Source organism: Trachypithecus francoisi, unplaced genomic scaffold (genome assembly GCF_009764315.1).
Source record: "Trachypithecus francoisi isolate TF-2019V2 unplaced genomic scaffold, Tfra_2.0 Lachesis_group0, whole genome shotgun sequence".
NCBI classification, from domain to species: Eukaryota; Metazoa; Chordata; class Mammalia; order Primates; family Cercopithecidae; genus Trachypithecus; species Trachypithecus francoisi.
Window position 1 is genome coordinate 47,521,030 of NW_022681453.1, and position 144,179 is coordinate 47,665,208.

The window sequence follows — 144,179 nt, forward strand, 5'->3', positions numbered from 1 at the left end:
TCCCAGAATCATCTTCAAGAACCACTGAAAAGATTGTTTGAAAATTATTGAAAATCAAAGCAAATCTCAGCCCATCATTGAAAAAAGAAGTTGCCTCTCTCTGAATAGAATAAATAAAAATCTCTGTGTTTCAGGAAGCTGATTGTTTAAAATTGATTTGTAGGCCATTAAAGTTTCCCCATATTGCCGACCAGATAGTCTGAAATCCTTAGCCAGGCATTTAAAGCTCTCCAACATTAGTCTCCATCTTACTCATACAATTTCACATCTTTCTGCCCCTCTCAGGAACCTTCTGTTACAGTCAGGTGGGTCTATTGACTATGTCCTAGATGTTAGGGTGTTCTTTGCCTTTGTTCATTTATTTTCTTTTCAAACTCTTAACAATTCCTTAAAGCCTAAGTTATATATATCTTAGCCTGAGCTCTAATATATATCTTTGCCTAAACTCTCTAACTCTTTTGTTCGTTGGTTGGTTGGTTTGTTTGGTTTGAGACGGAGTCTCTCTCTGTTACCCAGGCTGGAGTGCAGTGGCGCGATCTCGGCTCACTGCAAGCTCTGCCTCCCAGGTTCACGCCATTCTCCTGCCTCAGCCTCCCAAGTAGCTGAGACTACAGGCACCCACCACCATGCCCAGCTAATTTTTTGTATTTTTAGTAGAGACTGGGTTTCACCGTGCTAGCCAGGATGGTCTCGATCTCCTGACCTCATGATCTGCCCGCCTCGGCCTCCCAAAGTGCTGGGATTACAGGAGTGAGCCGCTGCGCCTGGCCTGTTTTGTGTGTGTCTGTGTGTGTGTGTGTGTGTGTGTGTGTGTGTTTTGAGATGAAGTCTAGCTCTATCACCAGGCTGGAGTGCAGTAGTGCCATCTTGGCCTACTGCAACTTTCGCCTCCCGGGTTCAAGCGATTCTCGTGCCTCAGCCTCCCAAGTAGCTGAGATTAAAGGCACCCGCCACCACACCCAACTATTTTTTGTATTTTTAGTAGAGACAGGGTTTCACCATGTTGGTCAGGATGGTCTTGATCTCCTGACCTCGTGATCTGTCCACCTTGGCCTCCCAAAGTGTTGGTATTACAGGCGTGAGCCACCACGCAGCCAATTCCCTAACTTCTAGGGCATGCTCTTTTTCTCCTCTGAACTTGTAAGGCCCCTCTTGAAAATGATTTTTTTTTTTTTTTTGCAATGACAATTTATCGTTTAGGAGTTAGCATATAATAGGTATGTCTGTCTAAGTCATAAGAGCAACGTATCATATACTTTTTACTAGTAAAACATTTGTATATACATATACAGTATATAAAGCATTTTGACAAATCTTATCTCATTAAATTTGATCCCTATTACTTAGGTAGGTATTTTCTTTACCTGTAGACAGAGGGGAAAAAAGACAGGCTCAGAAAAGGGAACCAATTAACTTGGGATTGCACAGCTAATCAGACAGAGCTGAGTTTTAAATGAGGACTTTTGACTCCAAAACTAGTGCTCTTTCACCATAACAGTAAAGAGTCTTCAAATACAGGACCCTTGATACAAACACCTCTAACCACATCATAGCTTTAGCACATCGTAGGTATTTAGTGGGTAGTACTGAAAGACGAAGTGACTGCTGGTTAATGATTAAAATGAGGCCTCCTTCAAAATCAGCTTTATCGGTAATGCAAAAGAACTGAGGATGAGGATTCATCTTTCATAGTGCCATGGACAGTAATTTTTGGATTTAAAAAACAGCTACAAAAAAAATTGTCTGTGCTTGTGGCCAAGGTTGCTCAAGATACATCTGAGTTTCCTAACCTATGGGTCTGTTTTTTTTCCTACTGGTTTCCAGCCACACAATCCAACCCTTAATGGTATAACAGTTCCTCCATAAATGGAGACAGATCAGAATAGACTATTAATACCCAAGCAGATGCAGAAACCACCCAGATGGATAATTTCAATGTTAATACAAAAATATTTAAAAGAGCTACAGAATGTCACATAGAGGATTAGCAATACAAAAGAGATAGAAGGCATTTATTTTTGGAAAAGTAATTTTTTTTCTGTGTATCACTAGTACATTTTAAATAGAGCTTCTACAGCTTACACACAAATTCTACTTTCTGAGAAAGAGGTATTTTGCATGGTAGGTAAGTGTGCTGCTGGGTTATGTATGCTTAACCATATTAGCTTCCATTTGCCAAATATGTCCTCTACTACGCATTGTGAGAGTTCTTTTCTGCTCCTCACAACCCTGCAAGCTGCGTGTTATTAGAATCATTCCACCGAGGAGGAAGAAACCCCCAAAGTGACTACAGATTGCTGGAATATGAGACTATATAAGAATTGTAACAGAGATTATACTATTACAGCTTGGTTGCGGGAAAACTTTTTTTAGTATGGAGAAAATTAATTAGAAAATCACATTTAAAGGAGAATTGAGTAATATAATAGTTAAGTTGGAAAAATCAAAATGAACTCAATTTACCTAAAAGGAAATTTTTTTTCAGTTTTTCCTTTTTTTCTCTAAAATTGACCCAACAATGTCAGCAGCACTTTTACCTCATCAACTCTTTATGTGGATCTCTAGGGTCCAGATATCAGTTTCCAGTAAGTTTCTCCTGTAAAGAAACCTAGGATTCTTAGAGGGTGACTGATCCCCTGACTTGAAACTGAGTAATATCAGGACATCCTGGAACAACCAAATTTGCTTTAAAAAAAAAAAAGAAAAAGAAAAAAAAAATGGTGCTCTTGAGAACATAGGGAAAAACAGTCAGCTTAAAGAAGCTTATACTGACCAATTTCAGGTAATTTGAGGATCAAAAAGAGAAAAATAATTATGGCTAAATGGAACCGGTTTGAGTCTGTAAAAGACCATGATTCTATTCTGAAAACAAATGGAGAAAGTTAACACAAAGTGATCTAAGCAGTCATTCTATTGCAAAAAGAAGAGTGACTATAAATATGTATGTATTCTTTTCCATTGGTTATAATAATTAGAAGAGAGATTACATGTAAGTGTATTGTTTCTTCTATTTATTCTCCTGTACATCTGTTCATACATTGTAGATATATACCTTCTGTCTAAGTAGAGAAGGGCAGATAAAGGAATTATGAGTCACCCAAGTAGTTCCAAGGAACTTTGGAATGAAACTCCAAGTTAGGAAGGATTCATTACGGGTAGTAATCAGGTAGCATGAAGATGCAGTGTGTGATCACACTCAATGACCAAACAGAAAGAGGGTTCAACAATACATTTTGAAATGATTGGTGAACCAAATGTCCTCGGAGAGCTAGATGCCCTACTGAGTATAATAAAATACTAAGTAGTATTTATTAATGCTAATAAATAGATAAGTTTTAAACAATGCATTTAGGACAGGGCAATTAATAGTCATTGACAAGGCAGTGAAAATATGGTTCTGGCCTTGCAAAAGTTTTTAAGAGTGCTTCATTCTGGAGATAAAAGAAACACAACTTGCAAGTATATAAACCTGTGGGAAGACATAAGATTAAACTATTTCACATGTATAACAAACAGAGTAGAGTTTTATAAGGAACCTGTTCAAATGATCAGCTTTTTTTCAGTTTTTTTGAATCACTTTAGGATGAGCAATTCTACATAGATCAGAAATCAGCTGGCTATTAATCCAGATCTTATGTTGGTTAACATGAGAAAGTATTGGGTGTTTGTTTTTTGAATCAGTGAAAACCTTTGTAATCCTGGGATGGCATCAACATAAATTCTAGTATAATTTTCAAGTTAAATTAAAACAAATATTTTTATAACCCTATAAAGGTATTTAAAAACATATATAGGAATAATCAAGAAATAAATCAGAGCACAGATAATTTTGAATAGTGTAAGTATAATTATAGGAATAAGTTTAGTAAACATTATAGTTATTTTGTCTACTTTAAGGTATTTATAGTGTTCAAAATTTTAGTCACATTAAAATTCTAATTTTAATTTATATATTCTAGGAGAATGCAATGAATTCCATTGTGGTAACTTTTAAATGTTCCATTTGACATTTCAAATTCTGTTTATTAGATCTGTACATTTTCATGGAATAAATTGAGCATCTTATAAAATATAGATAAACATTTTTATTCCTCTCTATTAAATAAACTCCCAGGAAATTAAGGCATCTCAGCAGAAACAATTCCAGAGGGGGTAAATAATTTACCCTAGGTCATACTGTTAGTGAGTGGCAGATCTAGGACTCACACCCAGATCCATGAACTTAAAACCTGTGTTTCTATCTTCTGTACCCCAACTCTTTGCAGACATTTTTTGAAGTAGCTTTTTCACATTACTTAGGACACTGTTTTCTTTTTTCGTTTAGCAGTACATGTTTTAGGATTGTACAGACATAGCTGTCTGTACAGGTTCCCATAGGCTGCATTCAGCCATTAGAACTGTTGGTTTGGACCACATAATTTTTTATTAAAAAAGAATTAACTAATTGATTAACATTTTTAAATTGGAGGATTGCCCATAGAAAGGTAGATGTCTAGCTTCTCTTGAAAAACTGGAAGATTTGGTAATATTGGGCCCTCATTGGCAAAAATCAACAGAACTGAGTGGGGGCTGCCCCTGGAATAGGACACTTGTCTCCAGTTTGCCACTGTCCCCATCCAGCCAGTTCACTAGTTTATGTCTGGCCCCTATGTGCATGAAACATGCTGTTTCTACTGCAAACTGATATACTGAAACCAATTGCTCAAAGATCCTCAAGTTACTGCATGCTTGTAGAAACCATCGTCAAAGGGGAATTTAGATGTTGCAAGGCACAATGAAGAGACAGAATCTATTTCAAGTCCTTGAGAACCATGTGTCTTGAGTTCTAAGCTGCTGTTAAAAGAAAAACTTCAGCCAAATTAAATTTAAAGGAATTCAGTTGAGTAAAGAATGATCCATCAATTGGGAAACCTCCGGAGTCAGAGTAGGCTCAGACTCCAGTGCATCTGTGTGGTGGAAGAAGATTATGGATGAAAAGGGAAAGTGATGTACAGAAAATGGAAGCAAGGCACAGAAATAGCCATATTGGTTACAGCTCAGTGTTTCCCTTATTTAAACACAGTTTGAACTGTTAGTCACCTTTGATTGGCCAAAATTCAGTGACTGGTACAGCAGTAGACTACAGTTTGTTTACAATTCCATTAGCTTATAGTTCACAATGTACAGAGAAACCTTTAGGCTAAACTTAAACTATGTAAGAAGGCAGATTTAAAATGTGCAGACTCTAGAGTCTCTAGAATGGTCATGTAACCTTCCTTCCCGAAGGTCCTGGCAGACACAAGGTCTCCTCATACCTGTTTGTTGAATACATCCATCCACTCACCAAATGGGTTTGAGCATCCACTCTGTTTCAGGCACCATGGAATACGCACTGGATACACAGCAGTACACCAAATAGATAGGGTACCTTTCATCTCCTATCAGCCCCTAAGTAGATAATCATACCAATAATGTCTTAAAACTGTGATAAAGAAAAAAGTACAAGATGCCATGAAAGTGTATACCACAGGCTGCTTACCTTAACTTAGGGACTCAAAGCAGTTTTCCGTGGGGACGTGACATTAATTAACTAGGACCCACAGGGCACTGACCATCCCTTTCCAAATCCTGGTCTGCATAATTGTCTGTTCACTTGCTGACTGAACTAATAACAACAGTTAACATAAACTGAGGACTTAGTATGTGCTGAGCTTTGTGGTAAGTGCTTTACACAAATCAGTAATTTAAACTTCATACTAAATCTATGTTAAGGCCAGTGTTATTATTTTTCCAGTTTTGTAGATGAGGAAGTAAGTGGAGGCATAGCAGGATTAAGTACTTGCCCAAAGCTGGAAAACTAAAGTCAAAAATCAAATCCAGATCTGCCCTCCTTGACATGCCATGCCCTTAACACTTGACTTTCTTGTAAAAGAGCCATTCCTTTTCTGAAGACGTCGATCTAACTGGTAAATAGCTGCATAGTAAACACACACACACACACACACACGCACACACACACACACACGCACCAGAACAGCTTTTCCCAAAAGAATAAATGTCAAAATATCTTAACCCACTTTTCTCGTAACGAGCTGATCCAGCAATAACAAGAATATTCCTCAGGTGATGCCTTTTTATTGAGAACAAATATGAGTTACAAGACACGATACAGTATCCAACCTCAGAAAGCAATTTTCAAAGATTGAGTATCTCCATTTTATGCTGCAAAATAATGAACACATGGACACCCCAGAATGCTTATCCAACATAGCTTGCCACGTTAGCATTTAAAATAGGCAAACATGTGCTGGGAGATATAAAGAAATGTAACTATACAGATGATTTCTTCCCTGCTTAGCTCAACATTGATCATTCGCTGTTAAGTAAACACTTTAACTTAAAAGGAGTCATTGAGAATTTGGATATTTCTCAAGGAGTCACACAGCAAAAGCTTACAATGGGGAGATGAGAAAAGGCAATAGAATGTCTAGTCTTGCTGAAAGGCTGAGAAAATCCTTTCAGAATAAGTCATCTACTCCCAGCTACTCAGGAGGCTGAGGCAGGAGAATGCGATGAACCCGAGCGGTGGAGCTTGCAGTGAGCCGAGATCATGCCACTGCACTCCAGTCTGGGCAACAGAGCAAGCCTCTGTCTCAAAAAAAAAAAAAAAAAAAAGGAATAAGTCGTCTACACATGCAGGGAAGATCACTTGATATGCATTGGCTTTGTGAAATACAGGAATTTTCCCCCTTTATGCAAGTAAAATGAGAGGAAATATTTCCCCCCTTATCCAAGTGCAAGAAAAATCATTTCCATTAACATTAGGAGCATAAAAAGATTTTCTTCCTAGCTTGCTCTCCAGCATCAAGATCTCATGGACTTTCTTAACCCTTCGACACTCACACCATTGTAAATAGTGCTTCCTGGGAAGGTTTGTAATGCAGCCTGAATCCCAATCCTTAAACACCCTGCTGTGCAGAGGGAATAACCAAAGTCAGAAAACCCTAGAACTATTTTTCCTCTCTCCTTCAAAGCCACCAAAAAGTGGTAGAAGCATGAGTTTCTTCTCCTCTACCTTTTGGACTTGGGAAATCTGGACCTATTGACATGAGATAACATGTACACATTCTGCCTAAATATAATGAACGTTTCAAGGGTGTCACAGAAAGCTCAAGCAATGCAATAGAATGGATCTTTTATGTTTTTAGGTTTTTTTGGTTTTGGTTTTGTTTTTGTTTTTTGCATATTGAGAGGGTAGGGGAGGAAGAAATGTTTTTCAAGTTCTGTGATGTTGCATGATAAATTACAGCAATGTTTCTGAAGTGTATTTAATTACAAATTGACTTGAGTTTTCAAAAGGACAGGGCTTACATATAGATATGTCCTGAATATAAAACATTACTGTACTAATGATATATTAAATTGTTTTATAAAACAAAAACCCTGCTTCTAGAGTAAATAAAAAAGTATCCACAGCTCATCATATATGCTATGTGAAAGAGAGAGGTTCTTGGCTAAATTTCAAATGCCTGTGAGCACAAGAAAATGGAACCATCTAACTAAGTCTTGTGTTTTCCTTCACTCATCCCACAAATACTTAGCAAGGGTTTACTATGGACGACACTCTTCTAGGTACTGAGGATACAACAGTGAATGAAATAAAGTCTCCTTCTCCAGGGACAGAGGTTCTATTTGGGGAAACATGATGAAAAGCAAATCAATGTGCAATAAAATGTCAAGGAGGGATAACGGTCTCTGCAGATGAATTTTGCAGCAAAAGAGGACAGGATGGAAGGTGGCTGGGAAGGATAATTGAAGGAAGGTCACATGAAATGGTTTGCCAATGTCATACCTCCTATCAAGAGGGTGGTGAAATCCAGAAAGTATCTTGAGTTAGAAGGCCAGGAGATATGAGCCCTCACTATACCCTTCTCACCAAGGGCTCATTTTTTTTAGGGACACTTATATTCAAGATCTTAGGCAAGCCCAGAAAAGCAAGAAGACTTGAGATATTAAACAATTGGAAAGAGATTTCTTAATACTGTTTGTTTGAAGGCCCTGTCTTTTGCTTTATGTGAAGCAGGAAATAACAAGGGCATTGTAAGCAGAAAGACCTAAGTTCAAATTCTAGTTCAACTTCTTGTCTGTGTGACCTCTGGTAAGGTGCTTTATTACCTTTCTCACTTCAAGTCATTATAGTCATCCATCAACTAGAAATCTATAACGGCCTCAGAAATTTCCATGAAGGTTAAGTTTGATCATGCATGCAAAATTAGCTCAATGCTTGGCACATGGTAAACACTCAATAAATGGGATATGGCATTATTGTAGAAGATCACAAATAACACAATGCTAATACCTTTAAAACAAAGCCAACAAGTCTTTTACTTTCTCAAGATGCCCTTTCTCTTTTCTAGGTGAAAGAACCTGATTATTATAAATTACTCTCTTTAGGCTAAATGGTACCTGTCACGTTATAGATTGGTCCACTAAATATTTTCATTTTTAAAATAATAGAAGTAATTTGCAGCTATTCAAATAAGCTGAAGGGGAAAAAATCTACCGAAAACTAATGCAAGTCATTCAATGACTGGGTACAAATGATTTACAATTGCAGGGGCCAGGTTTTCCCAGGTTTGGACTCACGTGAAGACACTGGTCAGAGAGAGAGAGGAGCCATGGGTACTGAGTGGGTGTGTTTATGTGCATTCGATTGATTGTATTCTAAATATAAATATTAAAATAAATTTTAACTTTGACTACTTCATGGATTATTACTACACAGAACTCTCTGCTAAAGCCGGCAGAGAGATTTAAGTGCTGACTTGAAATATATTTCTGGGTATATTTATATACCCTACTCAGAAACAAAAAGGAAAGAAATATTTTTAAAGCTTTGCAAGAAAACAACGTGCAGCAAAGAGGAGATTAGCCATCTGGTGACCACAGGCTCAGCCAGGGGAAAGCGTATGTCAGGAATGTAGATAGTATGCAACGGACAGACATGGTGCTATTTGGAATAGGAGTTCCCAAGAAGGATCTCTTACAATTTGATCCATGAAGCAACAGGTGTTCTTGGAAATAGGATCCTAGGTTTGGCTTAGACCACAACCTCTGTCAAAATGAGAACAAAGGATTGGAAAAATCACCAACACACTGACAATTCCCATTAACCTCTGGCATAGAATGACACGCTCTTATCTGCCCACAACTGCTGCCCAGTCTGCAGCCTGCATCTTGTCTCCATTTAAAGGCTGGGGAATTACCCTAGCATCTGAAAATTCACCAAGAGCAAATATTGCTGCAACCTGCACCTCTTTGGTGACTAAGATCCCCCTGAGGCTCAGAGGGAAGAGTTGCAGATATATCTTGATGAGCACACACCATGTTGCCTGGGCTTTTCAATTCAGGCAGTAATTGTCCCTCTTTGTTTGGAAAATGCACAGGGATTGAATATCCATCAGGTTAAGGCAGTAGATAGGGGAAAGAGGAGGAAGGAATAGGGCAGAAGTTGTTGCCACATACCTGTGGCCATGCTACTTTCTCAGCTAAAAATGTGGGGGTATGTAGTACAGCAATGACATCCTGGAAGAGGTTTCTAAAGAAGGAAAGGCTAATACAGGACACTGCCCAACCCCTAACCCAGGACCGACATCCCAAATTGGTGCAGACTTTTTCTTGGTTGTCCATAAATAGCCAATCTCAACGCAGCCATCCAGGCAGTCATTTCCAACTCATCAGACCTGGCATACAAGAAGAAAGCTGCTTCACGTATTTTTGCATAAGGACATAGTATAATCTTTCCCCTGTAGGAGATGAATACCTAAAATAACATTAAGCTTAGGGATTTTAATACCATTCATTCCAGGCTAGGTTTTGACCCACATGGCACTATTCTAGAAATCACATAGTCCATAAAGGAAAATGTTATGGCAAAGTAGCAAATGTGAAGGCTCGAAATGTCAAGTGGATTTAGAGAAAAACTGCACGTCTAAATGGTAACAGGTGGCCTTTACTTTTCACACTCATTTTAAGAGACAAGATCACAGAGGAGAACACGTTTTTCCTGTCAAGGTGATGAAGGATAATTGAGGTGAAAATTAAGTCCAACATCAGGATGTTACAAATCAAAACATTTGAAAAGGTTATAAAAATTTGTTTTCCATGATACTCAGCGGTTTTGAATCCTTTTTTGGAAGGAGAGTATGTGGAAATTGTTGTGTCATTTCAACTATGATCTGTCCTTCAAGTAGAAAAAAATGGGTTTTGCAGAGAAGGCCAAGTTGTATTTCAAGAGGGAAAAAATAAAGATAGTAGAAAATGGCTGACAAATAAATACTTTGGTGACAAATACTTGCATGTGTCTTCTCTACAGTGTAATCCAACTCTACAAACAAAGGTGAGTCTATCCACATTTAATCGATTCACAGGTGACTTCCTACCTGGAAGAGAACTAAGCCTGGCAGCCAGCAAGAGGCTCACTATGAAACCAAGGTCTTTTAGTTTTGTGCACAAACCATTGTCTTGTAGCTCCTTATTGGCTGCGTTTTCAATTCTTCAAATCTACCCAGTTTGCATAAGCAAACAATATTTCCACTACAACATGTGATGAACTAATGTCTTGTGCTATCAAAATAGAGAACTTTAAGACGGAACACCGCTATGGAGGCCTCTAACCCATCTTCCTGCCAAAGTGACATTTTTGCATGGTATGTATTTTCTAGTACTTTACTTGATCCCATTTTAAATACACCAAGCAAAGAGCTTTCACTGCAGAAGTGCTCTTCACTGTCCAAGAGCTTTCCTTCCTCATACTAAACATATGCTGAACTAAGTTCAAACCATTATTTCTTTTTACTGTTCCCCACCAGCACCCTATTTTGTTCCCAGTAACAATTGTTATGGAGAGAGAGGAAAAAAAGAGCAGACAGAGAATTGATTGTCAGAAGGCTTCAAAAAGAAAACAGAGTTGAAGAACTAGCTTTTAATTCTGCGACAGAATTAAGAATGCACCAAGTACTATATGAGTTAGTTGATTCCCCGCAGGAGCAGATGAATTTTCTACTCAGTGCCCCCAGTTTTTTAAATGTCTTTTATGCTTTCTTCACTCCCACATGTTATGTCTCACCCTACTACATCCTTTGGGTGTTGATTTCCACAGCTGAGTTAAACCAAGATGAAAGAGTCACAGAAATTCTGAAAGAGGAAGATCTATTACACCCATTTAATGGGAATAATGTTGTTTTTTTTTTCCTGCCAGAAACTCCTAGAGGAATACATTTATCTTTAGCTATTCCTTTTAATGATTTTAAAACAGATTTCCTATTATTTTGTTGTATAATGAAATCCTTTACACAGTTGATCCACTAAAATAAATTCACAAGTTAGGCAAAACGATGTTTAGATTTTGACATTTCAATGATAATAAACAAATTAATCTTAAATGATCAAATCACTGATTAGAGTCATATGATAGAATGATTTCTAAGGTACAGAGAGGTCACTCAAAATTCTAAGATCTTTTTAAAAAATTGTGTAACAATTTTCAATTCAAAAAGTAAGATGTGATGGGACTGACTGTCAGAGAGGCCAGTCATTCCTCGTATACATAAAGGAGGATATATAATGGTCCCATGTATTATAATTTATGCCTGGAGAAATGCCCAGAATATTTCACATTTCTCCTCTCCATTTCATACTATTTCATAAGTATGTTTCATAAATTTTCATAAAGTACTGTTTTCTTTTAACAACATGTGTATGCATTTGTGGGAGCCTACAAAAATGCTAATAATAATAATAAATGAGATTTAGGAGGCATTTACTTTAATCCAACAACTAGAGTAAGCTCTGTAAGTAATAACAAATTTCACCCTAACAAAATAGTTACAGGTTTTATATTAAAGCCATTTTAAAAATGAAGAGACTGAGGTAAAAAGTTAAGTTACTTCTCTAACTTCATTCAGTTAAAACCACTGTGTCCAGAACCCACATGCCCAGCCATCATATTTCATTGCATCCCTCAAAAGAGCACCCTAAGTTGATACCATCTGTTACTCCACAGTTTTTTCTCTCAACCTTGATTGAACATTAAGAAGCAAAAGCTTAGTAGCAATTATCTGAGTTGTTTGCCTTCAAAAGTTGCTAAGAAGAAATACTCAGCAATTTTCTGAGGCCAGAGGACCATTTCAAAATAGCTCTACTTGTTGAATGTTATTTCACTCCAACTAAAATTATATATGGTCTCAAAATGGTATGCTTGGAAATAATTGGTACCATCTTGCCCGTTTCTGAGATCAGGTCAAGGCAGTATTCCAAAGAGTGGTCAGCAGCCATCTTACACTAACATTCATCCTAGAGAGGATTAAAACATCAACAAGATGTAATTGCTTTAGTGACACACCCCTCATTCCACGGAATCCTCACCACCACACTGAGGTGTGGAGAAGCACTTCCCTAGATGAAATGGAAGACATAGTTTGAACCAAGGTCTATCTTACTCCAAAAATTTCTGCTATACTCACAGAGAGCCTGAGAAGAACCTCTAAGCTTCTGGAGCAAGGGAAGGGCTTAGATGCAGTTTATCTTACTTTTGCAAGAATTAAAAACAATCTCCGATATCAACCCTTTTCCATCTCAATTCTCTCTTTTGGTTATACTTCTTCCGGATAATCCATTCTCAACAATATGACACCCATAAATCCCTCTCTTCTCTGAATTCCTACAGAATCTACCTGCCACCACGATTTTCTCAGTCATTACAGGAAACTTGTGTGTTTACTGAATAGTGCATGCATGTTCCCTCCCTATAAACGTTTCAAAGGGTTTCTCTTATATTCTTAATAGATTGCTTATGATTATGAGATTCTAGAACAAGAAGGAACTCGTGGACAGCATCTGGCAGAAACCAATTATTTTTACCAAGGAATAAACTAGTGTTAAGAGAGGTTAAACAGCACATCTCAGGTCATACAGCTAGTTAAGAAGCAGATTAACACCAGTATTTAGAGGTTTCTACTCCTGATCCAGAGCTCTTCACCCCATATTCAATTTTTCAGCTGAAGAGAAGCCTCACAGGAGATTATACAGAAATACCTAGCTGCTTTCATGTGTTCATATTCACATGCTCAAGATAATTATATACAGGACTAGGGGGTGTGAAAATAAAAAGACCATCAGTAATATTTAAGAATTTCAGTATATAGGAGATTTGACAAGGACTGGAGTCAGAAATGTGGGATAACAAACTTTAGCCAAGAATAGACTGCAGAAACCCCAGGATAGTACACATGATATTGAACCCAAGCGAACCACAAGGACCAATGACAAAGAAATGATACACGGATATTTAGAAACAAATTTCTTCTCCACTGGATGCCAGTGTGAATTTACTGAGAATAAGTCACCCTAAGCTAATCTCATTTCTTTCTTGATAATTTCATTACTGGTAATAATTAAATCTACCATTTATAGAGGAATCTATTAGTAATGCCATGTGTGTATGTAATAGCTTTATTAGCGCACCCCTCATTCCACAGAACTCTCACCACCACACTGAAGTGTAGAGAAGCACTTCCCTAGATGAAGTGGAAGACACAGAGTCTGAATCCAGGTCTGTCTGACTCCAAAAATTTCTCTTTTGGTTCTGCTATATTCACAGAGAGCCTGAAGAGAACTTCTAAGTTTTGGGAGCAAGGGAAGGGCTTAGACACAGTTTATCTTAATTTTATAAAACATATGACAATCTTCTATAATCATGTATTGTCAGGGATATTAGCATTTATTTAAAAAATCATTCCTAATGAATGCTACATAATAGATTAATATCGAATTGGGGAGAAGTCTTTAGGATGGTGACACAAAGTTCTGTTTGGGGATCAGTGCTCTTGAACATTTGATCAATACATCAGATTAAAATGCAGAACATATGTCTGCAAAACAAACAAACAAACAAAAAAATTTTTAGAGCAGACAACTCTAAGAAAGATAGCAGTATAATGGCCAAGAAAATAAAGTTTCAAAAACATCTCCACAGGCAGTGATATTGGGCCAAAACTAATTAGAAGAAATTTAACAATTGTAAAAATAGGTTCCTACCTTTAAGCTTAAAAAAAAAAAAATCAGTTAAACAAAAGGAAGATGAGAAGATGAGAGAAACTCAACTACAGAGCCAGTTCTTTTTTTTTTTTTTTTTAACAGTAACTTTTATTTCATCATTGTCCAAGCTCCCCTTCCAGACAGAGAGTACGTGGGATGCCAAACTAGCAGATGAGGCTGGATGGGGATGTGGATACAGCTAGATCATGAGCTGCTGATCTACCCTGAAAGGAAAACATCTGGGTTCAAGCCATGCAGAGCCCTACTGGGGTGTCACACAAAAGGGACTGGGTAGACCGAGAGAAATAGATGCAAGGCCGTGGCACATCCTAGGAACAAGAGCCCTTAAGGCAGTGCTGGTGAATTTGGAGCCATGAGAAGGAGGCAGAAGTCCTGAGTTACTAGACTGGCCACGAGGCTTTTCCAGGCCACGAGCAGCCATAAGCAATAGTAAACAGATGAGTGTGGCCCTGTTCCAATCAAACCTCATTTATGGACACTGAAATTTGAATGCCATATAATTTTCATGTGTCGCAAAATATTACCCTTCTTTCAATTTTTTTCCCTACCATTTAAAAGTGTAAAAAGCATTCTTAGCCTGCAAATGGTACAGATACAGGCAGAGAGCCTCTGTTCACCAACTCCAGTGGTAGACAATAGTTGAACAAATGAATGAATGAATGTCCTTTATTCAATGTTTTAGAGAACAGAGATAACACCAAAAGCAATGGAAGATGAATTTCAAAAGAAGAGAAAATAATTATATGATCATTCAGCTATTTTAGAACAATTCTGGGGAACATGTTAAAGTATAAAAGAAAACCACTAAATATAGTCATAACTGTGCAGTAGTACCCTGGGCCAAAAATTGATTCAAGGAAATGTGGAATTTCTTCCAACAAAAAGAGAGGAAGTTCATCATTCCATAACTTAAGACATTCCTTGAAGCTAAGGCCAGGAGGGATACATTAGCATTGAACGTGTGCAAAGAACAGAACAGAGCAGCATTTCCATGAAGGACTGGGTTTCCAATTAGCAGTATTTCAGACCAAAACACAAAACTTTCTTTCCCCCAAAAGAAAGGCTTTTTAAAAATACATACAAATTCGCCACTGCACTCCAGCCTGGGCAACAGAGCAAGACTCCGTCTCAAAACAAAAACAAAACAAAAAAAATTAAATTCTTTTCTAGGACACTTTGGATTACTATAAGGTGAATTTTTAGTATTTACTCCAACTTATTTGACTATTTCAATTTCATTCTGCTTGCACTGAGAAACTGACAAACTTAGCAGTACAAACAGCAGCAGCCCTCTTGTTGCAGGAGAAATATGAGAACAAAGCTAATGGGTTTCCTTATTAGATGTGTGCTTTCCTTGGAAAAATATGCTCCTGAGTTTAGTACCACGGAATAAATCGCTCAGAGTTGAAGACTTTCCCATGAATCATATACTGCAATTAAACACTTGAATGCTCTATCCATCAAATACTGCCTGTGTGTCAAATATTATGTTCATGAATATGGCGTGTAGTCCACTAATTTCTAAATGGACAATGTTAATACCAATTCCAGAGCAAGAGTGACAGCCTGGTTGTGTATTACACAGCAGAGCTTGCCATCATCCTCTTTACATGAAAAAATAATGAATCTCATGTCATTTGCAGGTTCTTAAAAGCAGAGTATCATGTGGTCACATGACAATATGAAGCCACAAGTCATAAAGAGTAAATGCAAGCAGAATTTTCTTATCTTACAACTGAAAGCTCTTTGGTCCTCCTGGGACCCAAACTTCTTTACAAAAAGTTTGGAAGTTCAGCGGAAGAAAAAAAAGCCTCTAATAGTGTGGTAAAGCAAGAGGTTCTTTTCTCTTTCCCCTGGAAGTCAGCCAGTCATTTTATAGCTATAATCATTTCTAGGACAGAAAAATCCATCACCTGTGGAAAACCTCAGTGTGCTCATTTTCATGAGTAATACAAATATTTCTTTTTTTCTAGAGTAACCCTAAGAAAGCTACTTTTCTAGAGTAGCTAAACATGCTCATTAAGTTTAGCATAGTATTTGTGTTAATTTCCTAGGGCTGCCATGACAAAATACCACAAACTAGGTGGCTTGAAGCAATTTAAAATGTATCGTCTCACAGTTCTTGAGGCAAGAAGTCCAAAACCGAGGTGTTAGCAGGGCCATGCTCCCTGTGAGATTCTGGGTAAACTCCTTCCTTGCCTCTCGCGAGCATCTGCTGGTGACAGCAGTCCCTGGGGTTCCTTGGCTTGCAGCCAGGTCACGCCAATCTGCCTGTGTTGTCACATGGCGTTCTTCTCCCTGCATCTCTCTCTCCTCTTCTTATAAGGCACCAGTCACATCAAATTAGGGACCACCTTACCCCAGAATGACCTCATCTTAACTAATGACATCTGCAACAATGCTATTTCCCAAAAGGTCGCATTCTGAGGTTTTGGGAGTTAGGATTTCAACATATATTTTAGGGGCACACAATTCAACCATACTAGCACTTCAGGAAATTTGACTCAAAAGATTTCAGGCCCAAAAGAGTTTTCATGTCAATGAAAAGCACAAGCACACCCTGTTTTATTGTGCTTCTCCTCATTGTAGTTTTCAGATACTGCACTTTTTTTTTTTTTTTTTTTTTTACAAATTGAACATCTGTAGCAACCCTGCATAGAACAAGTCTATAGGTGCCATTTTTCTTCAATTTATTTCATACATATTTTTTATTTCAATGGCTTTAGGGGTACAAGTGGTCTTTGGTTACATGGATGAATGGTATAATGGTGAAGTCTAAGATTTTAGTGCACCCATCACCCAAATAGTATACGTTGTATCCAATATTTAGTTGTTTATCCCTCACCCCTCCTCTCTTCTTAGTCTCCAATGTAGGTGTCATTTATCTAACAGCACATGCTCACTTCATGTCTCTATGTCACATTTTGGTACTTTTCGCAATATTGCAAACTCTTTCATTATTATTTAACCTATTACAGTGATCTGTTATCAGTGATCTTTGATACGACTTTTGTAATGGTTTTGGGACACCATGAACCATGCCCATATAAGATGGCAAACTTAATAAATGTGTGTATTCTGACTGCTCCACCAACTACCCATTCACCTGTCTCTCTTCCTCTCCTTGGACCTCCATATTTTCTGTAATACAACAATACTGAAATTAGGCTAAAAACCCTATGATGCCCTCTAAGTGTTCAAGTGAAAGGAAGAATCACACATCTCCAACTTTAAATCAAAAGCTAGAAATGATTAAGCTTAGTGAGGAAGACATGTCAAAAGCTGAATTGGGCCAAAAGTTAAACTTCTTGTGCTAAAAGCCAAATTATAAATGCAAGGAAAATTTCTGGAAGGAAATTAAAAGTGCTTTTTCAGTGAAGACACAAATGATAAGACACCAAAACAGGCTTATTTCTAATATAAAGAGTTTTACTGATCTGGATAGAAGACCACACTGGTGGCCAGGTACGGTGGCTCATGCCTGTAATCCCAGCACTTTGGGAGGCTGAGGCAGGTGGATCATCTGAGGTCAGGAGTTCGAGACCAGCCTGGCTAACATGGTGAAACCCCCATCTCTACTAAAAATATAAAAAATTAGCCAGTCATGATGGCATGTGCCTGTAATCCCAGCTACTTGGGAGGCTGAGGTGAGAGAATCACTTGAACCCAGGAGGCAGAGGTTGCAGTAAGCCAAAATCACACCATTGCACTCCAGCTTGGACAACAAGAGCAAAAGAGAGAGAGAGAGAGAGAGAAGAAGGAAGGAAGGAAGGAAAGGAGGAAGGAAGGAAGGAATGAAGGAAGGGGGAGGGAGGGTGGAAGGGAAGGAAGGAAGGAAGGAAGGAAGAAAGAAAGAAAAAGAAAACCATGCTGGCCACAACATTCCCTTAAACCAAACCCTAATCCAGAGCAAGGCTCTAATTCTTCGATTTTATGAAGGCTGAGAGAGGTGAGAAAACTGCAGAAGAAATGGTTAGAGCTAGCAGAGGTTGGTTCATCAGGTTTAAGCAATGAAGCCATCTCCACAACATGAAAGTGCAAGGTGAAGCAGCAGGTGCTGATGGAAAAGCTGCAGCAAGCTATCCAGGAGATCTAGCTAAGACTGAAGAATGTGGCTACACTAAATAAAAAGATTTTCAGTGTAGATCAAAGAACCTTATGCTGGAAGAAGATGCCATCTAAGACTTTCATAGCTAGAAAGAAGTCCATGTCTGGCTTCAAAGCTACAAAAGACAGGCTGACTCACTTATTAGAGGCTAAAATGCAGCTGGTGATTTTAAGTGGCAGCCAATGCTCTTAATCGGCTGTTCTGAAAATCCTAGAGCCCTTAAGAATTATGCTAAACTTAATCTGCCTGTGCTCTCAAAACGGAACAACAGCACCTGAATGACAGCACATCTCTTTAAAGCATAGTGTACTAAATATTTTAAGCCCATTGTTGAGACCTACCGCTCAGAAAAAAAGATTCCTTTCAAAATACTACTGCTCATTGACAATGCAACTGGCCAACCAAGAGCTCTGACAGACATGTACAAGATGAATGTTATTTTCATGCCTGCTAACAGCATTCATTCTGCAGCTCATGGGTCAAGGAGTAATTTCAACTTTCAAGTCCAAATATTTAAGAAATATGTTTCATAAGCCTATAGATTGTGATTCCTCTGACGGATCTGGGCAAAGTAAATTGAATGCTGTCTGGAAAGGATTTACCATTCTACATGCCATTAAGAACATCTGTGATTCATGAGAGGAGGTCAAAATAAAAGATTAATAGGGGTTTGGAAGAAGTTTATTCCAACCCTCATGGATGACTTTGAGGAGTTCAAGACGTCAGTAGAGGAAGTAACTGCTAATGTGGTAGAAATAGCAAGATAACTACAATTAGAAGTGGAGCCTGAAGATGTGACTGAATTACTATAATCTCATAAAAATGAAATAGGTAACATGTTGCTTCTTACGGAAGAGCCAAGAAAGTATTTTCTTGAGATGGAATCTACTCCTGGTGATCCTAATGAAAGTGCTGTGCACATTGCTGAAATGACAACAAAGAATTCAGAATATTGCATAAACTTAGTTGATAAAGCAATAGTGTTGTGCCAAACCCCTATTAACCTCAATAGTGAAGGCACCATGTTCAAGAAGCTGAAGATGACACCCAGAGTCAGCAAATGAGATGTGGGGTTTATTAGGGGATTACATACAGTGGAGGGAGTTCAGTAGCAGAGGGCTGGACAGGAGAACCGCCTTACACACAGAAATGGTCCCGTGGTGGCAGGCTGGACAGGAAGGCCGTGACAATTTGCAAACAGCATGCAGTTTACACTGCATTTTCACTTAATACGCTCCCCTTAACGACCTCCACCTGGCAACCTCTATTTAACCCCAAACTCAGGGTCTCAATCCCCTGTATGGCCCATGTTCCATGGGATGGGACAAGGACTCAGATGTTCCTCATAGGCAAGGAATGAATCTCCAGGTTGGCAACTCCCAGAATCCCTGTCTCAAAACACACATTCAGGTGCATCTACCATATAGGGTCATTCTCAGGGTGTGTTTAAGTTAATGCTATCAGGTGCATTTACCATACAAACAGCAGAGTTGAAGAGGATTGACTCCAGTTTTGAAAGAAATTCTACTATAAGTTAAATGGTATCAAACAGCATCACGTGATATAGAGGAATATTTCATGAAAGGAAGAGTTTATCAATGCAGCAAACTTCATTGTTGCCTTATTTTAAGAAACTGTCTCAGCCATCATAAACTTTCAGCAGCCATTACCTTGATCAGTCAGCAGCCATCAACACTGAGGCAAGATCCTCCACCAGCAAAAAGATGACGACTCGAGGAGGGCTCAGATGATTGTTAGCATATTTTAGCAATAAAGTATTTTTAAATTAAGGTATGTACATTTTAGACATAATGTTATTGCATACTTAATAGACTAAAATGTAGTGTAAACACAATTATTATATTCACTGGGAAACCAAAAAATGTGTGTGACTTGCTTTATTGTAACATTCTCTTAATTATAGTCATCTGAAACCAGACCCTCAACATCTCTGAGGCATATGGCTATACTAAACAGAGGCTGAGACTAAATTAACAAACATTTGTGGTGAACTTCTTCCATGAAATAGAAAGCACAGGTACCTCTTCCTGGGCATCTTTTCCATTCCAGCCAACATACAACATGTCCTTCATACAACACTGCTAATCCTTTTACTGTTCTGCAAGGAAGATGTATTATATTATCTCCATTTTATAGATGAGAAAAATGAGGATCCAAGAGGTGCAATGATTGGCCCAATGACACACAGAGAGTAAGACAAGCAAGCAAGCAAGATTCAAATCTAGGTTTGTCTGGTAGGCAAAGCAGTGGGTAAATGTATAGGACCCTGTGATTAAATCACAATAAAACAAATTATTCTTATTGATTGATACTAGAGTGGTATCATTTAGTAATGTTGTAAATGTTCAGAGAAATAAATAAGTGTGTGGGCTGGAGGTCTTTATGATGTTTTATTCTGAACCTTTTCATAGACAAGGATGACATGAAGAATCACCAGTTATTGAGCACTTACCATTTGCTTGGTCTTGCAGTAGATACTTGAGGTAGAAGATTGAATGAGATATAATCTCTGCCTTCAAGATGCTTATAGCCTATGAAAGGGGAAAGCCAGGTAAATGGACAGTTAAAATTTGGTATAATAAGATTATAGGTAACATTTGTGGGACATTTATTCTCTTCCCGGCTCTATTCTAAGTGTTTAACATGCATTTGTGCCTTGGTCCTCATATCAGACCTAAGAGGAGGTGCTATTTTAATCTTCATTTTACAGATAAAAAATAGGTGCAGAGCAAGTTTATCTTACCTGGAGCCACATTGCCAGGAAGTGGCAGAGTAACTCCACACCCTTAGCTGTTAAATGTATTATCGTCCCAATAATATGTGGAAAAACAGAAGTTAGCACAGACACTGCAGAAGCACAAAGGTGAGGCACATCACCAAGACCACAGAGTAGGCAGGAGTGCCTCACAAGGGGAGAAATACCTGAGCAGAAACCTGGAAAAGAGCGTGTTCACAGTAAATTGAATGACTTAAGGGAAAACGAGGATAATAATCTTGTTTGTCTCTTGAGATTGCTATATATATTAAGAGGGATAAATTAGGTAAAGCCCTTAGCTCGGTGACTGACAATTAGTAAGCACTCAGTACATGTGACCTTCTGTCGCCATCACCAACACCATCCCTAGGCTGACCAAGAGCTCTGCTCGTGGAGGGAGTGGTGAGAGATTTAAGTATGTGATGAGAGGGGCAGTAAGGTTCACAGGTGGACTGAATTGAGTAGCAGGCATAGGCTCAAGTGGGATGGAAGCAGGTGAATTTAATCCAGATTTCTCAAAGCAGAGTGGTTAAAAAAACACTTGGGAATATTTTTTTAATTGCAGTTTTTGGGGGTCCATAGCAAACAAATAAATGAAAAAACTCTGAGAAGTGCAATACAAGAATATGTATGTTTGAAATGCAGCCCAGGTATGAGATTTGGGAACTTCTAAAGTGCATGACCTTTAAGTTTCTTTCCAAGCATGACTTTCTATGATTCCAACCTAACCTGACATTTGATCGGTATCCAGAAGTGGGAAAGACAGATATAAGTTGGAAAGATGGATATAAATGGAAAAGAGAGAGGCAAGCTCATCAGAGTGCATCAATGGCAAGGTCAATGACATTCTGACATAGTCACTGTGGCAGGGGATCATTTTGATGCTGCCTAAAACAGAAGGCATCACATGTTATCTAAAAATTACACACCAAAAAAATCTGTCATATTCACCCCAATGCTAAGCTTCAACTCATGCCTTTACTCAACTCAATCCACCTACGAATCTTATCTCCCCTCCCACCACATACATGAATCTCTCACCATTCTCGACTCTCGTGCTCTCCCTGAACCTCCTGTGGCTCCTGGGTCTTGCCAACGGCAATGGCGCAAGGGAGACTTAGGGATGCAGTGTGTCCTGGTATCTCTGCTATACACAATCCTTAGGAATTACATATAATATTTTCATGTCTGACAGAGCAAAAATAAAGTATCAGTATTCCCAGCCTTACCTTCCTTTGTCCTCTTGTACAAATTCTGTCTTTGATAGCTTGTTGGTTCCTGGGATTGAGGAGGTGGAGAATTCAGGCAAGGCTTGAGAGAGGCAATATTTAAAAATAAATAAATAAATAAAGGCCTTAATTTTAAGGTCAGCTCCTGGTCTGAGAGATACTGGGTTTGAGATAATTAAAGAAATATTATTTTAATAAAGGTGGATGGGATTTTCAGATTTTTATCTGCCTTGACATTTTTCAAGAGATTCCAATAAAGATTTGAATTGTCTACATTACTTTTGATTGATTCCTTGTATTTTTTTCAAAGGCAACACTGAACAAGTACTAGGGTATGTCGAGCGCCAAATTCTATTTCGGTTACATGCATTTTGACACAGCCAGTTTGATGAGATCAGATCTAAATAACTTGCCTAAAAGTCCCATGAGCCCAGGCTTATGGAATGGGTTCTTTTTTCAAATCGCAGGCTAGATGTTCATAACCTACACAGTTCCAACTGGCATATTTCCACAAGGAAGAGGGTAACTTCTACTTAGTTATAGCCATTAATTTGCCTAAAGACACAGGTGTCAACTATATTTCCGTTTAATTTCAAATTTAATAGAGACCTGGGTCTTGTGCCACCTCTTTGCTTCTTAAGTGTTAATCACCTCCCCAGTTTAAAGGCATTTGCTAAAAATATCTGGCCTCAGGTTAACTATGTTCTCAGTAGAAGTTAATATAAATATATCAAAGTGACTGCTTTGAGGTGTAAACAGGTGTCATGGATATTTCACAGCTGGCAACGGAGTCTATGAGAATAAGACAGAACTGGGTTCAAATCCTGACTCTATAAGTTGTTAACTGCAAGATTTTAAGCATTTCTTATTTGCCTTAAGCTTCAGCTCTTGCAAAGTGAAGCCAGATAACAATATCTACCTCATGATATTATTGGGATGAAGAATGATTTGATTTTTATAAAGTCCTTAGTGCACAGAAACCATGCAAACAAAGAGTCTGAAAAACACACTTTGCATAAACATACAGAAAGAATGCACAAAAACTTCAGCTCCCCATTGGAAGAAAATTATAAATGTTGAAAATGTGATAGATGTGTCAAAAGCATATCAATCAACATAAATTTGTGAAACACAAATTTTTATGTGATACATAATTTATTCTTCTGTTTATTATGTAAAAAATGTTAAAAATAACAAATTTTTCATGAAGAAAATAAAAATCAAAAATTCAATAGCTAATGGTGCTTCACCTGTTCCTCTTATGGCCAAGCGTAAAATGTGTTCTTCAATCTCCCAGCCCCCACCAAAGCGTATTAATCATGTTTTATCTATGACAATGTGAGACAGGCTAATCCAGGTGAATCTGGAGAAAATATGTTAATTTCAGTTTCTGTGTAGGTCACAGTTTCTGCTTGAATTCTAGCTTCCCTGGTCTAATAAAGGCAAATCTGAACAAATTTACCAGTCACATCTTTAGTTCTTCAGAACTAGTGAGTGATCACCTCACATTGTTCATGTCAACCGTTATGCCATTCATTTTACTTTAAAAAATAAAATGCAACTGTTCCCAACACAAATGATGTGGGTTGGCTGTCTCCCCATCCAAAATCTCATCTTGGATTATAATACCCACAATCCCCATGTGTCAAGGGCAGGACCATGTGGAGGTCATTGGATCATGGGGGTGGTTTCCCCCATGCTGTTCTTGTGATAGTGAGTGAGTCTCACAAGATCTGATGGTTTTATAACCATGTGGCATTTCCCCTGCTTGCACTCACTTCGTCCTGCTGCCCTGTGAAGAAGATGTCTGCTTCTCCTTTGCCTTTGTCATGATTGTAACCTTCCTGAGGCCGCCCCAGTCATACAGAACTGTAAGTCAATTAAACTTCTTTCCTTTATAAATTACCCAGTCTCAGGTATTTCCTCACAGCAGTGTGAGAACGGACTAATACAGTAACAAAGAAATGATAAATGTTTGAGATGATGGATATGCTAATTACCCTGATCTGATCACCTTAAGTAGCAAAACATTACTATGTACCCCACGAATATGAACAATTATTAGGTTGGTGCAAAGGTAGTTACGGTTTTTGTCTACCTTTAATGACAAAAACCGCAATTACTTTTGCACCAACATATTATTTGTCAATTAAAAAACAAAATGAAATAAACAATTTTAAAAATGCAACTGAAATATATACCCTCTACCTTTTCTTTTTTTTTTATTTTTTTTTATTTTTTTTTTATTTTTTTTATTTTTTTTTATTTTTTTTATTTTTTTTATTTTTTTATTATACTTTAAGTTCTAGGGTACATGTGCATAACGTTTATATCATGTATAACTCCCCAATGCAATCCCTCCCTCCTCCCCCCTCCCCATGATAGGCCCCAGTGTGTGATGTTCCCCTTCCCGAGTCCAAGTGATCTCATTGTTCAGTTCCACCTATGAGTGAGAACATGCGGTGTTTGGTTTTCTCTTCTTGTGATAGTTTGCTAAGAATGATGGTTTCCAGCTGCATCCATGTCCCTACAAAGGACGCAAACTCATCCTTTTTGATGGCTGCATAGTATTCCATGGTGTATATGTGCCACATTTTCTTAATCCAGTCTGTCACAGATGGACATTTGGGTTGATTCCAAGTCTTTGCTATTGTGAATAGTGCCGCAATAAACATACGTGTGCATGTGTCTTTGTAGTAGAGTAATTTATAATCCTTTGGGTATATACCCAGTAGTGGGATGGCTGGGTCATATGGTACATCTAGTTCTAGATCCTTGAGGAATCGCCATACTGTTTTCCATAATGGTTGAACTAGTTTACAATCCCACCAACAGTGTAAAAGTGTTCCTATTTCTCCACATCCTCTCCAACATCTATTGTTTCCTGACTTCTTAATGATTGCCATTCTAACTGGTGTGAGATGGTATCTCATTGTGGTTTTGATTTGCATTTCTCTGATGGCGAGTGATGACGAGCATTTTTTCATGTGTCTGTTGGCTGTATGGATGTCTTCTTTTGAGAAATGTCTGTTCATATCCTTTCCCCACTTTTTGATGGGTTGTTTGTTTTTTTCTTGTATATTTGTTTGAGTTCTTTGTAGATTCTGGATATTAGCCCTTTGTCAGATGAGTAGGTTGCAAAAATTTTCTCCCATTCTGTAGGTTGCCTGTTCACTCTGATGGTAGTTTCTTTTGCTGTGCAAAAGCTCTTTAGTTTAATGAGATCCCATTTGTCAATTTTGGCTTTTGCTGCCGTTGCTTTTGGTGTTTTAGACATGAAGTCCTTGCCCATGCCTATGTCCTGAATGGTACTACCTAGATTTTCTTCTAGGGTTTTTATGGTATTAGGTCTAACATTTAAGTCTCTAATCCATCTTGAATTAATTTTCGTATAAGGGGTAAGGAAAGGATCCAGTTTCAGCTTTCTACTTGTGGCTAGCCAATTTTCCCAGCACCATTTATTAAATAGGGAATCCTTTCCCCATTTCTTGTTTTTCTCAGGTTTGTCAAAGATCAGATGGCTGTAGATGTGTGGTATTATTTCTGAGGACTCTGTTCTGTTCCACTGGTCTATTTCTCTGTTGTGGTACCAGTACCATGCTGTTTTGGTTACTGTAGCCTTGTAGTATAGTTTGAAGTCAGGTAGCGTGACGCCTCCAGCTTTGTCCTTTTGATCTAGGATTGTCTTGGCAATGCGGGCTCTTTTTTGGTTCCATATGAACTTTAAAGCAGTTTTTTCCAATTCTGTGAAGAAAGTCATTGGTAGCTTGATGGGGATGGCATTGAATCTATAAATAACCTTGGGCAGTATGGCCATTTTCACGATATTGATTCTTCCTATCCATGAGCATGGTATGTTCTTCCATTTGTTTGTGTCCTCTTTGATTTCACTGAGCAGTGGTTTGTAGTTCTCCTTGAAGAGGTCCTTTACATCCCTTGTAAGCTGGATTCCTAGGTATTTTATTCTCTTTGAAGCAATTGTGAATGGAAGTTCATTCCTGACTTGGCTCTCTGCTTGTCTGTTACTGGTGTATAAGAATGCTTGTGATTTTTGCACATTAATTTTGTATCCTGAGACTTTGCTGAAGTTGCTTATCAGCTTAAGGAGATTTTGGGCTGAGACGATGGGTTTTTCTAAATATACAATCATGTCATCTGCAAACAGGGACAATTTGACTTCTTCTTTTCCTAACTGGATACCCTTGATTTCTTTCTCTTGCCTGATTGCCCTAGCCAGAACTTCCAACACTATGTTGAATAGGAGTGGTGAGAGAGGGCATCCCTGTCTTGTGCCAGTTTTCAAAGGGAATTTTTCCAGTTTTTGCCCATTCAGTATGATATTAGCTGTGGGTTTGTCGTAAATAGCTCTTATTATTTTGAGGTACGTTCCATCAATACCGAATTTATTGAGCGTTTTTAGCATAAAGGGCTGTTGAATTTTGTCAAAAGCCTTTTCTGCATCTATTGAGATAATCATGTGGTTCTTGTCTTTGGTTCTGTTTATATGCTGGATTACATTTATTGATTTGCGAATGTTGAACCAGCCTTGCATCCCAGGGATGAAGCCCACTTGATCATGGTGGATAAGCTTTTTGATGTGCTGCTGAATCCGGTTTGCCAGTATTTTATTGAGAATTTTTGCATCGATGTTCATCAGGGATATTGGTCTAAAATTCTCTTTTTTTGTTGTGTCTCTGCCAGGCTTTGGTATCAGGATGATGTTGGCCTCATAAAATGAGTTAGGGAGGATTCCTCTTTTTCTATTGATTGGAATAGTTTCAGAAGGAATGGTACCAGCTCCTCCTTGTACCTCTGGTAGAATTCAGCTGTGAATCCATCTGGTCCTGGACGTTTTTCGTGGGTAGGCTATTAATTGTTGCCTCAATTTCAGAGCCTGTATTGGTCTATTCAGGGATTCAACTTCTTCCTGGTTCAGTCTTGGGAGAGTGTAAGTGTCCAGGAAATTATCCATTTCTTCTAGATTTTCTAGTCGATTTGCGTAGAGGCATTTATAGTATTCTCTGATGGTTGTTTGTATTTCTGTGGGGTCGGTGGTGATATCCCCTTTATCATTTTTTATTGCGTCTATTTGATTCCTCTCTCTTTTCTTCTTTATTAGTCTTGCTAGCGGTCTGTCAATTTTGTTGATCTTTTCAAAAAACCAACTCCTGGATTCATTGATTTTTTGGAGGGTTTTTTGTGACTCTATCTCCTTCAGTTCTGCTCTGATCTTAGTATTTCTTGCCTTCTGCTAGCTTTTGAATGTGTTTGCTCTTGCCTCTCTAGTTCTTTTAATTGTGATGTTAAAGTGTCAATTTTAGATCTTTCCTGCTTTCTCTTGTGGGCATTTAGTGCTATAAATTTCCCTCTACACACTGCTTTAAATGTGTCCCAGAGATTCTGGTATGTTGTATCTTTGTTCTCATTGGTTTCAAAGAACATCTTTATTTCTGCTTTCATTTCGTTATGTACCCAGTAGTCATTCAGGAGCAGGTTATTCAGTTTCCATGTAGTTGAGCGGTTTTGATTGAGTTTCTTAGTCCTGAGTTCTAGTTTGATTGCACTGTGGTCTGAGAGACAGTTTGTTATAATTTCTGTTCTTGTACATTTGCTGAGGAGTGCTTTACTTCCAATTATGTGGTCAATTTGGAATAAGTGCGATGTGGTGCTGAGAAGAATGTATATTCTGTTGATTTGGGGTGGAGAGTTCTATAGATGTCTATTAGGTCCGCTTGGTGCAGAGATGAGTTCAATTCCTGGATATCCTTGTTAACTTTCTGTCTCGTTGATCTGTCTAATGTTGACAGTGGAGTGTTGAAGTCTCCCATTATTATTGTATGGGAGTCTAAGTCTCTTTGTAGGTCTCTAAGGACTTGCTTTATGAATCTGGGTGCTCCTGTATTGGGTGCATATATATTTAGGAGAGTTAGCTCTTCCTGTTGAATTGATCCCTTTACCATTATGTAATGGCCTTCCTTGTCTCTTTTGATCTTTGATGGTTTAAAGTCTGTTTTATCAGAGACTAGGATTGCAACCCCTGCTTTTTTTTGTTCTCCATTTGCTTGGTAGATCTTTCTCCATCCCTTTATTTTGAGCCTATGTATGTCTCTGCATGTGAGATGGGTCTCCTGAATACAGCAGACTGATGGGTCTTGACTCTTATCCAGTTTGCCAGTCTGTGTCTTTTAATTGGAGCATTTAGTCCATTTACATTTAAGGTTAATATTGTTATGTGTGAACTTGATCCTGTCATTATGATATTAACTGGTTATTTTGCTCATTAGTTGATGCAGTTTCTTCCTAGCCTCGATGGTCTTTACATTTTGGCATGTTTTTGCAATGGCTGGTACCGGTTGTTCCTTTCCATGTTTAGGGCTTCCTTCAGGGTCTCTTGTAAGGCAGGCCTGGTGGTGACAAAATCTCTAAGCATTTGCTTATCTGTAAAGGATTTTATTTCTCCTTCACTGATGAAACTTAGTTTGGCTGGATATGAAATTCTGGGTTGAAAATTCTTTTCTTTAAGAACGTTGAATATTGGCCCCCACTCTCTTCTGGCTTGTAGAGTTTCTGCCGAGAGATCTGCTGTTAGTCTGATGGGCTTCCCTTTGTGGGTAACCCGACCTTTCTCTCTGGCTGCCCTTAAGATTTTTTCCTTCATTTCAACTTTGGTGAATCTGGCAATTATGTGTCTTGGAGTTGCTCTTCTGGAGGAGTATCTTTGTGGCGTTCTCTGTATTTCCTGAATTGAATGTTGGCCTGCCCTACTAGGTTGGGGAAGTTCTCCTGGATGATATCCTGAAGAGTGTTTTCCAACTTGGTTCCATTTTCCCCCTCACTTTCAGGCACCCCAATCAGACGTAGATTTGGTCTTTTTACATAATCCCATACTTCTTGCAGGCTTTGTTCATTTCTTTTTCTTCTTTTTTCTTTTGGTTTTCTCTTCTCGCTTCATTTCATTCATTTGATCCTCAATCGCTGATACTCTTTCTTCCAGTTGATCGAGTCGGTTACTGAAGCTTGTGCATTTGTCACGTATTTCTCGTGTCATGGTTTTCATCTCTGTCATTTCGTTTATGATCTTCTCTGCATTAATTAGTCTAGCTGTCAATTCTTCCACTTTTTTTCAAGATTTTTAGTTTCTTTGCGCTGGGTACGTAATTCCTCCTTTAGCTCTGAGAAGTTTGATGGACTGAAGCTTTCTTCTCTCATCTCGTCAAAGTCATTCTCTGACCAGCTTTGATCCGTTGCTGGCGATGGGCTGCGCTCCTTTGCAGGGGGAGATGCGCTCTTATTTTTTGAATTTCCAGCTTTTCTGCCCTGCTTTTTCCCCATCTTTGTGGTTTTATCTGTCTCTGGTCTTTGATGATGGTGACGTACTGATGGGGTTTTGGTATAGGTGTCCTTCCTGTTTGATAGTTTTCCGTCTGACAGTCAGAAGGACTGTCTGTTGGTCTGTGGAGATTGCTTGAGGTCCACTCCAGACCCTGTTTGCCTGGGTATCAGCAGCAGAGGTTGCCAAAGATAGAATATTGCTGAACAGCGAGTGTACCTGTCTGATTCTTCCTTTGGAAGTTTCCTCTCAGGGATGACTCCACCCTGTGAGGTGTGGGGTGTCAGACTGCCCCTAGTGGGGGATGTCTCCCAGCTAGGCTACTCAGGGGTCAGGGACCCACCTGAGCAGGCAGTCTGTCCGTTCTCGGATCTCAACCTCCGCCTTGGGAGATCCACGGCTCTCCCCAAAGCTGTCAGACAGAGTCGTTCGCCTCTGCACCGCCCCCGCTGCTTTCCCTATTGGACCTCAGCTGTGGGCTGTCCCCAGAGGTGGAGTCTACAGAGACAGGCAGGTTTCCTTGAGCTGCTGTGAGCTCCACCCAGTTCGAGCTTCCCAGCGGCTTTGTTTACCTACTTAAGCCTCAGCAATGGCGGGCGCCCCTCCCCCAGCCTCGCTGTTGCCTTGCGGATAGATCGCCGCAGACGGCTGTGTTAGCAGTGAGGGAGGCTCCGTGGGCGTGGGACCCTCCCGGCCAGGTGTGGGATATATTCTCCTGGTGTGCCTGTTTCCTTAAAGCGCAGTATTGGGGTGGGAGTTACGCGATTTTCCAGGTGTTATGTGTCTCAGTTCCCCTGGCTAGGAAAACGGATTTCCTTCCCCCTTGCGCTTCCAGGTGAGGCGATGCCTCGCCCTGCTTCAGCTCACGCTGGTCAGGCTGCAGCAGCTGACCAGCACCGATTGTCCGGCACTCCCTAGAGAGATGACCCCAGTACCTCAGTTGAAAATGCAGAAATCACCGGTCTTCTGTGTTACTCGCGCTGGGAGTTGGAGACTGGAGCTGTTCCTATTCGGCCATCTTGCTCCGCCCCCCCCCCTACCTTTTCTATTCCACCCTACAGAATACAGTGGTAACCATGACCAGATTTGTTATTTCATAGATAATGTACATAGGCAATAACCAGTGAGAAAATGGCCCATTGCTTCTTTTGTTAATGTGGCTAGTCCACCTACATGGTTTAGTTGAGACATTTATGTAAAAACATGTTAAAAATAACATTTTTAACTTTTAGCATGATATAAGCAGCAGGTAAAGATATGAAATTTGCGGTCCAAAAGGAATAGGAGTTCCAGCCAGGTAATTCCAGGAGTTACTCAAGAGCCACAACCCAGTGATTGAGCACGTGCATTTCTTTGGCCAGGACACAGAGTAGGCAAACTCTTTTGTGTTGCAGATGATGCTCTGGACATAAGTTCAAAGCATCAGCAGAGAATCTGGCCCTATTCTACTATGAATCCACCCTGGGGAACCTCCAGATAAATCACTTTAGTCACTCTCAAGTTAGCAAGTAGAATCCAGGGGGTTTTATTCCCCTTACTTCTTTCCAGAGGGGGTGCAAAATACTCCCATGTCATGTGCAGCAGAATACACTAAAATGTTCCACTGTAAGTGGAGAACAAACTCCTCTTACTCCCCACCAAAATTATATTAATTGCATGGGTGTCACTCATTTGTCTTTACCTATCTGTTACATTAAGCAAATAGAGTCATTATATTAATAAGTCCAGGTGATCTATACTATATTAGTCAGGGTTCTCTAAAGGGAAAGAAGTAATAGGGTATATGTATATATGAAGGGGAATTTATTAGGAGAATTGACTCACACAATCACAAGGTAAAGTCCCACGATAGGCCATCTTCAAGTTGAAGAGCAAGGAAGCCAGGGGTGGATCAGTCTGAGTCCCCAAACCTCAAAAGTAGGGAAGCTGACAATGCAGCCTTCAGTCTGTGGCTAAAGGCCCAAGAGCTCCTGGCAAAACACTGGTGTAAGTTCAAGAGTCCAAAGGCTGAAAAACTGGGAGTCTGATGTTCCAGTGCAGGAAGCATCCAGCACGGGAGAAAGATGAAGGGAAGAGAGACAAGAAGGCAAGAAAGATGAAGGCAAAGAGTCAGCAAGTCTGCTCTTCCATCTTCTCCTGCCTGCTTTATTCTAGCTGTGCTGGCAGTTGATTAGATGGTGCCCATCCAGACTAAGGGTGGGTCTGCCTCTCCAAGTCCACTGACTAAAATGTTAATCTCCTTCGGCAACACCCTCACAGACACACTAGGAACAATACTTTGCATCCTTCAATTCAAAAAAGTTGACATTCAATATTACCTATCGCATACACCAATTGGTTATTTATGTGAAATCTCAATTTAAAGGACTCCTGTAACTATTGGCAAATACACCTTGATTGGGTGAACACTACTTATTAGAAGAATTTACAAATGAGAAGCCCATGAGCAGGATGTAGCCCAAAGACATTTGAGTCATTCTACAGAGCTTTTAAAAATTTGACTTAGCTGCTATCTTGACATTTTTAAATAGAATATTTCACCCAAATTTTGGATTCCCAGTTTCTCTTGGCAAAGCCAGACCCACAGTCTCAGAAGATGGCAATCGAATAGGACTGAATAGCAGCTGCCCACTTTAGACAGGACACATCCTCTGCAATTTGGCACAGTCCCTAACAGGCCACTTTGCTCACTTATCTGCCAGCCCCCTGCAGACATCTGGGTTTGTGACTGTTGGAGTATAGAATCTAGCAGTTCCGGGCCGGGCGCAGTGGCTCACCCCTGTAATCCCAGCACTTTGGAAGCCCGAGGCGGATGGATCACAAGGTCAGGAGATCGAGACCATCCCAGCTAACACAGTGAAACCCCATCTCTACTAAAAATACAAAAAATTAGCCAGGCGTGGTGGCAGACACCTGTAGTCCCAGCTACTGGGAAGGCTGAGGCAGGAGAATGGCATGAATCTGGGAGGCGGAGCTTGCAGTGAGCCGAGATCATGCCATTGCACTCCAGCCTGGACAACAGAGCGAGACGCCATCTAAAAAAAAAAAAAAAAAAAGAATCTAGCAGTTTCATGAGCCAAACTAGAAAAGCAGCAGCCCCTTAAAGAACTCTCATTCAATACAATTTACATCTGTCTTGCTGTGCTACTTATTATTTTTGTATCTCTCACAGCACAGTGCCTTTCACAGAATAGGTGTCATATATTTTAGTCGAATAAATGAATAAATTAAAGACCACTGCTCATGTTCAACAAAACCTCTCCTCCCTTGTTTTAAGCACAATACTTCTTTTAACAAAGTCCAAGGTCATATTAGCTCTTTTGGCAATATTCAGCTGAAGCCCACCTCCCTTCTGCCACCCTAAAAATAAAATGCTGAAAATCACCTCTTTCAATCTACGGGCACAAACCCAGGAACATCTTTCAAGCAGCAGAAGGGAATGTTTCTTGTTAAGTGATTTTAGCAGATTTCTCCAGCCTGGTTTAGGGGATGATCCCAATGACCAGGGCTGAACCATGTCTCAGAATCTGCAATGCCTTTTGCCATCAGAGCTTCTGGCTCTCCTGACTCAATCATCTGGAGGACAGACCTAACGTGCAGACCAGCACAGCCATCATACAACATATGCCAAGGATCCTGAATGAACATTTGGCATAAAGTCAATCACAGAAACTGCTTGGTGTGGAAGAGATGGAGGGAGGGAGGGAGGAAAAGGAGAGAAAGGGAATTAATATGGGAAGAGTCAAGCTCAATGCTAATGGGTGACATTTTCTCCCCTAGGTACTTTTAAAGAAAGCCCTTAAGAGTTTCCCAAATGAGCAGACTGACTAACCCATTATGTTAACAGAAAATTAGAAATTACAAAGAAGTTTATCTCCATTTGGCTAATGTGGGGTTGCATGTGCTGCTTGTTGCTGCTTATAAACTCCAGGCCCCACAGTTAGCTTTGAATTTCAACCATGTTTTCTCAGGCTCATGGGCACAGAAGGATTTCTGCTTACTTAGCATGGCAAGGTATACATCTGTCCTGTCTCTACCACCTTTCACTGCCCTTGCATTTGCACATGGCAAGGAAATCACACGGATAAAGGGATTAAAATGCAATAATTTAGGTAAGATAAAGGCTTCAAGAGGATATGTTCTGAGCTGGCTCCTCTTATATATATATAACATTAACATTCATGGTGGTAGGCTTGCAGTATAAAATGCAGATCAAAAACTAAATATTTGCTGCATATTTTATTCTAAGGGCATTACAAACCAATCTTGGCAATTTGTGTTCCCAAAATTTGACTACACTAATTTCTAGAAGCTTTTAGGAGATAGCCAAGACATGAAAAGATAACGCTTGCATTTGGGGAGTTTACAATTTTGTTAGTAACTTGGAACACACCCAACTGAAACATTTAAATAGCATTGCCAGGTATGTACATGAAGCATACATGAAGAAAGGCTAATGCAGACAAGTGTGTGCGTGAAACTTCTTATCTCTAAGCCAATGTGACATGTTTTCTTATTCAAAAGAAAATTAAAACGTAAATGCACTCCCTCTCTGTGCTAGGCACTTGTGCACATATTATCTCATGTAACCTGTTCAAACTCCCAGAAGGTGGGTATTTCTGTTGGTGTAGATGAGAGAGCTGAATTTCAGAGAGGTAATCAATTTGCCAAGAGTCATCACAATAGCAAGAACTAGAGCCAGGGTCTGAGCTGCCGTCTTAAATCTCACTCCAGACCTCTCTGTACTACATCACCACCGCATTCCAGTTCAAAGCTTTTCATTTTGAATGCAGGGAATTAAATTCCTCAAAGGTAGAGAGGCTGTCCAACTGGGGATGTAAAAACACGTTAACATGACCAATTTATCCTAATTTAGCAAAACCTCCCTGGTTTTAGCGTGAAAATGCCACATCCTGGGAAAGCACTCAATCCTGGTTTTAAAAAGAACTGTTTTACATCTGAGACAATCCCTCAGTCCTAGGCAAACTGGGATGGTAACTCATGCTATCTGTGGTTTCCCAATGTATATGGGGAAGAGTCAACCCTAATGTCTCTGCTTTAACTTCATCCCTCATGTCCCCACCTCAGCCCCCATATGATCCTCTCAGGCCTTGCTAAAGCTGAGAGCCAAAAAACAGTTCTTAGAACACAGTAGAAACTCAACAAATATTTGCTGAATTAGTGTCCATGTTTGTCTATCTCCTAGTTCATAGGCCATCACGTTTTACATGTAGCTGATGTTTGTCAATGTCTACTGAGTCAAATATAGATGAAATCAGTCCATAATTGATATGGTTTCGCTGTGCCCCTACTCAAATCTCAATTTGAATTATAACTACCACAATTCCCACATGTTGTGAGAGGAACCCGGTGGGAGGTGATCGAATTCTGGGGGCGGGTCTTTCCTGTGCTTTTCTTGTGATAGTGAATGAGTCTCACAAGATCTGATGGTTTTAGAAATGAGTTTCCCTGCACAAGCTCTCTTTTTGCCTGCCAGCATCCATGTCAGATGTGACTTGCTCCTCTTTGCCTTCCACCATGATTGTGAGCCCTCTCCAGTCACATTCGAGTCCAATCGAACCTCTTTCTTTTGTAAATTGCCCAGTCTCAGGTATGTCTTTGTCAGCAGCCTGAAAACAGACTAATACAATAATAAACATCAAGCGCAATCTTAAAGTGTTAAGGGAGACTCAGAGGGAGACTCTGTCCCTATGTCTTGGTGATGATGGAGGAGTTGTGGGTTGATGGCACATTTATGAATATCACATCTCTGGCTTTTCCTTTCCCCAGCAGCAGCCTCCCCAAATCACTGCTCAGCTGCTAACATCATTTAGGCCCCATTTGGACCCCCAAAGGTCCAAAGGCTAGGGTAGGTGCTCCAATGACTGCATTAGACAAAACATCTATTGTCTCAAGCAATGGGCTAATAATTTAACATATATTGTCCTATTTAATCCTTGCAGCGTGATGCAGTTACTATTACTATTCCCATCTAATGGATAAGTTAACTAATGCTTCCAAAAGTCAAGGGAATAAATCCAGAACCCAAGCTCTTGGGCAAAATAACATGGTATATCCCAAGTTATCATACAGTGATGGACATATTATGCCTAATAAGATGGCACCTCATTCATATCTAATGTCTTTGGGGTACCTTTATAACAGTTATTTTCTGATAATTGAGAGACTTTAGAGAACCAAAAGATTATATAAACAGAGCTCTGTATAATTTAAGGTAGCTTAAGTTTGCCCAATCCTTCTTTTGACTTTTGGAGCTTTGTACTAGGGGCTTGTAAATTTGAACTTGCACCACACACTGTAGTCAGTTTTCCTATCTGCAGGTACTCTCAACTCAAAAATGCTTCTCTTCTGAAAAGAAATCTACTCTTCTGAAATCTACTCTTCTGAAAAGAAATCCCATAGAAGACCTTCGTCAAATGTTCCCCTTTTTTCTCCCTTACCCCTCATTTCATTTTATGTGAATTGAGTAATCTTGTATTGATATACCTAATTGAATAAATCAACTACAATGTAAATGTAGACAAAGCCATACTCCTTGGGTATAATATTCTTAACTACTGATAATTACAGAGAATTTATTGGAATTAGCCAAGACCTACAGGAAAGTACTTGTTTAAACACCTCTACTTTAGTTTAACCTTGGAAAACAGAATCAAGGAATTTTAGCAGTAGAGAGAATCTTAAAAATAATCTAGTTTGGTCATTATCTGACTTTGATCTGCAGAGCTGTGGGGACCTGTTCAGTGCATGACCAGCCAACAAGGCACCATCATCCCCAAGTAACAGTGACAAGAGAAAGCCGAATAGGGGCTCCAGCTCTGGCCATCTTCAATGAGTGCAGATGGCAGGAACAGTGAGTTGGCCCAACCAGCACCGAGTCCTGGCTTCTAGCGGGCTTCCTGTTCTGCATTGGGCCTCGGTTTGGTCAAGCAGCACAGAGGCACAGTGAGCTACATAAAAAGACAGCTATGGCTAGGGGCTTAGATCCTCTGACAAGGACAATGGCAGTATCATTTGGGAGAGGTGTGCAGAGTTTCTAACCAGACCAGACCGTAGTGTGATAGGTATCGAATGATGGGCAAGAATGACAACATTGATTCCAGCAGAAGAGGCACATGGGATGTCAGGGGGTTTTCTCTGGGGGCTTATTCCTGGCTGGGCAACATCCAGGTTCTCCAGCCCTTCCAGAGATCCTGTAGGCTAACTGGAACCTTTTAGTAAATACCTTCCTGCCCAATTAGCTAGAGTAGATTTGGTTGTTGTGACCAAGAGCCTGGATAAATTAGCTGTTATGCCTTGAAATGGTTTTTTTCTTTTTCCTTTCCTTTTTTTTTTTTTTTTTTTTTGAGATGGAGTCTCATTCTCTTGCCCCAAGCTGGAGTGCAGTGGCACAGTCTCGGCTCACTGCAATCTCTGCCTCTCGGATTCAAGCGATTCTCCTGCCTCAGTCACCCCAGTATCTGGGATTACAGGCACATACCACCATGCTCAACTACTTTTTGTATTTTTAAGTAGAGACAAGGTCTCACCATGTTTGCCAGGCCAGTCTTGAACTCCTGACCTCAAGTGATCCACCTGCCTTGGCCTCCCAAAGTGCTGGGATTACAGGCATGAACCACCACTACTGGCCTAATATGGTGTTTTCTATTTAACCTAAAAGTTCCAGGAGGAAAGAAAGTATGAATACCACAGATACTTTCAGTGGTCTCATTCTACACATATAGAACATAGAGGGTCAGAGATGGAAAGTGATGAGTGGTAAGATTCAGTCTAGAATCCAGTTCTCACCAGAGGCTCACCAGGAAGCACTCCAGGAAGTGATCTGGCAAACCATATCCCGTATAACTGCCTCACCCTTAAGAACCAACCACGTGGCCCATGGCTGGCCCTCCATGCGCCCCAGTCAGAAAGCTCCAGTGTCATAAACAGAAATTTCATTACCTTTTATACATCAAAAATTTTTAAATACCCTACTTTCAAATATTATTTTGTGAATGTGACTGCTATTCTAATAAAATGTGAGCAGTAGTCCTCATGTTCCTCATTTTAGAAAGAATATATCTGGGGACAGCTCCTTGGACACGACTTCAATCCATTATGTTTTTTGAATTTAGAATCTTTTCCCCAGTAGGCATAGTATCAGTGTTGATATGGTCGAAACAGTGCAAGCCTTTCAGATTCTAGTATTATGGCATAGATAGAATCCGGGACTATATATCACATCAGAATTGAGAGCATGAGCTCTGGTATCAGATTGGTGATCCAGGGCACATAATCTAACTTCATTAAGGTCTCAGTAGCCTCATCTGAAAAAAAATTGAGAGTAATAAATAACATCTAATTATATCATGGGATTATTCTAAGAATTACATAGAATTCAAGCAGAAATTGCACCATGCCTAGCATACAATTCATACTTAATTAGCCATTATTATTACTATTATTATGAAAACTAAAACTTGCCTGTGATGGAAAAATTCCATAACAAATTTCTTCCTGCTTTCCAGACCGAGATTCCTTCAGGAAGAACCGAAGTCTGAAAGGCAGAGGACTCTGAACTGTCTGGAGGGCATTTAGTCATTTGTCCCATGGACTGCTGGCAGTTGTTTTCTTCTCAGGCACTGAAGTGAAAGGGAGCATGTGCAGTTGGCTGGTATATTCTACACTAGATATCATCCACATGGCACAGGCTGCCACAGTCTGTGGGAACCCCATTCTGGAAGCCCACCACTCACAGAGCCTTCCACTATCCTGGCGTCATGATTAAATGGTCTACACATTCCACCATTTGCAAAGTACTTCCCTGAACAGTTTGATCTGATCTGGAAACTGAGGAGGCAGGCCAGATGGATGTTTTTACTCTGACTTCTCAGGGAGCATGTGAAAGCTGAGAGACTGTCAATGGCACATTGAGAGGTACATGGCTGGCAAGTGACACACTCAAATCTTCTGACTTTGGTTCAGAGCTCTCTCTCTCCAAATACATACATATATATATATATATATAAACCAGTTACCATATTTGGATAGTCAATTCTGGACCAACTTACACAGCAGTGTGTAAGGGTTCTCTTTGCTACACATCCTTGCCAAAACTTTTCTTTCATTTTGATAATAGCTACTGTAACAGGTGTGAAGTGATAGCTCATTGTGGTTTTGATTTGCATTTCTCTGATAATTTGTGATTTTGAGAATTTTTAAAAAATCTACATATACCTGTTGGTCACTTGTACATATTCTTTTGAGAAACATCTGCTCATTTGGTAATCAGGTTATTTTCTTACTATTGAACTGTTTATTTATATATTTTGGATATTAACCCATTATCAGATGTATGGTATGTATGAGACATATATATTCTCCCATTCTGTAGGCTGTGTATTCACTCTGTTGGTTGTTTCTTTGGCTGTGAAAAAGCTTTTTAGTTTGATGTAATCCTATTCAGATACTTTTGCTTTTGTTATCCGTGCTTTGAGGTTCATATATAGCAAAGTCGCAGACTCTTAAAAGTATATCCCATGAACTTCAGGAAGGCCTGAGGATCCTAATTAAAGTTACACTAATATAAGAGAAAAATCAAGAAAACGAGATTTTAGCCCAGCTCTCCTATTAACCAGCAGTGGGACCTTGGATAAGGATTTAAATCCAGTCAAATTTCCAAGATGCTCTGAAGTACATGGAAGTGTTGGCCTTCTTGAGATTTCAGTTTGCTCATCTATAAAATGAAAGGGTTGAGCCAGATCATCTCTAAGGCTCTTTATAGCTCCAAAACCCTCTGGTCCTTACTTAATTGAATTACAATATGACCTTGCTTCTAGTGACTAGATAAGTCACCATTCATACATCACACATCCATCTGCAGCCTTCTTTCTCCAAGGCTACCAAACTCAAAAACTCAGTCTCCTTTCCAAAAGATAGCTTGGATGCGATGCAAAGTTTGAGCAAAGTGATACAGACTCAAGAGTACGATGTGAACTGAATTCAAGAAAATACGGATTTCAACAGATGATTGGTCCAGTAGGTGAATACTTAGTTATCCATGAAAATGCAATATGGGCAATGTTTTACTCAAAAGAGACTGTTAACATACTCAGAGATAACAAGTATGAGAGCTCTCTATTATAAAAATAAAATGAAGTGCAGGCAAAATGGAGACAAACTTGACAGAAGAATGTACTAAATGAAATGTAGAGGAAATTCTGTGGGCTTCAGTGTCTCTGCAAAATGTGTATAAGCCATTTGTGTCTACTCTATCTGCCAATCTTTCTTTTAAAGCCTCATAGGCCCCTAGGACTAAAAGTAAGTGTGGATATTAAATTTATGATAATAGGGGCATTGAATTTCAGTGCAGTAGTCTCTAAGCACTTTCTTATGAGGAACAATTCTGAACTTCCTTAAAGTTTTATGGTTACTGAAAGAAGAAAGATGTTATTGAAAGAATAAGAAGTACAAGCGGCTGGCGGGGCAGCTGACAGTCTTCTTCTCCCTGCTTGAAGTCTCTGGGAGCTTCAAGAAGGCACTGTGTTGATGGTAATTAAGTTAGCAATCAACCAAGAAAAGTTTTAAGCTGAACAGAGAACTGGAAAGCACTGCTCTAGTAGCTGTTGTATACACATTTTGTTTGCTATAATGAAACCCTCCTACTTGCAGGATGTTCCTGAACTAGTCATTTTCTCTTTTACCTTACCAGACTCGTTATGAGGACTAAGTAAGGTAACAGCCAATGGTAGGAGAGATGACTGTGTTTCTAATGTACGTTGCTATATTGCTAATACAGATTGCAATATGTTGCACAATTTCTCTGTCTACTTTCTAGGCACATACCTAGCCTACATTCCTCTGCTTCCCTTGTTGTTAGACATAGATATGTAACTGGGTTCTCACCAATAATAATATGAGCCATTTCTTAGGCTGGCCCATAGAATGTTCCCATGTGATCCTTTCTTCTCTTTCTTTCTCTACACTCTGTGCAAATGAAAAAATGTCTATAGCCATAGAGGAGCAAGAAGCAAAAAATGGAAGTCACTGAGCCTGGAATGACTAGGTAGAGGGCACCCGGCCAGAAACATACTCTGTTACTTGAATATGAAATAAACTTGCCTTATTTAAGCCACTGATCGTCTTTGGTTTATTTGTTCTCAGTGACCATTATATTAATACATTAATATTGGTGAGTGCTTGCTATATGCTAGGCACATACACACTTCTTTTGTCCTTGTGATAGAATATACAAATATAAAATTTACCATCTTAACCATTTCAAGTGTACAGTTCAGTGTTACTAAGCACTCTCCTAATGTTATGCAACCATTACTACCAGCCATCTCCATAGCTCTTTTCATCTTATAAAACTGAAACTCTACACCTATTAAATAATAACTCCACATTCCCTGCTCTCTGCATGCCCTGGCAACCACTATTCTACTTTCTGTATGATTTTGACTACTTTCAGTATCTCATATAAGTGCAATCATACAGTATTTGTCTTTTTGTAACTGACTTATTCCATTTAATACAATGTCCTCATTTCATATTCATGTCGTAGGGTATGTCAGAATTTAATTTTTTAAAGTTGAATAATATTCCATTGTATGTTGATATGGTGTGGTTGTGTTCCCACCCAAATCTCATCTTGAATTGTAGGTCCCATAATTCCCATATGTTGTGGAAGGGACCAAGTGGGGGTAATTGAATCATGGGGACAGTTCCCCCATACTGTTCTCGTGGTAGTAAGTCTCACGAGATCTAACGGCTTTATAAGGGGAAACTCCTTTCACTTTGCTCTCAATTCTCTCATCTGCTGCCATGTAAGACGTGCCTTTCACCTTCCGCCATGATTATGAGGTCTCCCCAGCCACGTGGAACTGTGAGTCCATTAAACCTCTTTTTCTTTATAAATTACCCAGTCTCAGCTATGTCTTCATTGGCAGCATGAAAACAGACTAATACATATGTATATACCACATTTTGTTTATATAGTCATCCCTCAATAGGTATTTAGGTTGCTTCCATGTTTTAGTTATTGTGAATAATGCTGCTATGCATGTGGGTGTACAAATAATTTTTGAGACCCTGCTTTCAGTTCTTTTGGGCACATAGAAGTAAAATTGCTCAGTCATATGGTAATTTTAATTTTAATTTTCTGAGGAACTCCCATACTGTTTTCTACTGTGGCTGGATCATTTTATAGTCCCACCCACAGTGCACAAGCATTGTGTATTAGTCTGTTCTCACACTGCTGTAAAGAAATACCCGAGAATGAGAAATTTATAAAGAAAAGAGGTTGAATTGGCTCACAATTCAATTGAATTGAATTCTGCAGGTTGTACAGGAAGCATGGCTTGGGAGGCCTCAAGAAACTTCCAATCATGGCAGAAGGTGAAGGGGGATCAGGCATGTCTTGCATGGCCAGAGAAGGAGGAAGAGAGAGATGGGGGAGGTGCTACACACTTTTAAACAACCAGACCTCATGAGAACTCTATCACAAGAACAGCTCTAGGGAGATGGTGCTAAACCATTCATAAAGGATCCACTACCATGATCCAGTCACCTCCCACCAGGCCCCACCTCCAACATTAGGGATTACAATTTGACATGAGATTTGGGTGGGTACACCAATCCAAACCATATCAGGTTCCAATTTCTCCACATTCTCGCCAACACTGGTGGGTTTTTTTTTTTTTGTTTGTTTCGTTTTGTTTTGTTTTTTTTGTAGAATAGCCATCCCAATGGGCATGAGGTAGTATTTCATCGTAGTTTTGATTTGCGTTTCCCTAATGATCAGTGATGTTGAGCATCTTTTTATTATTATTCTTTAAACTTTCATTTTAGACTCCGGGAGTATATATGCAGGTTTGTTACATAGGTGGGCTGCATATGCACCTCTTTATCCTCACAAAACTCCATGATACAGGTACTATTACAGGCACAGAGAACTTAGTAACCTGTTCAAATTCACACAGTGTGTTGAGCTGGAATATAAATCTAGGGACCCCAAATCAAGAGCTCTGGCTCTTAATTGTTACACTAGACTGCCTCTCTCAATGCAAAAAAAAAAAATTACTAAATGTAATGTAATGACACAGAGTTAATTCTTAGTTTATGTTAACCATTGTTATACAGACAAAAGAGAAATTAGAATGGAGAGCAAACAATTAAAAACAAAGAAAATTCTAAAATTCTAACTGAAATCTTTACAAAAGCAAATAAACATTCTTTTATTTTTTAGTAAGGTTTGGCTGGCTAAAGGTGAACAGTAAGGAAATAGAAAAAGTTGAATATGTTAAGCTGATAATAAAGTGTAGTTTGTATCTATAGATCAATAACCAAAATAGTATTTTTAAACAAGTATGTTTATTATATGTGATAACAAATAATTGAGAAAGTCCTTATTTCTCACCAACAAAAAGTTGGTAGAATTATGCAGCCATTAAGCATTATAGCTTCAAAGACTTTTTAATGATATGAAGAAAATACTCATGAAATAATGTGACCTGATTACATAAAGACATTTATTGTTTCATTTATTTTAAAGAAGTTTACTGAGTACCCATTACAAGGTATAGGCCCTGGGCTGGGAGCTGGTCACATCATCCCTCTCCAAAGAGTATATGGTCTAGCTTTCAGAGTAGGATTTGTAAATAAACTGCCGTGTTCCTCTTCTAGGGCTTAGTTTCTTAATCTACAAAAACAAAGAAGTTGGATTTGATGACTGATATGGTTTGGCTGTGTCCCCACACAAATCTCATCTTGAATTGGAGCTCCTATAATCCCCACATGTCATGGGAGGGGCCTGGTGGGAGGTGATTGAATCATGAGGGCAAGTTTTTCCCATGCTGTTCTCATGATAGTGAGTAAGTCTCAAGATCTGATGGTTTTATAAGGGGCAGTTCTCCTGCACATGGTCTGTTGCCTGCTGCCATGTAAGACATCCCTTTGTTCCTCCTTTGCCTTCTGCCATGATTGTGAGGCCTCCCTAGCCATGGGAACTATGAGTCCATTAAACCTCTTTTTCTTTATAAATTATCCAGTCTTGGGTATTTCTTCATAGCAATATGAGAATGGACCAATACAATGATTGTCAACATCTCTGCAACAACCAAGTTCTACAAGTGGAAACAGAACCCTTTATTCAGTCAGGAATAAAATGTTATTTGGTATATCTGCAAAGCTGCAACTCAACTAAAATTGCAACAGCACCATAAACCTATTAATGTTAGTTCCATTTAGAACCACCCATCATCTTGGTTTATCCAAGACTAAGGGGTTACCTGAGATGTTGAGAATTTTAGGACTAAAACCTAGAGATTCCCAGGCAAACTAAGATGGTTGGTCACTTTAGTTCTATGTCAAATTTTTAAGCTTAAATTCAAAAATGCAAAAACTAGTTTTAATTACAGAAACCTCAACTAATCCCTTTTTTTTTTGTTGGGATGTTTCATATACAGTAAAAAAACAAACAAACAAACAAACAAACAAAAAACCTAGAAGAACAGGAACTATGTATATGTAGTAAACTCACTCATTATCAAAAATTCTTAGGGAAACAATATATTTGGTATGAAAGTTAACAATGATCACAATAGTCACATAATTTTAAGCTGCCGTCATCACCCTCTAAGAGCTTGCTGGTGGTTGTTTTAAAACTACAATTTTAGTTCAGAAATTGGAAAGAACTCTGACTACCACTACTCTATTAATATTTCAATTAGAGAGAGACATATTTTCAACTTTGAAAAATTGCAGTTTTAAGTGGCATATGATAATTTTCTTTTCAAAAAATAGATGTTCTTTTAAAGATTATTCAAATGATTATCTTCTGAAGTTTCTTTTTTTTCTTCATTTACCACATAGATTAGTACAATTAGGCTAATACCAATTATAATGTTCCTTCAAACCAAAGCTAAAGAACCTTGAGGGGCTGGGTGCAGGAATCCAGAGGGGTTTGTGGTGTCTCAACATAGCCAGTTCAGGGGCAAGAACTCTTTACATCAACAGTAAGACCTTGCTCTCTTGGGAACTCTTGGGCTCTTGTCTCCAATTCCATTCTCCTTCAAAGATTCCAAGGTCTTCTACCACACCTTAATAAATAACTATTAAGTGCTTTTTTACTAACTAATAAATTCAGGATCCCAGGACTGGGTGAGCTCACTAGGAGTAATTCAGATGGATTTGAGCTCTTTAAGCAAGAAGTAAGAGACTTGGTTATGCTGGTTCGTTGACTGTGTGTTTCCTCTTCATCCATCCCAGTGACAAGGAGCTTTTAAGTGTCAGTTAACAAGACAGTCCCAAAACCCCTTTGCGGAGTTAAAAAGTGGCAATTTCTAAAATTTGGACCAATTGCCAATTCAGGCAATTCAGCAAATTTGTAATAATTGCACCACATTTCGGACTCTTTTATAATTGTCATGCTCATGTGTCCTCTTCTGTCCACAGCAAGCCCCATCTTCTCACCCAAATTCCATCCCCCATCCCTGACACACGTCTTCCTAATGATAATGCTCTTCTCTCTGTCTGGAACCAAATGCATGCAGTGGTCAAGTAGAAATGGGAAAAGCTGCCTCTCTCACTCTTGCTTTGGGGAAGAGGGAAATTAGTTTAAATAAATGATATGCTAATTTGAAAAGAAATGAATTGAACAGGGGGGAGACAGAGTCCATTTCCTCCACTGGAGCAGCTAGTGCCTTTGAGATATTCTGTCACATGTGGAATCATTATCCCACCTGTCTGAAGTGATGTCTTGTTTTAGTCTTCAATATCTGCCTAATAATGCCTAGAGTTTACACCTGTCGTTGAATGCTTACTATATACTAAACACTGTCCTAAGCATTTTATGTGTTTACTCCCACTTAACCATCACAATCCTTTGGGATAAGTACTGTTATTAACACTACTTTACAGCCAAGGAAACCAAGGCTTAAAGAGATAAAGTGACTTGCCCTTAGGGATACAGCTTATAAATTGCAGGGCTAGGATCTAAGCAGTGTTGGCCTGGTTTCAAAATTCATACCTTGGTCCCTGACTTATACCATTCTCATGAAGTCTCTTCCAAAACCTGGAGGCTGTTCTAGATCTGGCCTCCTAGGAGCAACTCTCACCATCATTAATTAATTGTTCCAACTGCTCCTCCAAGACCTACCTCTGTAAAGCTCCTCCTCGAAGGGCACAACCTCATCTCTCTTCCACTCCCAGGAAGACAGGCTGGAAACCTAATAGAGACTACCTAAGAAACCTGCATTCTATCTTTCCCTGACCATTCGATTTCTGTACTTCCACCAGAGGCCACCTTCTATCAGATAACTCCATGCTATCTGCATGCTAACTCCATGGATAATCTGCATGAAAAGGGGGGAAGAGACCAAATCATGTTACAAAATTTGGGTAAGGGTCTAGACTCAACTTGCTTTGAAAGATCTTAAATCTTCCTATTCATTTGTAGACAGCAGTGGGCTTTTTTCTTCCTCTGCTCTGCACGACCTTCCAGCCCAAGTGCTAATATCATCTTTTCCTAAAGCCTTTTAAGACACATTGTGACCATTTATGTCTACATGACACAGTTTCAGGATAACAAAGTATTAAGACACACAAAGACATCAAACATTTATCAGAGACTACGCGAGACGCCAAGAAATTTTATAGGGATCAAGAACATGATTACTGACATTGAATTTATCCTGTGGCTTTGAAGAATCCAAAAGATGATTCTCTAATAATGTATCCTTCCAAATTCTCTTAAGTTCTAAGCTTAGACATCATGATGAAATGTCACCACGTTCCTTTGCCAGAAGTTGTTCAGTACTGACGGGCTAATGATGCTTTCGCTTAAAGCCGATTCCCCCAATAAAGGGTGCCAAGGCTTCTTTGGAGCCCTGTTCCGGGCTGGCGACTTTGAAGTTGAGACGCAGGTTCAAGTGCAGTTTCCGAAGACCCATTCCCTCCCCACTCTCCTCCCCTTTCTCTAAGACACCCTCCACATAAGACGGCGTTCTTAGTCAGTCCTCCACCGCCTATTTAAACACAACTTCCACACCTAACAAATCAGAAGCTGTAATTTCAAAGTTTCAGAAACGTTTTCGGAAAGCCTCCTCAAATGGGAAGCGGCTTCGCCACTGAGTTAAGCGTCCGAATCCTCCTTCCCGCGGCAAGGACACTGGCCCGGGCCAGCTCCGCCGAGGACACCCCCGGGCGCGCACACATAGCCCGAGGACGCGCCCTGTATTTTAAGACGCAGGGTCGGATTTCACCCGGAAACTTCGCTCTCACAACCCCAAGCCGAACTGTGTCTGATTCTCAGCTCCCGAGCCCGAGTTCTACCTTGCAAAAAGATGCGGCCCCATTGTGCCTAGCTGGCCTCCTAGCACGGACGCTTTTTTTCTTTTGGTCTGTCTTTTGCTGAGAAACGGCAATGCGCCTCGCCTCTCTACCCAGCCGCAGCCTGCTGTCCCCTAGACAAAAAGCGGCGGCCGACTGTTCCCTGCAGCGGCGACCGCGGCGGCGCAGCGCGGCCCGGCCACCCGAGGCCCGCCGCGCTGCGCCTTTGTTGGGCGGTCTACAGATGGTGCCCAGCACGGGGCTGAGCCGAGGGCGGGGGCGGGGGCGGGAGGGGGAGGCCGGGAAGGGGGTCGGGCGGGAGGGGAGGAGACGGCGGAGCAGCCAATCCGCGCGCGGCCCATCAGCTGACCGCCTTTGCTTACACCAGGTGCACGCCGGCTGCGGGGAGCACAAAGCAGGGCGCACCGAAGGCGCAGGCAGCGAGCGGCGAAACTAGGCGAGGCCCGTGCGCCCGCGGCTGCAAGCGCCCGCCGGGGAGGGAGAGGGGCCGGCGGCGTCAGCTCGGGCGGCGGCCACGGCGCGGCGGCATCCCTAGGCGCCTGGGGCACCTTCCTCAGGACCTGGCAGCTCGCTGCCCCGCCCTCTGCACCCCACTTCTCCGACCCTCCTTCCCAATCCTGCCTCCCCCTGCCCTGGCCTCCAAGAGCCAATTGAGCCCAGTCCCGTGCAGCAGCTGTTGCTTGTGTCGCCGCCTTGTCTCCAGTCTTGGTGCTCTGCCGGGGTCCCCCGAGGAGCCAGTGCGCGCTGCGGGCTGGGAAGGAGGCGCCGCTCAGCCGGTCCTCCTCCTCGTCTTTCTCCTCCTCCTCCTGCTGCTGCTGCCGCGGGTGCCAGGTCCGTGCGCACCCCAACACCCCCACCGGCTGGGCCTCGGGGTAAGTGCCCTGGCCGGCCGCGCCGCGGCGGGAGGTGTGGGAGGCACCGTGGGGAAGTCGAGGTAAACTTGGTGGCGTGGGAGACTATGCAGGGTGTGGGAACCTCGGGGTAAGATCGCGGGCCTAAGGGGGACGAGGGGGCGCGGCTCATGGAGCTGGGGAAAATGACGAAGTCGGGAAACGGGAATATAGTGCCCCGTTTCCCTCTGTCCCCCTTACCAAAAAACAAAGGTGTGGGAGAGCGCTAGTTGGGAAGGCAGGCCAGATAGAAATAGGCAAAAGGCAGTGACTGGAGCGGAGCCCGATGGATTTCAGGGGCCGACCAGGGGAGGGTGGTGCCCGGGGACTGGGAGGGAGGAGGGCTGCCGGGATGTGAACTGGGGAAGGCAGGTGGGGCTGGAGAACAGCGCGGAAAGGGGGCCCAGGGAGTTGGAAACAGGGCCAAGAGGAGGGAGAGGAAAGTGACGGGTTATGGGAAGAGAAAAGAAAAAGGGTGTCTTGGCGGTGGCCTTGGTAAGAGAAAGGGGCAAGAGGCATAATTGACAAGGCATTGAAAGTATTGAAGTCAGAGCCTTGGGAAGAATCTACCCAACTCTCGGCGGTCCACGCAGGGACAGACCTCAGCCTGTGAGCCTTGAGCCCAGAAGGAGTGGCACCCTAAGGACGCTTGCCAGAGAGCCTAAAATGTTAGGGAAGCCTCATCCCCGCCAGGAACAGAGCCGGCGCTGAGTTCCTGGCTCGGCCGGGGTCAGAAGCGAGGAAAGTTTGCCAGCGAGTGTCCTTTGTGCTGCGTGGAAAGGGGTGTGGGCAGCCGCCGACTCGGCGCTTCCCCGCCTCCCGCGGCGCCCGCCTCCCGCCCAGGGAGTCCCTGCCTGGCAGGCTGGGGTTGGGGGGAAAAGTCCAGCAGCGGGAGGGCCGCTCGTCCCGGGACGGTTCCAGGGGAGCCCGCGCGGAAACGCGGACCAGGAAACGCGGCCCAGGAAACGCGGCCCGGATGCCAGATCCAGGAGAAGGGACCTTGCTTGCGGTGTTCACCGCTGTAGCCCCCACGCCAAGAACAGAGCCTGGCGGTGAGGGAATGACTGGCCGAGGTACAAATGGTTGTGAAACACTTGAACCTCACAGGCAAAGGCTAAGAGTATAAATCCTATCCCACCGTAAGTATTTTCATTCCCAAACCTAAATTAGTAAAGGAAAAGTGGAATTCTAATTGGCTGAGGGAACAGGTACTGCCGACTTGAGCTTTTGCGTGGAGGATAAAAGACAACATGTTTTGTTTTGTTTTGCCATGACAGTCTAAATAATATTAGTGGAATAGGCTCATTATTTCATTTTTAAAAGCTAGGGCTGGAGGAGTGGAAAGTTCAGGAAGGCACTTTAATCAGTATAAATCTAGAGTAAAAGTGTTATTGGCTCCAGGGCCATATGTGTCCCGAAGTCTCTGATTTGCATGCAAATGTGAGCGGATCCTGGCAGATGTCTGGCCTCATCCATTCACATGAAGGAATTTGAAAAGACAAGGAGTCTTCAGTTAACAATAGACCTTAAGAAAATAGAATAAAGACGCAGTGTGAGTTTTTGTTTGGAAATTCCATGGCTTGCTGACACTTTTATTCAAGAGACAAATTCTTTAAGTGCTATTGTATTGAAAGCTCAAAGTGCTGCTTGCTCTTTACCTGGCTGTCTATATTCGTGCAGTATTCAAGCTGGATATCCTGTGCTAGTTAGGAAAATGTTTGTGTGAAGCAGACAGTAACTTTAATCCCCTTCCGGCGGCTTGAAATGATTTCTGAATTGACCCAACTTTTCGATTTTTCTTTTAATAATTTGACTCTTGCTCAAATTTGGTACTCATCTTCAGAGCTATTCATTATAGTAGAAGATCGTTGTCGTTGACCGACATGAAGATCTCCTGAGAATGTCCACTGTCTGGTCAAAGTCATTTCCGTTCTTAAGGCACCAAACTTGTAGAACTGGAGGTGATGCAACTGTCCCATCCCTAGTTACCCTAATGGTTTTCAGGTCACAGAACAGTGAACGGGGAGGCAGTCGTGCAATAGACTGTGGAGCAAGGGCCTTTCTGCTGTGTCTAACATTAGCTGAGTGACCACACTGCACTGTTCACCTCTTGGCATTGTGCGACAGCTGAACAAAAAGCAGGCAGTGTGGGCCGCACGTGAGGCAGGCGATTTTATTAATACCTACGACTAACCAGCCCAAGTGGCCTCTTCTTTTGTCAACCTCAAACACTGTTGAAGGGAAAAAGAACCTATTCACGGAACAGCATTTGCCCCTGTATCCTATATATTCACTGAAAGGGACATTAAAATACAACACCCCCCACCCCCCACCAGAATAAAAAGACAACATTGTTTTGGAGGGCCCAGTGTTTGGGGGGAGGGGTGGACAACAGATGTTGGTCTGCTATTTTACATGTTCCCTTAAGTTATTTTTGCAGGTTCAGTGCCTTTTATACATAAGGCGATATTTTCCCAGGAGGGGAAAAATGAATTGAATCCGTTTTCAGTAAGAAAATATTATAGCCAAGTTTGCATTTTCTGTCTTAGAGCTATATAGAAGTCAGAAAGTAACAAATCATCATAATAAACTCTTAATTTGGCTCTTCACGCCTGGGATTCTGGCTTCCTGATAGAGTTGAAGGGTAACTTAAACTTGACATTTCTAGACTATAAACCATTTTGTTGTAAAGTTATCAAGGTATTTTTGAAACCTGGTAACTTAAAAACGACGCTCACATTTGTGAAACCTTATCTTTGGCAGTTAACCTGCCTGTGTAATCTTTATTCTGCAAGTCTAATGAAAGGAAAGATTAGAACTCATTCCTTGGTAAATAAAAGTAATAAAGTGTTTAATTATTAGAAAGGGATCATTCTGCTAAATAAAAGATCTCAAGACCAGATCCAACTGCAGACTGTGGTTCTAAAAAAAATAACCTCAGCTAGCTCTGGTTAATGTCTGAAATTCTGGGAAAGCAAGGAAAAACTCAACCACTGATCTCTCACTAGTTAGTCTGTGCTAAGGCCACCTTCTTGATCTAACTGCTAGAACCATTACCACATATTCTAAAGCAGTGACACTCACGGGAATATACTAGGTACTAAAGAAAATCGGTCTTTACAGAGTTATATTGCTACTTCCCAAGCCAGTGGAATATAAATAATGATGATAAATAATCAGAATGGTGGGCTTTTTATACCACCATAAGTAGGCCATAAGTCATAAATAAAATATGGTAAATTATAGGATGCAGATGCCATTTTTACAAGACTTGCATAATGCTTACTTAAAATTTATTTTTAAGTTACAAAATAATAGTTCTCTGAATGATTCGTTTCAGCACTAATGTCAGGTTATTCAAATATTGTATTTAATTTTTAAAAATTATGCTGAACATCTATTTTGGGTTAAGCCAATCTGGAGATAAAGCAAATTCCATTTTAGAATCATATGATCATTTAGAGTCGTATGTTTCTGGGAACAATGAAAGTATCTTTAACTCATGAATAGAGCTTTGATTAATATTTAATTCAGGATGAAATTATATAGATGAAGTCAGAAAAACATTTATTCTCTTGTTTTGGCTCAAAGTACAGAATAGAGATAAAAGTTAACCCCTATCTGTAAAATTCAATACTTTAGTGACCAAGGGATCCATTTGTTCTCAAGTCTTTTTAGGTGAAGTTTGCTTTTTAATTTCTTGTTTTAGCATATTAGCATTCACCTACTTTACAGATCTATTACAGAATGTAGCCTCCCAAGTTTTCAAATATAGATAAATGCATGATAAATGGTTTATTGACATTGCATTATAATCCATGATAAAATGATAAATGTTTCCAGACTTTATGGGCACCCTGTAGAACTGTTAAGCATATTATCCAATAATTAAAATACATACCATTTTATGTTACAGTTTTTTAAAAGAAACAATATGCAAGCTTTACTACTATTATATTTTTTACTTTTTGAATGTTTTCAAAGCTGTAGGCAAATGTCGGGAGTTATTAACAATTTTATCACTTGATTGATTGGTTAGCAAGCTATTATCCAGTCATAGCTGGATGATCTTGGATCAGTTGCTTAACTCCATACCAGCCTTCAATTTTGTCATGTATAACATAATCAAGTTGGGAGAATAAGGCTGGAAGGACTAACTGCCATAATCAGCGAGATTACTAAAAGGTTTATGTAAGCCATACCTCCAGTACCACAATTAACATAAACATTTAACTTATATGGAACCATTTTATCTAATGAACTGAGATGTGAAGAAGCTAAGGGTGAACTTGAAATAATACATTCCCAAGGTCCTGTCCACTCTGACTTCAGAGTACCCTCTAAAGATGCTGCTGTATCAGCTTAAGACACTTAAGTTTTAAAATCTGTGGAGTGAAAACTGCTTTTAGAGTGGCTTATTGCCTCCCATTTATACTCTTTATTGCTCAGAGGTTGGAGTGTTATTTGAAAGCTCTGATTAATATAAATGAGTTGTAATTTTCCAACCCAGGCTGTCCTAGCTCACATCTATTATACCACTGGCAGACATGTGGACTCCACAGCTGTCCCCTCATTTGTGTATGAAACAGACACACTGGTGGCATTTTTGGTTACCATAGTTACATTAACAATATACATATGACATGACATCCTTCTATGTGAAAGGTTTCTGTGGCAGATATTTTGTAGACCTGGGAGTAAAGGAAAACTATTTAAGTTTGGGGAACACATAAATTAGTCTGCCATTGTATTCTGGAGCCACCATTTCAATCCAGGGAAGAGAGCCATCCTACAGTAGTGTCCAGGATAGGGAAATCTTGGAAACAAAGATTTTCAAGGGAGGCATTTCCAGCAATGCCTAACCTCTTCAGGAGAATGTCCATTGAATATTCATTTCAAAATATTTGCTTTTCCTATTTATGACTGCCCTTTGTGAGATAATGTATTAGCCTAGTCATTTTCAATTTGTAGGGGCACAGTGGGCAGTACCAATATTAGCATCTATCTCAATAAGACCTAGGAAACAAAAAATGAGTTTGCACTGTTAAGCAGTGAGCCACAGAAAGAATCATCCTTTAGAAAAACTAAAAAAGCTTTAAAAGAAAGAAAGGTGGCTTAATTGGTTTCATGCCTATAATTTTCCCCTCTAGAAAAAAAATGTTAGCATGGCAATAAAGAATATCATTAACCTGCATTGTTATTTCACAATAGTGATAAGTCTTAATTTGCATCCATAATAATCAGTGTAATCAAGTACTGTACAGAGAATCAGGAAGGCGCAGGCTCAATTCCCAGCAGTGACACTAATGACTCAATGTCTGACCTTCTGGATGTCCTGCAATCCTCCTGGTGCTTCATGGCCCTGTCAGAGTTGTGCATTAAAGGATCCAGGAACACTGGTAGATGATTTAAATATTACCAGTGCAAATAATTTGATTTCTGTCCCAAGAGCTAGAATTATATGGAGAGCTAATGGTCTGGGCACAGCCCCTACCTTTCTGCAAGGTGATGTTTCTGATCCCTAATTCCATAGCTAAGAGATTTTATTGTTCTCTCCCTAGCATTGACAGTTGCTCACCACCTCACCTGGGCCCACCTGAGGGGAAAAATTTTACCAGGGGTACAGGAAGCCATTTACAATCATTAAACATTTGTTCACCCCACAAGTATATGTTGAGCACCTGCTGTATGCCAGGCATTACAGAAAGCAATACAACTAAAATAAGTTAGCTTGATTTTTCTGCAGCTTGTACATTGCAGCATTTTGTTTCCATTAACCTATGCATTCTCCTACAAGTATTTCTTGAGTGCTCTGCATGAAAAAGGCATTCTGCACAGAGGATTTCAACCAAGGGTGATTTTTGCCTCTGAGGGGACATTTGGCAATATTTGGAGACCTTTTTTGGTCAGCTGCTGTCACAAGTGAGGGTAGAAATGAGGGTGGTATACTGGCATCTAATGGGTAGAAGCCAGGGATGCTGCTCAACAAAATGCACAGCACAGGACAGCCCCACAATGAAGAATTATCTGGTCCAAATGTCATCAGTGCCAAGGATCCTGCCTCTGCCCTCAGTGAGCTTCAGTCTAGTCGGGGTTACAGAAAGGAGACTGACAAGTGCAGCATAGTGTGCTATGATGGTGAGAGTGCAGGCTACAGAAGTACAAAAGCAGCAGCCTTAATTCAGATGTCGGCTGCCAGCAGAGGCTTTATGAAACATACTGGTTAATTCACAGAACGGGCTTTTACCTGCCACACAAGTGCTCAGCGGGAGACGATTTTCGATCTAGCCTCATTGAACATAAGTGGGTTGGATGGTTGCTTAAGAGAGGGTAGACTCCTTAAGTTTGTCGAGAACTTTAAACTGAAGATGGAGTTAATTCCTTGTAGGACTTGGTCAGAATTCAGTGTGTCTTGAGTAAACAGGAGAGGAGGCTGGAAACAGAAAGTCGATAGCAATAAACATAGGACAGCACATGCTGCATGAAGAGAAGATGCAGCTGAGTTGACAAAGCTGTCACTGCCTCATATTTTAGAGCTTTAAACTTTGCCAGATCCTTAAATATGTATCTCATTTGACCTGTAACATCCTGAGATACCACATGTGATTGTTCTTTCTCCTTTTCCCCAATAACTGAGAGATCAGAGTCATGGAAAGGTTCATTGTGACTGTGGACAAGTCACTCAACGAAGTTCATCTATAAAAGAAGAGGTCTTGTGAGGCTCCTCTTCCTAGCACAGTTGAATTTGTCTGGGGTCACGCATCTAGGGGAAGACTGGAGGTGGGATAAGACATGAGACTCCTGCCTCTCTCAGACCTAGTGTCTTCCACTCAGATGGTAGCTGCTTCCTAAACTGTGGAGTCCTAACCGGTAACAAGATGACGGTGACTCAGCATGCTAGCTCTTGGGTTACCGAAAAAAGCAAGGACCTGCGACGCATCAGTTAAAAAGTATCATGCAGGGAAACTTCAACTGGGTTTCCCCTCCACCTAAGGATTAGTCACACCTCCTCCCTAATGGCTTATCTTAAGCTGACCGTAGCCACTTAAAAAATACTTGTGACAATCTGGGAAGGAAGGTTCATAGGAGAGTGCAGCTAGAGTTAGAAAACAAGATAGAAAATGGGACAACCCAGAACATGTGGGACGAATGGACATTTTTAAATGATTTTTTATTGATTTTTGTTTTTTCTTTGATAGGAACATTTTAACTTTCAGAGAATAATGACCAGTGTATACAGATATGCACACATATCACACATATAGAGCAGGGAAGACACATTTCGTACAAGTTTATGTTTGTTTCTTGTTTGTTTAGTAAGACGTGCACATCAGAACGAGTTTTGGAGAGAACCTTCCCTCAAGGTCTTATTTCTGGTTTCTCTGGGTTGATGAGTGTAAGGTTTCCTATGAGAAGTAAGACTGAGAAGCCACATGACTACTCAAGGTTCTTTTCATACTCTGTGGTTTCCAGGATCAGGAGTGAGAGTTAGGTAGGACTTCAGCCATATCCTGAGCATTTCCAGGACACTTGTGGAATCTACATGAACTCTTCAGACCATCAGAGAACTGTAAGGAAAGTGCAGTAGCAATGACTGGCTTTCTCCAGGTTGTTATTCCAACTGATTGTGGTTCTGTGCAGTGAGGACTACATGTAAGGCCTAACCCCCAAAGAACCACTTAGCTTTGCTGTGTTCTACAGGGACATAGCCAGCTTCTTCACATACTCAGAAACATCCATCTCACGTGAAGGCCATGTGAAAAACATAGGTCACTTCAAAGCCATCTGAAGGCAAAACACAAAATATGTGGGCAAATGCTGGTGGGATATTTTTCTCTTCATGCATTCATTCACACTGTCAAATTGGAGTCCCGGTGAACAAGTTCCCAAATGGCTTCACTACCAGGATTGATCTCTGGAGCGAGAGATTAGTTCTATGCAAATGAGATGCTTTAGTGACCACCATTTTTCCTAACGTAGCATGTAGTAGTAGCAGTAGAATAATGATATCCTACACTGTGCCTTTCCAACGTGTTGGGACCCACCACCAACACCTTATGTGCATTAACTCCTTTAATCCTTGCAACAACTCTGTAATGTAGACACCCACTTTATAGCTCAGGAAACCAAGGCAGACTGCAACTATGTAACTTGCCCAAGGTCAAACAACTAGTGTGTATGTAATAAATATTTGTCAAGTGGATGAATGAATGAATGGATACACATCTGTTTTAGAGGAGAATCCTTTATTTGAATTCTCAGTTTATGGCATTCCTGCTTCCCAGGCACGGCATTTTCAAGAACTGCCTCTGTGACTTGTGAATGATAGGGGAAGAGCTGGTCAGTGGAGAAGCAGGGGTTGAACTTGGGTCTGTCTGACTCGACACCTGTACTGTTAAAGTGCTTGGCTATGTTTCTTCCTCTTTAATTGCAGCGATAAAACGAGAACTGGACTACGTTAGCTCTCAGCCCATTCCACTCAAAAAATTACATGGTTCCATATTAAAGTCTATGTAAAATAAATCACCTTTTTTTTTTTTTTAACTACTTTTAATTTTGAAATCTAGTTTGGTATTTTTATTTAACCAATCATTGAATTATCTTTTAAAATTATTATTAACAACATATTTATAAACCCTCTTTAAATCATTTTAAATGGATGAGAATGCATACAGATTGCATTCTCCTAACCATTACCATCTCACTGCCTATTAAGTTATATCATCATTGTCTAAATTTAGAAGGTGTCTAAAAATTGAAAAGCATCTTTTGTTACACAGGGAAAAGACACGTAAAGTGATTAATTTTGAAAAAATTACTGTCGATATTTGCAGAAATAAGTAGGTTGCTGAATCTAATGAATAGTATTGAATGATTTTTTTTTTTCTTTAAGATGGAGCCTTGTTTCTGTCGCCCAGGCTGGAGTGCAGTGGCGCGATCTTGTCTCACTGCAGCCTCTGCCTCCGGGGTTCAAGCAATTCTTGTGCCTCAGCCTCCTGAGTAGCTGGGATCACAGGTGCCTGCCACCATGCCCAGCTAATTTTTGTATTTTTAGTAGAGACAGGGTTTCACCATGTTAGCCAGACTGCTCTCAAACTCCTGACCTCAAGATATCCACCTGCCTCGGCCTCCCAAAGTGCCAGGATTACAGGCGTGAGCCACCATGCCCGGCCATGAAGAGTACTGAATGATTTTTATGAGCTTCAAACTGCTAGCAGTATTAAAAACTACTACTTGAGATTTGCTTCTAAAGATTGTTTTGCTTTAAGGTGTCCTTCTGACAGGCAAGTGAAGCATCAGAGCAATGTGTCAGTCATTGCCATCGTGTTACAGGATGTGCAGCCTAAGGCAGGGGAAGGAGTGAGTAACAAGGCATGTCCTAGATTTGGGAAGAATTAGTTTCAGAACTGCTTCTCAGCTCTGTGATCTAGAGTGATTTCATGGAACCTCAGTATCTACACCTGCAAAATGGGATAATAATAGAGCCTGCCTTTTAGAATCGTTGGAATCATTCAGTGAGAACATGCATATAAAGTCCTTAGAACAGTTCCTGTTCCAAGGTACATACTTAGCATACAGTAGCAATGAGTAGAAGTATTTATGTTCACATCTGATATTTCTGCTGCTACAAGGTCTGCATTCTGAGGATGCTAATTCTGAGGCAAGCGGAGAGATTTTAAGGGACAAGAAGACTCAGACTACATACTTTATGAAGTCAGTAGTTCACATGGCTGTCACCTTTCATGGTAGACCCCTAGATTGCTTTATATTTGTCCAGACATGAGAAATCTGGATTCTGCTGATGTGCCTTGAAAGAACTGGCAAACAGGTGAATACATTAGAGCCTTTTTTTGTTTGTTTCTAGATCCTCTTCTGTATCCCACTCTCTTCTGTCTGGAAATATTATAATGTCCCTAAATGGTAATTCATGGAATCACATTTTCCAAATAAAGAGAATGGGTTAGATTCAGAATTATCATTCCACCAAGAAGAGCTGAATTTAAGACATTGTAACAAACCCAAAAGCTTCATCTCTCTGCATCCATTGTGATATTAAGGTTGTTGGGCCATGTAAAACTCTTGAGAACAATGCTGAGCGTCTTGTAAATGGTCCATAGACAATGCAGCTACCATTGTTATTGTTAATTCTTAGTATCATCGTCATTATACAACATTACCTTGTATCTTGACCAAACCACAAGGCTCCTGGTTAGGACCAGATTAGAACAGTGCAATTTAGCCACAAATCTTTCTGGAAGCAAGAGAAAGTCACCAGGCATGCTGGACATGGTGGTGCACACCTGTAGTCCCAGTTACTTGGGAGGCTGAGGTGGGAGGATCACCTGAACCCAGGAGGTCCAGGCTGCAGTGATTCCTGATCACACCACTGCGCTCTAGCCAGAGTGACAAAGCAAGACATTGTCTCTTAAAAAAAAGAAAAGAAAGAAAAAAAAAGAGAGACAGTCACCAGGCAAGCCAAATCAGGTGTGACCCTTAGGGAGATCCCTGGTGAACCCACAGAGGCCGGTTGCTATGAGTTGGCCTCCCTAGTACCTCCCATGTTTCAGCTAGCTGATTTTCACTTGCACATGAAGGGAAGAGTTGAGGATACCATTAACTTGATTTTCTTTGAATTCTTTGTGAGATGGAAATAGTAATTATTTGTAGAGAACTTCATATTCATTGTCTTGTTTAATCCTCATCATCAGTGCTTCCCAATTGCTGTGACCACATTTACAGGTAATTGTAGATATCCATACTCTTAGCTCTGGGGGAAAGCCAGTACTGCACAGCTAGCTGGTCACATGGCTACCCTTGCAAGCCAATAAATAGAGTTTTCTAAGTGTGCTGAGAGGAACACATACCAACTCTGGGAGTTATGTATTATCCCCATTTTAAAGATGTGGGAAAAAAACACCCGAGACAAGGATCTTCCCAGTATCTTACAGCTAGTAAGAAGTATGCGTAGGAACAATACTCTTAACTCTGGTTTTCCTCCAGACGGAGTTAGTCACACTGTCCTTGATTTCCCCACATCTCACTCAGGTCTAGCATGTGTTATCTTTATTTACATCCTGTAATACCACCACCACCAAGCAGCTCCTTAAGGAAAAGACTGTGACTGAGTCTTAGGTCCCTGGCACCTATGAAAGCATTTGGCACGTGGAAAATGTACTTAGCAAATATTCAGTCATTGAAAGAGGAAAGGAATTTCCGTATCATATGTCTATTTCATTTTGCCATATTGCTTCTTTAAAGTAATTTTTACAAAGTTATTTCATCTGTATTTTGGTAGAAAATGAGTAGTTCATAAACCTGTATTATACTCAGAGATATTACTATGTTACTGCTTTAGAGAGGTTATTATAGAAAGTTGAGCTCATTTGGGAATGCTTTTTGTGATATTATTGCCAAGGAAGTGTTATTAATCAAAAAGTATTCATTAAATGCATATCGAGTATCAAGTGCTATTAGAAAGGTGATATGAGGGTTGAAGAAAATGTACATGGTGTTATTTCTGTCCAGACGAGTTTCCAGACTCATTGGGGAGATAGAGTGAATAGAAGCAAATCAAAATAATTAAGTGATCATCTGTAGGAATTCTGCAACAAAGCAGAAAAACAGGAGCTCAGACCAGACGGGTTTGAATCTCAACTCTGTCACGTAATAGCTGTGCTCAGTATTGGTTAAAAGACTCAATTTATTGCCCCCAAACTCATCTGTAGAAAGGAGAAATAATGTCTACCCATAGGGCTGCTATGAGAATGTATGGGAAAGCACTTGGTACCGTTCTTAGAACATGACATTCACTGCAGTCATTTGGCGGATATCGACAGTCCCACTTGTGTGCAGATCTTCTTCTGTGAGCTGGGAGTACAGTGGTGAGCAAAACAGATGATGTGTGCTCCTTTCCCATGTGGAGCTTGCTGTCTGATGTGAGATAAAAGCAATAATCCAATTATCACACAAGTAAGTGTAAAATGATGGCTGTGTTAAGTCCAGTGAAGAAGTACATGAGGCCAGGAGAATGTAACATAAAGCCTTCGAAGAAAAGACCTCCCTAAAGAAGTGACGTTTATTTAAGCCAAAATCTGAAGGTCATGGGAGAGTTAGCCAGGCAAAGGGTATGGAGAGGGAAGAGCTTGGTAAGCCAGAGCCCAGAGGTGAGAAGGACTTTGGTATGCTTGATCAACAGGGAGAAGACCAGTGAGGCTTAGAATAGAATAAAAGGGGACCTTCTTTTCTGCCTACTTCCAAAGTGCACTTGGAGTTCAGAGAAGGCAGAACTTGTACAAAGTTCAGCAAAGGAAGAGACTGCCTCCTATACCAAAGAGATATGTCACCATAACAGAAGGGTTGCATTGGTGGAGAGGGAAATTGTGTGAGCAATTCTATTGAGTCTTGGCAGGTTGGGTGGCATGCCAGTGTCTTACATGTGTGGACTGGCATATGCCAAGTCAGGCACACCAGGAAGAAAATTTCTTCTCCATTTCTGTGTGGCTTTGAGCATGCTGATTAACTTCTCTGAATGGGAAGATATAATGCATGTGAACATGGCACATAATGTGTCTAGTAAATTAGCTTACTTTGTTTTATTTTCTGCTCTTCATTGCCTTTTTCTTTCCTGTTCTACATTTTCCTTTCATTGTAGTGAACCTCTGATTAAGACACTTGCTAATTGACCACATATCACCTGTGTTGCCGACAGATGTAGATTTTTTATAGTAGTTTGGTGATAGCTGAAACATTTCTCTTGCTTGGCATGCAAATGCTTCATGCATGCACTATCATTCTCATTCATGAACTCATTGTGTAAAATGCACTTAGCCATATCTGGCTGCTGTTCGCATGAACAGAGGTGATTGCTGGTGTGTGTAAAATGCACTTAGCCACATCTGGCTGCTGTTCGCATGAACAAAGGTGACTGATGGTGAGTGGACAAGATCCTCCACAAGCTTTAGATGGCAATTTCACTGGAGCTGTAATGACCATAACACTTAGTTGTTATTGATTTGTCCTCAGTGGAGAGATGTACTTTTCTGCCTGATCTTAATTATGGGTGGTAATATTAGACCATTTCAACACTGAGTTAGCATTTTGCCCTTGTAACAATTTGTTTTAGTTCCATCCTTGTATTGACTTATAAGTAAATTTAGACACTATTACCAAATACTTATGAGAAAAAGATAGTGGGGGTAGAGTTGGTTATTTTTCAGCAAGATGCTGAGTTATCCTTTATTGCATGCTTTATGGCAGTAAATCTTGGACTCCCCTGCACCCTTTTATTCCTAACCTGCTTTTCTCTCTGTGTCTCTTGAGATCTTAAGTCTTCTACTTACTAGATTATGAGAAAAACTCCCAAATTTGTCTCCAACCATAGCGTCACTCCCAAACTCCAGTTCTTTTTTTTTTTTTTTTTTTTTTTTGAGACGGAGTCTCGCTCTGTCGCCCAGGCTGGAGTGCAGTGGCCAGATCTCAGCTCACTGCAAGCTCCGCCTCCCGGGTTCATGCCATTCTCCTGCCTCAGCCTCCCGAGTAGTTGGGACTACAAGCGCCCGCCACCTCGCCCGGCTAGTTTTTTGTATTTTTTAGTAGAGACGGGGTTTCACAGTGTTAGCCAGGATGGTCTCGATCTCCTGACCTCGTGATCCGCCCGTCTCGGCCTCCCAAAGTGCTGGGATTACAGGTTTGAGCCACCACGCCCGGCCTCCAAACTCCAGTTCTATGTTTCCAAATGCCTGCTGCATATTTTCACCCTGAAAATCACAACATCACTGAAGCAGCAAGAGGAAGAAGTGGTTTCCGGGATGCAGAGTGAACTGTGGCTGTACAAGAGGAGAGAGAATGTTCCTTTTGTAGAGGAACGAAACCCCTGCCTATTAACTCAGCAGGGAGGGAACCAGGAGGAGAAATACTCCAACCTGTCTTTTCCTACCCTCTTCTAATCATTCAAATGGAAACTCACCCCACTCCCAAAATGAGCTCCTGCCATTGCTGGCCCTTATCTTGTTTTGAGAACTGCTATTATCACATCACTCAGGCTCAACCTTGAAATTATTTTTAACTCTTCCCTCCCCTGTCTGCACATCTAGTCAACTGCAGTATCCAATAGATGCCTCTCTAGTTATAGTTCCCTAGTGTCTTTTAAATATGGCGCTGCTTCTTTGTTCCTGTGAACACCACCCCATTTCCAGCCCTTATCACCTCTCCTTTAGCTTACTGAAAGTACTTCTTAACCAGTTTCCCCCTATGTAGTGTGCCTCCTCTCCAGTCTAACATACAGCTGGGGGACTCATCTTTCAGAATTATAGAAGGGATCCCATGGTTCCCCTGTAAAGAGGCATTAAATGGTCCCCCCTGGCTATAGTATGGTGCTGGATATTCTTGATGTCCCTCCAGTTCCACCCGGTACCCCTTTCCACTTTGCTTTGTACCCCAGGAATCAGATGTATATGGACTGTACCCATAAATGGGTCCCTTGCTTCTTGTTGGGTTCTGCATCCTGTGGTAGCTCACTCAGGGTTGCTTGCCCATCCTTTCTGAGTTGACTTTAACCTTGCCCATCCCTTATGCTATTGTTTGAATGTATGCATCCCTCTAAAGTTTGTATATTGGAACTTAAACCCCAACATGATGGTATTAAGAGGTGGGGCCTTTTGGGAAGTGATGAAGTAATGAGGGCTCTGCCCTCATGAGTGGACTAATGCTCTTATAAAAGAGATTGAAGGGAGTTCTTTAGTCTCCTTTTGTCCTTCCATCTCCTCTGCCATGTGAGCATGTGAGGACACGGCTTCAGTTTTGTCTTTGCCCCCTTCTGCCATGTGAAGACACAGAAAGAAGGCAGCATCTTCAAAGTAGAGAGCAGGCCTCACCAGACACCACATCTCCTGGTACATTGATTTTGGACTTCCCAGCCTCCAGAACTGTGAGAAAATAAATTTATATTCTTTATAAATTACCCAGTCTCAAGTATTTTATTGTAGTGACAGGAATGGAGTAAGACATCTTATAAATGTTCCCTTTTTAAAACCTTTCTTTATTCATTCCCTCTTTAATGTACCATCTGTTTTCTTCTAAGTCTCTGACAAGGATGAGAAATCAGAGAAAACTCCTTAGTGAAGCATAAAGGCCCTCCATATCTAGGAACCATCCTACCTTCCTGTCTAGATTTCCATTGCTACTGTGGCATAACCAAAATCCCATTCAAAATGAAAGCATTCCTATTTTGTCCCCTATTGGTGTCTGCTGCCTTGGCACCTTTACACTAGTGGCATGCCTGTAAATGTTTAACAACTGGCTCTCCAAAAAGGTAAGCCCTCCTTTTTATGACCAATTTCAAGCTACCAGTGTGATGTCTCTGAACTCAGATTTGGAAAGAAATGCTCACAACTGGCTCAGAATACCACCGCTTTGTGTACAACTCCCCCTCCATCTGGGATGCTCCACAGCTTTCCCCACCTCCCCTGCCACTGCCCTCAGTGCCTTACACAGAAGAGTTGCTCAATAAACTATTTTAATTCATTTCTATCACTCCTGTGGGCATTTGGAATGGCACAAAAACTACTTACTAGCCACATGTTGATGGTAATATTTGTGTACCCAGAATCTTTTGGTGAGTGCCAACATAGGTACTAGTTGGATTTTTGAGACTTGAAAACCTTGAAGTGAAAATAAACTAACTACTTGCTCACATTTTATGCTAAGTTGGTGAAGCATACTACTTAATGTTGCTTAATTCTCCAATAACATAATTCTCATTTTCTGGTCTTGTTTTCAAATTATGTCTTCATTATCCTCAATTAAATGTAATTTGAAGTAATAATAAACCACAATTAAAATATATCTCCTCACTATTATAACCATTTGAATGTTCTATAGTTTAAATTATGTCCCCTTAAATAAAAAACTCTACAGAAATTTTTAAGGTACGTGTTCATCCTAGACATATAAGATTGCACTGCAATTTACTCTAAAATTTATTTTATTAAGAAATAACCCTTCCTTAGTCTTTCTAAGAGACAACTTTAATTTTGTTTCATTTAAAACATTTCTATATTGAAAGTTCAAAATCCAACTACAATTTCTATTAGAAAACTAGGAGGTAAACCAATAAAGATGATCTTATAATAGCATTGGATTATTTTATATTTTAATGGTTATGAAGGACAATGTGGATATTCAACTAAAATTTTTCTTTTTACTTTTAATAATAAACATATTAGTTGAAGAGAGATTGTAGAATGCACTATTATTTATAATGCATTTTAATGTTCTCAGCTGTTCCTTTGCACCATATGATTACACAGGCCTAAGCTGTGTAATTAAGGACCATCCACTAATGTGCACTGGTGGATTTACAGTGTCCAGGTCATCGATGATCTGAGCACTTTGAGTATCGGACCATTAGTTTCAAATGCATACTAAGATAGGGGAAGACACTGGCATCAAGGAAAAGCTATAATAAGAAACTCTTTCAAATTCAGGGACATAACTTTCACCTGATTTTAATTTACCAAACAATTAAAAAACCTGATTAACAGAAATCCTAATTAACTAGATCCCCTCCACCCTCAGTCTACTTTTAGAAGAAAAGGGAAGACTGGAAGAAAATAATTTAACCAGGGCTTTTGATTAAGAAAAAAATATTCCAATATGAGTTCATTATTAGGGCCTTGAAGAAAACTATGTCTTAATAAAAAATATATAACCACCCTTATTAAAGGCAAAAATACAGGTATTACAATTTGAAACTACAAAAGCTTTCTAGGAAACCTTCAGTCAACCAGAAAATTAAATTTGCAAATTCCCTGAGCCTAATGCTCTCGTTAACCAAGGTTTCACTCTACAAGTTAGTTTTCTTCTATGTGTCTAAAAGAAGGCTGCAATGTACACTTGGGGTCCAATAAGACAATTAAGGCAGGTGGTATCACAGAAAGGTTCTGTGCAACGAACTTGGCTTTAACCTCAGCTGGTTCACCTATAGCTGTGGGAATTGTGACATTACTTGAATTAGTCATGATTCGCCAGAGAAAGAGAATGAATAGGATGGGTGATTGATTGATTGATAGGATAGATAAGATATGATAGAGAGATTTATTACAGGAATTGGCCTACCTGATTGTGGAGACTGAGAAGCCCCACCACCTGCCATCTATAAGCTGGAAAACCGATGTTCTGTCCCAGTGTTGTAAGAATGTAGGTAAAGCACCTTCCACAGTTTCTGTTTTGTATTCTGTTCCCCACCCCTGTCTTTGGCCAGTTACTTAGAGACCCACTGTGGCCCCCAAGCCTTCAGAGGGAAGGTTTCAACAAGCAGGCACACCTCTACTTCATTTTCTTGCTGTGATTAAAAATGTCTAGTTCTTTAAGTCTTTATTAGAAATAGTCATAAAAATTAGTTTAGAAAAGGAATTTGAAACAAAGTTTATTTTAAGAGTTCAGGGACAGATGGCTTTACTTTGCTTCTTTAAAAAACGATGGCATTCAATGTGGTTGGGTTCTATTAAGTCAAAGGACAAGTACTGTGTCATTCACCCAAGCACTGCTGTCTTTAACCTTGACTAGCAGGAACTTTTATGTTAAATATATGCACACTTCTGTATATCTGTCTTCAAATTTTAAAGGAACATTTTAATGTGGAAGGGATATGTTCTTGACATTTTCTCAGTCTAAAGTTTAAACAGCACTTCGTCTTCTAATTAGCAAATCCTAAGCAGTCAGGCTCTTTAGAGAAATATCAGTAGATCAGAGCTAAAGGCTCCCATCTTAAGGACATTGGATATTCGTTTTTTTTTTCTTAATAAAAATGTTGTTAAAATGTCAGATAATTAGTACAGATTACTACTGGTTTAAAAAATATAACAAAAGACAGTACAGAGCTCTAGATGAGCAGAGAAAAATGCAATAAATGTTCTGAAATGAATGTGAAAATGTTAGCCATTTCCTTGATGAGGAGAATTATCCTCTCCATTACAAACTAAACTTGAATTCAGTCTGGGAGCAAAAGCAAATCTGATATAGTCTAATGGAATTGCTTGACTTGATCAGCATCCAAAAATCTATGGCTCGGTATTAGCCGCCTACATATTGGCACTTTCAGTACCCACAGTGACAGGTCTATTTTTTCCACTGGTGTATGTGTAGTGTTGAATGTACAATCCGGAACCACTGTAGCAACCAGTTCCTTATGCAACATTTATTAACAGGGCATGGTGAAATCTGTCTGAAGTGAGGATACCCAGTGTTGTACTGTGAAATACTTAAACAGAAGTCGTGCAACTGGGCCTTCCAGGCATATTAAGCCTGCCAAAGTAAAGATTTAGCATTTAACATTTAATCATGCAGCTAATTACAAAGCAATTATTTCATATAGACATATTACAGGAAGAGAATTAAAATAATCTGTAAAAGACTAAAATTAATTGATTTCATGGTAGTTTTTAATAACTTCACTTGCTGGTACTAAAAAGGAACAATAAAAACAGCCCAGTTGTTAGTTGATGTTTTGTTCTGTGCCGGGCCTTCTGTCAGTTTCTCAATTCAATTATGTTAAATTGCCACTTTTATGATTCCAGCTATGCAAATAGTCCATTTCTTAAAAAGAAAAACAAAACTTTCCTGATCTTACAAGTGATTTAAACAGAAAAAATTTTTTTCCCTCATCCTACTTTCTTTGCCTATGATAGAATCTTGGGTTTAAAAGGGCTGTGAAAGACTAAAGGCTCAAGATTCTTCAAACTGTATCTGGTGTGTGACTTTCAGAACATGAGAGGAAAGTGATTTTGGCACAGAGCTAAGGTAGTTCATGAATAATAAGAAGTCTAGCCTGCTGGGTCCTAGAAGAAGTTACAAGGATCATGGAGCTTACCACAGCTTTTAAAGTTAAGGAACAGGTACCTCTGTCCCCCTGTCCGTAGGATATACAGGCAACAGTAGAAAGCAAACTCTTTTCATAATCAATTATGTGTAGTAAGAGTACAACAGGGAGAAGTAGGGTGAGGAAAGTCAGGACCCTATTTGATAAAATAAGCATTCATATAAAAATAATTTAGATGGTAGTTAATATACATATCAATTAACTACTTTACTTTTTTTTTTTTTTTTTTGAGACAAGAGTCCCACTTTTTCACCCAGGCTGGAGTGCAGTGGCGTGATCACAGCTCCCTTGTAGCCTTGAACTCCTGGCAACCTTCCTGCTTCGGCCTCCTAAGTAGCTAGGACTACAGGCACATGCCACCACACCTGGCTAATTTTTATATTTTTTGTAGGGATGGGATCTCACTATGTTGGTAGGCTGGTCTTGAACTCCTGGGCTCAAGCAGTCCTTCTGCCTCAGCTTCCCAAAGCACTGGGATTACAGGTGTGAGCCACTGTGCTCAGCCCAATGTTAACTACTTTAAAACCTTACACTTATTTGGTTTACTAGGGCTGCCATGGTAATGCACCACAAACTGGGTGGCTTAAAACAATAAAAATTTATTATTTCACAGTTCTGTAAGCTAGAAGTCCAAGATGAAAGCATCAGGGTGTCAACAGGGCCATGCTCCCTCTGAAACCTGTAAGAGAGTGAGTCCTTGCCTCTTAGCTTCTGGGGCTTTGCTGGCAAACTTTGGCATTCCTTGGTTTACAGCTGTGGGACTCCAATCTCTGCCTTCATTGTCACATAGTGTTTTTGCTGTGTGTCTCTGTCTTCACATCATTTTCCCTCTTCTTTAAAGGACACTAGTCATATTGGATTAGGGGCCTAGCCTATAGCCTACTCCAATAGTGTACTCCTCATCTAAACGAATTGTATCTGCAATGAACCTATTTCCAAAAAAGGGCCACATTCTGTGGTCCTTGGGATTGGGACTTCAACATATCTTTTTTTAAATCCACAATCCGTAACTAACAAGCACTTTGACCCAGATCATGGGATGGACTCATGGTAAATGATGTAGGCATTTTGTACATATTAACTCATTTCATCTTTTTAACAACCACATGAGGAAAGGATGCTGACATACTCTCAAAGGAAGATGTGGAGACTAGAAAAGTATCATGTGTGGAGCTAGATTTTAATCTCAAATCTGTTGACTCCAAAGCCTATGCTCATTCTCATATTCTCAAGAGCTGCCTTCTCAGGGATCCTGTTTTCCCATTCTCGTTTTTTTGTTGTTGTTGTTGGAAAAATCTAGAAATAATTTCCTGAGTTCTCAAAAACCATCTCTACCTTTCTCACAATAATATTAATTTACCCTGCTAGTTTTTAGAATTACTTTTACTTCATATTTTCTGTAATTATGTTGTCTAAGAATGTGATCTAGAAATGACACATATTTTTAATAGGAAGTAACTAAAATGCCTAAAGTACAAAACAAATAGGTATCACCTAAAAAGGCGCATTTGTTCATTCAACAGTCATTTTTGAGTACCCCCTCTAGGGCTAGCATTTCTACTAGGCCCTGTGTAGCAAATTTGCCATCAAAAGCTCTTAATTTCTAAAAAGTTTCATTCAGCCTTTTCTTTTTTTTTTTTTTTTTTAATTATTTTTTTTTTTTTTTTTTTTTTATTTTTTATTATACTTTAAGTTCTAGGGTACATGTGCATAACGTTTATATCATGTATAACTCCCCAAAGCAATCCCTCCCTCCTCCCCCCTCCCCATGATAGGCCCCAGTGTGTGATGTTCCCCTTCCCGAGTCCAAGTGATCTCATTGTTCAGTTCCCACCTATGAGTGAGAACATGCGGTGTTTGGTTTTCTCTTCTTGTGATAGTTTGCTAAGAATGATGGTTTCCAGCTGCATCCATGTCCCTACAAAGGACGCAAACTCATCCTTTTTGATGCATTCAGCCTTTTCTTTAGGGAATATGGTGGGAGTCATGACATTTCATACAGGGCTAAACATTTTTTTTGAAGTTATTTTCTATGTAAACTGCTCTTCAGTTACTATATTCGAATATAGTAAATAAGGAGAGCAATGGTGTACTCTGACGCTTGAAAAGAGGAGCTCTATTCTGATGGAAACCTTTGCTTGCTTCCATCCTAAGAGTTTAGGTAAAAGAATTCTTATGTATTTCCTTCTGGATTCAAATTACGTGAACTTTATGAGTCCATACACCTGTTTCAGACAGCCTTTGTTCTCTCAAGTATAGCAAGAGAAGTGCAATAAATGAAGAAAGGTCTAAATATACTTTGTGACGTACTCTGGTTGTTTCATTGAACACTTGCAGGCTAGTCACTGTGTTAAGTGCAGTACCTACCAGGATGAATAAAACATAACCTTGGACTTAAAGAGTTTGAGTCACCTCTGAGAACACTCTGAAGAGTGACTGGAAGAATGAAACAGTGTGGCTTAGAGCAAAGCCATGGCTACCTGTGTCTTTGCTGACATGCCTGCTGGATCCTCTGAGCCTGTGAGTGGTGGTAGGTCAGAGCCAGACTAAGGCTGGAGTCTTTTTAAATGTGGTCTGCATGACGGGACTCTGGTGCTTTTAAAAATACACAGATATTCCCAGACCCCATCCCAGACTTAATAAATCAAAATCTCCATGAGGCATGACAGTGTGCATTCCCTTAATACAATCTCCAGATTCATGAAAACTAAGTTTGGAGATATAGGGCTGTGCTGCCTAGTGTGGTAGCCACTGGTTACATCTGGCTATTTAAATGTAATTCCAGTCAATTGAAATAAAATGTAAAACCTCCATGTCTCATTCCCACCAGCTACATGTCACTTGCTCAGTAGCCACTCAGGAGCTACCATGCTAGACGGTGCAGACAGAATATTTGTCTCATTGCAGGAAGTTGCATTAGATAGTGCTGATAGAGCAAATACAAGTTAGCAACTCTCATTCCTCCCTCCCAAAGATCCACCTATCTCTTTATTCCTCCCTTTTGACATGTACCTTTTGTTTTTCTTTTTTTTTTTTTTTTAGAGTAACTTGTGCACTTGTCTTATTCACTCCCCTTAAGATTAAAAGCTGTTTCAGGGCAGGGTCTGGTCTTCCTGGCCCTGTGACACAGTAAACACTCAATGTATTTTTAATTAAATCAGTGTGATTCAATTGGCACCATTTTATTGGATCTCTTTTGCATTTTGATTGACACTAGATTTCATCAGAGTCTAGAGAAAAGGATGGATCACAGAGCAGGTTTGTCTCAATCACAAACCGTAGGATGGATTCGTGCTAAATTGCAAGGTTTTCTTAAGCACAAAATGTAGGAGAGACCCACCAGAGTTGTGAGTATTTGCAAGCCTAAACCTGTTGTCATATTTGGGTACCTCGAAAGCACATTTGATTTGATTCAGCTAGCTGTTTGATTTATCTATTGAGTGCCCACTATGTAGATGTCAGACTCATTGCCTGACCCTGGAATGACTCACAGTGAACAAGACGGAAACGGGTTCCTCACTCCGTGAGACGCACACTCTCATGCTGGCGTATTGAAATATTGGCAAGGACTCTCCCTGCCTAGATGGATTGGGATAGAAAAGCGATATGATTTGGGTTCTGGCATCAGATGCCTGGATTCACAAAGAACCTCAACCACTCTGCTGTACTAGTTCCAAGACCTTGGGTAGTTCATTTTATTTTTCTGAGTCTCCATTCCATCACTCATAAAAATAGGAACATGATGGCATTCACCTCATAGGGTTGTGAGCATTCCATGAAATAATTTATGTAAATGATTCAGTGCAGTGCATGTTGTATAATAAGAGCTTAATAAGTACTAACTACTGTTACTCTTACAACTACTACTCAGCCAAAACTACCCTGCAATTAACATTAAGATGTAAAAAATGAGGTGTCTGCAAGGTTAGAAAATAATTCATTATTTGGAAAGGGTGTTTTCTGTCTTTCTTGAGTTCACAGTTTAATTCCTTTAGCTATTTACATCCTTGCATCCCGAATGACTGAGATGGATATATAAATGTTTTGGTAGATGCCTATCTCATGTTTTATTTTTTGTGTTTCTTTGGTGAAGGATTTAACTTGTTTGAAACACTTCTTTCCAGACAAGAATATGGAAATGCTTCAGGTGTCATTCAACCTGTCTTGGTGTAGAGAGATCACAAAGGAGAATTCTTTAAAGAGGCTCACCATTAACCTGCAAAACTGAAATCCTAATAACTAGAATGCAAATATTTAATTAACTTTTGTCTCATTAAAATAAGTGTGTGACTTTTTTTCTTACCTTCAAAAATGACATGGCCTTTGCAAATACATACTGGAAATGAGCTGGGAAGAGAAGGGTTGGATTTTGAAGGCAGCCACTTGATACTGGGGAGTTTGCAAGTTGAGCCTTCCTGAGTCCTTCCCCACTCTTTTGTCTGGGGGAGAAGAACACTTTCTTGTGCACCTGTATATAATAGTGAAATTAATTTCAAATTCAGGACCTGCTTTATTCTTACTTCAGATTCCATGAAAACTGCCTTTGCTTTAAACTTTTTCTAATATTCTAGAAATCTGCTCTATTCTTACCCAAGGGATAGAGGATATTTCTGTGGCATCCAAGCTGTTCAATGAATAGATGAACTATCCCAGGGTCTTCACTGTGATTGGTTGGGCTCAAATCATTTGGGAAAAATTGGTGTTGGCTTTAGGAGCTATAAATGCTGCCAGGCAGCTAGACTACACTGTTGATACTTCATTCATTTGATTCAAAATTGGGGATTCTTTGGGATGATTTTGTGTCATGTGGGAGGTGGTACGTAGAGCACGGGCTTTGAAACCAAGATGATTCCATTTGATTCCTTCCTTCACCACTTTCTAGACATTTGTCTTGAGCACGTTGCTTAGTATCTCTATGCATCTATTTCCTCAGTGTAAAAAGGGGACAATCATAGTACCTCGCTCCTGGGGATGTTGTTGTTTTTTTTTTTTTAAAAAAAAAAAAAAAAAGTAAAACACAAAAGAAGGCCTAGTTTAAAAAGAAGAAAAGTTCCAGATAATTTTCAGGAGATTGTTTTCAGGAAATAAATTAATTTTCTTATCGGAAGAGTAGATATTAACTTAGGTTTTCAGCACTTGACTCTAATTGTCTAAGTTGGCGCCAAAGGAAATTTGTTGAAATCCTGCTATGATCCACTGCTCAAGACATGTTATCTCATTTAATCTTCAGAACATCCAAATGAGGTAGGTATAACTATGCCCATCAAAAAGAGGGGGAAGCCAGGGCCTACAGAGGTGGAGTCATTTGTGCCACGTGGCATAGGTAGTGCCAGGATATGGACCCAGCTCTCTCTGCCTCTTGAGACTGTGCCTTTCTTTTCAATTTCTTTTTTAAAGCTAAACACAGTTTCTCTTAAAAATCTGGGAGCAAGTGTTTTGCTCCCAATCAAGAAGTGCTGCTTACATGGGTATCTATCTTTTAAGAGTAGAAACCTGAACAAAGCATCAAATACTCAATACCTTGGAGCTGGAGGCCTAGTTTCAGCCCAGCCTCATCATTTAGAGGCAGGAAAGATGGCTAACATGCACTGAGCTGGAGTCAAGACCAGAGATAAGGTCCCTTAACTCTTGGTCCAGTGCTCCAGCCCCTGTACCATGCTGCTTCTCAAACTACCTGAGAATCATATAGGACTCAGAACCAGATGGCATCTATGTCCATGACTTACTAGCTTACTTGAGACAAATGAGTTGACTTCATTGTAAAGAATAGGGATAATCATACCATATATACATAAATCACTCAGTGTAGTGATTAGTACATAGTCTTTTATTAAAGTAAGTTTACTAGTAGAGTTAGTTACATTCATATTATTCATGAGGGCTTTCCTTTCTTGAATGTCCAACTCCAACTCCTAATTATTTAAAAAATCTATACATTTCTTTCATTTGAATTTCTATGCCCTCATAGACTTTAAAGGCACATGTTCTATCACCAGTTAAGAGAAGTTTAACCTATGCATTTTACAAATTATACATGCAATTTGGCTTTGCTTATATAGCACAGATCAACATTACAATCAACTTATTGCCATGTTAAAAAAAAATCAGTGAACATTGTTCAGCTGACCTGACTAATTTTTTGGAATAAGTTGGCCATCAGTGTAACTGATTGAGTTGCTACACAACCCCCAACCTACCTAAGCAAAGGTCAAAATGGAGGTTATTAAAGAAAACCAGCCACTGAACTATCCCTAAATTGAGTGATGTTTGCCTATGCTACTGATAAATGATTGATTAATGGAGCACTAAAGACTAATGTCATTCAGAGAATTGTAGACCCTGCCCTCATGGTAAAGATGACGAATTTAACCCCAGACAAAGCAAAGCAATGTGGGATTCTCTTATATAGAGTGCAGGACAGGGTGCTTGGAGAGTGGAGCTTGGCCTCCAAATATGTGACCTCACCTCTCTGAGGTGTCCTCTGCAAAATGAGAGGTTATTGTAGATGTGTCAGGTGATCTGTAAGGCCGTCTCTACCTTTCACAGTTTGTGCTTCTGTGTATTTCACAGGGAGGCTAGCCTGCTTGCTTTTGATCAGTTGACGTCAAGTTAGACTCTGAGGTCAACGTTATTCCCTAGGGCTCTTTCATAGACACCCTTCCCGTCCGTCCCAAGACCACCTTCCTGGGTTTGGATTTGTGCCAGCTGGCACTGGACTTTTGGCTTTTCATTTTTCTTTTGCTTTTTACATTTTCTGTTGTAACTCTTAAGTCCATCCAGTCCAGCCTACCCTGCTTCCCAGGCCTGGCCAACCCTCCTGAAAGGGCTAAAGTGCCATCCATGCCCAGTTCCTCTTAGGAGCTGAATGAATTGTGACCCCAGCTTTTATGCTCGACTTGGAGACCAGCTGCGCCTTTGGGCTTTTCCCAGAGATGTTGGATGAGACTGCACCTGCAGTGTGATGGATTTGCCCTCGCCTGAAAGAGGAAGGAAAATAAGGGAGAATCAAAAGATCACTTGTATCCATCCCCTTCTTTGTACACTAGTACATTTATATCACCCAAGTACACCAGATAATTTTTGTCTGTATTAATTAATAGTAATAACATACAAGAAAAAAGAGAAAAGGAAAAGAAAATTAGGGGGAGGACAATCTAATTTTCTCTAGGAGCCAGTAAAACCACCCCAGAAATTTAACATGGCCAGATTAGGATACACTGATTTTGGGAGCAAGGCACTCTGGTTTTATTTTGTTCCCCTGGCAATTATCTGGGTCAATTTGGATCACCTAGGGGATCTCTAAGGTGCTATCTTTTAAAGTAGGTCTTCTGAAAGAAAGGAGTGTAAAATGAATTTTTGGAAATGTAATTCTTCTTAAAGCACTAAAGAAGTTTTCTTCTGAGCAGAGATTCACACCATAATAAACTGAATTTATAATTATAGATTTTCACATATGGAGTATTTGCCAATAATATTTGAAAATTTATATCTAACCATCTAGTTACCATATATTCCCTTTAGCTCAGCAGTATAGGTGCTATTTTTATACTTATATTCAGAGGTTGCAAACTGGCCATGGGCCATAAAGGGACTCTGAAAGCAGATAGGTTCTGTTTGGCCTGCACAGCTAAAACATTTTGGGATGCCTTTTGGAATTCATGCACTCTCCAGCCTTCTACATGACTACTGCTTCTTACTGTGTTAGACTCAACTCTCTACACCTACCTGGCCCTAGAAAGAATTAAGTTTGAGATCCTTGTCACAATCAAACTCCATCCCTCCAAAACAATTTAATAACACAAGAGGAAGAAAAAAGAAGGGAAGAAAGGAGAGAAAGAGAGGGAGGAAGCATTGCCTCTCTGAAAATGGTTGTAAGTAAAGTTTTCCATGACACCAGAGGAACAGGTTGATGACTTCCTGAGGTTCCTTTAGGTCTGGGAAGCTATGACTACTTAAGGTAAGATAAATAAAATAGGATACAAAGTTACATGACTTGTTCAAGGTCGTCCAGAAAGTTTGTGGTGAAGCCAAAATTACTAATTTCTTTCCTGGCGAACATCCTTGTTCTGTTGCCCGGCCTACTGAGATGTGTGGCCGCACTGCTTGCTGATGAATAATGTGGGCTTTTAGGAACAGTTCCTTATGCAAAAGAGCCTCAGGAAGCTCCATTATGTCCTTGCAAGGGGATACACTTTATTGTTTCCTTAATGCATTATGGAGACTCTTATAGCTCTTCCTCCCATACGACCCTCCATCTGTGATCACTAACACACACTACAGAGTGTTTGGCTTTGGATAATGTGTGAACCAGGAACATAATTTTGGAAAATTGTTGGAGAAAGAAATCTAAAAGTCACAAAGGGTCAGGTGCCAGAAAAATGTCTAAGAAACTAATGTCTTTAAAAATAGTCTGTGCAGATTCAGTGTTCAGAATGTATGTGCAAGGCCCTCTTCCCTTCCCAAGGAGAATCAAATACATCCTCAATACAAAATTTACTGTAATTTCTCTCTTTGACCACCCTGTACTGGCTAGCTACATTATTTAAAGTACAGAACTTGTACTGGATCATATCACAAAAGGCATTCTCTACTGATTTCAACTATCTGTGCCTTACTTTCATCTTCAACACCCATGAAAAAGACTCAGATTGAATGCGAGACATCAATCTAGTAAATAATAGTAGCTAACATCTGCTGGGGGCTTGCCATGTGCCAGGCCCTCTGCCAAAAGCTTTACATTTAACAGTTCATTCTGATTCTCTCACAATCCTTATAAAGCAGGTTTTGTAATCTCCATTTTCTTAAAGAGGAAACTGAGACTTAGAAAGTTTCAATAACGTACCCAAGGTCACAGAACTGAATCTGAAACCGAATTTGTCTCTCCAGAAGCCACATTCTTAACTCTGTGCTATACTCTTGTTTCCGACATCTGAAAGCCCTTGTTAAGTATCACAATCAGCACTGGAACCTGTAGCAGAAGGCAGAGTGGCCTTCAGGGACAGGAGGATCCTTCTGGGAGGTCCATCCACACAGTGGACTCTGGGTCCACCTTGCCTCATGGAGTAACTACAGGGAATGTTAGTGTTGAGGCAATCTATTTTTTTTAAACTCTATAGGGCCAGAAGGAGATCTTGGTTGAACAAAAATCCCATTTCTCCATTATTCAAGCCATTCCTAAAAGTAAGGAAGCAAATTTGAATGCTGCATTAGCCCTGGATCTATTTGGAGCCTGAGAAAGAGCTAAAAGAATGTTTTTTATTTTAGCATTATCTACATGATATGAATTTGGCCAATCCAGAAAGGATAAATAAAGTTCATGCCCTCAGAAGGCATGTTTCTTCATTTGGGGATCAAAGTTTTAGTTCTTTGCTGTGATTATATTATCTATGAGATGGTGATAATTTCCAGGTTGGAGGTTTGTGTTTTATAATTTGCCTGGATAGGGTTTCAGTTTAGCTCTAATACAATATTGGGTCTCTGAATTTTATTAATTCCAATGATAATGGTGGAAAATATAATGGAAATGACAAATAATAATGATAATAACTCTTTACTAAGCATCTACCATGCCCAAGGGCCTTAAAGAGATTATTCATTACTCCCAATAACAAGATGAAAATGAAATTCAAAGGTAAATCTGATAGGGTTCCAGAGGTTCAAGAATGAGTATTTGAGGGCTCACGATGTGCTGGATGTTTTCCCAGTGTGTTAGGGTTCTCTTAGAGGACAGAACTAATGGGAGATATATATACATATATATATCTTATATATAAGCCACATATACTAATGGGAGATATATAATATATATAAACTATGTATATATGTATATATAATATATACATATAGTATATACATATATACACTATATGTATATATTAATATGATATATGTATATATCTTACATATTACATGTATATATTATATATATTATATATACACATAGTTTATATATCTCCCATTAGTATATGTGACTATTATATATATAAAGGGAGTTTATTAAACCTATCACAAGGTCCCACAATAGGCTGTCTGCAAGCTGAGGAGCAAGAAGAGCCAGTCCGAGTCCCAAAACTGAAGAACTTGGGGTCTGATGTTCCAGGGCAGGAAGCATACAGTATGGGAGAAAGATGTAGGCTAGGAGACTAGACCCATCTCTCTTTTTCATGTTTCTCTGTCTGCTTTGTATTTGCTGGAAGCTGATTAGATCGTGCCCACCAGATTAAAGGTGGGTCTGCCTTCCCACTGACTGGAATGATAATCTCTTTTGGCAACACCCACACAGACACACCCAGGATTAATACTTTGTATCGCTCAGTCCAATCAAGTTGACACTCAGTATTAACCATCACCAGTCCATCCCTTGTCAACCTGAACACATCTCCTGAGACCATACATACAAATAAAGACAATAATGAGGTCATAATTACACCTAACATAATACAACTATCCTTCCTACAACCAGAAACACACTAATCCCTAACCCAAATACTATTACATAAAGTTAACAATACTTACATGCTGATATAAAGTCAATAAATCTTATGTCACATGATAAAGGAAAAAAAAGATATTTTCTTAGTACAGGTATTTACACGCACAAACATGTTTTTAACAAGGAGGAAACACTCATGACAGTTAACAGTCCTTGTTTCTGCAGCTGGTCATGTGGTTGTAGCTGGTATTGATGACTACCTTCTTGTACTACCCATTCTATATTCCCTTTGCCTTCAGCAAGCACCTCATCAGGTTGTTTTTTTTTTTTTTTTTTCCTGGTGCAGTGACCCAAACCTTCATTCCTGAAAGGTCTGGGCCATTTGTAGTCGTGCCTGGATTGGGCTGTTGTAGTTTTCCATTGACCTTAATCACAGGACATTGTAATACTAAGAGACATCCTAATGGATCTCCTGTATTCCATGCATACTCTCCCTTACCTCCGTTGTAGAGTAGCAGACTGATTTCATCTTAATAATCTGGGTCAGTCACACCAGCCAAAACTGTAACTCCCTTCTTAGCCTGTTAAAGGTAGGGGGAGCCTAAAGTGTCCAGGTGGCAATCTTAAGTTCTAGTTTCACGGAATCATTGTGTCTCCAGGTGGCAGCGTTCCTCTCTCTGGAACTAAGATGTCTAGGCTAGCAGAACGAAATGTCGTGGGAACAGGAAAGAAAAATTTTGTTAGTGGATCACTAGGGGTGATGGTGAGTGGCGCCACTTCCACCCATTGATTCCTAGACCCATAAATTCTAGCTGTGGGACAAACAGTACCATATAGTGGATGCTGATTCAGAGCATGCATGGCCTTCTGGAGAACTTTGCTGCAGCCCTGCAAATATTGTTACCTAGTTGGCGTTTTAATTGTGACTTCAAAAGGCCATTTCACTGTTTTGTCAATCCAGCTGCTTTAGGATGATGGGGAACATGGTAAGAGCAGTGAATTCCATGAGCATGAGCCCACTGCCACACTTCTTTAGCTGTAAAGTGAGTGCCTTGGTCAGAGGCAATGCTGTATGGAATACCATGATGGTGAATAAGGCATTCCATGAGTCCATGGATGGTAGTCTTGGCAAAAGCATTGCATGCAGGATAGGCAAACTCATATCCGGAGTAAGTGTCTTTTCCAGTGAGGACAAACCTCTGCCCTTTTCATGATGGAAAAGGTCCAGTATCATCAATCTGCCACCAGGTAGCTGGCTGATCATCCCGAGGAATGGTGCCTTATCGAGGGCTCAGTGTTGGTCTCTGCTGCTGGCAAATTGGGCACTTAGCAGTGGCTGGATCCAGGTCAGCCTTGGTGAGCAGAAGTCCATGTTGCTGAGCCCATGCGTAACCTACATCCCTGCCACCATGGCCACTTCATTCATGGGCCCTTTGGGCAATGACGGGGGTGACTGGGGAAAGAGGCTGAGTGGTGTCCATGGAACGGGTCATCCTATCCACTTGATTATTAAAAGCCTCCTCTGCTGAGGTCACCCATTGGTGAGCACTCACATGGGATACAAACATCTTCACAGTTTTTGACCACTCAGGTCAATCCACATACCTCTTCCCCAAATTTCTTTGTCACCAATTTTCCAATCATACTTCTTCCAAGTCCCTGACCATCCAGCCAAACCATTGGCTACAGCCCATGAATTGGTATATAATCATCCATCTGGCCATTTCTCCTTCCATCCAAAGGGCACAACCAGGTGCACTGCTTGAAGTTCTGCCCACTGGGAAGATTACCTTTCGGTGCTGTCCTTCAGGGATGTCCTAGAAAGGGTCTGTAGTGCTGCAGCTGTCCACTTTCAAGTGGTGTCTGCACATCATGCAGAACCATCTGTGAACCAGGCCCTAGTCTTCTCTTCCTCTGTCAGCTGATCATAGGGAACTCCCCATGAGGCCATCAGGGCAGGCTGGGGGAGAGAAGGCAGGGTGGCCCGAGTGGAGACCATGGGCATTTGAGCCACTTCCTTATGTAACTTACTTGTGCCTTCAGGACCTGCTTGAGCACGATCGTGTACATGCCACTTCCATCTGATGATGAAATGCTGCTGTGCATGACCCACTTTATGGCTAGATGGGTCAGAAAGCACCCAGTTCATGATAGGCAGTTCAGGTCTTATGGTAACTTGGTGACCCATGGTCAAACGTTCAGTTTCTACCAAAGCCCAGTAACAGGCCAAGAGCTGTCTCTCAAAAGGAGAGTAGCTATCTGCAGAAGATGGCAGGGCCTTGCTCCAAAATCCTAGAGGCCTCTTTTGTGATTCACTTATGGGGACCTGCCAGAGGCTCCAAACAGCATCCCTATCTGCCACTGACACCTCAAGCATCATTGGGTCTGCTGGGTCATATGGCCCAAGTGGCAGACAGCTTGCACAGCAGCTTGGGTCTGTTGCAGAGCCTGTTCCTGTTCTGGACCCCACTCAAAATTGGCAGCCTTTCAGGTCACTTGATAAATGGGCCAGAGTAACACACTCAAACGAGGAATGTGTTGTCTCCAAGATCCAAATAGGCCCACTTGGCGTTCTGCCTCTTTCTTTGTTGTAGGAGGGGCCAAATACAGCAACTTATCCTTCACCTTAGAAGGAATATCTCACCAGGCCCCACACTGCTGGACCCCTAAAAATTTTACTGAGGTGGAAGATCACTGAATTTTAGTCAGATTTATTTCCCATCCTCTAGCACGTAAATGTCTCACCAATAAGTCCAGTGTGTTTGCTACTTCTTGCTCTGTGGATCCAGTCAGCATACTGTCATCAATGTAATGGATCATTGTGATATTTTGTGGAAGCGAAAAGTGATTAAGGTCTCTTCGAATAAGATTATGACACAAAAGCTGGAGAGCTGATATACCCCTGGGGTACGACAGTAAAGGTATATTGCTGTCCTTGCCAGCTGATGGCAAATTACTTCTGGTGGGCATTATGGACAGAAATGGAGAAAAAGGCATTTGCCATGTCAGTGGCTGCATACCAGATACCAGAAGATGTGTTAATTTGCTCAAGCAATGAAACCACATCTGCTGCAATTGGACTCACGACTTGGTTAAGCTCATGATAATCTACTGTCATTCTCCAAGATCCATCTGTCTTCTGCATGGGCCAAATGGAAGAGTTGAATGGGGTCGTGGTGGGAATCACTAACCCTCCGTTTTTCAAGTCCTTGGTGGTGGCAAGCAATCTCTGCAATTGCTCCAGGATGCGATATTGTTTTTGATTTACCATTTTTCTAGGTAGAGGCAGCTCTAATGCCTTCCATTTGGCCTTTCTCACCATAATAGCCTTCCAGTTCAGGGAGCCAATGTAGGGGTTCTGCCAGCTGCCAAGTATGTCTACGCCAATTATGCATTCTGGCATTGGGGAAATGAAATGACCACAAAATGAGTCAGGGGACCCAATGCAAGTTGGACCTGAGCTAAAACTCCATGAATTACCTGACCTGCATAAGCCCCTACTTTAACTGGAGGACCACAATGATGTTTTGGGTCTCCTGGAATCAATATCAGCTCAGAGCCAGTGTCTAGTAGTCCCCAAAATGTCTGATCATTTCCCTTTCCCCAGTGCAGTTACCCTGGTAAAAGGCTGGAGGTCTCCTAGGGGAAGGATAGGAGAAAGATTCACTGCATAAATTGTTGGTAATGTATTGGGGTTTTTCCTTAAAGGGACCCAGGCTCCCCTTCATTCAAGTGGTTCTGGTTCCATACACTGGCTCCAGTCTGGAAATTGATTGAGAGGTCATGATTCTCTGTTTTTATAATTCAAATTAGTCTTTTGTCCATGCGACCTAGAGGTTTTCTGTTTGTATAATTTAAGTAGGAATGCAGTAAGCTTCCTATTAATTTCACTTCTAGGAACACTGTGATTAATTAGCCAGTGCCAGAGCTCTCCACGAGTCAGATTATCCTGATTGCTGCTTTGTCTCTGCTGTCCATTACCGTAACTACGCCCACTTTGCCTTTGACAGTTGAGTGCTGCCACTTGGCCCCTGCCACTTTGGGATCCAATTCTTCCCACTGTATTTAAATTTTATAGTTGAGTGACTGTGGTTCCCACTGTTAGATCCAACATACAGAGAAGAGCAATTACAGGGCTCTTCAGAGATGCAGGTGCTGCCCTCACAAATCTATTTTGCAAGGTATTGGTCAAGGCTATATCTTCTGGGCTCTCCCAGGAGGGATGAGTGGGTCTAGAGTGACTAATTCACTCCACCATCTCAATCTCCCTAAGCCTTTGGATCACTTCCTCTACATTAAACCAAGGGAGATCAGGCATTTCCAGTTCACTCACAGTGGGCCATCTTTTAATCCATGTTTCAGCTAACCAAGCAAATTATTAGAATATTTTTAACTCCCTGAGCTGCAACATTAAATGCAGAGTCCCTACTTAGTGGGCCCAAATCAATAAATTCAGCCTGATCCAGCTCTATGTTCCTTCCACCATTATCCCATACCCTTAATAGCCATTCTCAAGCCTGTTCTCCAGATTGCTCTTTATATAATTAGAGAATTCAAACAGTTCTTTTCGAGTGTAGTGCAGCTCCTCATGGGTCACACTCTCAGCCTCACTTCCAGGGGACTTTAGTTATAGGTCTAGAAGCAAACAGGGGTATTGAGAGTGGCTCCTGATGAGAATCAACATTATTTTGCCTGGCAGCTGCCTCAGGGGAGACGCCATCACTGTTGCCTCAGGCAGCACAGGGTTTGTCTCCTCAGACAAAGGTGGAAAGTCCTATGGCAGCATGTGTTGGGGAGGGGATGTTGCCACTACTGGGGATGGGGAAGCTGTTTCTTCTGGCTAAAAAGGTTCCTCAGAGTTTACAAACTTAGTGTCCCCAACTTCATCAGGGTCTTCCCACACATCCCCATTCCAAGTTTCAGGGTCCCATTCTTTTCCAATCAATGCCCTCACTTTGACTGTAGACACCTGGCAAGGCTGTGCATGCACCTTTCATTGCATGTCAGCCGCTAGCATAAGAACTTGTGTTTGTTTTTCCACAATTTCAGCTCTTTCACTTCAGGAGATAAGACTCAGGGCAGTCTTAGCAGATTTGAGGCTCAGTATCTGCTTCTGAAGCAAGGAGATAGAATCCCTGAGTTCATCATTTTGTTTCATCACTTTGTCCACTGAACTTAGGAGCAACCAACGAGCTTCATTATGTTTCTTGGTTCTCGACATATGGTCAAAGGTATTATATGTATAGGGTCACTAAACTCCATGCCTCTGACAAGCGGTGAATCAGCAGTGTCAAATGCACTTATTTTGCATAAGTCTCTAAATAGTTAACACCAACGATTATCAGTGTTCTCCATCCTATTAGAAGTACAGTCCTTAGCATTTTGGGGTCTAATCATATTAAGCAGCCAACTCCAGAAACCCCAAAATCAATGAAAGAACTCCATCCTTTAATATTCTGTTCCTTTAGAACCACTCCTAGTACCAAAATCTGTATTAGTCAGAATTCTCGTAGAGGGACAGAACAGGAGTAAAGGAGAGTTTATTAAGTATTAACTTACATGATCACAAAGTCCCACAATAGGCTAGGCTATCTGCCAGCTGTGGAGCAAGGAGAACCAGTCCGAGTCCTAAAACTGAAGAACTTGGAGTCTGATGTTCAAGGGCAGGAAGCATCCAGCACAGGAGAAAGATGTAGGCTGGGAGGCTAGGCCCGTCTCTCCTTTTCATGTTTTTCTGCCTGCTTTATATTCGCTGGAAGCTGATTAAATTGTCCCCACCAGATTAAGGGTGGATCTGCCTTCTCCAGCCCACTGACTCAAATGTTAATTTCTTTTGGCAACACCCTCACAGACACACCCAAGGTTAATACTTTGTATCCCTCAATCCAGTCAAGTTGACACTGGGTATTAACCATCATACCCAGGCCCTAGGCTGAATATTTTTACATAGGTACTTTTTTGTTATCATAATGTACATATATGAACCATATATACTTAGCCTTAAGTTTAGCTATGGAAACTGAGTCACAGAGAATTTAAGTACAGATGCTTCTCAGCTTAGGATAGGGTTACATCCTGATACACCCATCTTAAGTTGAAAATATCATTATGTTGAAAATGCATTTAATACACCTAACCTACCAAAACATCATAGCCTACCTTGAATATTGTCAGAACATTTACATTCGTTTTATTGGGCAAAATCATCTACCATAAAGTCTGTTTTCTAATAAACTGTTGAATTTCTCGTGTAATTGAATACTGTGGTGACAGTGAAAAATAGAATGCTATCATATAGGTACTCAGGTTTCTACTAAGTGTGTACTGCTTTCACACCTTCATAAAGTCAAAAAATTGTAAGTTGAACTATCGTAAGTTGGGGAAGGTCTACTACAGCTTGCACAAGGTGACACATCTAGTAAGTAGAGAAGCATAATGCGAATACAGAACACTTGATTCCTCCAGGGTAGAATTCTTTCTCCAACCCCAGAGCTGCCAGATTTTTTTTTTTTTTCAGTAACAGAAATACAAATAACCAGCTTGTTATTGTGAGTACATACTTCTTTTTGCCGAACTTCTTAAGAAGTTAATGCATATAAATCATAGTGCTAAGTCTCACCAAATATTTTTATTCTGTTGAACTAACATCCTATCTAACACAATTCTATGGGGAAAATGAGAGTGCTTGCCAAGTGCAGTGATGGTGATGATCATGCAGTTCATTGCCTTCAGAATTTTATACTCAGAGCAGATTGTCCCAAATATATCTTGTTGGAAAAAAAAAGAACCATCAAATGTAATTGTATAATTGTTCATGGGACTCTCGAAACACATCCCTTGCCAATTCTGGGCCTTAAAGCCATGTTTTGTTACTTAAGGGATTGTTTCTTTAAACCGCCAGACTTGTTTGTGGAACATCACCCTGGTAATTAGCAGGACATTTTCTTCTTACATTTGATAGATCTAGTCAGTCAGCCCCAGAAGAAAGCAATTTCACTTAAAAAAAAAATCTATTCCAGCCGTTTATTTGTTGCAGAATTTAAGATAATTAATTTGTATATGTTATAAAAGTTGGCCTGAATTATAATGGCTTCACTTTTTTTTGTGGTAAAAGCACTTAACATTAAATTTATCATCTCTCAATTTTAAGTGTACAGTTCAGTTGTGTTAAGTATATTCACATTATTGTGTAACAGATCTCTAGAACTTTCTCATCTTGCAAAACTAAAACTTTATTCCCATGAAACACCAGTTCCCTCTACCTCCAAGCCCTTGGCAACCACCTTTCTACCTTCTGTTTCTATGATTTTGACTACTTTATATGAATGGAATCATGTAGTATTCACGCTATTGTGAATGGCTTATTTCATAATGTCCTCAAGATTCATCCATGTTATAGCATATGACAGGAATTCCTTTTTAAAGCGGCATAATATTCCATTGTATGTATACACCACATTTTCGTGTGTGTGTGTAGTAGTGGTTTTTACTGATTGGCACAAGATTACGGCCTATGCTTCCGATACCCTTCCCTCTTATGCAGCTCAAATGGAAGGAAACTGATTAACACATAGAAAGCAGTAGCATGCTTACAGGTTTAAACTCCTTTTGTTTTTACAAAAAGGAGTGGGATATGGGGGTGGTACAATTTTAGGGATAGTAGCAAAACTCTCCCTAGACTAGAGTGGGTAGGCCTGTCTGTCCCTTGTTGCTGGTACCACGTAAGAGGGTGCATTAGTAAAGAAGGGGAAGGGTTACATGTGGTTGGCCTGCTATTAAGAGGGGAAGATAGGATGGTATCTGCTATGTACCTATCTTGGGCCAAACGTGGGGCTGGACCAAGTGCCCCTTTCTTCTCGGCCCTCTTACACAACCCAGCTGTACTGTCTCCTGCACCCATGGGAAGGAGGTGTGAAGGAAGCTGAGAACATCCGCCTTGAGGAGAAGAAACGGGAAACCTCAGTTTCCTTTCACTTTCTATCGACTGAATTCCACTCCCCTCAGCTCGGGAGAGCACTGCAAAAGTCTTCCTTAGGAGTGCTGTGAAGATGCTAGGGAAGATGCTGACCCAGGTGGGTAGCCCTGAGTGGGCAACATGAAAAACTTGACTTTCCCTGCAGTATCAAGCAAGGTTGCTTTGTAAATAAACAAAACTGGAAAATAAGACTAAATACTAAGTCCTTGAGTGCATTTGGATTGGAGGCAAGGGCTGTATTACTCCATCCCCACCCCGCTCCATTTTATAAAAGTGCCAAGAGGTTTAAGGACCACAACCAACCCCACTTCCCTTCAAGTACCATTCCTTGGATTCCCCAGTTTTGTTGAGCTCATTTGGGGTTATTACTGCCACCCTCTTAAAACGTGACTCAGCCTGTTGGTTGGTCTATTTTCTACCCTTTCTACAATGATGAAACACACTCTCTAAATAGGAGACACATAAGCCCTCACTCTATAGTCCAAGGGACTAGGTGATATCATGCTGGGAAGGCTAAATTGTTTGCTTTCCTGGGTGGTCCTGATGTGAATGGACAGCAGCAGGGTTCTTGTGGGATCAGAGCAGTCTAGTTTGAGCCACCACATATTTTTTCATTTTTTAAAATTTTAATTTTTTTTAAGTTCCAGGGTACATGTGTAGGATGTGCAGGTTTGTTACATGGGCAAACGTGTGCCATGGTGGTTTGCAGCACCTGTCAACCCATCACCTACGTATTAAGCCCAGGATGCATTAGCTGCATTTCCTAATGCTCTCCCTCCCCTCACCCCACCATCCAACAGGCCCTGTTTGTGTCATTCTCCTCCCTGTGCGTCCATGTGTTCTCATTGTTCAGCTCCCACTTACAGGTGAGAACATGTGGTGTATGGTTTTCTGTTACTGCATTCGTTTGCTCAGGATAATGGCTTCCAGCTCCATCCATGTTCCTGCAAAGGACATGATCTTGTTTCTCTTTATAACTCAGAAATAAGACCACCCATCTACAACGATATGATCTTTCACAAACCTGACAAAAACAAGCAATGGGGAAACGATTCCCTAGTTAATAAATAGTCCTAGGAGAACTGGCTACCCATACGCAGAAAAATGAAACTGGATACCTTATACAAAAATTAACTCAAGATGGATTAAAGACTTAAATGTAAAACATAAAACTATTAAAACCCTACAAGAAAATCTAGGCAATACCATTCAAAACATAAGCACAGGCAAAATCACCATTTGGTGACAAAATCACCAAAAACAATTGCAGCAAAAGCAAAAATGGACAAATGGGATCTAATTAAACCACATTTTATTTATCCATTCATTTGTCATTGGGCATTTGGGCTGCCTCCACCTCTTAATAGTTGCAATGAATGTGGGTGTACAAATAATAATCTCTTTGAGATTCTGCTTTAATTCTTTTGGATATGTACCCTGAACTGGGATATAATCATATGGTGATTATATTTTCAATTTTTTGAGAAATCACAGTGAACAAGGGTTACAATTTCTCTGCATCTTTTCCAGTGCGTGTTATTTTCTGTGGTGATAGTGTCCATTATAATAAGTATGAGGTGATATCTCATTGTGCTTTTTATTTGCATTTCTCTTATGATTAGTGATATGGAGCATTTTTTCATATGCTTGTGGGTCATTTGTATGTCTTTGGATAACTGTCTAAGTCCTTTGCCCATTTTTTAATAAGGTTATTTTGTTGTAGGAGTTTACAATATATTCTGGATATTAACCTATTATCATATATATAATTTAAAAATACTGTCTCCCATTCTGTAGGTCATCTTTTTTCTCTGTTGATTGTCTCCTTTGATGCACAGGCTGTAAGTTTGAAATCATCTAATTTGTCTTTTGTTGTTGTTGCCCGTGTTTTCGGTATCATATCTAAGGAACCATTGCCAAATACCCAAAAGCTTTTCCCTTATGTTTTCTTCTAGGAGTTTTAAAGGTTTAGATCTTATGGTTAGGTCTTTAATGCATTTTGAGTTAATTTTTGTATATGACATAAGGGAAGAGTACAACCTCATTCTTTTCATGTAGATATCCAGTTTTCCCAGCACAATTTGTTGAAGAAACTGTCCTTCATTGTATGGTCTTGGCGCCCTTGTCAAAGATCATAAAGAGCATGTATAGAAGGGTTTATTTCTGGACTCTGTTCCATTGGTCTATATGTCTGTCTGTATGTCAGTACTACACCATCTTGATTACTGTTGCCTTACAGTATGTTTTGAAATCAGGAAGTGTGAGGTCTCTAACATTGTTCTTTTTCAGGATTACTTTAGCAATTTAAATTCTCTTGATTTTATATGAATTTTAGAAATTTTTCCTGTGGAAGTTACCATTGAGATTTTGATAGAGATGGCATTGATTCTGTAGATTGTTTTGGGTGTTATGGACAGTATAACAATATTAAATTTTCCAGTCTATAAACATGGGATGTTTCACCATTGTGTTTATGTCATCTTTGATTTATTTTGGTTATCTCTTATAATTTTCATTGTACAAGTCTTTTGCCTCCTCAGTTCAGTTCATTCCTAAGCATTGTATTCTTTCTGAGACTTTTGTAAATGGGGTTGTTTTCTTAATTTCCTTTTCAGATTAGTCATTGTTCGTTTATGGAAATACAACTCATTTGTGTTTTGATTTGTATCCTGCAAATTTGCTAACATCATTTATTAGTTTTAGTGGGTTTTTTGTGGAATCTTTAGGATTTTCTATATATAAGATTATGTAATCTGGGAACAGATAATTTTATTTCTTTTCCATTTAAATGCCTTTTATTTATTTTTCTTGTCTAATTGCTGTGACTAGAGTTTCCAGTACTATGTTGAGTAGAAATGGCAAGAATAGGCATCCTTTCCTTGTTCCCATTCTTAGAGGAGAAACTTTCCATTTTTCGCAATTGAGTATGATTTTAACTGTGGACTTTTCATATGTGACTTTTATTATGTGTAGGTACTTTCCTTCCATTCCTCGTTTGTTGAGTGTTTTTATCATGAAAAAGTGTTGAATTTTGTCAAATGGTTTTGTGCATCAATTGAGATGATCATGTGTTTTTACTTCTTCATTATGTTAATGTGGTATATTATACTAATTGTTTTTCACATTCCCTTCCTTGCATTCCCAGTATAAATCCAACTTGTTCATCGTATACAATCTTTTTAATATGCTCTTGAATTTGGTTTGCTACATTTTGTTGAGAAGATTTGCATCCGTAGGCATTGGGAATATTGGTCTGTAGTTTTCTTGTTGCGATAATGGATTTACGTTTAAACACTATTAACGAGTAGCTCCTGAGAAATGCCCTACATTGTAAACATCTAAACTGGCTTAAGGGCTCTATAAAAGTTGTTCTATGTATAACGTCATGTTAAAAAAATTTGGTGAAATTTACTAAAGAGAATTCAGAGTTAAATAGAAATAGAAATATCTTAACACCTCTTTTTGTATTAAGGATGTTTAATTCCTTGCTGCCAAAGGAATGTCTTGTAGGATGTGGAGAGGAAATTCTTATACATACATTCTTATAGAATGTAGAAGAAAAAAATGTCTTCCTCTGTGCTTGATCTGATTTCTTTTTTTTTTTTTTTTTTTTTTGAGACGGAGTCTCGCTCTGTCGCCCAGGCTGGAGTGCAGTGGCCAGATCTCAGCTCACTGCAAGCTCTGCCTCCCAGGTTTACGCCATTCTCCTGCCTCAGCCTCCCGAGTAGCTGGGACTACAGGCGCCCGCCACCTCGCCCAGCTAGTTTTTTGTATTTTTTTTTAGTAGAGACGGGGTTTCACCATGTTAGCCAGGATGGTCTCGATCTCCTGACCTCGTGATCTGCCCGTCTCGGCCTCCCAAAGTGCTGGGATTACAGGCTTGAGCCACCGCGCCTGGCCACTTGATCTGATTTCTAACATTCTGGGTTTCCATGGTTGATTGGTTGGTTGGTTGGTTGGTTGAAAAAGGTATGTGTGTATGTCAAAGAAAATTTTGAAGATTTCAACACAATTATCTCAAATCATATAATTTAAACTAAAATGGGGGTATTAGCTGTAATAATGTTCAAACTATAGCCCCATAAAGGCTATTTCTCAATACTAATAGACTGATTTGGAAGTCTCTCACACAACTTTAATACATATTTTACTTCTTGATATATTTCCTTACATTCAATTGCAACCTAAAAATTAGTTGAGGCCAGGTGTGGTGTCTCACACCTGTAATCCTAAGCACTTTGGGAGTCCGAAGCGGGCGGATCACGAGGTGAGGAGATCGAGACCACCCCGGCTAATGCAGTGAAACCTTGTCTCTACTAAAAATACAATTAATCAGGCGTAGTGGCACGTGCCTGTAGTTCCAGCTACGCGGAAGACTGAGGCAGGATAATTGCTTAAACCCGGGAGGCAGAGGTTGCAGTGAGCCGAGATCGCCCCACTGCACTCCAGCCTGGGCGACAGAGCAAGACTTTGTCTCAAAGATAAATAAATAAACACAAAAAATTAGTTGAAATTCTATCTCAGTTATGAAAGGTAGCTTTATTCTTTTGGTTTTCTATTTTGAGTTATGATTGAGAAATAACCTGTGGCAGAAGTTTTCTTAGCAATTTATTGTGGCCATTGCACCTGTTTCAAGATTCCTCTAAACAGAAACAAAAGTGAAATAAATTTGTGGAGTTAATAATAAAAATGTTATTCTCTGCGGTATTTTTTTTTTTTTTTAAAGACAGAGTCTTACTCTGTCGCCCAGGCTGGTGTGCAGTGGCGCCATCTTGGCTCATTGGAACCTCCGCCTCCTGGGTTCAAGCGATTCTCCTGCCTCAGGCCCCTGAGTAGCTGGGAATACAGGCGTGTATCACCACACCTGGCTAATTTCTGTATTTTTAGTAGAGACAGGGTTTCACCATGTTGATCAAGTTGGTCTCGAACCCCCAACCTCGTGATCTGCGCCCCTTCAGCCTCCTAAAGTGCTGGGATTACAGGCGTGATCCACCACGCCCGGTCCGTATTTTTTCATTTCATAGAATTTCCAGATAAAAGTCAGACTCAAACTAGTTTTATAATACTGAAAAGTTTTGCAAATACAGGCATGTCACTTAATGATGGGATATGTTCTGAGAAATGTGTCATTAGGTGATTCCATCATTGTGCAAATGTCATAGAGTATATTTACATAAACCTAGGTGGTATGTAGCCTATATGATAAACCCTATTGCTCCTAGGCTGCAAACCTGTATAGCATGTTACTATCCTGAAGGCAATAGGCAATTGTAACACAATGGCAAGTATTTGTGTATTGAAACATAAAGGTATAGTAAAAATATGGTACTATGAATACAATTTTATGGGACTACCATTGTATATGCGGTCCCTCGTTGGCCGAACTTTCCTTATGGTGGCACAAGACTACATAGTAAATGGTGAAGTAACCAGACTTGGAGATGAGGAGGAGGGAGAAGAATGCCAAATGTATGCTTCCTCCTCCCACCAAGACTACAAGGCATCTACTATCAGGCAACACACTGATTTCCTACTCCTACACAATCATTTCCTACTCCTGTCTCACACTTGCCAGAATCTGGATTTGATTTTTTTTTTTTTTTTTGTCAGACCAGTAATGCAGTTTTCATATTTTTTATAACAAAAAAGTTGTAGGACTTTTTCTTCTTACTATGAAAATATGACTCATTAAATACATAACTTTTAGTACTGGCTATTTGTATTCTTATACTCTTAGTCACAAAGATTACTATGTTTTACAAAGTCAAAAGGTTATTAATAGCAGCTAGCATGAATTCAGAGCTTGCTATGTATTGAGCACTTGGTTTAAACACATATGCTCGATTTTATTAGAACCTTATAGTAGGAAGGTAAAGAATACACTAGTCACTGAAGTTCCTTCAGTGCTCAAGACTCAAGTGCACTATAGCAAGACAAACACCAGGAAAACATGTAACTCTGCTTTGAATACTTTAGCAAGTGAATGGCCCAGTTTGGGAAAGCAAGACAAACACTGGATCCATAATGGCTTTTTAGACCTGATAGGAATGCAGAAAAAATAGAACCATTAACTACTAATATTATCTTTGCAAACAGGTGAGCAGTACATATCTGACTCCAGAATTTATTGAAATCAATAGATGATGGTTAATAAAAACAAATATTCTCAGCTTTCCTTCTTTCACTTGTCCTCTGATAACCACTATTTAGCTAAAACTAAAATGGATTAGAGATATAAGATGATGAATAACAACTATTATTAACTTTTGTGAGCATATAATGTGAGTCAGCTACCACACTAAGAACTTTACATAGATGCCTTTAATTTTCTCAATAATCCTATGAGAACTGTGCTTGTATGAGCAACCCCATTTTATAACTGAAGATACTTGAGGCTTCAAGAGGTTATGTAAACGTGTTCATGGTCAACAGTTATTAAGCGGTGAGTGACATTCTCATGAGATTAATGAAATCATCTATGTGAGATACAAATACATCTATTGTGTATGTTTGTGTTTTTAAATGGAGACCAGTGGTATGACAGAATGAAGTCCTTTTATTATTCAGTCAAGATCTGATGTGGCTATTCGAATATAGGAAAAACTGATGTTTTCCTTTTTTAGTTATATTAAATTAACTTTAAAAATAATAACTTTATCAAGATATAATTCACATAATGTAATTTGCTCATTAAAATGTTTGAGTCAAGAGTTTTTAGAAGATTCACAGAATTGTGCAACTATCACCACAATCTTTGGAATATTTTCATCATTTCAAAAAATACTTTGTAGCCTTTAGCACCCCTCCCCCTGTGCCCCCCCCCCCCCATACCCCTGGCCATAGGCAACTACTAAATTACTTTCTGTCTCTGCAGGTTGTCCTATTCTTGATACTTTGTATATGTGAAATCGTACAATATGTGATCTTTTATGACTGGCATCTTTCAAGCATGTTTTTGATGTTTTCATCCATGTTGTAGAATATTAAATTAACTTTTTGCATAAGAATAATTGAGCTAGAAAAGCACTGGCTGAATATGTCTACAGAATGTACCATTTAGAAAAGAAACAATTCCTGTAGACAAATGAGGTATTAACTAAAATGTAAAGAACTGAAAATTAGCTTTGAGTCTTTAATAAGCTACCATTCATGTTTTGCTTTTACTAGGAATGAACTTTTAATGTTTTGGAGCTATAAATGTAGTTTCTAAAGACATCTTTGTTTTTAAAAAATGACATCTGCAGGCTTTTTCTTAGTGTTCCTAGTGTGTATGAGTGTGTGCATTTGTATGTGTGTGTGTGTGTGCATGTTTACTGACTTTACCTGTGTATACATACAATTGTACACAGTCATATGACTCTGGTGGTACATGGAGTCTAAATTTAATTGTAAAATTGAAGGAGTTCTAAAATTAGTTTTAGTATAGTAAGTGGGATATAGTAAGAATGTCCTACAATTTAAAAGCCTATTTGGTTATCCTGAATGGATTTTGAATGTATTCAATACTAGGTTTGCGAGTGACTGTGCCTTTTTAGTAAACAAAAGAAAGGCTGTAACGTAGAAAGTATATGGAATAAGCATAACATCTGTCCTAATCTAATTTTCAGGCACATCTCCAGACTTCAATTTGGCTGAAGTAACTCATGCCACGGACCTGTGCACATGCCTGGAATTGAAAGACACAGTTTAAAAGACTTCAGATTGCTTTCTGCCTTTTGACAACTCCTGAAAACCATCCTTTTGGACTCTGGAATTCTACACAGCTCAACCAAGACTTTGCTTGAATGTTTACATTTTCTGCTCGCTGTCCTACATATCACAGTATTGTGTTCACGTTTTGTTAAAACTTAAGGGTGTCAGGAGTTGAGCTTGCTCAGCAAGCCAGCATGGCTAGAATGAGCTTTGTTGTAGCAGCTTGCCAATTGGTGCTGGGCCTACTAATGACTTCATTAACTGAGTCTTCCATACAGAATAGTGAGTGTCCACAACTTTGCGTATGTGAAATTCGTCCCTGGTTTACCCCACAGTCAACTTACAGAGAAGCCACCACTGTTGATTGCAATGACCTCCGCTTAACAAGGATTCCCAGTAACCTCTCTAGTGACACACAAGTGCTTCTCTTACAGAGCAATAACATCGCAAAGACTGTGGATGAGCTGCAGCAGCTTTTCAACTTGACTGAACTAGATTTCTCCCAAAACAACTTTACTAACATTAAGGAGGTCGGGCTGGCAAACCTAACCCAGCTCACGACGCTGCATTTGGAGGAAAATCAGATTACGGAGATGACTGATTACTGTCTACAAGACCTCAGCAACCTTCAAGAACTCTACATCAACCACAACCAAATTAGCACTATTTCTGCTAATGCTTTTGCAGGCTTAAAAAATCTATTAAGGCTCCACCTGAACTCCAACAAATTGAAAGTTATTGATAGTCGCTGGTTTGATTCTACACCCAACCTGGAAATTCTCATGATTGGAGAAAACCCTGTGATTGGAATTCTGGATATGAACTTCAAACCCCTCGTAAATTTGAGAAGCTTAGTTTTGGCAGGAATGTATCTCACTGATATTCCTGGAAATGCTTTGGTGGGTCTGGATAGCCTTGAGAGCCTGTCTTTTTATGATAACAAACTGGTCAAAGTCCCTCAACTTGCCCTGCAAAAAGTTCCAAATTTGAAATTCTTAGACCTCAACAAAAACCCCATTCACAAAATCCAAGAAGGGGACTTCAAAAATATGCTTCGGTTAAAAGAACTGGGAATCAACAATATGGGAGAACTCGTTTCTGTCGACCGCTATGCCCTGGATAACTTGCCTGAACTCACAAAGCTGGAAGCCACCAATAACCCTAAACTCTCTTATATCCACCGCTTGGCTTTCCGAAGTGTCCCTGCTCTGGAAAGCTTGATGTTGAACAACAATGCCTTGAATGCCATTTACCAAAAGACAGTCGAATCCCTCCCCAATCTGCGTGAGATCAGTATCCATAGCAATCCCCTGAGGTGTGACTGTGTGATCCACTGGATTAACTCCAACAAAACCAACATCCGCTTCATGGAGCCCCTATCCATGTTCTGTGCCATGCCGCCCGAATATAAAGGGCACCAGGTGAAGGAAGTTTTAATCCAGGATTCGAGTGAACAGTGCCTCCCAATGATATCTCATGACACCTTCCCAAATCGTTTAAACATGGATATCGGCATGACGGTTTTCCTAGACTGTCGAGCCATGGCTGAGCCAGAACCTGAAATTTACTGGGTCACGCCCATTGGAAATAAGATAACTGTGGAAACCCTTTCAGATAAATACAAGCTAAGTAGCGAAGGTACCTTGGAAATATCTAACATACAAATTGAAGACTCAGGAAGATACACGTGTGTTGCCCAGAATGTCCAAGGGGCAGACACTCGGGTAGCAACAATTAAGGTTAATGGAACCCTTCTGGATGGTACCCAGGTGCTAAAAATATACGTCAAGCAGACAGAATCCCATTCCATCTTAGTGTCCTGGAAAGTTAATTCCAACGTCATGACGTCAAACTTAAAATGGTCGTCCGCCACCATGAAGATTGATAACCCCCACATAACATATACTGCCAGGGTCCCAGTAGATGTCCATGAATACAACCTAACACATCTGCAGCCTTCCACAGATTATGAAGTGTGTCTCACGGTGTCCAATATTCATCAGCAGACTCAAAAGTCATGCGTAAATGTCACAACCAAAAATGCCGCCTTCGCACTGGACATCTCTGATCAAGAAACCAGTACAGCCCTTGCTGCAGTAATGGGGTCTATGTTTGCCGTCATTAGCCTTGCGTCCATTGCTGTGTACTTTGCCAAAAGATTTAAGAGAAAAAACTACCACCACTCACTAAAAAAGTATATGCAAAAAACCTCTTCAATCCCACTAAATGAGCTGTACCCACCACTCATTAACCTCTGGGAAGGCGACAGTGAGAAAGACAAAGATGGTTCTGCAGACACCAAGCCAACCCAGGTTGACACATCCAGAAGCTATTACATGTGGTAACTCAGAGGATATTTTGCTTCTGGTAGTAAGGAGCACAAAGACGTTTTTGCTTTATTCTGCAAAAGTAAACCAGTTGAAGACTTTTGTATTTTTGACTTTGCTAGTTTGTGGCAGAGTGGAGAGGACGGGTGGATATTTCAAATTTTTTTAGTATAGCGTATCGCAAGGGTTTGACACGGCTGGCAGCGACTCTAGGCTTCCAGTTTGTGTTTGGTTTTTATTCTTATTATTATGATTATTATTATATTATTTTATTTTAGTTGTTGTGCTAAGCTCAGTAATGCTCTTCTAACTACAGTGCTCAATAAAATGATTAATGACAGGTTGGGGTTCCCCTGTGCTTTTACCAGTAGCATGACCCCTTCTGAAGCCATCGGTAGAAAGTACCTTGTCCTCCAAAAGCTAACATACAGTTTTGAAGCAGCATTGAAACTTTTGTAGCAATCTGGTCTACAGACTTTTAACTCAAGAAGCTAAGGCTAGACTTGTTACCTTCGTTGAATGATGTTAGTTGACTGTACTGTAATGTTGTATCAACTGAATTGAATGTTTGCCTTTAAACAATGAATTTTCTTTTTCTTTCCTTTTTTTTTTTTTTGTAATAAAGAGGCTTAGAACAAGCTAACAGGCAATAGAAATATGTATATCAAATTTTTTAATGTAACAAACTACATGTTAATTGTTCTTATTCTTTTTATCTTTAGTAGACACTTTTAAAAGAAAAGACAATTTTGTTGTGTTTACTCACCAAAACGTGGTATATAATGAAGACAGAACTATAATAAATTAGTTTTGTTCTGATTTTTTAGAACACTTGCAATAATGTATCATTTATAGTTCTTGCTAGTTGCAGTGGTAATATTTTTCACATCCATAAAAACAACCACCAAAAGAAATCAGCTGTAGCATGTTGCTTTTTAAAGCTAGGCCCTAAAAAGTTTTAATTCTTTTTCTAAGGGAAGAAATGTCTATTTTAATTAAGATATTTTAATGAACAGGATTTCTGTATTTTAAATAGTACTGACTAGCATATAATGGGCAGTGGGAGGGTGGTTCATATGAAGAAAAAAAGGTGTATTGTTGTATCCCATGCATAAAGGTAAATACATATATATACACACACACACCCCAATATATTCATATACACACACATCCCAACCTGTCACACATAATGCTTGTGTATATTTATGAATATATTGGATATGTTATTTCTGTAAGAGTTTTGTTAAAACCTGATTTTCTTTTGTAGTATCCACATTCTTCATCAAAGTACAAAAACATCTACGAAGTGTCCCAAAATGTATGACATGTTATTTCTTTTTAACAGTTGTCTATATGCTTAGACCCTAATTAGTCTCTGTATCTGTGTGGCGATATCTGCTGAGACAAGTAAATGATTAATAGAAAACAAAACAACTTCCATACAATTGACGTTTTTCATCCAAATATATATAGACAGTTTTGGAGAATTGTTTAAAGATTACAAAGCAAACGTGTAACGTTTAGAGCAGATGGAACTAGGTTTAGGTAGAAGGCCAGTTCCACAAAGGGCAGAGGGATGGGATTTAATAGGTAAAGAAGAACCCATTTGAAAATAAAGGTTGTTTGAAAAGGCAGCTGCCGCCAGGCACACGCCATTCCATGAGACAGGTGCCAGACAAGCAAAAGCAAGGAAAAGTTGACAGAAAGAAAGTCCAGCTGATGTAGGCTGAGGTATTTTTCTTTGGCAATATCCTGGTTTTGGGAATCACTTAAAAAACAATCACTTTCTTCCCATTCTTAAGGGGTTTTGGCAAACAGAATTTCAGATCTTGAAACAAATGAGCCGCAACAGAAAAATAAGCAGCACCCGAGCTCAAAGCATCCCTTCCCAAAGCCTTCATTTATTGGTGAGAAAAACCTGGGCCCAGGGAGGGCTTGCAGCTTACCCAGGTCAGACTCCTGCTGGTTCAGCGCTCTGCACTCCATGGATTGTTCTAGGCCCAGCAGCCTTTTGGGTTCTTGTGCAGCGCCCCTCTTTTACAGTCCTGAATAACCTCTGGTGCGCCTGCTTCAAAAATGCAGTACATCCTCAAGTTCCCATTTACTCAGGATACATTTTAGCATAGGGCAGATCAGATGGTGTCTCTGTCGTTAGTACTGCAAAGTATGTATGGCAAACACACAGAATTGGAGCTGCGTTGAATGCAAACTTGGGGTGTTTCCCTTGAGGAGTTCTTGTCTTCAAACGTCTGCAGAGAGTAGTGGACCATATTACAACTTTCCTTTCCATCCGTGAACCATGAAAAGGGGTGGCACTGATGCATTAGACCCTCAGCAGCCTGCAGTTGCAAATCTGCGAGGCTTCATTCAGCCCATAAAGCAAATATTTGAACTTAGACAGAATGAGCACTTAAATACTGGTGCAATAAATGAAGGGAAAATCCTCAGCCATTTCTCCATTCTGAAGATATAGCAAGCACCGGGAAATCCGAGATTTTTCATCAACAATATTTTCTGCCAGCCCAGTTTAGGGGAAAATAATCCCCTTTACATTTTTCTTCAGTAAAGTACTGGAGCTTACTTTTCCCTGTCTGTGCTAATCAGTTGATTTTCAGCTGATAGAAAACAAAATGATAGAGTACTTTTTTCCGTGGCCAAGTATTTTCTCATTTGTATTTAATTTGATTAATTAGCCAGTGAAATTAGACATCAAACTAGATCCTGATTGATAATGAATGTTATGTCACATTTAACAGTGAAGTGGTTATTATAGGTCACTTTCTAATTTCATATTTTCCCTTTTGCTTTCTGCTGCCCTCAGGGTATATAGTGTATCTCTAATCTGATTTTTCAAGGTTATTTTTGGAGCAGTTTCTTAAAACAGGCATTCCCTAACTTCTCATTTAATTAATGAAAAATTGAACTGATGCCATGGATATAAAAACAAATGCAATGCTTGATTGTCAGTGTTTCTGATATGGCAAAAAGGAATCTTCTCCATTTTTTTTTTTTTGCAAACAATAACAAAGTGCATATTTTCTCTCATGTGGTTTCTATTTATTCAATCATTCGTTTGCTAAGGACATCATAGTCAACCCTTTACTTGGTGTTTGCTTTCTATTTCTGTATTCATTTTCCAGGGCATTTTCTTTTCTTTATTACTGTTTTCACCATTGTTGGGGTAGGGGGAAACATTTTAGATCTCCAACACTTTGCTGGGAAAAACCATACTTTTTCCCTTTCTATTCACGGAAAAGGGAAGTGTAACTACTTCTGATGCGTTCTAAGTACAATTGCAAATGCTTTCTTCACCTCAGTTCTTTCACTCTCTCCTTGCTTGCAAATAGACTTTTTATTATTATTCAAAAGGGATTAGCTTGGAGGAAAAAAAAATGTTTCTTTAAAAATTGGTGATTCAGAATCATTATCGGGAGGTCTAGAATAATTTTGGCCTGGAATCTCTGCAGGACTTGATCTAATCTGGTGTGGACAGTTCCCCTGCCCCCACCCCCACTTCCCCCATATGCACTGATACCAGCTTCTTTAGTAAAAAGGAGATGCTGAGGGAACTAATGATTTTTACATCTGCTTGTTCAACATTGCCCAGAACAGGTAAACAGAACTCAATGGGTTTCTCATATTAAACAATTCCTAGGAGACTTGACGGCAGGAGACGACAATGCAGGCTTTCTTTATGTCTTCAAATGTATTTATCTTTTATTTTTTAAGAAACCTTATATGCTGGGAATCTGAGGTATATTCCAAAACTATACTTATATCAGGCTAAATTTTAATTCTAATCTTGAACTGCCCCATACTATTTTCTGTTACACACTCCTAAAATTTTGAAATGTATAGATTTTTGTGGAGAAGACACCAAACTCACTCTTTCCTTAGCACTAAACCATGCAAAGCTTTTATAAAATTAATGACAAACTCAAGTGTTTAGCTCCAAAGCTTAAATGGGGAAATGTGAAGTTCATATAAATTGAGCAGTTTGCAAGGGTATCTGACATGCCTGAAAACACAGGGAAGAGCCAGACACAATGGCTCTTGCATAATTACCAAATTGTGGAGTCCGTGGATATGTTTATATATAGGAAATCATCTAGGCCCCTCTCAAGTTTATATGGATGCCGTAAGACATGAAAGTGGCATTATGCAATTGCCCTCCTGACAGCCCATTATGTCAGTTACATATTAAATATGAAGCAAATCCAGTATCATGCACCTCATGAAAGTAGTTCTGGTCACAAAGTGGGTCAGATCATGCCTCTACTTTCCACCTAGGCCTCCCTGTCTCCCTCCCATAAGATTAGATTGACAAGGTAAATTTCAGCGTAGGCCCTGACAGAGTAATCATGAATTCCTAATAAGGGGCTATACTGAATTAATAAGGTAGCATTTTAATGCATCAGTCTGCATATTAGCATGCCTCATTCATATAAACAGAAGACAGTGGTCATGAGGAGAAGGAAAACAAACCATATAATTGGGGCAGACAGGACTACATTTTTACAGCTGTGACTTAAGGAAAAGTGAGGAGAAGCATGTATTGTGCATCTAGCCCTCTGCTAGGAGCTTCACACAGATGACTTTGAATCCTTTCAGTTGCCCGTATCATCCCTATGTTAGAGAACAGTGTTTACTCAGCCTCACAGAGCCAGGCAACTTGCCTGAAATCTCACAGCTGGTAAGAAACAACTGAGACTTAACTCAGGACTGTATGACTAAAACCAGTAGTTTTCCACCTGTATAATGGTCCACAAACTAAATCTAGGTCAGGAATAGAGAACACATAACCCCCAAATATTCAGCATTTGAGTCAGGAACAATGGAGTAAAGGCAAGGTCTAATTTAAGACTCAAACCTGAGATCAATATGCGGAAACCACAAGCCAAAGAGGACTAAGTAAAGGACAGGTCTTCCGTGGCTGTGACAACAAATCCATACAATGAACTGGAAGAAACTGAAGCTGCAAAAGAAAAAAAAAACTAGTCAAGCAATCAGCCAAAATGAAAGTGAGTGGGAGTAAAACTAGGTCCCAAATATGGCCACATTTTGAGCACTTGTTATGCTTCAGATGCCGTGGTGAGCACTTGGCCTGTATTATCTTGTGGGATCCTCAATAACTTTGTAAAGTAGGTATTCAGGTCCCCATTTTTCACATAGAGAAACTGAGCCTCAGTTCATCACTTATAAGTGATGAAGCCAAGCAGCCCTGGCTGTCAGACTCCCAGACCCAAGACTAACCATGAAATTATGTTCTAGCTGAAAAGGCACTCAGAGTACTGGACTGGCCATCTCATTGGCCTGGCGAATTCAGTTCTTTCCTGAGAATGAGGAACAAAGGAAAGAGTAGGTGTCATAATCTTGCAAGGAACCTCCCCACAGAAGGCTTATTAATGTGGCATTTAATGCCATAGCCTTAGATAAAAAAAGAAAATGCTACCTTGCTCTTTTTATTTTTTAACCATTAAAGTTAGTCTCCCATTTTAATGATATACCACATCATCCAGAGCAAAGACGTGTTCTGATGCTGTAAGTAATTGGATCTTAACTTTCCTATAGATCATTCTGGGGGCTGGGGGTGCTAGGAGGATAAATTCCCTGGAGAACTGTTAGTGAAGAGTTTTATGCCTAATCCTGTGTCTTTGTGATCTCAGTAGCCCTTAGTTTAAAAATGTATTACTTTCAATCTTGTAAGAGGCAGACCGGTTTAAGTATCTCCTGTGCTACTGAGGAAACTATGAAAAGAAGGCGACTGTGAATATTAACCAAAATATATGCTCTTATATTATTTTCCCACTTATCAGAGCACCACACACTTATTAACAGTACTTGATTTTACCAAATTTTATTCTAACTGGCTTAGGGGTGCTCCCACCATCATAAGATGGTTCGTGTTTGCAACTCATTTAAAAATCGCATTTTTTATCCTGATTGTAACAGTAGTATATGTTTACTATAGAGAATCTAGAGAAAAGTATTTATTACAAATAGCATATAATTCCACAACTCAAAACCAGATGAGATTTTGGTACACTTCCTTCTAGTCTCTTTTTTCTCTGTGTATATATTATATATGTAGATATACATATAATTATAAAAATATATACCTTTATGAGTATAGAATTAGAATCATAGTATATATAGCTTTGTACACTTTTTTCTATTATGCAAAATGTAAGCATCTTTTTATATTATTAAACGATCTTGGAAACCATGGTATTAAAGGCTGTATAACCATCTATCATACGGATATTCAGTAATGGAATAAGTCCTTTTGGAAGCATTTTGCCTCTTCCATGTCAAGCACCAGGGACACGAAGATGAGCCCACCCTGCCCCTGCTCTCCAGGGTGTAGTCACAGAGGAAGATAGACATCCACGTAAAGGACCATCCAGTACGATGACTATACGGAGAAGATGAAACGGCACGACAGCACAGGGAAGAAGAACCCTGGTCAGATTGGGGAGCTCAAATTTCAGATTTCACTACTTAAGCTCAGAATGAAAAGATGAGCTGAGGGCTTCACAAGCAAGCGTCCAGAGGGAGGGTATCCTGGGCAGCAGACAAATTGCCGTGATCACAGACTTTCCAAGGATGTGGAAGAAGTCTTCCCAGAGGACGTGGGGACTCTGGAGGCCTTCTGATAAAGGGGAAGGGGCTCCTAAAAATACAGGGTAACTACATTGGAAGCTGAAGTAGGAGAGAAACTACAGTAAGGTTTTGTGCAGAGGGGAGAGGGAGATGCTGGGTTGTATGAGGAGCCTATGGTCCCCAGATGAAGCTTTATTCCCAGTTAAATTTTTTAAGCCATTCCACATAATCACTGAGGGGAGTGCCTTCCTGGTGAGATAAGAGAAGCTCGCAAGAGCAATTTGATAAACCTTCCAAGCCCTGGGGCCTCAGTGTGGAACCTCAGCTGTGGTAATATGTAAGACACAAGCATTAAACAGTTGCGAGATTGCCCTAATTGCTTAAGACTATCCCAGTCAGTGGCTTCCACTTAGTACAGGTTTTCTTTGGTGTCTGTGGTGTCAAGAAAATAGGAAGTGCATGTTTGGAAAGTTGAAACTGATTTTGTGCTGTTTAAAAGCACAAATGAATCCTCTTCAGCTTGTCCTTTGCCCACTAAATACAAATACTTCTAGTTCACTTGCTTTAGCAAAATTCTGATCCTTTTCTTAATGTAACAAACAAGGCCTTATACTTGGAATAGTAATAAAGAACAAATCATACTTGGATACATGTACCCCCAAACTCCATATTGCACCTCTCCCTTTGTTTCCAAAAGTAAAACAGGTCAAAGACATTGTAGTATAACTTAATACAAAATACTTCTGAATCTAGATTCTATTCCTATGGGATTTTCCTTGGGTTTTTAATTGGATTGACTTCTGATCATAGAAATTCCTGATAGCAAGAACAGATTGATAGAAAAGGTTATTTTCCCCAATTCTGCTCTTAACAAGTATATGGGTGGACATTATACTTCTTGTTGTTTTGATCATTAGGAGATTTGTCCAAGGCAGATTCCATCACTGCCTCCTCTGAATTATTGGTCTGTCTCTGGAGAAATACTCAACTGGCCATCTTACAAAAAGCTTAATTTCAGTTCATTTCCCCAGACTTACAAGTTATAGTTAGCTTCCCATTAACTACATACATTGAGAGGAGCAATTTGTAAACAATGAAAAACACTGGACCATCCAAAAGCCAATAGAGGTTTGTTGAATGAATGAACTCATTCACAACTTTTACTTTGGAGTGAATAAAAAGTTTTTGCTAGAAGCAGATGCATTCATCTCCCTGGTTATACTTTGTTTTGTCTTGTCATAGATTTTTGGACTGTTGCAGAGAGCAAGCTGGCATTTGGTTGATTTCGGGAAACAGATTGCATTTCTTAAATTTTCTTTCTTTCTTTTCTTCCATATTGAGGCCCGGGAAAATTTCCCTTAACTTCATTCCAAGTTTGTGGAAATCATACAACCCAGGACAACTTGCTTGGGCTGAGCCACTTGTAATGATCTGGGATTGTTTGGATTTGTGTTCAGCTCCCCAAGGTGCTACTTTGAACATACAACTTAACAGCTTACATTTTCTGGGCACATAGCAACTTTCAGTAGATTTGGTAACCGTGCAGATGAGTACCTATTCTTCATAGTTCAGTGGGGTACACTGTCACAGTTCCTCAAACTCTGGAAGCCTTATTCAAAAGAGTACAGCCATCTTTTTTTTACCCCAGCAAATCTTGCACTTTGGAGATGAATACCAGAAATTAACACACAATCTTCCTCTTGTATCACAACTACCAAAGGTCAGGTTAGGGAGAAGTTTGGGAAGGAGTAATGACACCAGAGGAGGAAGGGAAAGAAAGCCACACAGCCACTGTGGAAATGTCAAACAGTGGAGACGGTGCAGTCAGAAAATACTGCTTAGGGGCAGAGTGGTAGACATCTCTCTCTCTCTCCCTCAAAGCTCTGTAACATGAGATCCTGGTGGGAGTGGACAAATTATAACTGAAAGTTTGCTGAAAGAAGAGCCTTTTAAACTGGCCTCTTAGGAAACAGTATATCTTTTTCCCTCTTCTTTTTCACTTTCTCTAAGCAAAGCTGTTCAGAATTTCTACAATTACTCGTAACACCTCTCATTTGGGGTCTCGTCTTCTCTGTAGGCAACATCCATTCTGGGGAGTGAGGAAAACTCAAAGTTGGATGTAGAAGAGTGGAGGCAGAGGTCTGGACTCTAAGGATCCTAAAATTTTCTTTTTAAGTTGTCCTGGCCAGTTTCCCAGGGAATATGGAAAGAGGCATCCAGAATAAAAGCTCTTTCCATGCATTAAAAAAAAAATGCATATGATAGGCTTGACCATCCCTTGGTTAGTCATCTTGAAGGTGAAAGAATGATGGATAAAGTCTAGAATGGCTAGCAGTCAGAGCCAAATGGCTTGGTCAATTAAATTCTAACCCTAGTCTTTTCTCTTCCTCCATGAAAAGTATTAAGCTAATTAAGCTACTTATCTTTTCTAATTTACTGGCTTATACTTCCACATCCCTACTTTTTGTTCGCTGTATTGCAGTTCCACTAGACTGCTTTTCAGAACCTTGGTCATACCTTCTCACATTCACATAGATCCTCTCACTGAAATGCCTCATCCTTTTTCTCCTACTTAATCCTCACTCTTTCCTTGGAGCTTTTTAGACAAAGCCTTCAAAAAGCTCAGATTAAGTTAGTTTTGCCTGTCATACCTTCTTATATTAGGCCGTTCTCTCCATCTTAGCAACTGTCATGGCTGCTGACTTTATTCACCACTGGAAGATATTTGCCTTATTCACTACTGCATGCCTAGGGCCTATGACACATGGCCCCAGGTAACTTCTCAATTGTCTTCTCCCCCGTTTCTAAATAATGAGTAAATGTATGCCCAACTTCTGACCCAAGGACTGGGCACTTAGGAAACACAATTTTAGGAGCAGCCCTGCAAACTCTTTTCTCTCACCCCAATTTTTTCCTGCTATTCTCCCCCACCACAATAGCATTTCTACTTTTCCTTAGAGAGCACAGTCCTTGTATTTATTTGCTGGGGCTGCCATAACAAAGTACCATAGATGGGGTGGCTTAAACAACAGGAATCTATTTCCTCATAGTCCTCAAGGCTAGAAGTCCAAAGCAAAATGTTGGCAGGGTTGGTCTCCTCTGAGGCTCTTCTCCTTGGCTTGTAGATGGCTGTCTTCCCCTTATGTCTTCATATGATCTTCCTTCTGTGTGTCTGTGTCCTATTTCCTCTTCTTTTTTTTTTTTTTTTTTTTTTTGTATTTTTAGTAAAGACAGGGTTTCACCATGCTGGCCAGGCTCGTCTCAAACTCCTGACCTCAGGTGATCCACCCACTTTGGCCTCCCAAAGTGCTGGGATTACAGGCATGAAGCACTGCTTCTGGCCCTATTTTCTCTTTTTATAAGGACACTAGTCATATTATATTAGGGTCCACCCTAATGACCTCATTTTAACTTGATTTTCTCGAAACAGACCGTCTCTAAATACAGTAACATTCTGAGGTACTGGCAGTTAGGAACTTTGGGGAAACAATTCAACCACGACAGTTGGGGGCCCTGCTTGGATGACTATGTCTAGGTAGTTGACTGTCATTGTGAATCCTGGGTAGGGCATACCCTTCACAATGACATACTAAACAAGTTCTGCTTTTCTCACTCACCAAATGGGTGCTCCCAACCTGATATGTCTCATCAAAGCATATTGATAAAAATTTGAGGAACCTTTATAGACCATTTAGTTCAATACCCTTGTTTTGCAGATGGAGAAATGGAGGCCCAGGGAAAGAGAATAATTTAGCCGAGCACTCTCAGCCCGTGAGTGGAGAAGCTGAAAATAGAACTAAAGCCTTTCCTATTTAGAAATAGGAAAACTTAAGCTTTCCTCCCAAATAAGCTTTTCTCACCTTGCATTATGAGGAAAATTGCCTGAGGCTAATTTCATTAAGTCTGTTGAGGAAGAATAATCTACGGTCATATATATTTCTGGCTATATATATATTGCACCTTCCAACAGTCACCAGTGAGTGACAGTCTTGCTGTTATCTCCTATAACATGTAGAAGTTCCATTCTGTTTTTACCCCAACACCCTGCCTAGATCAACTGCACTGAGCAAAACCACAGGCAGCAACCCTCAAGCCCATTTCTATTCTTCTGGATTAAAAAATACTTTTTTTTTTTTTCCAAAATACAGGGATGTCATCTTTTTCCCTGCCATCTTGTAAGGGAAGCAGATAGCAAGACAGAAATAACTCCTCCTAATCTTTTCAAATACCAAAGCATTTCACTTCCCATGCAATCATTTTGAAGCTCTAACACAAGCAAAAATGATAGCTGTCATGGAGAAAAGAACTCTTAGTTTGAAAAGATCGAGTCCTAGCATATAGAATCTCCCAAACTAGTTTAAATTCATGAGTCATACAATATATCTGACATGTCACCAAATCCTCCCCACACCCAAGGTTCAACAGTTTTTTGAAATCTCAACACACGCTTTCTGAGAAATTTCAGTTTGGGATGAAACTAGGGATTCTGGTGGAGTGATCTGTACAGTAGTCACGGGAAGGTCCTTTCACTGAATAAATACTTTTTGAGCAACTATTATGTGTTGGGCATAATTATGGGTGGTCCTCTTTACTGGTTAGAGTCAGCATGGTAGAGTGGACTGACATTACCTCATCACAGAAGACACATCCCTCAGACCTCACCTAAGTGGAAGTCCAGAGAGCCTCCTTGATTTAAGTGGCTGTGGCTTTCAAAAAGTGTTAAGCGAATTCAGGGAAAGGAAAGATCTCTTAGAACTGTAGAGGGAAAAACAGGCGCAAGTATTTTTTTTGTGGAAGGATTTAGAGATGAGGTAACACTGTGGCAGGGCCTCAGAGAATGGGGAGCATTTGAACTTGAGAAAGTCGGGGAAGGAGTAAAGAAAAGCATGAACCAAAGGAAGTCTGAAGGAAAATGTAAATTATGGGGTACTTGCAACAATAATTAGTTCAGTTGCTGGACTAGTTCAGGAGGGAGAGGTCGTAAAAATAACAAACCTTTTTGAGCCTTTACAATGTTCCAGGGACAATGGTGAGCACTTTATATGAATAATTGCATTAATCTTCAAAACAATCCTGTGAGACAGGTTCTCTTGTTTCCTCCATTTTATACATGAGTAAACAGGAAGCTCAGAAAGGTTAAGCAATTTGTTCAAAGTCACAAGAGGCAGAATCAGGTATTTAACCCAGAATCAATGCTCATCACCACGACACTATCCTAGAATTATATTATGAGGAAACCTGTATGCTGGAGTGAAGGCCTGAGACTATCTTCTCTAAGTAGAGGGGAGCCACTGAAGGACTTTGAACAATGAGAATGACATAATCAATGTCATTCTTTAGGAGGGTCAAGGTAATAATACAATGATCAAGGATCAAGTGTCCAAAATACATGCAAAAAAGACGCCCACCAAGACTTCTTACGAAAAGCTTAAAAAAGAAATAAATAAAAGTGCAGCTTTCAAGTACCAAGGTCATTTCCCCGCTTCAGCTACCATTAAAGAACTGAGGCAGTTCGTAAGAGAAAGACAGTCCTCATCCTTCCCCACCTGTATTTCATGAATTGCTTAAGGACATCAGACTATGGGGCACCAGTACAGAGGCGGCTAGAGGGACAAATGAAGCAAATGTTCACTGGTGGCTGTTGGAAGGTGCAACACACAAGTTTCTTCATCTTTAAAACCAGCATGAAAGTAAAGATCAATTACCCATAGAAGTATGGGGACTACCTGTGACAAATGATTAATCCCAGTGGGTGGCCCTACTGCCACCTTGCTCCCTTTCTGCCTGCAGTCGTATGAGCCCCTTAGCTCTTTGGATATAAAGAGATGGATATAAAGTGGATGATGCGCTTTTTATAGCAATGTAACACAACAAAACGTGACAAGATATGGAGCGGAAAAAACAGACATAAAAATTACTTCAAGGGTGCACTGCTCACTTTCATAATCCTAGCTACTTGGGAGACTGAGGCAGAGGAATACTTCAGGTCAGGAGTTTGATACCAGCCTGGGCAACATAGCGAGCTCCCATCTCTAAAAAAAATTATTTTTAACTTAGCTGGCTGTGATTGCATGTGCCTGTAGTCCCAGCCACCCAGAAGCCTGAGACAGGAGGATCCCTTGAGCCCAGGAGTTCAAGGCTGCAGTGAGCTATGATCACACCACTGCACTCCAGCCTGAGTGACAGAGCCAGACTTTGTCACATACACACACACAAATTACCTTCCAAATATATAAAAAAAATCTATATTCTCAATTATCCATTTCACTGATACTAGGTATACATACTGAAGCTCCTTAAGAAGATTGTGCTGATGAAGTACTCACTTTTAAGCATCTCATGACAACTTATTTATTTGTTGTCTACAATTGGTATCTTAAAAATCACGTGCATGGGAAATTGCCTATTTGGCTATGGAAATTCAAATGTTCAAGAGCAATTATAAGCATATTAGCAAATTTGCTCAAATTCTGTCAAAAAAGAATAGCAAAATTGTATCATGGATTTTCTAATTCATTCATTAATCTCTAAATAAGTCTTTATTGAGGTACCATTTGTCAAGGGATACAAGAAAACAAAGCACACTTGTTTCTTGCTGTCTTTGAATTTATGTTTTTGAAGAGCAACTAGATAATAAGTTAAATAATTAGTTATTTTTGGTTTATGATAAGTGCCATAAAAAAATAAGAGTACTGAGATAAGAATACTTGGTGTGAGAGAGGAAAGGTAGCCTATTCCTTCCCCCGCTTCTCCCTCTGCTCCCCGCCCGCCCCCTCCCCCACCTGGCCAACAGCTATCTACAGCACATTCTAGATCACGCTATTATGAAAAGATTCATTCCCCTGGTGCTGGCTTTGTAGCTATAGCTGACTGTACTCTGATGAGGATGCTTTGTTACTTAAATATCTTCCTAGCAGAGAACTCACAGCAGTTTTCAAATGGCACTTCCATTCATCACTGCAGCACTCCTGAGAGGCAAGAGAGGTTCAAGCCTCATTACTTCTATTTAAGAAAGAGGAAGGGCAATGACTGGAGAACTACCCTCTGCCAAATATTAAGGAGCAAAGCAGCTGTGGGGTTGATGTTGTGGCTCAGCTCAGATCCCCCTGTTTCTAGTTTTTTACATTAGACTATTTAATTCTATCCTTCAATGTAAGTTGGGAACTAACATATGCCCAAAGGTTTTAGAAATAAACCAACTCAATCCCACCTCAACAAATGAGGCATATTTGTTACACTAAGTAAATTGTTTTCAATAATTATTATTACGAAGTTTGTTTGCCTAAACTCATAAAATTTCCTATATGAGAAAATCTAGTCAACAGAATCACAAACTGAATAATTTTGTTGACTGTTTCATCTGGCTTTTTCTTCCTTTAAAACAACAAACAAGTAACCTTACAATGGAAGTTTCTTTCACATGAATTCATGACCACATCAAGTGCAATTTATGATAAGGCAGCCATCATGAGCCACATTCAGAAGAACAGACTCAGTTATTTAAATACTCAAAGGACATATGAGAATAATAAATTAATGTTCTGGAAGGGTTAAAGAAGAATCACTGATACCAAGCCCTTCACATTCCAGACACGGTTTAAAGCCAACAAAAGTGAAATCACTTATCAAAGGTCTTACAACTTTTGAGCAAGACTCAAATTCTGTTTTCTTTAATCCAAATCCTGTGCTCTGGTACAGGTATTAGAAAGTCTCCTTAATAGTCGGTACATCCTTGGGTTTCCCAATGCACATATATAGACAGAGATATCTTGGCTCAAGAATTCTGAGGACACTTCACTTATCTCATAATGACAAGATCTATCATGGAGGTAAGCAAGCACAAAGACCCAATGACTCAAAACACCATAAAATTTTTGTGCATTTAAAATTTTATCATAATTTTAAAGACATTCAGGAAAATTACAAGAATAATACAAAGAATTATCATATACTTTTTACCCAGATCCTCCAAATGTTAACATTTTACTACATGTGTTTCATTTCTCTCTTCTGAACTCTTTAAGAGCAAGTTACAAACACAATGTCCATTTATCCTTAAATACCTCAGTGTATAATTCCTAAAACAAAGAATGTTCTCTTACATGACCACAGTACAATTTATAAAATTAGGACAATTAATATGGATATAACACTATTATCTAATCTAGAGTCCTTATTTGGATTTATCACATTGCCTAACAATGTTCTTTATAGCAAAAGAAAAAATCTAAGATTAAGTGTTTCACTTAGTGTTCATGTCTTTTTAGTTTCTTTCAATCTGGAATAGTTCTTGAGTCTTTCTTTATATTTTATGACATTGACATTTTTGAAGAGGGCAGGCCAAGGTTATAGAATGTCCCTCAATTTGGTTTTGTCAGATCTTTTTTCAAGATTAGATTAAAGTTACACACTTTTGGCAGAAATATCACAGAAGTGATGCTGAGTTCTTCTCGGTGCGTCATATCAGAAGGCACATGCTACATATATATCCCATATTCCACAAGTCAATTAGGTCATTTGGTTAAGGTGGTGTATCAGGTTTCTCCACTATAAAGTTATTCTTTTACCCTTCGTAATTGTCTCATGAGGGAAATGCTTTGAGACTATGTAAATATCCTGTTACTCCTCAAACTTTCACCTACTAGTTTTAAGAGTCATTGAATATTCTTATCTGGATTAGTTATTATTATGATGTTTGCCAAATAATGATTTGATAATTTCATCTTCCTTTCTACATTTATTAGTTGAATTTTGACTGTAAGAAAGAGTTTTCCATTTTCATTTGTTTGTTTTTTGTTTATCTATGGACTCATGGATTCTTATAATACTTTATTCAATACATTGTAACCCTTTATTATGATTATTTATTTTGGTTTTCCAGTTGTCCCAGATTTGGCCAGTGGGAGTTCCTTCAAGCTGGCTCCTGTGTCCTTTTGACCTGTCCCTTTGTCCATCATTATTTGAGCACTCAAAGAAATTCACTCATAAGAAATGACAGAAGTTAAGCTATAGGAAGCAGACCCTGAGAAAAGGATTTAAATACAAGTATTTGGATTTGGGAGGTAATTCTAGGAGTCACTGGGAAGGAAATGAGGCAGTGAAATGGGAAAGGGAAGGAAACCAGGAAAGGGTATTTATTGCACAAGTAACCAATATGAACAGCTAGGGCTAAATCTCACTTGGAGACCTTGAAAATAGCAGAACATATGCTTCAGTTACCCCACTTAAAGAATGAGGAAACTAGAATATTCATACACTGTGGTAAGCAGAATCATGTCCACCACCCACCAAAAGATGTCCATTCCCTAATCTCCAGATCCTGTGGATATATCACCTTACATAAAGGCCAAAGGAACTTTGTTGACATGATTAAGTTAAGGACATCAATACTGAGATGGGGAGATTAGATTGGATTAACTGGGTGATCCCAATGTAATCACAAGGGTCCTTACAACAGGGAGGCAGAAGAGTCAGAGTCAGGAAAGGAAATGTGACCAAGGAAACAGAGGTCAGAGCAATATGGAGCCACAGACCGTGGAATTCTAGAAGCTGGAAAAGGCAAGAAGTCAGATTCTTCCCCAGACCCTCCCGAAGGAACACACCCCTGACAGCCTGTTGAGATAGCCTGGTGGGACCTGTGTCAGACTTCTGACCTCCAGAACTGTAAGATAATAAATTGGTATTGTTTGAAGCCACGAAGTGTGTGGTAATTTGTTACAGCAGCAGTAGGAAACTAATATATATACCAACTCTCATCAGCCATTTTTAAAGGACCGTTCTGGGGGTGTTTATTCACCAGCACTTCCACTCTGCATGCTGTGATTGGAGGAAGCCTTAGGCAATGAGACACAGATGTAGACATCTATACTCAGACTGGTGTAAATTCAACAACATAAGGTCAGAGGACTGACTGCCCATAGTACCAGACTTCCTAATCCCCTCCAACACTCTCTTCTGTTACAACAATTCAGTCATTAAATAAGCAGTGAGGAGCATTACTGAAAGAGGCCAAAGCAGCACACTTTGATGTGTCTCTCTGTGGATCTCATCTCAATGTGTTACTTTCTTGCTATGGGTTCTTGGCAATTTGAGATAGAGGACATTATCTATTATGACTGAAAAAGGCCCCAGAGAAACACAGAGGCTTATACAATTTTGGTATCATTGGTAAAACTTAGCTTCACCATATACTCTGCAATACTTAACAAGTATCACAGATAAGACCAAAGGTCAGTTTATAAACATCTACATGGCAAACCCAAGGGAAAGTGGATTTATACTAGAATAATGAAAGACTATAAAAATGTTCTTTAAAAAACTTGGAGAATGTTATTTTATGGAACTCTCTATAGAAGGAAATACAGGATGTAAGCAGTATGTAAGGAAACAACTCAAGGAGAAATGAAGGCCAAGATCGGTTTGAAATAGCCACTAACTCTCAACCACTGATCACTAAGTTAGTTGCCCAATGTGAATCCCTGAAGTTCCTCTTGAGCATCCTCGGCTTATCCATTGTACCTCCTTCTGCATTTTGCCTTCATTTTACATGCATGGCAGTAGGGAAGTATAATAGTGAGACAGACAGAATATGCGGGCTACTCCTTTATTCTAAAGGCTATAATTTTTACAGCAACCAATATACGTATAAACCATTGTACTTCTCCAAAAAAGCCAATAAATTTTAATAAAGCATGATCATTTCCAGAAATTCCTGAAAGAGAAAGTGCATATTTGATTGGAAACTTACCACTGAGTCTAGTTTCTAAGTTAATTAAGTTCATGTTATTGTATTAGTCCATTCTCCCACTACTAATGAAGACATACCAGACACTGGGGAATTTATAAAGTAAAGAGGTTTAATTGTGTCACAGTTCAGCGAGGCTGGGGAGGCCTCATAAAACTTACAATCATGATGGAAGGGGAAGCAAACACATCCTTCTTCACGTGGTGGCAGGAAGAAGAAGAGAGCCAAGCAAAGGGGGAAACCCCTTATAAAACCATCAAATCTCGTGAGAACTCACTCACTATCATGGAATAGCATGAGGGAAACTCCCCCATGATTCAATTACCCCTCATCAGGTCCCTCCCACAACACATGGGGATTATGGGAACTATAATTCAAGATGAGATTTGGGTGGGGACACAGCCAACCATGTCAGTTATTATCTACCCAACACAACCCTGACTCTACATGGGGGTTTAAGAAAAGTAAAGAGAATATTGTCTGATCACATTATTCTCCTGCTTAATAACTTGTAGTAATTTCCTACTCTTTATAGAATATAGTCTGTCATTCTAAGGATACCATATTATGCCCTTCAAAATTTGACCCTTGTCCACAGTCATCAGCCTCATTGCTCACAACTCCCCAAGTGGCTCCCTTATTCTTCCTCCCGCCTCATTCTCATACCTTCTTACGTTGTACACTCTGCTCTGGGCCAAACCAGCCTCCTTCATGCACCACGCCACTGCAAATGCCCATCCCTCTGCTGGGATGACTTTTGCCTCCCAGCTCCTGCTTGGAAACTTATTTGTACACACAGAGATCTGGGAGGATTCTGTATACACCTTCGTTAATGCTCATGCCTGTAAGAATGAGTTTTCAAGGGACTGAGGTAAGGATGCCCCATGCCTGAGCTCTCGAGATGGGAACATATTCCTCTTCATACTTCAGTACCTAGTACATGTGTGGCACATAGAAAACATTCTGTCAATGTCTGTTATATGAAGGCAAGAGTAAATATTTGAAGAGATGTTCAACATCTAATTTGGAAGGCAAGAGACACCTTGATCTAGTGTCCAAAGTCTTAGTCTGAGTGTGAACAGATCTGCCCTCCAATTCTAGTGCTGCCACTTCCCTGCTATGTAACTTTAGGCAAGTCATTTACATGTTCCAGGCCTCATCACACTTATTCCAAAACTCACCACATAAATGGAAGTAAAGCACTCCTTAGCAAATGTAAAAGAACAGAAATTATAACAAACTGCCTCTCAGACCATAGTGCAATCAAATTAGAACTCAGGATTAAGAAATTCACTCAAAACCACACAACTACATGGAAACTGAACAACCTGTTCCTGAATGACTACTGGGTAAATAAAGAAATGAAGGCAAAAATAAAGATATTCTTTGAAACCAATAAGAACAAAGACACAACATACTAGAATCTCTGGGACACATTTAAAGCGGTGTGCAGAAGGAAATTTATAGCTCTAAATGTCCATAAGAGAAAGCAGGAAAGGTCTAAAATCGACACCCTAACATCACAATTAAAAGAACTAGAGAAGCAAGAGCAAACACATCCAAAGCTAGCAGAAGGCAAGAAATAACTAAGATCAGAGCAGAACTGATCTTTCAAAAAATTTTCCAAAAAACCTTTCAAAAAAATGAATGAATCCAGGAGCTGGTTTTTTGAAAAGATCAACACAATTGATAGACCGCTAGCGAGACTAATAAAGAAGAAAAGAGAGAAGAATCAAATAGACACAATAAAAAATGATAAAGGGGATATCAGCACTGATCCCACAGAAATACAAACTACCACCAGAAAATACTATAAATACCTCTATGCAAATAAACTGGAAAATCTAGAAGAAATGGATAAATCCCTGGACACATACACCCTCCCAAGACTAAACCAGGAAGAAGTTGAATCCTGAATAGACCACAAATAGGCTCTGAAATTGAGGCAATAATTAATTGCCTACCAACAAACAAAAGTCCAGGACCAGACAGATTCACAGCCGAATTCTACTAGGGGTACAAAGAGGAGCTCATATCATACCTTCTGAAACAATTCCAATCAAAAGAAAAAGAGGGAATCCTCCCTAACTCATTTTATGAGGCCAGCATCATCCTGATACCAAAGCCTGGCAGAGACACAACAAAAAAGGAGAATTTTAGACCAATATCCCCGATGAACATTGATGCAAAAATCCTCAATAAAATACTGGCAAACTGAATCCAGCAGCACATCAAAAAGCTTCTCCACCACGATCAAGTTGGCTTCATCCCTGGGATGCAAGGCTGGTTTAACATATACAAATCAATACACACAATACATCATATAAACAGAACCAAAGACAAAAACCACATGATTATCTCAATAGATGCAGAAAAGGCCTTTGACAAAATTCAACAGCCCTTCATGCTAAAAACTCTCAATAAACTAGGTATTGATGGAACGTATCTCAAAATAATAAGAGCTATTTAGGACAAACCCACAGCCAATATCATACTCAATGGGCAAAAATTGGAAGAATTCCCTTTGAAAACTGGCACAAGACAGGGATGCCCTCTCTCACCACTCCTATTCAACATAGTGTTGGAAGTTCTGGCCAGGGCAATCAGGCAAGAGAAAGAAATAAAGGGTATTCAATTAGGAAAAGAGGAAGTCAAATTGTCCCTGTTTGCAGATGACAAGATTGTATATTTAGAAAATCCCATTGTCTCAGCCCAAAATCTCCTTAAGCTGATAAGCAACTTCACCAAAGTCTCAGGATACAAAATCAATGTGCAAAAATCACAAGCATTCCTATACACCATTAACAGACAAACAGAGAGCCAAATCATGAGTGAATCCCCATTCACAATTGCTTCAAAGAGAATAAACTACCTAGGAATCCAACTTACAAGGGATGTGAAGGACCTCTTCAAGGAGAACTACAAACCACTGCTCAATGAAATAAAAGAGGACACAAACAAAGGGAAGAACATTCCATGCTCATAGATAGGAAGAATCAGTACTGTGAAAATGGCCATACTGCCCAAGGTAATTTATAGATTCAATCCTATCCCCATCAAGCTACCAGTGACTTTCTTCACAGAATTGGAAAAAAACTATTTTAAACTTCATATGGAACCAAAAAGAGCCCATATAGCCAAGACAATCCTAAGCCAAAAGAACAAAGCTGGAGGCATCATGCTACCTGACTTCAAACTATACTACAAGGCTACAGTAACCAAAACAACATGGTACTAGTACCAAAACAGAGATATAGAGCAATGGAACAGAACAGAGCCCTCAGAAATAATACCACACATCTACTACCATCTGATTTTTGACAAACCTGACAAAAACAAGAAATGGGGGAAGGATTCTCTATTTAATAAATGGTACTGGGAAAACTGGCTAGCCATATGTAGAAAGCTGAAACTGGATCCCTTCCTTACACCTTAGACAAAAATTAATTCAAGATGGATTAAAGACTTAAATGTTAGACCTAAAACCATAAAAATCCTAGAAGAAAACCTAGACAATACCATTCAGGACATAGGCGTGAGCAAGGACTTCATGACTAAAACACCAAAAGCAATGGCAACAGAAGCCAAAATAGACAAATGGGATCTAATTAAACTAAAGATCTTCTGCATAGCAAAAGAAAATACCATCAGAGTGAATGGGCAACCTACAGAATGGGAGAAAATGTTTGCAATCTACCCATCTGACAAAGGGCTAATATCCAGAATCTACAAAGAACTCAAACAAATTTACAAGAAAAAAAATCAAACAACCCCATCAAAAAGTGGGCAAAGGATATAAACAGACACTTCTCAAAAGAAGATATTTATGCAGCCAACAGACATATGAAAAAAAGCTCATCATCACTGGCCATCAGAGAAATGCAAATCAAAACCACAATGAGATACCATCTCACACCAGTTAGAATGGTGATCATTAAAAAGTCAGGAAACAACAGGTGCTGGAGAGCATGTGGAGACATAGGAACACTTCTACACTGTTGGTGGGAGTGTAAACTACTTCACCCATTGTGGAAGACAGTGTGGCAATTCCTCAAGGATCTAGAACTAGAAATATCATTTAACCCAGTGATCCCATTACTGGGTATATACCCAAAGGATTATATATCATGCTACTAAAAAGACACACGCACACGTATGTTTATTACAGCACTATTCACAATAGCAAAGACTTGGAAACAACCCAAATGTCCATCAATGATAGACTGGATTAAGAAAATGTGGCACATATACCCCATGGAATACTATGCAGCCATAAAAAGGGATGAGTTCATGTCTTTTGTAGGGACATGGATGAAGCTGGAAACTATCATTCTGAGCAAACTATCACAAGGACATAAAACCAAACACCGCATGTTCTCACTTATAGGTGGGAACTGAACAATGAGAACACTTGGACACAGGAAGGGAACATCACACACTGGGGCCTGTCGTGGGGTAGGGGGAGGGGGAGGGATAGCATTAGGAGCATTAGGAGGAATGTAATTACATTATTTACCTAACGTAAATAATGAATTAATGGGTGCAGCACAGCAACATGGCACATGTATACATATGTAACAAACCGGCACATTGTGCCCATGTACCCTAGAACTTAAAGTATAATAAAAATAAATAAATAAAATAAAATGAAATAAAATGATAGACTTCGACAGATGATGTCTTAGCTGTCACTTAGCTCCAACTTTCTAAAATCTTAGAATTTTAGGAAATCTTGCACCCCAAAAACATCTAGACACCACGAAATCAAATAATAAATTGTGTAATCTAGATTCCTATGTCAGTAGTTCAGAGGAAGAGAGAATGGATGGGGAATTTTGCAGAAATACCAAGAAAACATAAAGTGAGGCTCTTCTATGACGTGCTAGGATCTGCTTCTTACCAAATTATGGATATAGAAATAGGCCCAGCTGCACACGACTCTTTCTAATTATCCTGTTCTTCCAATTCTTCTTTTATGCATTTTTTTTTGCCCCCTCTCTCTCGAAATATAGTAGCTCTGGGAGTTGAAAATTAAGTTTTAATGAAGAGATTAAAAGAAGTAACTTTGTTCCTAAAGAAACAAAATTGAGAGACAGCAATAACTATACTGATGTAAGAATAGATGGCAGACTTCTGTACTGCACGTTTTCAGCAAATCCTATTTTTCACAAAAATGATTTGCAAAGTTGGCATCTTGAAACATGAGAGATGCCTAAAATGAGAGTTCTGTATTTGAAACCCCCATTTTAGTAGCTACATTCTAAGGATTATGGGCTCTGGAGTCAAACTGTCTGGGGTTAAATACAGGTTCTGCCAGTTACTGAGACCTTGGACAAGAATTTAACCTCATCTTCAAAGTTGAGATAATAATAGTAATTATCCCTATGGGATACTACTATAAAAATCTGAAAGAAAATGGATGTAAAATAACCAACACAGAGCCTGCTTATAACCTATATACCTAGCCAACATTTATCGGGCATGTTCTAATTTTGAGGTACTGAGCTAGCCTTTGGAGGTGTAATTATAAAGAAGACTTATCTTTCCCCATAAAGAATCCATCCTTTAATAATGAAAACACCTATATCCCCTACTATAATACAATGTTATGGTCAATACAAACATAACTCTACATGCAGAATGCCTTGGAGAGGGAAAACAGAGACTGAATAATTCAATGAAGACAATGAGAAGGTTCAAAAAAGAGATTATTTTATGACTGATCCTTTAAGAAAAGCAGAATGTAGCTGTTTGGAAATGCAAGGATGAAATTCCAGTTGACAGAACAGTACAACCAAAGGACAGAGATGTGTAAGTAAATGGTGTGTTCTTGGACATGCAGATAGTCTGGCATGACTACAGCATGGATTTCAAGGTGGGGAGTGTTAGAAATAAGGCTGTAAAGATAGGCTTCCTCCAAGTAGTAGCGAATTGACTGACTGATTCAGCAAATATTTACTGAGTATCTGAGTAAGATCAGAGAAGTACTATTATCTCAATTTACAGATACCAAAACTAATGTTCAAAAGATTAAATAGTTTGCTCAAGGTCACAAGCAAATTCTCCTTTCAACCAGCTTTTTTAATTTCAGTTTTTATTTTAGATTCAGGGGGTACATGTGCAGGGTATATTGTGTGATGCTGAGGTTTGGGGTACGATTGATCCTATCACCCAGGTAGTGAGCACAGTACCCAAATAATTAGTTTTTCCACCATTGTCACCCTTCCTCACCCCATCTTATAGCAGCCTCTGGTGTCTTTTGTTCCCATATTTATATCCACGTCTATTCATTGTTTAGTTCCCACTTATAAATGAGAACATATGGTATTTGGTTTTCTGTTCAGTGTTAATTTGCTTAGGATGATGGTCTCCAGCTGTATACATGTTGCTGCAAGGAAAATGATTTTGTTCTTTTTTATGACTGCATGGTATTCCATGGTGTACATGTACCACATTTTCTTTATCCCATTTGCCATTTGTAGGCATCTAGATTGATTCCCTGTTTTTGCCATTGTGAACAGTGCTACAATGAACATATGAGTGCATGTACCTTTTGGTAGAATAATTTATGTTTCTTTAAACATGAAAAAATGATCAACATCACTAATCATAGAGAAATGAAAATCAAAACCACAATGGGATAGCATCTCACACCAGTCAGAATGGCTACTATGAAAAAGTCGAAAAATAACAGATGTTGGTGAGGCGGCAGAGAAAAGGGAACACTTATAGACTGATGCTGTATATGTAAATTAGTTCAACAACTGTGGAAAGCAGTTTGGAGATTTCTCAACTGTTGAATAGAGGACAGATAATCCACTAGGTCAGCCTGGGGAGAAGTCCTGTTTGGGAAATCTAAGAGGCCTTTACTTCTGGTGAGACCTACCTGAATTACAAGTCCAGTATCTGTAAGGAACCAACCAGTTCCCAATCTAGGAATGAATGTACTTTGCAAAGTACATTTTGCTGAGTAAAGATGAACATCACAATCTGAATATCACTGACAATAGCTGAAACTTACCAGTTACATCCTACATTCAAGGCCCTTAATGTAAATTATTTCCTTTAATCCTCACCACAATTTCATAAAATAGATTAAGATGCCATGCAATTGTAAGGATTGATACTATTAACTCTGTCACACAGATGAGAACATGGAGAACAAAAATAGATTTAGCGATTTGCCCAATGTCACACAGTAAGTGAAGAAAGGTAGGTTGGATATAGGTTTTCTGATTCTAGAGCTGAAAACTTTCACCAATGGGCCATGTTCCCTCTGGCATCTCTGCAATTATGTGTCTTCACAACCCTGAGACCCAGGAATGTTATAAGAACACAATTTTTCCTCAACTGACAAAAATCATGAGCAGTGCCAACTCTGTCTGGTGCCAACCCAGCTCTTTCCCCTGACCCAGCAGGGAAAAGGTATTTATGGTAGTTAGGTGAAGATAAAGGCATTTAAGGAAAGAATAGGGTTCTAAGGCATCCTATGCTTCATTCTACTTAAAGACCTTTCTCCTCCCCTCCTCTATAAACGTCACAAGATCTGGCTTTACCCCTTACTACTAGTTCTTGTTACAGGCTTCTACAGATCCCTGTCACTCCCCATTATTCTTGGAGATCTTTCTTAGGTCCTGACTTACTGCTGCTTTCTCCAATACTGCTCCTGTCGTCATTCCTGATGACTTTAATATTGATGTAGAGAATCCTTCCAGTTGGATGGCATCTTAATTCCTTGACTTCCTTCCTGTCTTCCAATGACCTTGTCCCATACACAGTCTCAGCCACTTACCCCACAGTCATTCTCTGGACCTCATTGTTCCTAACAACGCTCCATACTCTCAATTCCAAATAGTCCACTCTGGAAAGCAGATCCATCGCCTCCTGTGATTCTTCATTCCCAACTAGGACAAGCAGTCTGCTAGTTCTAAAGCCATTTTCCTGTCCTTTAAACCTCATATGTCCTCACTTCCTTATTACCCAACTTCTATGCCAGGTGTGTCATTCCTTGATGTATATACAACCCCCATTTTTATGCCCCTTATTGTTTTCGTATTCTCCAACCAAACTCTACTCTAGGTAAATCCAACTCTTTACCAACCCTGAATTTATACCTGTGTAGCTGAAATGGCTAGGGGAAGAAAACTACAACCATTAAAAATGCTCTGCCTTTAAGTTAAAGTCCTTGAACCTCAAAGGGTTATAGCAGTACCCAGTAATCCTACTGCATCCCCCAGTCCATTCCCTCTCCCCCTTTCCTAAGAGAAGTATTTCATGCTTTGTGTTTCCACTAGCATCCCAACTCCTCCCATTCCCTCACTCCCAGCTAATGAATGCCCTTGCTCCTTATTTCATGGAGAAAACAGACGCAATAAGAAGAGAAATTCTGAATGCTCTCATAACCACATCTACCCTCCCACCTGCATTTGTGTCCATATGCCCTGCCTTCCCTCCTGTCCCTCCTGTTTGCTTCCTGGACTCACTGTCCTTGCTTCTACCTAAATTCATTCCCCACAATTGCGCAGTAGATGCCATCCCCTCTTGCCTACTTTAGGATATTTCCCTAGCAATTGTTCCCTGTCTTTCATGCATAATTAAATTTTCCCTCTCTACTGAATTATCCTCGTCAGCATTCAAGTGTGCTGTAATTTCTTACATCTCAACAAAACAAAACAATCTTTACCCACTTTTCCCTCTAGCTATCACCTCATTTCTCAGCTGCCCTTTAAAGCAAAACTCTCTAGTTTATCCCCTCCCATACTCTTTTGAATCCACTTCCCTGAAACTGATCTTGAAAAAGACACCAATGGTTTCCATGCTGCTAAATTGAATGACTGCTTTAAAGTCCTCATCCTACTTGAAGTGTGAGCAGCATTTGACACAGTTGATCATTCCCTCCTCCTGGAAACAGTTTCTTCCCATGGCATCTGGGACTCCACGCCCTCTTGATTTTCCTCCTACCTTAGAGACCAGTCTTTTTCAGCCCTTTTGCTGGTTTCTCCTTATCTCCCCAAACTCTTCGCTGTGGAGTACCCCAAGACTCAATCCTCACACCTCCATCCGCACACACTCCAGTCTCAGGGCTTTGATTGTCACCTGCACATTCATAGTTGAAACTTCTACCTCCAGGTCACATCTCTCTCCTGAGTTCTAGTCTTTAATATGCATCTCTACCCTGATTTCTACTAAGCCTCTTAAGGTTAACATGTTTGAAACTGAACTCCTAATTTTCCCCCCAAACGTACTCTACCCCCAAATTTCCCCATATCTGCTAAGGGCAACTCCACCTGCATTTTGTCTGAGTCTCAAATCTTGGACACATCCTGGCTTCTTCTGTTCCCCTCATACCATTCATTTCCTCTACCGGCAAATCCTGTTGGCTCTACCTTTGGTGCAAAGTCAGAATCCAACCTTTTCACTACCTCCAATGACACAAACCCAATCCATGCCACCATCACCTCTCACTTGAAATACTGGCGAATTCTGTTGGCTCTGCCTTAAAAATATCCAGACTATGATTGGTTTGGATCAATTCACTATCATCTCTTGCCTGGTTGACTACAAGAGACTCCTAAATGGTCCCCTTGCTCCTGCCCTTGACCCTAGGCTAGAATGATCCCCTTAAATGTAAGACTAAGCATGGAATTCCCTAGCTCAAAACCCTCCAGTGATTTCCCAACTCACTCTGAGTGAAAGCCCGTATTCTTACAACTGTCTTCCAGGCCCAGTTGTGCTCCTATCATTGCCAGCTACCTCTGAGACCTCACACCCTCCAATTCTGTCAGTCAGTCCTCTACTACTGCGCCTGTCTTCTTGCCATTGTTCAAACACTCCACACCCTCTTTCCTCTGAAAGCCTTTGTGCACTGGCTAGTCCCTCTGTCTATCCAATAGAACTCTCTGTCATGATGGAAATGTTCTAGATTTGTGCTGTTCTAGATCTGCTCTAGATCTGTTTTAGGTACAGTAGCTACCAGGCACTTGTGGCTATTGGACACTTGAAATATGGCCAATGCAACCGAGGAATTGAGTTTTTAATTGTATGTGTTTTATTTACTTTAAATGTAAACGGCCACATGTTGCTAGTGCATATCATATTAGACAAAGCAGGTCTAGTGTGCTCTTCCTTGAGATACCTACATGACTCATTCCCTCACTTCTTTCATGTATCTGCTTAAATGTCACTTTAATAGTGAGGCTCTCCCGATCAAAGTACTTAATAGAGTAAGTCACTGCCACCTGGCACTCTTCATCCACCTTCCCTGGTTTGCTTTATTTCTCCATAGTAATTAGAAATATAAGCATACTATATGTTTTTATTTGCTCATTTATTTGTGGTCTATATCTCCAAACTAAAATTAAAGGTCCATAGAGGCAAACATTTTAGTCGGTGTTGCTTTTGCTGCTATTCTACCAGTGCCTAGAACAATACCTGGGACAGAGAGCTCAGGAATTGCTTACAGATTCTAGAATCTCCTTTCCACCACTAACTTCTTGGCTGGTCTTGCACAAGTAATGGTACATCTATTGGTCTCAGCTTTCTTCTATCTCCTAATGTCCTCTATTATTGAGCCCTGTTTGTTTCCTTCTTAGTACTTACAATGATTTATAAATTCTCTGTTTGTTTACATGTTTATTGCCTCTCTCCTCACTAAACCCAAATGGCAGGGACTATGTTCTTCTTATTAATTTAATGTCATTGTTTTTCAATAAATAAAGAGTCTTTCTGGGGTGTGAGGCAATAAAATCTGCCACCCAGTAGGTGTTCACTCAGTATTTAAGATTTGCATTAATTATTTAATATTCAAGTGAAGAGTTCTAACTAGTTGGAATGTAATTAACTAGTTGTATTAGAGGTCTACAATCTACTACTGTATCAGTGAAAAATGTAGTTATGTTAATCCATATTTGGATACTTTTATTTTATTTTTTATTTTTTTGAGACGGAGTTTCGCTCTGCCACCCAGGCTGGAGTGCAGTGACCAGATCTCAGCTCACTGCAAGCTCCACCTCCCGGGTTCACGCCATTCTCCTGCCTCAGCCTCCCGAGTAGCTGGGACTACAGGTGCCCACCACGTCGCCCGGCTAGTTTTTTGTATTTTTAGTAGAGACAGGGTTTCACCATGTTAGCCAGGATGGTCTCGATCTCCTGACCTCATGATCCGCCCGTCTCGGCCTCCCAAAGTGCTGGGATTACAGGCTTGAGCCACCGCGCCCGGCCCATATTTGGATACTTTTATAAGAATCATAGGATGCCACTGAATGGGTGTCCAATAAGGATTTGTTGAAGATTGCATTAATTATTTCATCTTCAAACATGGGTCAACATAATGGCACAGACAGCAGAAAAAGGTCAACTCTAGAGTGTCATACTCTTGTAGGACTGTGGACCCTGAGGAGCCCTGGAGGCTGGGAGGGTCCTCAGGAAGGGTTGGCATTGTGCCCACCTGTCAGATGTGATTGGGGGCCTACAATCTGGCACTTTTTCATTTTTTCACTGTCCTGGCTGGTTTTTGTTGTGGTGGTGTTTGTTTTGTGGTAGTGGTTTTGTGAAAAGGCTCTGGAGGGCATTTCTGCACTGTTAACACAGCCATCTTTGTAACACCTGCCACCTGTATTAAATGGCCACCATTGCTCAGTCCCTTACCCTCCTTCAGCCCCCTTCCAGGGGTTCAGTGGGGCAGTTCCTATTAAAAGGCCCTTCCTTTCTTTACTACATGAAGCTTTAGAACTCGGCAGAGACAGGACACTAAATAGGCAGTAAACTTGTCCATTTACCTTTAACATTTCAAGTCCATAAAATATGCTTTACTGCTAGCAGAGAGTGGGCAGTTTTCCTATTGGCTTGACAGAATTTTTTACAGGGATTTAACACTTTCTAAAAGACATCCACTAAGCTCTCAATACATCTTCCATAAAATAGAACTGGGTCCTAAGATTATCACCTTTGGTTAGAAACCCAGTTTATCAGGATCAATATTATCACTTGCTTAATTGTTTAAAAAAAAATACGATCACCTTCCAATCATTTTACTTTAGGAAAGGTTACACTGGGCTTCGTTTTGATATCTTCCAAAGTTATCTTTCTTCTTCTTATGACCTTAATACTTCTAGCAAGAATCAATAATTAAACAGATATTTGTGATGTGATATTTTTTAGTGTCAAATTTTAACTTTACTTTATAAATTGCTAAGTTATGTTTCTAATTCTGAACTGAGGCTCTCACTTTTTATTGTTAAGCCTGTCTATCAAAAGCTCAAAAATTCAGGGAGCCTAAATTTTGTCTTTGACGCTGTACTGATGAATTGCAATGTAAATTTTCAGAGACAACAGAAAAGGGCCATCACTTATACACGTCCATTTTCAAAGGGTAATTTCTGCAGCTGTCCCTCTTCACTCTGAGAGTCTGAGTGACAGTCTATGCCCTTGGTTAACCAACCTCGGGGATGGTTGTTAGCACTTCCAGTTATTTACTGTCACTAAAGTGAAAGCCATCTTTTAAAATGTGTCCTTATAAATCCAACAGGAAATCCAAGTTTCCTATTGGTCCTCCTCCTGATTCTTCTCTGATTTCTTATTCTGAAAAACTACTGACAGCAGTGTACTAATTAAGTTTTTAGGAGGGAGACCCTTAATGATGAATTAAGATAGCATTTTTGCAGTGTTGCTAAGTGGCTTTAGTCTACAACGGACTCGGTGATCCCAAAACAAACTTAATCTTCTCTCTCATTGAAACAAGTTGAAATCTTGGTGCACAAAGTAAATCTGGAAAAAAGAAAAACACCTGTGGTCCTAGTTACTTGGAAGGCTGAAGTTGGAGGATTGCTTAAGCCCAGAAAGTCAAGGCTGCAGTGAGCTACGATCATGCCACTGCCCCCCGGCCTGGGTGATAGAGTGAGACCCTGTCTCAAAAAAACAAAAACAAAAACAAACACAGAAAGAAAGAAAAACAGATAAATTACAGAATGTAACTAATAATTCGGATCTTCTTATTTTCAGGGATAATAATATAAATTGAAGTTCTAACATTTTGCCAGGCAGAGAATGGATCAAACCTACTGTAATGAAAACTCAAATACCACCTGTAATTAGAAAATGAATTTTCTTATATCACATAGAAAAATTTGTTCTTTTGCAGGCACCACAACTCATCACAAATTCCTTAAAACTCATCACAAATTGTGGGGACAAATGCCTAAGGTTTTACCTTACTTTGCATTAACTTCTTGGTAGGTTTCCTGACTGAATCGGCTACCCAGGAGACATTTCAACCCCCTTAGCCTGACACAGGGAAAGAACAGAAGGTGGGGAAAAAGAACTGGGGAGGGGGAACTATCAATGATGTAAATTCATATCTGGCAGACTACACTTATTCAGCATGTCTCTTGGGCTTTTCTTAGTTTATATTCATGTAACACATCAGGACAGGGTCAAGAGAGATGGTATAGTATAGTGAAAATTATCCTGGTTTCATCAGGAGACCTTGATTCTAGTCCCCAACAGCCTCTCACTACTCTATAACTCAGTGTCAACATCTGGCTGCCATTTCCCTCATCTACTAAATTAGAGAGGTTGGAAAATCTATTCTCTAAAGGTCTCTTTTGACCCTAACATTCCACGATTCAGTGAAATATAATGACTAATGTAAAAATACAGAGATCATTCATTCAATCAAGTTATATTGCCTCAATGTAAATGATTTTGGGTTTCAAAGTTCAAATGTAATTACAAAGAAATGAAGAGGACAGACATGAGTTGCCACTGGAAGCTAACAGGCATCGCGGTCAGCAGCTCACTTTCCTGAAATGCACGTTGACAATTAGCAATTAATGTCTTCTGGAGACAAGCAAATGATCAGGAAGCCTCTTGGCAGAAGGGAATCATAAAGTTTCATCGTACCACTTAACAGATATTTTATCACATGATAAATTAGGTACTTTTCCATCCACTGTAATAATATATTTCCTACAATAATTAGAGGTGATTCCAGGCCTGATGCACTCTGACTGGTTGTGATCCTGAAGAAATTGCTTGTTCAATCAGATTTTGGTAGGTTTGTGCCAGAAAGAAAATAATCATGATCTCCTCTTACCTTTTGGTGCTCAGAAACAGAAAACTGAACCTTGCAAAAGGAACACATTGGTTCAATTATCTGCAAAGTTCAGCCTTAGACCTTGACCTCAGACAGGGCTGGATTCGGGGGATATCACAATGTCACTAAGATTCAGTCCTTCCCTCTTTTGACTCTCCTCTGTTCTGTGTAGTTTTATTCCCAGATTCCACAAGCAGCAATGTGGCTGACTGCTACAAGCTCTGAGTCTACATCTTCCCAGGTTCAATTTCAGTGCAAATAAGTACTTGTTTCCCTCCAAAGTCAGAATAAAATTCCTGAGCCTCATCACTACTGGCCTGAATTAAATCACATGGTCAAATCTGAACCAAGCACTGTGGCCCAAGGATACAACAAGCTGATCAGCCTGGTCCTTGGTCTCATGCCAGCCCCGGAGGTGGTGGGAGGAGCAGAGGTCAGCCACCCCACCACACACACCTTGCAAAGTGAGAGTGAGAGGCTTTCCTCAGGGAATAACCTTAGTTAGAAGCTGGATGATGGCAGAGTTATAAGTTACAGATCTCTATTTCATGCCTGAAATAACATGAGATCCTAGAGTACAGTCATAAACTTAGTAATTATCCGAAAGATCTGAGTCCCATCTCTTTATGTAAGGCTGAAAATGCAGAGTATTGAAGAAACTGAGGCAGTGAAGCATAGTGGTTAAACTCACAGACTTTGGAATCAGACATCCCGGGCTTTAAGTTCTGATTCTGCCACTTACCTAGTTCTGTGTCTCTGAGCAAGTTACTTTACTGACTGGAACCTGATTCTACTCATCTGAAAATAGGATGAGTCATGGTACCCACCTCACAGGGGTGATGTGAAGATTGAGATAATAAATGTATAGCACTTAGCAGGGTACCTAGCACTCAGTCAAATAAGTGACAGCCATTACTGGTAAAGAGAGGAAAACACTGGCCCAAATGCACACAGCTAGTTCATGGAAAATCTGGAACTAAAATGGGATCTCTTGACTTCTGGTTCAAAGCTAGTAGTGAATAGAGGTGAAATTTAATAGCACACCAGACAGTTATATCCAAAATATCACAGAAAACATCAGTCTTTTTTCCCAATTGCTACCTGGAGCTTCATGGATCCCATTTCACATTGCCATATAATGGTAACATCACCAGACCTTCTTTAAAGAAGTCGAGACAGGCCTGTCATTTTACTCCCCTGACTATGACCAGGTGCATTCAAGAAAGACACAATTGACCTAACAAACACAAGCTGAGGCCCTTTTGGGAAGGTATGGCCACTGGTCTCAGCAGCCAAGTATTTGCTAAGAACGCTCTGTGAATCCAAAATTATGTGGAATATGAAAACAGAAAATACATTCTCTGCATTGAAAGGCCTTACTCTTGTTGGGAAATGGGTCAAGTGGAAGGTAGGGACTAAAAGTGTTGAAAGTGCTAAGGCAGAAGGGATCACTGTGCAAAATGCATGGCTGGCTGTGATTAAGGAGGATGCAATTGGGAAAGGGGACTCCAGGTGAGGAGTGCAGCATTAGCAAAGACTAGCAAGAAGACAAGTGGGAGAGTCGGAAGAGAAGCATGCAGGACAGAGGAAGGAGAAGGAAATCAAGCCAGGCAGTACAATGGTGGCTCTGGATTCAGGACTGAAGAGGCCACACATGAGTGTATCCGAAGGCTCAGGCTTGCAAGGCTGTGAGAGCAATGACTGCAAGTCACTCATCTCTTCAAAACGTTAATTGGGTCTCCAGCTCTTTACCTTGGTCCCTGAGACCTTCCCTGTACTGATACCATCTCCCACTTCGTTCTTCCTCCTCCTCATGCCCACCACTCTGCTCACTCTTCACAAAACATGCCTGAGACACTGCAGTCTTTTCTCATTTCCATGTTCCATTTCTCATATTTAAAATGCCTTTCCTCTCTTACGTCTGCCTCCATAGTTCTACAGACTATAATGCCCAAGTCATGTAACCTTATGTATGATTAATCATACCTTGAAATTGATGATAGAAAGTACAGTTAATGAAGGACTTCCATATTCACTACCTCATGTCAGGAGACTTCCCAGAGCCTTTCACATTCCAAACTAGTAATCCCTCCCTCCTCTGAGTCCCATGTAGGAGTAGCAGCAGAAATAATAATAATAGTGATAATACCACCATTTAATAAGTACTAAGCGCTTTACCTGTATTGTCTAATTTAATATTTATACTAACTTCATTAACAGTTCTGGCATTCTCATTGTGTAGATAAGAAAACTGAGACTCATAGGGAGCAAGTAAATTGCCCAAGGTCACAAAACTAATAAGTGGCAGAGCAAAGGTTGGAACTCCAAAGCCTAGGTTTCTAATCCATTGTACTATCAGACAAATTTGTTCCTCTCTAATGGCACGGATTACATATTGTCTTTGATAGTTGCAGTAGTCACCATTTATCCATGGGGAATATATTCCAAGACCCCCAGTGGATGCCTGAAACTACGGATAGGACAAAACCCTATATATATACTATGCATTTTTTTCCCTGTACATACATACATATGATAAAGTTTAATTTATAAATTAGGCACAGTACAAGATTGACCATAATAATTAATAATAAAATAGAACAATTAGGGACAATAAAGGCTACTTTAGCACAAGCACTGTGATACTGCGATAGTCAATCTGACCACTGAGATGTCCACTAAGTGACTAGTGGATATGCGGCAGCTACAGCATGGATACGCTGGGCAAACGGAGGATTCATGACCTAGGCAAGATGGAGCTGGACAGTGTGAAACTTCATCATGCTACTCAGAACAGTGCACAATTTAAAGCTTATGAATTGTTTATTTCTGAAATTCTCCATTTAAGATTTTTGAACTGTGATTGACCTTTGGTAACGAAAACTGTGGAAGGTGAAACCAAGGATAAGGGAGAACTGCTGTATTTATTTATGTTTATGTCTTAACTCCATAAGACTTCAAGCTCCTTGGTGGTGTAGAGCATGTGTTATTCATCATATTAATAATAAATAACATTTGTCTAGCACATTAGTAATTTACAAACCCCTTTAACACACTAGTGCATGGAATTCTTACCACAATCTTGTGGAGCAATATTCTTGTTTTCACTTTGTTCTTAAGAAAATGAAATTCAAGGACTTAAGTGATGTAATCAAGGACCTATTGCTGGTAAGTTGCAAAACATCCCCACCAGCATTTCTCAAACAAAATCTGATGTTTTTGGAGTTGTTTATAAATGCCCCAGCTCTCTCACTCCTCCAGGGAGAGAGCATGGAGGTGTGTGTTCTACACTAGTTCTCAGAGTTCTCTAGCAGGAATGAGCTTCAGTTATCCACAGTGGTAATTTGTTTAATCAGAAAGGCTTTATTGACTCCTTCTGTTTTTCTCTTCCCCACATCTAGACTGCTGTTTCCTGGGATCACCTTCCAAATCAACTACTTGTACTCAATTTTTTTTCTCAGAGTTTGCTTCCAGAGAAACCAAAATTAAGACATTCTTCTAAAAGCACTGTTTCTCCCAATTGGTTGGACGAGTGAGGTTAAGGAGGAACCTAAATAAATCAGGAATTTTTGACTATGTGATTTCCATTTTTAATTTTTCAAACAAAAGGGAGAGGGAGCTGTTATAAAGAGAACAGTCATTTAATAACCTGCAGCCTGTTAAATTTATTGCAAGTCAAAACTTCTGCTTAAAGGGACCCAGGTATCAAACTGACAGTTGCCTTGGAATCTAAAATAGAATTGGTGAGAATGGACTAGAGAAAAATATTTTGCATTTCTCTGGTTATTTCCATTACAGACAGAAATATTCTGACACTTGCTCCTTTGCTCTGATTACAGCTTAAGGCAATTTCAGAAATTCTTAAATTGAAGTGGAACCTCCACTTATACCAAGTAGCATAGCTCCTTCTTAGTGTCGCAAAGCCTTAGCATGAAATCAAGGATGTGGATGTGGTCAAGGGGTATTAACAGAAAAAAATGAGAACAATTAAATTTGATGGAGTGTCCAGGGAAACAGAGATAAAAATGCATATGCACAAATGCATGCACAGCAACCCACAAAGTCCATAGAATAACTAACATTATTTTGAGTTCACAAGACATTTTCATTTTTTGTCCAGGAAATTGTCTGAATCCAGTGGTGGCTTCATTATTCTCATAACATTTCTGGCCTCTCCCCAGAGGGGAAAGCTGTTAACACAGAAATTTTAAGTCAAGTGGCAAAGCTAGGCTGATGCCTTAAGATAGCTGGTTTGTGAAGATTACTTCAGGTTTTGAGAAAGCATATTCCTCAAACTCTTGGCCTAATTTTCTGTTAATGAATGAGGAAGTACTTTTATATATAAAAAGGTGCTATATAGCTATAAATATTTTTGTTTTATATGGTTTGTTAAATCATCTGTCCAGGTAGAGTCCTATTCTAAATTGGAGGTCAGGAACTGGTTAGGAGCACTGGTTAAGATGTCAAAGATGGGCCAGGCATGGTGGTGCATGCCTGTAATCCCAGCACTTTGAGAGGCCGAGGCAGGCAGATCACGAGGTCAAGAGATCAAGACCATCCTGACCAACATGGTGAAATCCTGTTTCTACTAAACATACAAAATTAGTTGGGCATGGTGGCACACGCCTGTAGTCCCAGCTACTTGGGAGGCTGAGGCAAGAGAATCGCTTGAACCCAGGAGGTGGAGGTTGCAGTGAGCCAAGATCATGCCACTGCACTTCAGCCTGGCAACAGAGTGAGACTTTGTCTCAATTAAAAAAAAAAAAAAATGATGTCAAAAGATGATGGTGGCTGCTTTGGAGAAGGGAAGGCTTGGCACGGAGCTGACAGGTGATGTTCTTCTGGCACTACAGCTGGGATAGCCTGGCAAAGAGTGAGAGATTTTGGACTCTGTAACTCTATTAAAACTCTGAATGGTATCAGATTCTAAGAGATCTTTATTCAGAGGATTATCTCAACATATGATGGTTTCATTTATTCTCAGGATATCCCTAATGGATAAACTATGGATAAAAGACAGTATTTTTCTCCTCCAAGGAGGCAACAGGTAAGAGAAATTGCAAGAAAACTGTCATGGTCCCAGTGGGAGTGTGAACTGATGGATGGCAGAGTCATGAAGGTCTTTTTTTAAAAAAAAAAACTGCTGACACTCTGTGTCACCACAAGCCAAAAATTCTTAATTCTGGAAAAAAAAAAAAGAAAAAGAAGGACTTGGGAATCTAGAAAAACTAATGTCAGAGAAAAGGTAATTTTTTCTCATTGCATTCTTTGGAGGGATAAAAGAAACTAAAGCAAATGTAACTTACTCAAATAAAGGGTTTATTGGTCTAATCTGTGTTCTGCCATGCTAGGATGGGCTTTGTTTATGATTGGTATGCCCACCGTGGGCAAAGCCAAGCCTGTGTTGTGGGAAATGTTGAAGGCATACACTTGGGTACATCTAGCATTCCTCACTCAATTATCCTCAGCTGAATAGGTTAAATAAAAATGACCTGAAGCTTTTCTCATCTTAAGTAAGATATGCTCTGTCTTCTTCCATATCTTATAGAGAACTGGGAAACAGGAGTCAGCACTTAAATAAAATAATCTAAAGAAATGCATCTAAAGGCTACTCTCATTAAGAGGAAGCTCTAACAGAGTTCAGACATTTCACTCAAAACCAGAATGGTTTTCTCAGTCTTATCATTTATTAAATTTATGTTTATCATATGAGGTAAGCTGGTTAGGTCACACCACTTTCATTTTAGAGGTGACAAGGCTATGCCTTATATTAATTAAAAGACACCAAGTAATTTCTTAGGTTTAATTACACCTAGCTGCATAGAAAATACCTTTCACTAAACTAGAAAAAACCATAGTGGTTTTTTTTTTTTTTTTTTTTGCTTGTTTTGTTTCATTTTGTTTTTTGCTACCAATCACAGAAGGCAAAGAAATGCCCTAGATGGTTGATATTGACATTTCTGTTCTTATCATAGGTTGTGATGCTGGCTTTTTCCATCACTGACTTCTCCACCTGCTTTCAAAGGTGGACTTGTAATAGTAATTGCCAAAGTAATTCCTCTATTATTGCTCTGCTCTTTTGGGTGCCCTTTTCTTCAGCTAAAGGTTATTGCACCCACTAATCAGAAATATGGAAAATGCCCTCAAAGGTCATTTCTGAAACTTTGTCTTAAAGAGCAATCTCTTTTGCAACCTAGTCAGGATCTTTTGCCAGTTTTCCAAAGAAAAAAGTTTTATGGGAATTGTTCTTACTCGTAAGAAGTTTACAATATTACTTGAAAATTGAAAAATTTTTTGTAGGGGGAGAGTCAAGTTGGGAGTCAGCAAACGAGGTGCTATGGTCTGCATGTGTCCCTCAAAATTCATGTGTTGGAAATTTAATCCCCATTGCAATAGTGTTGGAAGGTGGGGTCTTTTGGAAGGTGTTTAGATTATGAGGGCTCTGCCTTCATGAATAGATTAATGCTGTTATAAAAGGGCTTGATGGATGGAGTTTTGTTCCTTTTTGCTTTTCCACCTTGTGCCATGTGAAGGTGCAGCGCTGTACCCCTCCAAAGGATGCAGCATTCAAAGTGCCATCTTGGAAGCAGAGAGCAGCCCTTATCATATACCAGAGTCTTGATCTTGGACTTCCTGGCCTCTACAGTGGTGAAAAGTAAATTTCTGTTCTTTATCAATTAACTAATCTGTGGTATTTTGTTACAACAGCACAAACAGGCTGTAACACAAAGGTTCTAGATTTACAGCTTCCACAAATAGCTATATGTTGTTGGGTAAGGCGTTTAATCACTCCAGTTACAAAATCTTTCATTTGCAAAATAAGAGAATTTGGAATGGATAATCGCTGAGGTATATTCCAGTTCTAAATCCATTGTAATTCCATGGCAAATAATGTTGGCTAATATTTTTAAAGAAAAATATAAGAAATTTTATTTAAATATTGAGATAAAAAATTATTGCCTGTCTCTTGGGCTATACAGGCTTTTTTATTGTGAGGGTTTTGCTCCATAGACAGAAGGACAGGAAGAAGGGAAAATTTGGAATTGGATCCAAGGAAGATTTATTTTCCTCACCTTGGTTACTAATCCTTTACCTAGTTGGTAGGTGCTTCATTCACCCTAGACATCTTTGACTAAAGGCAGGCATTCAGGGCCAAGCATAATCCATCTCTTGCATAAAACATGGGACATGCTGGAGAAGGATGCCTGGTGTTCAAAATGGTAATATTTCTACCATTTTGTAATGTCAAAAGTGACATTACATTCCATATCACTGCCCCCCCTCCCCCTGTCAGAAAGGGATTAGAAAGGGCATTGTTCTAGAAAATAAAAGTATCAAAACCACAAACCCAGGTCAGGTACCTGTAAAGACTTATAAGACAAGGACAAATTGCAATTAAAGAAGATGCCCAACAAAGAAGAAATGAAATATTGATGGCTATTTAAGAGAGCTCATGTTCTATCTGTGTAAGTGGGAAATGCTCAACCTCCTGAGACGACTCCTATCTCTAAAATTCTACAACTCTGTGCCTTTATGATAATTCTAGATTTTTTTTAAATTTTCATTTTTTTATTATATGTAAGTTCTGGGATGCATGTGCAGAACATGCAGGTTTGTTACATAGGTATACACATGCCACGGTGTTTTGCTGCACCCATCAACCTGTCATCTACATTAGGTATTTCTCCTAATGCTATCCCTCCTCTAACCCGCCACCCCCTGACAGGCCCCAGTGTATGATGTTCCCCTCCCTGTGTCCATGTGTTCTCATTGTTCAACTCCCATTTATGAGTGAGAACATGCAGTGTTTGTTTTTTTGTTCCTGTGTTAGTTTGCTAAGAATGATGGTTTCCAGCTTCATCCATGTTGCTGCAAAGGACATGAACTCATCCTTTTTTATGGCTGCATAAAATTCTGTATATATGTGACACATTTTCTTTATCCAGTCTATCATCGATGGGCATTTGGGTTGGTTCCAAGTCTTTGCTATTGTGAGCAGTGCTACAATAAATATGTGTGCATATGTCTTTATAGTAGAATGATTTATAATCCTTTGCATATATACCCAGTAATGGGATGCTGGGTCAAATGGTATTTCTGGTTCTAGATCCTTGAGGAATCACCACACTGTCTTCCACAATGGTTAAACTAATTTACACTCCCACCAACAGTGTAAAAGCATTCCTATTTCTCCACATCCTCTCCAGCATCTCTTGTTTCCTAACTATTTAATGATTGCCATTCTAACTGGCATGAGATGGTATCTCATTGTGGTTTTGATTTTCATTTCTCTAATGACCAGTGATGATGAGCCTTTTTTCATTTGTCTGTTGGCTGCATAAATGTCTTCTTTTGAGAAGTGCCTGTTCATATCTTTTGCCCACCTTTTGATGGGGTTGTCTGTTTTTTCTTGTAAATTTCTTTAAGTTCCTTGTAGATTCTGGATATTAGCCCTTTGTCAGATGGACAGATTGCAAACATTTTTCTCTCATTCTATAGGTTGCCTGTTCACTCTGATGATAGTTTCTTTTACCATGCAGAAATTCTTTAGTTTAATTATGTCCCATTTGTCAATTTTGGCTTTTGTTGCCATTGCTTTTGGTGTTTTAATCATGAAGTGTTTGCCCATGCCTATGTCCTGAATGGTATTGCCATTATTATTTTAGATAAGTTCCATGAATACCAATTTTATTGAGAGTTTTTAGCATGAAGTGGTGTTGAATTTTATCAAAGGCTTTTTCTGCATCTATTGAGTTAATCATGTGGTTTTTGTCATTGATTTTGTTTATGTCATGAATTATGTTTATTGATTTGCATAAGTTGAACCAGCCTTGCATCCCAGGGATGAAGTTGACTTGATCATGGTGGATAAGCTTTTTGATGTGCTGCTGGATTTGGTTTGCCACTATTTTATTGAGGATTTTTCAATGTTCAGCAGAAATATTGGCCTTAAATTTTCTTTTTTTTATTTCTCTGACATGCTTTGGTATCAAGATGGTGCAAGCCCCAGAAAATGAGTTAGAGAGGAGTCCCTCTTTTTCTATTGTTCGGAATAGTTTCAGAAGGAATGGTACCAGCTCCTCTTTGTACCTCTGGTAGAATTTGGCTGTGAATCCATGTGGTCCCAAGCTTTTTGTTGCTTGATAGGCTATTAATTACTGCCTGAATTTCAGAACTTGTTATTGGTCTAGTCAGAGATTCAGTTTCTTCCTGGTTTAGTCTTGGGAGGGTTTATGTGTCCAGGAATTTATGCATTTCTTCTAGATTTTCTAGTGTGTTTGTGAAGAGGTGTTTATGGTATTCTCTGATGGTAGTTTGTATGTCTGTGGGATCAATGGTGATACCCCCTTTATCATTTTTTATTGTGTCTATTTGATTCGTCTCTCTTTTCTTCTTAATTAGTCTGGCTAGTGGTCTATCTATTTTGATAATCTTTTCAAAAAACCAGCTCCTGGATTCACTGATTTTTTTGAAGGGTTTTTCATGTCTCTATCTCATTCAGTTCTGCTCTGACCTTAGTTATTTCTTGTCTTTTGCTAGCTTTTGAATTTGTTTGCTCTTGCTTCTGTAGTTCTTTTAATTGTGATATTAGGTTGTCGATTTTAGATCTTTCCTGCTTTCTCCTGTAGGCATTTATTGCTATACATTTCCCTCTAAACCCTGCTTTAGCTGTGTCCCAGAGATTCTGGTAGGTTGTGTCTTCATTCTCATTGATTTCAAAGACATTTATTTCTGCCTTAAATTCATTATTTACCCAGCAGTCATTCAGAAGCAGATTGTTAAGTTTCCAAGTGTGGTTTTGAGTGAGTTTCTTAATCCTGAGTTCTAATTTGATTGCACTGTGGTCTGAGAGATTGTGTGTTATGATTTCCATTCTTTTGCATTTGCTGAGGAGTGTTTTCCTTCCAATTATGTGGTCAATTTTAGAATAGGTGTGATGTGATGCTGAGAAGAATGTATATTCTGTTGATTTGGGGTGGAGAGTTCTGTAGATGTCTGTTAGGTCCGCTTGGTCCAGAGCTGAATTCAAGTCCTGAATATCCTTGTTAATTTTCTGTCTCATTAATCTGTCTAATATTGACAGTGGGGTGTTAAAAGTCTCCCATTATTATTGTGTAGGAGTCTAAGTCTCTTTGTAGGTCTCTAAGAACTTGCTTTATGAACCTGGATGCTCCTGTATTGGGTGTATATATATTGAGCATAGTAAGCTCTTCTTGTTGCCTTGATCCCTTTACCATTATGTAATGCCCTTCTTTGTCTTTTTTGATCTTTGTTGGTTTAAAGTTGGTTTTATCAGAGACTAGGATTGCAATCCTTGCTTTTTTTTGCTTTCCATTTGCTTGGTAAATATTCCTCCATCCCTTTATTTTGAGCCTATGTGTGTCTTTCCACATGAAATAGGTCTCCTGAATACAGCACATTGATACGTCGTGACTCTTTATCCAATTTGCCAGTCTGTGTCTTTTCATTGGGGCATTTAGCCCATTTACATTTAAGATTAATATTATTATGTGTGAATTTGATTCGGTCATTATGATGCTAGCTGGTTATTTTGCCCGTTGGTTGATGCAGTTTCTTCATAGTGTCAATGGTCGTTACAATTTGGAATGTTTTGCAGTGGCTGGTAACAGTTTTTCCTTTCCATATTAAGTGCTTCCTTCAGGAGCTCTTGTAAGGCAGGCCTGGTGGTGACAAAATCTCTAAGCATTTGCTTGTCTGTAAAGGATTTTGTTTCTTCTTTGCTTATGAATCTTAGCTTGGCTGGATATGAAATTCTGGGTTGAAAATTCTTTTCTTTAAGAATGTGGAATATTGGCCCCCACTCTCTTCTGGCTTGCAGGGTTTCTGCAGCAAGATCCACTGTTAGTCTGATGGGCTTCCCTTTGTGGGTAACCCGACCTTTCTCTCTGGCTGCCATTAACATTTTTCTTTCATTTCAATCTTGGTGAATCTGATGATTTTGTGTCTTAGGGTTACACTCCTTGAGGTGCTTCCTTGTAGTGTTCTCTGTATTTCCTGAATTTGAATGTTGGCTTGTCTTGCTAGGTTGGGGAATTCTCCTGGATAATATCCTGAAGAGTTTTCCAACTTGGTTCCATTCTCCCCATCACTTTCAGGTACACCAATCAAACGAAGGTTTGGTCTTTTCACATAGTCCCATATTTCTTGGAGGCTTTGTTCGTTCCCTTTCATTTTTTTTTTCTCTAATATTGTCCTCATGCTTTACTTCAGTTAGTTGATCTTCAATATCTGATATCCTTTCTTCCGCTTGATTTCTTCGGCTAGTGATACTTGTGTATGCTTCACAAAGTTCTTGTGCATGCTTCAGGAAGTTCTTGTGCGGTGTTTTTCAGTTCCATGAGGTCATTTATGTTTTTCTCTAAACTGGTTATCCTAGTTAGTAATTCCTCTAATGTTTTTTCAAGGTTCTTAGCTTCCTTGCATTGGGTTAGAACATGCTTCTTTAGCTGAGAGGAGTTTGTTATTACCCACCTTCTGAAGCCTACTTCTGTCAATTTGCCAAACTCATTTTCCATCCAGTTTTGTTCCCTTGCTGGCAAGGAATTGTCATCCTTTGGAGGAGAAGAGGCCTTCTGGTTTCAGAATTTTCAGCCTTTTTGCGCTGGTTTTTCCTCATCTTTGTGGATTTATCTACCTTTGGTCTTTGATACTGGTGACCTGTGGATGCGGTTTCTGCGTAGACGTCCTTTTTGTTGATGTTGATGGTATTCCTTTCTGTTTGTTAGTTTTCCTTCTAAAAGTAAGGCCCCTCTGCTGCAGGTCTACTGGAGTTTGCTGGAGGTCCACTCCAGACCCTGTTTGCCTGGGTATTACCAGCGGAGGCTGCAGAACAGCAAAGACTGCTGCCTGTTCCTTCCTCTGGAAGCTTCATCCCAGAGGGTCATCTGCCAGATGCCAGCTGGAGCTCTCCTGTATGAGGTGTCTGTCAACCCCTGCCTGGAGGTGTCTCCTAGTCAGGATACACAGGGGTCAGCGACCCACTTGAGAGGCAATCTGACCCTTAGCAGAGCTCAAGTGTTCTGCTGGGAGAGCCACTGCTCTCTTCAGAGCCAGCAGGCAGGAACGTTTAAGTCTGCTGAAGCTGTGCTCACAGCTGCCCCTCCCCGCAGGTGTTCTGTTCCAGGAGATGGTAGTTTTATCTGTAAGCCCCTGACTTGGGCTGCTGCCTTTCTTTCAGAGATGCACTTTCCAGAGAGGAGGAGTCTAGAGAGGCAGTGTGACTACAGTGATTTTGCCAACCTATGTTGGGCTCCAGCCAGTTCAGACTTCCAGGTGGCTTTGTTTACACTGTGAGGGGAAAACTGCCTACTCAAGCCTCAGTAATGGCGGACGCCCCTCCCCACACCAACCTCGAGCATCCCAGGTGGACTTCAGACTGCTGTGCTGGCAGGGAGAATTTCAAGCCAGTGGTTCTTGGCTTGCTGGGCTCCGTGGGGGTGGGATCCACTGAGCTAGACAACTTGGCTCCCTGACTTCAGCATCCTTTCCAGGGGAGTGAACGGTTCTGTCTCACTGGCGTCCCAGGCGCCACTGGGGTATGAAAAAAAACTCTTGCAGCTAGCTCGGTGTCTGCCCAAATGGGTGCCCAGTTTTGTGCTTGAAACTCAGGGCCCTGGTGGCGTAGGCACCCAAGGGAATCACCTAGTCTGCAGGTTGCAAAGACTGTGGGAAAAGCGTATTATCTGGGCCAGAACGCACCGTTCCTTAAGGCACAGTCCCTCAAGGCTTCTCTTGGCTAGGGGAGGGAGTTCCCTGACCCCTTGTGCTTCCCGGGTGAGGCAACGCCCCACCCTGCTTCAGCTCCTCCTCTGTGTGCTGCACCCACTGTCTAACCAGTCCTAATGAGATGAGCTGGGTACCTCAATTGGAAATGCAGAAATTACCTGCCTTCTGCATTGATCTTGCTGGGAGCTGCAGACTGGAGCTGTTCCTATTCAGCCACCTAGCCATCCACCAGGAATTCTAAATGGTTAGAATTCTTTGGGGACAATGTGAATCTAATTATAGCTCCCTTGTTCATCCAGACATATGCCTCTTTTAGGGTATTTTTTTGTTGGCCATAAATCACTAGAATAACAAGACAATAGATTTAATCCAAAGACATTAATAGTCATTCCCTGTAAAGTTGAAGCTATATAAAAGAGTCATTGACCTCAGTTCATTTATCATATTTATCAACTCCAGTGATCCATTTTACAAATTATTATTACCCATTGTTTTAATACTCCAATTGATTTTCCTTAGTTAGTTGGAAATGCAAACTTAGATCTCAGAGCAAAGGCTCATATGGTGCAATAGCTTGATTTTCTATAATAAAGTAGACAATTATCCTTTGGATACTATTTAGCATGAACTCTGATTCAGTCTACTTTGTCCTAATAAAGTGAAACAGTCCCAGCTTTTCAGTTTTCCTTAATGTTTCTTTGGTTTGCTAATACCTTTTTAAGAAGGCTTTTAATAATGTTTTTAACAGTGTTTTATATCTTTAAAAGTAAAATATATAAAAGGAATTGCATTGACTTGTTATTAGGCTAGGATTAAATTAGGTGTTTGTGAAAGCTATTGTAAATGGTAAAGTACTTCACCAATGTTAATTATAATAATTTGACACAATGTAGGGTAGTGGTTAATAGCATAGGTTTTGAAGTCAGAACAACCCAGTCTTGAATCTTGCCTTGCCTGCCAGTAGCTCTCTAACTTTGGCAAGTTTTTCAATGCCTGAGTATTTCCTTTGCTGGCCTATGACATGCAAACATGAAAATAATATCAGTATCTACCTCCCAGGGTCATCTAAGTGCTAAGTGGAGAAAGTATATGTAAAGGACTTACATAGTGCCTGCTCAATATATGTTAAATATTATTATTAATTGTATTAGCTCAAATACAATTACTCTAAATGTTTGTTAAGAGTAAATGTACTGGTTAATTAATCACTGGATTATTGTGAGGGCTAAATTAGAAAATGTATGCAACAGACATAGCACAAAGCCTGGACAATGCCCTATTTCATTGCTTCTAAGAAATCATCCATTATAAGATGCACCATTGTGGCATGTGATTCTACAAAAGAAAAATTTCTGTCAATTAATTGTAAAACACCATCAAACATGAGACATAGCCCTATTGCAGAGAAGTAATATTGTAGGGGAGAAAAAGCACCTTAGAATCAATGAACTCTAACAGCTTTAAATAAGTAGTACAATGATAAAAGATGAAGGAGAGAAGGAAAAGGCAAAATAAAAAATTCTTATCAAACTAATTTCTCCGTGGTCTTGGAGCTATTTGTGAATTTTTATCTCATTCACATACCCCAAATTATCATTCTTGTTAGTGAGAAAGAAAAATTAAGAAACTTGCCACAGGGAGCCAATAAAGAATCATAAAATAAGATCATAGTGAATTATGATAAATCTCCCATAACATTCATGGAGTCCTTGCAGAGAATGATAACTTATCAGTCATTAGTCCCCTTTCTTACCCAAAGCAAGTATCTCTTCTACAGCATCTCTGAAGCGCACCAATGATATTTATTTTGCATTTCATTTCATGGCCTCTTTCAAGGAGACTTGGCATTGCTCTTGTGGAAATGCAGACTCCTTTCCACAGGATGACGCTAGGGTAGGCGGGGAATGAGTGGCAGGATGTAAGGGTATGCTAATCATCACTGTCAACCTTGACAGGAAAGTGGGTGACAAATGGGGAAGTAGCATTTGAAGTATAATTTAGAAAAGATCTGGAAAATAAATGACAGAAGAGGAGAAAGAGTTCTCATTTATTTCAGAAAACTTTCCCACTAACTGCAATAGGTAGCAGAGAAAAGGAGGAAGAAGATGTGTGGGAAAAACAGGAATGTCTTTGAGTCTTTGAGCAAAGGAACTGAGGGAAAACAAAGCAGTCGCTGCTATTTGGGGGGAAACTCAGCAACTGAAGGACGCAAGCATTTTTACCCTACCAATCAGCACATCAGTCTTATACAAGTCATGATAACCAAGCACATAAAACCTAAACATGTAGAAGCCACCAGTTCTTTCTGATTAGCTATTCAAAGCCAGACTTTTTCTTCCTTGGGAACAATTCTTATTCATTTCTACATTTCAATCACTCCTAAATAATTATTACTAACAGTTTTTGAGCTCTTACTCTGTAGAAAATTTAATTTATTTGATCCTAAGAATTTTTTTTGAGGTACTATTATTTGTCCCATTTTACAGATAAAGAAATCAAGCCCCTCTGAGATAAGAAACTTGCCTAAAGTCCCAGAGCCATAATGGGACCCATAGAGACTATATTCCTAGCCACTATGTCATACTGCCTCCACATTGACTTCATTTCTGTGATCAATGCAGACTACATATATTGGATAATTTGGAATAAATGTACATCATCCCAGAATGCTGTTCAAAAAGAATTGCTTTTTTCTTCAGGCATTATCTCTATACCTTAACTGTTCTTGCTCTCTCTTTACATTGTCTGACATTTAGCTATCGGATGTCTACAAAGTCTGAAAATGTAAATTTTATATATGCTTATATGCACACACACACACACACAGAGAGAGAGAGAGAGAGAGAGAAAGTGGTCGTGGACAACATTATATTCATTCTCCTGTGCTTCTGAACTTCGAGGCACCCTGTATTTTCCCCTGATGGGGGGCAGTTACACTATACATAGAATTCAGGGCTCAGGATGGAGAGTATCTGATAATACCACAGTCCTTCAAGAATTATAGTTACTTGGAAAATATTAATTACACCTGTGGTTGACATGGTGTTTTTCTCTGCCTCTAAGTTTCTCTGCATTTTATTTAATTTTAAATATATGAAATTCTTTGCATTTTGAACTCAGATTTTAGCACCACTGATAGCTACAAAGAGAGAAAAGATGTGGTTGGGAATCAACAATACTGCAGGTGAGCCAGGCACGGGACATACTTGTACTAAAAATAATTATTTATTATCTGAAATTCAAATTTAAGTGGGTATTTTGTGTCATATCTGGCAACCCTAGTAGAAGTGGTAGTGTGTGATTTCAGAGCCTGGGTCATAAAATGCACTGTGGCTTCCTCCTCTCTTGGATCACTCACTCTGGCAGAAGCCAGCTGCCATTTCATGAAGACATTCAAGCAACCCTATGGTGAGGCCCATATGGTAAAAAACTGAGCCCTCTGGGTAACAGCTAGCGAGGAACTGAGGCCTCCTATTAACAGCCACACTCAAGTCTTTCGATGACTGTAACCCAAGCTGATATTCTGACTATAACTTCATGAGAGACACTGAACCAGAAACATCTAACTAAGCAGAATTCCAGACTCAGAGAAACTGTGAGATACTAAATATGTATCATTTAAGCTGCTAAATTTGGGGGTAATTTGTTATGTAGCAAGATAAAACTAATACAGCCATATTACTTAAGTAGATGTACATTTATTCAGCATTCTAGTCAATCTTCCTGGCATACAATTAATCTTTTTGTTCAAAGAAAAGTTTTCTTGCCTTTTGTTTGAAACTATCACATCTCCTGTGAAATAGCCCTTAACAGCCTGATGTGGTTTGGCTGTGCCCCCACCTGAATCTCATCTTAAAATGTAATCTCCATAATCCCCAATGTGTCTAGGGAGGGACCCAGTTTAAGGCTGACAGCATCATGGGGGTGGTTTCCTTCATGGTGTTCTCATGATAATGAGTGAATTCTCATGAGATATGAAGGTTTTATAAGGGGCTCTTCCTCCTTTGCTTCACACACACAACCTCTCTCTCGCCTGCTGCCATGTAAAACATGCCTTTGCTTCTCTCGCCTTGCACCAAGGTTGTAAGTTTCCCGAGACCTCCCTTGCCATGCAGAACTGTGAGTCAATTACACCTCCTTCCTTTATAAATTACCCATTCTCAGGTATGTCTTTATAGCAGTGTGAAAAGGGACTAATACACAGCCCTGCCAAAGGAAGACCCTATATAGCACTCACTAAGTTAATTTAAGGAACATTTGATAAATAATATGTTTTCAGAACAAATTTTAAGTAAAAAAATAAGAAAATTATAATATATAATAGATCTGCAGTGTGACTTACAGATTGCAAACTTTCACATTTATCATGTTATTTGATTATTAAAATAAAGCAAGAATATTACCTAGCTTTTACAAGTTAAAAAAAAATAGAAGGTAGGTTTTTAGAGGTTTGATATTTCCAAGGTCACAGAGCTAATCACACAGCTAGAATTCTAACACAAATCGTCTAACACCCAGTTTCTTCTAAGGTTCTGCCTCTCAAATCTGAACAGTGTCTCTTTCATTCTGACACTAGTCATTGATCTTAAATGGTGTTCTGTTGCAGGTGGTTTTCAATATCAAAAATGTCAAAATAAAGGGTGGAAAAATGATCATCAGGCTGGGTGCAGTGGCTCATGCCTGTAATCCCAGCACTTTGGGAGGCCAAGGCTGGTGGATCACAAGGTCAGGAGTTCAAGACTGGCCTGGCCAAGATGGCAAAACCCCATCTCTCCTAAAAACTACAAAAATTAGCCGGGCACAGTGGCTGGTGCCTGTAATCCCAGCTACTTGGGAGGCTGAGGCAGGAGAATTGCTTGAATCTGAGTGGCAGAGGTTACATTGAACCGAGATCATGCCACTGCACTC

The 144,179-nt window shown here is 39.8% G+C and overlaps 2 protein-coding genes across 2 annotated transcripts; one reads left to right on the forward strand and one right to left on the reverse strand.

Annotated features, from left to right (window-relative positions):
- Nucleotides 1–44,066: 44,066 nt before the first annotated feature.
- LOC117078081 (translation initiation factor IF-2-like) lies at nt 44,067–53,313 on the reverse strand. Its single transcript, XM_033201593.1, has 3 exons — nt 53,277–53,313; nt 49,890–50,013; nt 44,067–47,831 (listed from the first exon to the last, which is right to left on the reverse strand). The coding sequence occupies exons 1-3, from the start codon at nt 53,311–53,313 to the stop codon at nt 47,006–47,008; spliced, it is 987 nt and encodes a 328-aa protein (XP_033057484.1). The 3' UTR covers nt 44,067–47,005.
- LRRN1 (leucine rich repeat neuronal 1) lies at nt 47,278–98,130 on the forward strand. The gene is made up of 2 exons (XM_033210496.1): nt 47,278–47,764; nt 92,674–98,130. The coding sequence occupies exon 2, from the start codon at nt 92,953–92,955 to the stop codon at nt 95,101–95,103; it is 2,151 nt and encodes a 716-aa protein (XP_033066387.1). The 5' UTR covers nt 47,278–47,764; nt 92,674–92,952; the 3' UTR covers nt 95,104–98,130.
- The last annotated feature ends 46,049 nt before the right edge of the window (nt 98,131–144,179 follow it).

Bases quoted from the DNA above. Each gene is read 5' to 3' on its own strand.
- LOC117078081 (XM_033201593.1), bottom strand. From the start codon at position 53,313: ATGGAATTAGGGATCAGAAACATCACCTTGCAGAAAG. The intron at 50,014-53,276 runs GTAGGGGCTGTG...TCCCTTCAACAG, and splicing joins AAACATCACCTTGCAGAAAG to TGTTTGAGGTTGACAAAAGA. The intron at 47,832-49,889 runs GTGAACAGTGCA...CACGCCACCAAG, and splicing joins CTGTCGCACAATGCCAAGAG to TTTACCTCGACTTCCCCACG.
- LRRN1 (XM_033210496.1), top strand. From the start codon at position 92,953: ATGGCTAGAATGAGCTTTGTTGTAGCAGCTTGCCAATTGGTGCTGGGC.